Source organism: Danio aesculapii, chromosome 7 (genome assembly GCF_903798145.1).
Source record: "Danio aesculapii chromosome 7, fDanAes4.1, whole genome shotgun sequence".
Taxonomy (NCBI): domain Eukaryota; kingdom Metazoa; phylum Chordata; class Actinopteri; order Cypriniformes; family Danionidae; genus Danio; species Danio aesculapii.
In genome coordinates this window covers 15,618,134-15,736,881 of record NC_079441.1, presented here as the reverse complement: position 1 = coordinate 15,736,881, position 118,748 = coordinate 15,618,134, and the positions used below count along the sequence as shown (strand labels likewise).

Genomic DNA, 118,748 nt, shown 5'->3' with positions numbered 1-118,748 from the left:
GATTTCACAATGCCAGATTACGTTTTAAAATACCCATAATCAGATTACAGGTAACCCCTTTGACCTACTTAGTAAATATTTAAAGTTTATGTTATTGGTGCTAGGTCAAAAGTAATCCACATGTAATCCAAGTACGTAAAATGTAATCTAAAATTGTTATTGACTAAATTACAAAGTAATTTTGAAATCAGCAACAGACTAATGTTTAGTGGTGAAAAGAGTACTTAAAAATCATACTCAAGTGAAAGTATCATTACTTGGCCAAAAATGTCGTGCAAGTAGAGTAACAGTATCTGTTGTAAATATTGCTCAACTACGAGTAAAAAAGTAGCCCTTTTAAAAGTACTCAAGAGTAGTGGTAGTGAGTATTACGCTGTGAAAAGCTGATGCGTTTACATGCAGTTTGTGCAGGGATGTGTAAACGTAACATTCTGTAGTGCATTTAGTGATCTTCCTATATTTGTTCCTTACTTCATTTGTTCCTTCCTTCCTTCATTAGTTCAGTCCTTCCTTCATTTTGCCCTTCCCTCCATTCTTAATTTTTTCCATTTAGTGATTGTTTAAGGCTGTTTGACGATTTCAGTCATCATACAGTCGACATCCTTTATTTGCTCATCAGTGATGACATGCAGTCTATAAACAGTCTCTGGGTCATAGCGTATAAAGATTTTGGACACTTTTAATGCTTCCAGACGGTTTGTTGCATTTATAAAGCACCCATGTCTTGATGTTGTTCAGTATGATGTGATTTACTTTCTATGTGCGATTTGATTCACAGAGATTTTCTACTCAGCCAATCCCCATAGATAAGAAAAGATGAAGTAGTGACAGCAGGTTGAAGGAAAATAGTGGAGTAAAAGTACCAATACAGCACTAAAACTGTACTCAAGGGGAAGTAAAAGTACACAAATTTAACACTAATGTTAGTCAGTAAATTACAATTCATGAGAAAAACTACTCAATTACAATAATATGAGTATTTGTAATTTATTACTTTACACCACTGTTGGCGCTAGGTCAAAAGTAGGAGGTTAAAAAATCCAAAAGTAATCCAAGTAACGTAAATTACGTAAAAAGTAATCCAAAAACGTTATTGACTAAATTACAAAGTAGTTTTAAAATCAGCAAGCAGCAGACTAACGTTACACTTTGGAAGTAATCTTGTCAATACACACCCACCAATGAAATGTAGGGTACACACCCTAATTTCGGCTCCAAACACTGGCGGTGATGTAGCAAAAACTGGCACGCCAACCGTCATTAAACCGCAAAAATGACACCACTACATTTCCCAAAATGCTTTTAGAAACCGGAAGTGATTTGTGAACAATAGGATTGCCCTGTTCAACGTTTTGACGTACGAGCAGACTGTTTACGTCTCTGGCGTTTTAGAGAAGCTTCTGTCCTTTGACTGCGCGGCAAAAGCAAGGGGCAAAACAAAAGCATGTGGATGTAATTTCAACAAAGGTATGTTGTGTGGATGAGCCAACGCATCGCGTTATTGATTAGAAAGCAAGGAGATAACAAAATGTTGACTGTAAAACGCCCTCTAAGCTAGAAAAACACCAGAAGCTGATCATTTTGTGCAAGCTAGTTAACGTTAGCTGCAGCAGCATCATGCAGATGTCCACACAGGCGCACATGGGTTGCTGCTGCGCTGTTTTCATTGCTCAGAATTCATGCACTGGGTCATTTTTGATAGCATCTTGCATGACATTATTTTATTATGTATTAATACTGGTTGTTTTAATGTAGCTTTTGGTATCAGTGGAGTTTACTGTAACTTACCACGAGCTTATGCTTGAGGTAAAACGTTTAACCTGTATAATGTCAAGTGTAGCCGACCCAAAAGCTTTATTTTGGATTTGACAGCTAATTAACCTAATTTAATGTTAAGTTTCACATTTGGGACATCAGGTGTGGCCTTGCACGTGTCTTTGGGGATTCCCCAAGTGACCACTTGGCATCCTTTGAACCAGCAAGTACATAGTTTAAACATTTGTATATTGTATTTGCTGTGCATTAAATCAGGGTCAGAAATGAACAGTAAGGGGCAATAATTGCACCAGAACTGATTATCAATAATCATTTTAATCTTTGCTGAATCTTACATGTCATTTACAGTAACGTTATGTTTTATTGTGTATCCAGGTGAAATAATTGCACAGTATCATGATATATATGCAATTTTAAATGCTGTGTCAAATGCACATAAAAACAGGAAATAAATGTAATGCTTTTTAAATTAATGTTCTCATTGTATTGAAATCAGGAGCATTGCAATTAATTTAGTTTGTGCTGGGACATACATTGACCCAGAGCCTTTTTGTTAGCATTTTTTAAGCTTCCTTTAAATTCTGACCTTGCTATGCAAGCAACATTTCTAAATATACAACTGAAAATATTGGTTTTGAATAACGTGCTATAGTATAATGCTAGATCTGTTCTATGGTAATGTTAAATGTGTGTTTTTTTTCCCTAGTGTTTAAGTCTTGTATGCAAAGAGTAACTCCTGCCCATATTATAAGACACTGGTAAAATGAGATAAGACACATTGTTTGTATCTACAGAACACAATGAGGGAAGGAGGACATTGGTCTGCTGTATTTTGAATAAAGCTGTTATTTAGGTGTCACCTAGATTAAAAACAGTTGCGCAGAAGCATGTGTTCATACTTTGTTGTTCTGGTACGTTAAATATTATTTTTGTGCATATTCAGGGTATCCATAGGGTCTTAAATTTCAAACACAAAATTTTAGACCTTAAAAAGTATTAAGTTCCCTGAAATATTGGGCTGTAGTGTGTCTTGAATCATTTTATGCAGGTCTTAATTTTCCTCTGTCCAGGTAAAGCTACCCTATCGACCTGACACCCAATCACCAATAATCCATCTCAAAACTTTTATTAGACATGTTTACTGCAAATTCTGCAAATTATATTCCCTAATCAGGGAAAGAAAACTAAAGCAACACACCCCTTTACATGATCTTCCATTAATACAAAAACTATTTACAGAACTAGAACTAGAACCCATTAAAAACAATATGTAATTTTTAGCCCTGTATAAGTCTAAAGTTTCATTCATAATGGTCTTAAAGTCTTAAATTTGACTTGAATAAACCTGCAGAAATCCTGATATTTAGGTTGGTGTCTAGTCTGTCTAGATCAAATTAAATTTACACCAGTGATTTTTATTTTCATAGAAAAAATTGTATAGTCTATTTGTATGTTTCGGAAAATTTTAAATAAAATGCTAAATAATAATAAGAAATAATTCTCCATTGCCATTCAGTGTCGTAGATATTTTGAAGCTTTAAAATGGAAGGTTTTTGTACTGAACTATACTTATTTAAATAATAAGCATGTGATACTAAATTATGTTTTAAATAAATAAACATTTGCTAACAAAGGGTGTGAAGGGTAATGATAAAGTATATAAAAAAAAAAACAGTTAATTAGTATTATAGGGTGATCCTTAAATAGTCTTTTGATATGTTGTCAAAAGATTCTTTTACAAAATATGCATTTGTTTTTGCATTAAGCATTTTTTCGGATGAATTGTTGCACTCAATACCATTTTAACGGCTTACTTTTAAATAAATATATCATTCAATGTTAGTGTTTTTTTTTTCTCAGAGGAAATAAAATCTAACACAAAAAGCTGTATGACTGTCAATCAAAATTGACAATATTCATTTTGCTAGCACACATTGTTATTCATTAGATAAACAATTAATCCGTGCAAGACAATCCACTGAAATAAAATGTTTATTTTGGTAATCTTCAATCAGATGCTGAAGCTAATTGTCAGACTTTGGAGTCCTTCTCAGACGACATCAGTTTGGCTGCTTTAGCCGCGTAATTCTTAACCACGCACCCCTTACCGTAATAGTCAGTTTCCACTGAGTGGTATGGTACGGTATGGGTCAATACGGGTCACCTTTATTAGGCTTGCGTTTTCACTGCCAAAGGGAAATGTCACAGTAAAACCGTACGGGTCGTTCACTTATCATATGAGAAGCACTACTCACAAAACAGATGCTTTATACACATAAATACTTGCGTATAAATGTTCATGAATGTTTCTATGAACATGATTTGATTATAACTGCAGATCAACGACATGAATAAATGTCTGTGATTTATATAAAATAAATAAATGTAACGTATATAAACACATACAGACCCTTACAGTCTCTGATATGTTATCAATTACAGAAAAAAGCACAGCATACATTTAGTCCGTATTTAAGTTCAAAAACAACAAACCTCTCATCTGTGTCTTTAATCCTCAGCAGCACATGTAACCTCTTGTTAGAAAGTATCTCTGTCATTCTGAGTTCAAAATAGTCCAAAAGGTGATGGTAATAGTTAAATATGGCAGTTTGTTCATGTTTTAGGTTGCTGAAAGAATCATTTGCTCCGTTTGTTTTTTCACTCTTGCATTTGTCCCTTTCCGAAAGGATCAGTTATCAAAAGCGCTTTAATGATCACGCACCTGTTATTAACATCAGCTTAAGAAATTCATTCTTTCAAATATAGACGCGTGGCGAGCTCTCTGGAGAAAGTGAAATCGTTTGCACTTTTAGACGGGCTCGTAAAACAACAACAGGACACAGCAGATTTTGTTCTTCTTGGCTTTGTGGCTGTTCATCAAGACCACGACAATGTTTGTTTGAGCTCGGGTTGATCATGGCTCGTTATTATATGTATATATTATTATGATATAATGTCTCGGCTGAGTTTTAAAGGGCACATAGTCTACCCCTTTTTTATGATTTAATATTAATATTATGGTTCTTCTGAGTGTGCCAGTTTAGGTTAAGTTCAAAACACAATTTAGATTTGTTTATTATGATGTGTTATAAAGTGTCATTTTGGGGGCGTGTACACAGCTCGCTGTTCAGTGTGGGTTAATAATCACTACTGAGAGTCCAAACACTAAAGAGCAAATCTATCGATGTGCAGCTCTTCAGATCCCAAACCATGCAAGCTAGTGGTGACAGTGGCAAGGAAAAAACAAAAAAAACTTCACCAATTGGCGAAAGTGAAGAAATAAAAAACCCTTGAGAGAACCAGTCTCAGATGGGTACGACCATTTTTCCACTGGCCAACCATCTTGTGCAGAGCTGCAGTCTAAGCACCGGAGGCTGGAAGCTGGGCCTCAGCGAAGACTCGTCTGTCCCTGGAGCGTCACAAGAATCAGTCTCATGCTCTCCACTCCTCCATGACCACCACAGCAGCTGCTCAGGATTCGGCCTGGTCCAGGATATGGAAACCTTGGGATCATCTCGTCGCTAGTCTTTGAATGAATCAGTGGCGCTGCGTGGTCTAAGGGCCTCGGGATGAGTATCCCCAGGTGGAAATAGAGAATAAAGAAAATAATTAGCGTAGCTGCTGTTTATAGTGTATATAAATGAAATGAAGAAACCTGTGTGGAGCACATTCATGTATCATACCGCTAAGTGATGCACTGAGTGTATGCTTTACTAAACAGATAGGTCTTTAATCTAGTTTTGAACTGCAAATGTGTGTCTGAGCTTCGGACGTTATCAAGAAGGCTATTCCAGAGTTTAGGAGCCATAAATGAGAAGGCTCGACCTCCTTTAGTAGACTTTGCTATTCTAGGTACTACCAGAAGCCCTGAGTTTTGAGATCTTAAAGAGCGGGTTGGATTGTAGCGAGACAGAAGGTTGGTTAGATAAACAGGAGCTAGATTATTTAAAGCTTTGTAGGTAAGAAGCAATATTTTAAATTCAATATGAAACTTAACAGGCAGCCAGTGTAGGGCATATTTTCTAGACCTAGTAAGAACTTTTGTACTAACTGAAGTTTGTTAATAGAGGATGCTAGGCAGCCAGCAAACAGAGCATTACAGTAATCCAACCTTGAAGTCATAAAAGCATGGATTAGCTTTTCTGCATCTGATATGGATAGCATACTTCGTAACTTAGCAATATTTCTCAGATGAAAGAACGCAGTTCTTGTGACATGGGATATATGATGTTCGAAAGTTTTCTGGTCGAAAATTGCTGTCTAATATGACACCCAGATCTTTTATAGTAGAGCTAATAACTTTGTATCCCTCCAATTGTAGGTCGAGTTGTGAGATCTGCTCTGTACAGGATTTAGGCCCAATAAGTAATAATTCTGTTTTGTCTGAGTTTAAGAGAAGAAAATTGTTGGTCATCCAGTCTTTAACATCTTTAATACACTCAGTTAGCTTAGACAGTTCAGACGTCTCATCAGATTTAGTTTAGAAATATATAATAGAGTATCATCTGCATAACAGTGAAAGCTGATCCCATGTCTTCTAATAATGTCTCCATGTCTTCTATGTCTGATTGTATTCTTTTTATTTTAGGCTACATCAGATTGAGCTTGAAAACTCAACCACTAACCATGGGGATTCGTTCAGCTCAGAAGAAGCACTTCCCTCTTCGAGGCATCGATGGAGTGGTGCAGCTTTTCGAGTCTGAGCTCAACAGCCCAGAACCAGACCTGGCCCTGCTGTCTCTAGTGCTGGGCTTTGTCGAGCACTTCCTGGCCGTCAACAGAGTGGTTCCTGTCAACGTTCCGGGCGTTCGCTTTGAGCCTCTTCAACCGGACTCCCTAAACTCCTGCTTCCCTACAGTAGAGCTGAATCTCTTATCAGCCCTCTACGAACGCTTCATGGCCCAGATTCGTGGTGCGGTGGACATGTCACAATATCGCAAACCGTCTGGCGCTTCCAGCCGCGAGCTGGTGAAAAAGGTCTCTGATGTGATCTGGAACAGTCTCAGCCGATCATACTTCAAGGACAGAGCGCATATTCAGTCCCTCTTCAGTCTGATTACAGGTAAACCTTCACAGATGTTTTGCAATCACTGTTTTAAGGGGTAAAAACAATAATGATATTACTTTAAAATAATGGTCCATTAGTTAATGTATTCATAAACATGAATAAACAATGAACAATACATTTATCACATTATTTATTCGTTTTTGTTAACGTTAGTTAAAATAAAGTTGTTCATTGTTAGTTCATGTTAACACAGTGCATTAATGTTAACATGCACAACTTTGAGTTTCAATCAAGCGGCAACCTCCCGCTCTCTCTCGGGAAGCCAATACGGAAGTAACTGAAACTGCAATTCATCAAAATTCCGCTAGTCCTGGCTCCATAATAGAGCAAGTGGCAATTGAGCCCACTGTTAGAATGGCCAACTTTACAGCAGAAAAAAAGGTGTTTACAGCCTGGTACAAAGAACGATTTTGGTTCATATAGCTATTATTGCCCTCCATGACAACTGTGAGGGGGGTGAATTTTTTTATAACTCATCCATTTCCTTTATTTTAGGTTATATTAAGTTTGCATAATTAAGGGCGTGGCCACTTGAGTGACAGCTAGGTCTCGCTGGTCGCCGTCACTTCACCTCAGCTGAATCCGGCAGATTAGCCACTGATCTCGGCATATTCATCGTATTTTTGTGTTGTTTTATGAGGCTTTACACAGTCAGCTGCCTTTTGGACTTATTTCTTACAATGATCAGATGATATGGGATGCTGTGTGCACTTAATTGTGCTTACAAACCATTCGCGTGGCCTCGTTTCCCATGTGAGTAAAGTTATATACTTGTATACCATCTCTATAAATGTATTTGTTTTATTTAAGATCATTTATCATTAATATTTTTCTTTAGACCCGTAAAGCACTCCAGATTGTGACAGATTGATTAGCTGTAGGCTATAAAACAGTCATATGAAGCGTTGTCATACAGTGTTATGCTGGAGTTCATCAATAGTCTTGCATTTACTAACACACACTATATCTGAAGTGTTTGGAAGTAATTCGCGTTTTCCTCCTGTTGAAAAACGTCATAAGAACAATGCTTAGTGGCTCACTGTATTACTACAGTGTTTTTAAAAGTCTAAACACTTTATTGATATAATGTACAGCCAAGCACATGTGGTCAGAACACAAACGAGTCGCAGGTAATAGAGTATCAAGCGTTTCTCCCAAAGTAAAGTCTGTCTGCCAGGTCTAAGCAAAGTGCCAGCAGGTGTCTGTAGCTCCGCCCACTCTCCGCCTCTTTGGCCTTGTTTGGTATCCTGCCGTGGGTGCGATGACGCGCGAACAAAATGGCGACGGTTGGCCGCGCCTACTTGTAGCTTCTTTTGCAGTGTTCAGAAACCTATGGGTGACGTCACAGATGCTCCGTCCATATATTTTACAGTCTATGGTTTCAATAATGCATTAGTCAGGGTTTTTCTTGCCTTAAAACGAGGTGGGGGTTGTATCCCAAACATAAGATATTTGCTACTTAAAATAAGCTTATTTTGCATTATTCTTGTAATCTTATCAAATAAAACATTCTTATTTAAAAAGGCGAACATTAAATGTAATTAAAAACATGATTAGATGTGGTAGCCATGACTGCCTGCCTGATTTTTATCAAAAGGTGGAGGTTGTACAAAATTTGATGGCGGTGGCTGCCTTGTAATTCTCTATGAAGGAAAAACCCTGCATTAGTGAATCTTGAATTTTGATTATTAATTAAAGCTGTAGAGAAGTGCTATCCAATTGGTGGCCCGCAGGCCGAAACCAGCCCTCGAGGCAATTTGCTCCGGCCCTCCAAATAGTGTGACCAAGACATCAAAAATAAATTTAGTTCAGTTGGAAAACAGCTGTTATAGTTATGAAGTGACGAGCGTCTGTTCAATACAGCATGAGTTGTAGTTGAAGGCTGTGCAGAGCGTGAGTAAGGTGACATTAAGCGAGTGGCGCGAGTAGCCGAAAACATTTGGATATGTTTGTAGAAAAGGCCTTTTGTACAATGCACTGATATCGTTAATAGGGATGCAATGATTAGTCGATTTCATTATTAACCGCGCTTAAATTCATTACGGTTAATTAATTGTAAAGGCTTCTCAACGCCGCGTTTCTGTTGCACGGAACAAAACTGCTGCAAATAAACAAAGTTATGCCAACTGTATTCCAATTTTAAGTTCCAAGCTTATACGGAGGCTAATACGCACGCACACTGGATTAACTATAGCAGCAGGCCGTTCACATATTGCGTCTTTTCCGTATGCAAGTTCATTATTTCCAGTTGAGACGTGCGCATATTGGGAGCGGTGTGCGCACAGCTTGTAAAGCGGTCCCACGCACTCGCACCCTCCAGGCGCACACAGTAGAAATTATATGATTAAAATGATTATGCATGTATAAACGCAAATAATATAAACAGGTCCTCTGATTTTCTAAACTAGTAGTGTTTTGAATTTAATAAATGCATAAAAATGGTGATAACTGTGAAACCATTATTCTTCAGACTATATAATTGTACAACCTAAATCCATAATCGTTGCATCCCTAATTGTTATGCAGTTTAAAACATAATATATGAATGTGTCTGAATGTAGAAGAAGCCTGCTTGAGCAATACACTGATTTTGTTGTGTTGCGAAATACAACATTTGAATATGTTTGTAAAAAAAGCCACATTGTACAATGCAGCGATGTTACGTAGTTTTAACATTTTAATGTAGAAAAAGCCAACGTAAGGGGAAAAAATTACAGCACATGGGCTCTTATATTGCTGTTGTGTCATCACTCATATTGCAAGTCATATCCCTCCGGCTCCTCATTTGGGATGCTTTTCATGAACTGGCCTCCATGACAAACTAATTGAGTAGCCCTGCTGTAGAGCAATTCCAGCATAATGGATGTGACATTTGCAGTAAAAACTAAACAACTTTACAGAGACAGTATATGTTAACATTAAATTAAATCATCTGTTGAAATTTTTTAAAACAACTCACTACAGAGTTATTGGGTCAGAAAAGTATCAATCTGAAAATGTGAATTAGATTTTAAATGAGGGAAATAAACATGCGTAATGGATGTGACCAAAAGAGTCTGCGAGTTTACAGTACACAACGTACTTTGTAGAAATTCTGTGGATTAAACTTTACAATCCAAAAGAAACAATAGTAATCAGAAGGAGAAGAGTCGGCTCACTGTAGAACAAAAATGATTGATTTTATTTTATTTGACAGTTTTGCATTTATAAATAAAAAGCTTCATTATAAATGTGACACCTGTCCATTATGGATGTGATAAATATAAAATTGGCACTCGTGTGACTTTGGCAAATCAAATATAATTGTCTGAAAACACTGACGGACACATTTTTGAGTAGTTTTAGAATGCCGTAAAATACAAGCCTACACAAAAAAACATAGAAAAAGTTTCGCTATTTTAGTTTTTTTTTTTTTTTTTTTTCTTGACAAGGTAAAGAATTGCTTGAAATTGCTCTGTACAAAATTGTTCATCCTTGGTTCATGTTAGTAAATACATAACCTACATTACCTAACATTAAAAGACCATTAATTTAAAGTGTTAACAATATAATTCGTAATTATCACCATACTTCCTCAGGCGATTAATTGAATGAAAATTTATTTTTTGCATTACAAAAATTATAAATGTTATGTTTAACTTCAAAGAGTGGTCAAATATAACAATACATGGAATATTTTCTCAAAAGCAGGTCATCTAAATGTAAAATGAACAGCTAAACAGTATTTCAACATCAGATAAAAACCATACCTCTTCTCTCATCAGACATAGCTGGACAAAGAACGAGCTCTAAGTGCACTGAAATTTGTATCTCGCTCACCCTTGTCAGCCAACATTCATACAAGGACTCCTAACTTTGCAAAATCGCGTAACCATATTTTAGAATAAAAGACCATGACAAATAATAATTTAAAAATTAAATAATTAAAGAAATAATGATTCATAATCCAGTGTAGCAACATACAACACTTGGAGTAGCATTAATAAATACATAAATATACAGATGAGGCATTATTTAATGAATGTAATGCAATACGTTATGCAATGTAATGTAATTTGCATACGTTTCAAGTAGAGCTGTGCTGATAAAGTTTATCGCCATTCGATATAAATTTATGTCTATAACAATGATAAGCTCTAGACTTTTTTTTTTTACTCTACATTGATCTAAGAGCCAATCACACAGCAGAAATGTGCAACAATGGTAATCTAAAAGTGTGTTGATATTTGAAATGTGTTGATATTTGATTTTTGGCCATCGAAAATATGTTTTATATAATGGACCCTCTAATTTTTCTGGCTTCAGTCATTGATTAGATATTCTTAAATCTGGAAGCATTAACAACTTGTATCAAAATATTTATCGTTATTGTTAAATATGGAAGATAATTATTGAGATTGCATTTTTACCATATCGCCCAACCCTAGTTTTAAGCGCAAATGTCTTTATACACATTACAGTTAAAGGTTGTTACAGAGAGGATTTGGTTATTAATCAGTAATTCAAGTAATACAGCAAACAGATGGGAAAAAATTCACAATTTTTTGTTTAATAACTGTCGTAGATAATCAGGTAAATTATTCATTAGCATATCCCTCTATAGATGATTTATTGCACTATTTCTCCAGACACTATTAAAATATACAGACACAAACTTGTAAAATGTGATGATTAAGAGAAACACCTAAAGCCGCTTTTTCACTGCACATGACATTCGGACACGACTCAGAATACGCCCCCTTGTGGCAGTCGCACAGAATTTTCTGTTTTGTCATGCACCATAGGAGAGATTCTCATGGTGTCCGAAATAAAGAAGTGCAAAAGTAAGAACCGTTATTTTCCGTTCGTTCACCATGGTTGAATGAATGAATACTAGAAATTCACAGACCGGAGGAAATGTGGAGACAGCATTAAAAATATGTATTTTTTGCTAATTTATGAATAGGAATCTGTTTTTATATATATATATATAAACTGCATATATTTAATAAAAGCTTAAATATAAACTGCAAATCAATGTCACATACGGTCTAGTTGCAGAAGTTAAAATATTTTAATGGATCCGCAGCTCGAATTGGATCCAAATTTTCTGCTTGCGGAGATGATCGGAACTCTTGGACTGCTCTCCATGGGAAATGTATGACTTCCGGTCTGCCGTTTGTCGTGTGCAGAGGAAAGGCGGCTTTAAAAGTGTAATATGGAAGTTTTCTTTCCATTTACACTAAAAATTGCTTCATAAAAAGCTAAAAAAAACAAAAGCGAAACATAAATAATTGCATGGAAAACTATGTTTTCGCTCGCATTTTCTCATATTAAATTGTATGTTTGATTTAAATTATGCTAATTATTGTCTTTTTTTTGGTAAGGCACAAAGCTGGACAGCTCAGGAGTTGCATTTGCAGTGGTTGCTGCATGTCAGGTGTTGGGTCTGAAGGATGTTCATCTCGCTCTCTCCGAGGATCATGCCTGGGTGATTTTTGGCAAGGGTGGGGAAGAAACTGCAGAGGTCACATGGCATGGGAAGGGCAACGAAGACAGAAGAGGTCAAACTGTCAGTGCTGGAATCAATGAAAGGGTATGTGATGTTCTAATATTGATGTTTACCACAATATGATAAGCACCACTGTATATTCACAAAACCGCCCATGCAGTACTGTTCACAGGTAGTTTTTTTGGTTAAAGAAACGAATGCTTTAATTCATTGAGGATGTGTTCAGTTGTTCTAAAGTAAATGTAATTATATTAATAGTTGCATAATGTTAAGGATCTCAAATTAATGCCTTTCTAATATTGAAAGAATTCTGAATTAATTAAATTAAATAATAATTTAAATGGTTGATTTCAAATGAAAAAATTATCCAGTATTTCACTGTAATATTTTTGTTACAGTAAATTTGAGCAAATAAATGTAGCCTGGAGAGCATAAAATGTCAATAAAACAAGAATTCTAACTGACCTTTAAAGTTTGACTAGTAGTCAAAAATGAGATTTTTCTTTGTAATTTTCTAAATGCATTTTGTGAATCTGCGCTTCATTTATGTATTTTTCCCATTCATTAGAGCTGGCTATATCTTAAAGGCTCCTACATGAAGTGCAACAGGAATATGGAGGTTGCGTTCATGGTTTGCGCCATCAATCCATCTCTAGATCTGCACACAGACAGTACAGAGTTAATCCAGCTCCAGCAAGTATGTCTTCAAACTGTCCCTTGTATTTTAAGCATTCATAACATCAGAGTTTTTTATTTTCTTGCATGAGATTGGCTTTTAAAATCTCTTTTTGTGTTTTCAAATTATATTTGTTCATTTATGATGTGCAAAAATTAGTTTATCTTAAAGAGATAAGCATGAAAGTGTTACAAATGCAGAGATTGTTCTGAATAGTACAAACATGCATGAAATATTATGTACTGTACCTATGTTTGTGGATGTGTGTACATGTTTGTATTTATGCATCTATTGACGAGCAGATTGGTTTACTACATTTTATTTCTCTTTTGCAGAGGCTGTTGTGGCTTCTGTATGATCGAGGTGATTTGGAAAGGTGTGATTTTGTTATATATTAATACATTTGTGATATTTCAGAGCAGGGATGTTGATCATTTGAGCTGATTATTGTCTGTAATGCTTTCTTTTTTAAATTGTTTGTTTATTGGTTTTAATGAACATACAAACATAAACAAAAAGAACAAAGGCAAGAGCATCAGTAGACAAGTATAGCAGCAAAAGTCAGAGAAAAAAATCAATAATTAAATCAAATAAAAATAAATAAACATACAAACAGAATACAAAAATCGTAATACACAAATAAAGTTGTTATGATTGAATAAGGTCACACACATTATGAAAATGCATCAGAAGTGTTCAGAGAGTCAGAGGTTCATAAGAGCTATCCATATTTTTTGAAAGACATCCCCTTTGTTTCTTAAGTAGTATGTATATTGTTCCAAGAGCATTGTTTCATTCAAGAGTTGTGTGAACAGTTCAAATGTTGGAGGACTTTGTTGGTTCCAGATGAGCAAAATGCATTTTTTTTGCTAGATAGTAAATGATGCTGAGTCTCTTTATAGAAGTAGGATCAAGTGTTTTGTTCAGTTCTGTACCAAAGAGGTATAGTGTTGGTGTGTTGTCCAGTGGAATTTGCAAAGCTTTGGCTGTAAAGTCCTGTACTGCTTTCCAGAAAAATTTTAGCTTTTTGCATTCCCAAAAAACATGCATGATTGATCCTGAATAGGTTTTACATCTGTGACACCTGGATGATACATTAGGGTGTAATGCTTTCTTAAAGGCGTAGTTCAATCAAACATTTAAATTCTGTAATTTTTCTTGCCCTTCACTTGTCAAAAACATGTTTGTTTCTTTCTTCTGTTGAACACAAAGCAAGATATTTTGAAAAATGTTGGAGTCTGGTAACCATCGACTTCCATAGTTTTTGATCATGAAAGTCAATGGTTACCGGTTTTTAACATTCTTCAAAATATCTTCCTTTATATTTAACAGAAAAAGGAACCACTTGAGTAAATCAAGTCAAGTTTAGTTTTATTGTCGTTCCGCTACATGTGTGGACATAAAATGGAATGAAATTTCATGTCTCGCAGTGCTACATAATTAACATAATCATAAATATGAACACAACATTGGACATAAGAGCTATTTTAAACCTATACATAACTTAACATACTGGAGCAGAAATCTAACTACGTACTATACATGTACTATAAATACTTAACTATGCACATGACTATATAAGTACTTTTACATAAAAACAGTATTGTGCCAAATAAGTGCAATAAATGTCATTTTTTTGGGTGAACTAACCCTTTAATGTTTGTTCGTTGTACTTGGTGTCTTAAAGGTATCCTATGGCCATGGGCACTTTGGCTGACCTTGAAGATCAGGAACCCATGACTGGGAGGGAAAGCCCGCTGTCTATTCACCTTAAGGTATTTGATCAAACCTGCATCGCAGATATTTGCGAAGTTGTCATTATTATGATGCACTAATCTCATATTGTCCCTTTTTTTGTATTTCCAGGCTGTTGACTCGGCTAAAAAGTATTATAACAATGAGCATATCTACCCTTATATGTATCTAGCTGGGTACCATTACAGGCACCGAGATGTCCGGGAGGCTTTGGGTTCCTGGGCCGAGGCAGCATCAGTAATGCAAGAGTAAGTCAAGCACCACAGAATTTTTTTAAAAGAGCCCCTGTTTTGCATTATAAAAGGTCATGTTTTGGTTTTGGGGTCTCCAACAACAGGCTGATATGCATGCAAGGTCAAAAACATTTTCATTGTCTTATAATAAGCATTTATTTTTATCCAATTATCGCAACACCCCCACATGATTTGTTCAGCGATTCATTTGTTCCCAAACCTCTCCTGCCTAATCTGTGCTGGTTGGTCCAATGACCCAGTCTGTTGTGATTGGTTGGCTGGGTTCAGCACGAGACAGAGAGAAACGCCCACCATGGCTATAAAGCAGCACTATGAGTATGTGAGAGCCCATTGCAGGAATGCAATAAAGCAATGCAGTTAAACACCAGCATATTACTCTACTCTTAACCACAACCCTAATTAATAACAATGACACACATTCACTATTAATCCACACAGTGGCAAAAGTTGAACTATTTTGAAAATTTACCATGCCTCACATGTGAGGAACAGCTGATGATGGCCATAGCAAAGGCAAACGGCAGAGGATTGCGAGTTTAGAAACGCGTTTAAATCGGTAAAGGAAGAAGCACTGTCGCGTTTTTAACATGGTTTTGGATGCAATATGTGAATAGCCCACACAGATCTAACCTGAGAGATACAGTACAAGCACTGATCTATAATAGATAAGTGATTACAAGCCGCGCAGAGCGACAATTGAAGACACATATTTAGCAAACTACATAAAGTGGGGCTACAGTTTTAATTACACTTATATGTTATGATCCGGAGGAAGAAGAAACTGGTCCGTATGAACTGTAAAAGTTACTGACAAAGTCCCATACATAATAGTCTCAGCTGCTCCTTCCTTTAATAGCAAATAACTGACGGGTCCCACGTTGGAGCGTAGATTATTGTATGAAAAATTTGAAAAATGACAGGAGTAAATGCAGCACTAGCTTGGCTATACTGTGGTATTGTTGTGAAAATTAACTTTAACCCTTTATTCGAGAAGGGTCTGGCTGCAGTGTAATCTGAGCTGCATCCAATGCTTTTTAATGCGCTCACCTAACCCCACCCCTAACCCTACCTGTCACCGTGACGTCACTCACGCCATTGAGTGCATTGTGTCTGACATTACATCGCTGAGAGATGCAATCTCAGTTTGCATCATAAAGGCTGCATCCAGATACTATTGCCTTTTTCCCCACAGCCGAATCTCCATCTGTCAGTGATCGAAAACTTCATATCATGATCAACGCCGTGCTCCGCTAGTGTCTGAAGGGAAAGGCACGTTCACATTTTACCGGAACTGGAACTACATATTTGGTGATGTACCGTGTTGACGTCGACGTGTTTAAGCAAAAGATCTAAACCCAACTTAATTCATTTATTCAACTCCGAGTCGACTATTTCGTTAAAGAATAAATCATTTTAAATGTGGTGCGATTTTAGATTTAAACCTCAGCTGGATGTTTTCATTCACTTAATGCTGTTACATTTTCTGAGTGCTGAGGAATTGGGTATGCAAAGTTAGTATACTTACAAATAGGAGTGAGTGCAGTTTTTAATACTTTTTAATTTCCCCATTTAAGTAGATGGGGAAACCTGAAATATCTACCCAGAGACAGTTCTAATTTCTATTGTCAATACATTTCCTTAAAGGCATAGTTCACGCAAAAATGGAAAGTCTGGCATCATGTACTCTTCCTCTCTATGTACTTGTTCCAAACCTATTTGAAGTTCTGTTAAACACAAAGAAAATTTGTTAAATAATTTTGTTTTTATGTCCTTATTTATTTAATTATTTTATTTGTTTATTTATTTAATTACTTATTTATTATTATTATTATTTTATTATATTTTTAATGTGGGGGTCGAATTCAAATTACATGAATGATCTATATTATCTTATTATTCAATGCAAATTTCTGACATGTTTTTGCACTACAAACATTCAATAAAATATAATAAAATTAGAAAAAATCTAAGAATATTAGAAATATTACAAAAACACAGAGAAAATATATTTTGAAGCATGTTAGCAATTGGTAGCCATTGATGTTCATAGTATTTTGTTATTAATATGGCAGTCAGTGGTTACCGACATTCTTGAATATATCGTTTATGTTCAACAGAACAAAGAAATTCAAAAAGGTTTGGAACTTTTATGAGCCTTTGGAGAGTAAATAATAAGTACGTTTTCATTTGTTTTTGGGAATTCCTCATCTCTTTCATGTTATTTATCTGTTATAACAGCAGGGGGCAGTGTTTTGGAGCATCCATTTGAATTCTTTTGACAAATTTGATCTGTTTGAAGCTTCTTAATGCTTGTAATTTCTTGCTAAGTAAAGAGAATGACCAAATCAATCTTTATTTGACACAACATAATAACTTGTGAAGCCCCTTGATGCTCATGTTGAATGGAAAACACATGGTTTGCCAGCATTGTCTGTGTTGCCTCACGCTGCTTGTCTTTAGAAAGCTCATTCCTGTCTCAGCCTTGGCATCAGTCCCTGTCGAGAGAGAGACAATCTGTACTTTCCTCCCTCTAAACACACAGTGCAGTGGACAGAGGGCTAAAAATACTATATTTTAATGTCCAGAAGGATGTCTGCACAAAGCATGCCTAGAACTACAGCTCACTCCCATCCACTTCCTTTTCCTGCTCTTCCTGTTTCCTCTTCCTTCATGACAACATTAGCTATCTCTACCTTCTGTTTCTCTGACGTGCTTTTTTGTGTTTGGGCTGGTTTGAGCCATCGCTTTCTGGCAGGTTGACAGGTTTTCTGCATCATAAACAACACAGTTATGACTATATAGGTTTTATTGATGACATGATATGTGCCTATTTACACATTTGTTGATCACAGGAGGCTTGCTGCCAGCATTAAACTCTCATTTAACTTTTAACACCATAATAATTGTAATAACATTTTAAAGGTGCAGTATGTACATTTTCTTCTTTCTTTACAGTTACAACTATTGTAGGGAAGATGAGGAGATCTACAAGGAGTTTTTTGACATTGCTAATGATGTCATTCCAACACTTCTTAAAGAGACAGCTGCTTCTTGTGAAAATGAAGGCACAGATGAAGCCGAAAAAGAGGTCTTGTTTAATTAAGGATGAAAAAAAACATTTAGAAAATGATTATATTTAGAATAAAGTTGTGAACTGGTCTTTCTCTTGTCTTCTATTCATGGTATTTTCACAAAAGGACCAGCCCAGAGAAGCAGCTGCTTTGACTGCCCTTCAGGACCCAGAATGCTTTGCTCACTTACTCCGGTTTTATGATGGGATTTGTAAATGGGAAGAAGGAAGTCCCACACCAGTGCTTCATGTAGGCTGGGCCACCTACCTGGTTCAGTCTCTAAGTCGCTTTGATGCACAGGTAAAACATCTCAATTTTCACAAAATCGGGTGTTATTAAAGGAATACTCCACATTTTTTGGTAATAATTTTACAAATCTTCTAGAGGTAAACAGTTTAGTTAATTTTTTAAAATCAATTCATCCAATCTCCGGCTCTGGCAGGAGCACTTTTAGCTTAGCATAGAACATGGAATCGGATTAGACCATTAGCATATCACTCAAAAATGACCAAAGAGTTTCAGTAGTTTATCTATGCAAATCTAGAACCTTTTATAGTTACATCGTGTACTAAGACTTATAAAAAAATGGCTTTAGTTTTCTAGGCCGACATGGCTAGGAACTATCCTATTATTCTGGTGTAATAATCAAGGAGCTTTGCTGCCATACCAGGCCTGTAATATTACACAAGTTCCTTGGTTTTGGTTATTACTTCATGTTCCAAAAATATTTGAAGTAAAACTTTAAATAGGAAAATTATCAATCTCTTTGGTCATTTTTGAGTGAGATGCTAATGGTCTAATCCGATTCAATGATCTATGCTAAGCTAAGCTAAAAGTGCTCCCGACAGACCAAGAGATCAGCTGAATGGATTGTAAAGTTGTAAAATTCAGCTCTTCAACTCTGTAAAGGTGCATTGGTTTAATAAGTTCAATTGTTCTCTGATATCTACAAAGTAGGTTTAGGGCTTCAGTAAGTTCATAAAATCTCCAGAAACTGTTTTATAAGCTCATTTATTACTCCATAAAATATCCCTAGAATCAGGAGGTCACTAATTGACCATACACGGATTGTGTTGTGAATATTAATGAGCTCCACTCTAGGCTTGGGCGGTAATACGGCAATATGGTATAACGCGGGATTTAAAAATAGCAACGGTGTCAGTTTCAATACCGTTATACCGTCATTAAAAACAGTGCACTTAAATAGGAGACATGTATTATTTATCTAATGCCTAAAAATGATTATGCATGATTGTCATTAAAGGACAGTGTGGAGGAGAGAGAGGTGAGGTAAGATGGCGAGTCGCGCATCACCTTGTCTCGAAATAGAACACAACCTCTGCAGTTTGGCAGTATTTTAGGCTTCGACCGATGGAGAATTGAGACGTGGTAAATACGAACTAGAGATCTGCATTCCCGCTGCTGTACCGCGGGAGCTGCGGGACCCGGGAATAAATTTCCAAATAAAGCGCGGAAGCGGTCAGTAACTCTGGTGTAATTTGAAAAGGAGCGGGTGCGCGGTCTAACAATATCGCTCCCGAGCACGCATGCATCCACGTGGATGCTGTGTGTGTGTGTGTGCGTGTATGTGTGTGTGTGTGAATGAGAGCGAGAGCGTGATGCTGTCCGTCACGTGGTGCTGTGTGTTTAAATGAGAGAGAGTGTCCCGCGCAGATCTCTAATACGAACAAGACAAACAGGTGTTCGCGAACCTAAGGTCGCATATACGGTATTCAGTTTCTGAATGGTTTAGGCACAAGCCAACAGTTTGGTGACGCTGTCTGAGCCTTACATCATAATTTTATGTATGGTAATACCAGATACTGAGGTAAAATAGGGGGGAGGTTTGACGGTATCAAAGTTTGGATACCGCCCAAGCCTTCTCCACTCTGACATGCTGCTCTTACAGACACAGACTCTGCATGATATATGTTGAAAACGGACAAATATAAACCCAAGCAAAGTAACATTAACCTATTTTGCTCACGAGATGTTGATAAAGGCTAAATTTTAAATAAACTTGACAAAAGAGAGCAATAGAGATGTATTGCGTTGTATTTTTAAGTCATAATCTCGAAGAAAACAGCCTGGACCTAATATCATCTGCATGAACAGATGAGAGTTGAGCTGAGTGGTTTGACATGATTCAGCAGTCTACACGTGTTTGTTGAAACATATGCTTCAAATTTCACAATGAACACAATAAACTGACAAAAGATACAATGAAACATACCTTATGCCTCTTCGGAGTGGAGCTGAGTAAATGTATGATCTGTAAATCTTGCATTTTGTATCCTAAAGCACATGTCTTGTGCAGTCATTGCCCAGTCACTCACAACAAAACAATCTGCAGTTGCATTTTCAAAATAAAAGTCCCACATACTTAGTAAGTTAAATATAAGCTTTAAAATAAAGGAGGGAAACTATCTTTGTTTTCTTTCCAAAAAACGTTTAGCTTATCATACGCAGCATAAGGCGTGCATATTAATGATCTCAGAGCTACATGAATCTGGGTTCTCTTGATGACGTCAGGTCTGTGTGAACGACCTAAAGTAGTCATTTATGCAAATGAAGAGGACATGGCCCGTGAGTTTCATCAGTTTGTTTTGTCTTCTGACTGACCCGTTGTCCACTGGGGTTTTACACTCGTGGATTTACATGATAAGGAGTAAACAATTGTCTTTGAGGCACACGGTATATCCATTTCCATATACTGATCTCTTATTATTCTACTATACCTTGGTATACCCAGATTTTCATTATATATCCACTCTTTCTCAGATCAGGCAAAAGGTGTCAATCATCACCAAAGACACAGAGCCAGTGGATGATGATGACCAGTCCAGTGAGGACCTGCGGGAGGGGCGTAGGCGAGGCCCGAGACGGGAATCCAAGCTAGATGAACCAGCAGGATCAGCATCTCCAAATCCAGCACTGCCTGCTCAAAATCAAAATCCAGTTCCCAAAAAAGTGGGTGGAGAAGGAGGCCGGCGGCGCTCCTCGGCTAGTACTCGAGGTAAAGAGGCAGATGGCAAAAATGAACCATCATCCCCAAGTCCCACACCATCACCCTCCCAGCCTCCCGTAGTTCAGGGAGGCCCGGTGGTGGTTTTCCACAGTGAGAAGATGAAGGGTATGAAGGAGCTGCTTTCTGCAGCCAAGGTCAACTCTAGTGCCATCAAACTGCAGCTGACAGCTCAGTCTCAAGTGCAGATGAAGAGACAGAAACCCACAGCTTCTGGAGATTACACCTTGTCCTTCATGAAACGCCCTCGCAAAACCCTTTAAAGTGGCTCATTTATATACATAAATATGAATATATATATATTTTCTACCTTTTGCATTTTCACTTGAAGTTAAGTTTTTTTGATCACCTCCAAATGACTGATTTGCCAAGTTATAAGCTGATGCCGAGATAATTTAATTCAGTTCCTCAAAACCATTTCAAGTTGGAGAACTTGTCTATCATACACCAGCAATTTTGTTTCATTTTATGATAAAGGAATTTTATTGATTTGCCTTAATTTTGTATATTGACCATTTCAGTTGATAAATCCAAATGACAAAGAGCCAAAGTGATTGTCTTTTGTTGTCAAGATTTTATTTTAAGATGCAATTATGTTTTTCAGCTAGCTGGTTGTCTGCAATACAGTGAAACTTGTTTTTGCTTTCATGTCTAAATGTTGTATTCAGAAATGTTGGGGTTCTCAGTCTACATATGTAGGTCTTGCACTTGTTTTATTGCTCTCCACTCAAACTGCTGAAATTCATAGCTGACCTCAACGTTAAATATCACTAGTAGTTTAAAAAGTGCCGTGATTTTTATTTTTCAAAACTATTTTGTCGATGTTAAAGTGTATTTTCTGTAAAATAAACAATTGGAAGAAAACTAGCATATGTTTGTTGTCTTTTATTCTCTGTCACGTGTACATTCATTCATTTTCTTTTCGGCTTAGTCCCTTTGTTAATCAGGGGGCCACAGTGGAATGAACCACCAACTTATTCAGTATATGTTTTTTGCCGCAGATGCCCTTCCATCCACAACCCAACACTGGAAATTTGAAACACCCATACACCCTTGCATTCACACACATACACTACGGGCAATTTAGCTTAATTTAGCTTCAATTCACCTATACCGCATGTCTTTGGACTGTGGGGGAAACCGAAGCACCCAGAGGAAACCCACTCTAACATGGGGAGAACATGCAAACTCCACACAGAAAAGCCAACTGGCCCAGTCCGGGCTCGAACTAGCGAGCTTTTCGCAGTGAGGTGATCGTGCTACCCACTGTGCCACCGCGACGCCCTGTCACACATGTTGTCGAGGTTAAATAACAATGTGATCACCTATTGATGCTGTGCACATGCGCAAAATAGCGAAGAGTATCGCATAGTGATGAGCCCGCTCGTTCTGCGACTCGGTTCATTTGAACGGTTCATTTAAAATATACTGTACAAAAACCAGTGTTTCTTTTACACCTTTAATAAAATTCTTGACTTCTTTCCTAACTTTCGATTGGGTTTTATTTTCACCTTTGTTTACGTTTTGTAAAAAAATAAGTGTTGTAATTCCATGCATACATACAAGTGCTTTTTACGTAACCTATCTAAATACGTTCATGTATTTATTTGCACGTTTAAATAAGGTGCTCTTATTAAAACTAAATAAATCACTTAAATGCGTCTGTGACTCGAGAACATAGACTGTGAGAACCGCTAATCAGTTCTTTTAGTTCATGAATTATTCAGGCCAGTGCCAACCAATTCACTAAAAAGATCCGACTCCAAAGAATGAATCATTCTCGAATAGGACAATGCTATGTTTGAGTCCGCACACTGGCGCGCGAGTAAGGACAGGCTGCGAGATTATCAGACGCTTGTTACCCTGATAGACTGGATATAAAATACGTTTTAAAAAATACTGCTAAATCAACACCTTTTCGTCGTTTACTCTTTTATTCACACTTTTGAGGACAGCGCACCAGGATGAGCTACATCAGACTGTGTGACAGCTGTCATGAGTAAGTGAAACACAGAGATCTGCGGGCATGAATACTATTGGAGTTTCATTTTTGGATCCCTTGGATGACTATGAGATTATTCAACGTATCGGGAGCGGCACTTATGGAGATGTCTTCAAGGTGAGGATAAAATAAAGGGCTATATGGTTGCATTGTTGTCTTTGAATTACCGTATATGGTTATTATTATTCGGCATGTTGAATGCCAAAGAGCCGTGTGATACCATTACTGTACCATGGTACCACCTCAGCACTGTTGATCTTTCTTTCTTTCTTTCTTTCTTTCTTTCTTTCTTTCTTTCTTTCTTTCTTTAGTTGTTGTGAATTGCCTTGTTTATTGTTTAACGCCAAAAGGGTTATATGAATCAAAACATTAGAATAATCTCCATTTTGATTCGTTTTATGAGCAATGTCAGAATTATTAGCCCCCTGAATTATTAGCCCCCCTGTTTATTTTCCCCCCAATTTCTGTTTAACACATTTCTAAACATAATAGTTTTAATAACTCATCTCTAATAACTGATTTATTTTATCTTTGCCATGATGACAGTAAATAATATTGGATTAGATATTTTTCAAGACACTTATACAGCTTAAAATGACATTTGAAGGCTTAACTGAGTTAATTAGGTTAACTAGGCAGGTTAGGGTAATTAGGCAAGCTATTGTATAATGATGGTTTGTTCTGTAGATTATCAAAAAAAAAAGGAGCTTAAAGGGGCTAATAATTTTGACCTTAAAATTTAAAATAAATAAATAAATAAATAAATAAAAATGTTTTTATTTATCTAGCTGAAAAAAAAAAACTAATCAGACTTTCTCCAGAAGAAAAAATATGATCAGACATACTTTGAAAATTTCCTTGCTCTGTTAAACATCATTTTGGCAAATATAAAAAAAAAAAATCAGAAGGGGGCCAATAATTCTGACTTTAACTACATCTAGGCCTATTATATTTAAATTATATTTTAAAAAATACCTCAAAACAGATATGAATTTAACCTGATTAATTACTGATTCACATGTAAAAAATACTGAATAAATTCTGACTTCAACTGTACATTCAAATGAAAGTGAACAATATATTAAAGTAAGTCATAACAAACACAGTGCACATATTAACACAGTAAACTATGGTTAAATACTTGATTCACATTTTTAAAAATTCTTTACAATTGCCACTATACCCATTTTTACCCAGCAAAATGTATTTAATAACCTTAAAATATTAAATTAAAATATAATTAATAGTATTTAGAATGACCACTTATTCCTTTATGCATTTTAATAAGTACATATTAGAAAGCATGCTGTATGACGACAGAACATTAATCCACTTTTATTTCTGAAATATTAGACAATTATCTGAAATTATAGACAATTTACTTGCATTTAATATGCTTTTTTGTTTTTTTGGTAGGCTGAGTTAAAACACTTTTGGAAATTTGATGCTAACATCTCCCCTTTGACCCTATTCTAAGTATTAGAATAAATAGTTCATTCATTTTCTTTTCAGCTTAGTCCCTTTATTAATCTTGGGTCGCCACAGTGGAACCGCCAACCTATCCTGCATATGTTTTACGCAGCGGATGCCCTTCCGGCTGCAACCATTAGAATAAATCAGACACATGATATTTCTTGACAGACTGGATGGATTTGTTTTGTAAAGTGATAGTATTCACAGCATGTGCGCAAAACCACACACTCCATCCAACAAATTGAACACAAGCTGATGAGTGTTACCTTTCAACAAAATATCTAATACTCTCCCATCCCTTCCAAGAGCCCTGTAAATACAGAAAACCATGAAAAAAATAGATGTAATATCAAGTAGCTTGCAGATGTAAAGTAGAATAGCATTGAGTTGGCTCAGGAAAAAATTTGACTCAACCACAGCATTAATGGAATGTTACAAATGTAGACCTTAAAGCCACATAAGACACTGACAGGTGTGGTAGCGTCATTTCTCAAGAAGTTTTTAAAGTGCAAAAATGTTGTTGCTGTTCATGTGTATCTCTTTTATATATGTTTTCCTGAAGTAATGTGACGATTGTGTCGCTCTGTAGCACACAGTCCATTCTATCATAATGCATCGGGCGAGCCAACAACCCCACAATGCCCATCTCACAATGCACAAAGAATCCTTTCTAGTGTCCTCCAGCTCTCTCAACTTGGAGTAGAAAGTTCTCAAGATCTAAAAATATTTCACGGTGAGGATTCCCAGCTGCGTTCCAGCAAAACAGGCTGTTTTGTGTTTGATGGACTTTGTCAGCTCTGACCATGCCAGCATACAGAAAAACAAGCTTTGGTGGAGATTTCTAGTCAGAGTGTGGACAGATATTCACCCCGAGCCATTGTTTTTTGGGTTGTGGGAGCGTTATTTCAGGTTGCGCAGTCAAACCATTAATTCGAATGTTGCACTGTCGCTTTAGTCCTGACAGGAAGCCCTCTGGCATGCCAGGAAAAAAACAGGAAGGCAGCTCATGAAGTTCCAGGTTTTGTCCAGAAATGCTGCATTTGTTATGTTTATAAGTAACTCAAAGCCAAAATGGAGGCCCACTTTCTTGTAGTCTTTTATACTTGGGCTGTCGATAGGTGATTACATAAATATACTGTAAAAATCTTGTTAAATAACAGTTTCTGCATTTTGTGAGTGTTTACATTTATTTACGGTTGGCATCTTTCATCTCTTCTCTGTCGACTTTTGATGTTAATAATTCAACTCTACAGTTTAACAAAGTAGCTTTTATTGACATTTTGGTAGTTTGAAATAATATAATGCATAAGAAGTAGTAAATAGAGAAATAAGTCTGTAAAAATAACTGAAAATGTACTGGTAGATTATTACAAGGTTAATATACCACCCGCTTTGATTGATCATCACTCCATTGAATGGGCATTATTAGTGGCTGTCAGCTGGTAGATATGGGCCATCTTAATAAAATACAATTAATGGGAAATTAATAAATAGTGTCACCATCCTGCACTTTGTCTCCATTCCCCTAGAGGTCCCCGTGTTTCCCCTCTGCCTTAGTTCTTCCTCATGTGTCCTTGTTTACTTAATTTCGATCACCTGTGACTTGTTCTAGCATGTGTATTTAAGTTGTCACATTTTCTCTGTTCCTCACTTGGGCTTTTTCAATACCAAGAATGCAGAGAACGGTCTTGCGTTTCTTGTGAAGACTGGTCTTGCCAGGTCACCTCGGAAGAACGAACATGGGAAACCATGAGAACAGAGAACGTGTCCTCTGAGAAATTAGAGAGGTCATGTTTTGATCCTTGATGGGTCTCATGCAGTCAAGTGATGCGATTTCGCAGGTCAGAGTTCACCAAGCTTGAACTTTGCACCGCAGCGAACTGCGAAACTTAACACATAACCCTACGTTTCCGTTCTGATGCATTCGCGTGCGTATGAATAGAAGTCTATAGGAGGAAAAGCCCAGTGTGACCGCAGCTTAACTTCCGGCCGCAGCTGTATGTGATCTATAGCTGATTAACCATGTGGATGGATGATAACAGCCTATTACTGGCCGATATCTACCAGCTGATAACCTCTGATAACGCCCATTTAATCAAGTGATAACCTTCGAATCGGCTGAATATACAAAACTAACCCAGACGATATATTACTTTATTTAAAATGTTAATAAAAGTCACTTTTTTTAACTTTACATAATTAAAAGTTGTTGGAAGAAAGGTGAAGACCCCATAATCCAATTTAAAAGCATAAATAAATGGGGAAAATAAAAACATGAATCACAAGATAAGTGTAATAATGGACACACACATGCTTACTGTACGACTCCTGTACAGCATGTCACTGCATTTACCTTTATATCTTGATTGCAGTCCTCGTATATCAAACTTTGCAAACAAGAAGGTGGTTTGCTTTATTTAGTAAAATATATAAAAATGTGCTTTGCGTATCATTTGACCTTGCAGTGGTGAGATGTTTTAGTATTCATTTCAGAAAGTCTCACACTGGCGATGTGAGAGCTCAGAAACAATCACTGAATATGAAAAGCTAAACACATACTGGAATGAATAATTCGCTGTGAGTGTGAGTGTCTGTGATCTCTGTAGTAATTCGTTTTTCTTGATCTTCACCATTTTGGACTGATTGATTAAATGTATTCATATACTGAATCACTGGACTTAAAACTTAGCTTAAAATGATACGATTGCAAACAGAGAAGCAAAGATCAGGTTTAGGTGGTTAGAATATAAATTTATGCATACCAGCCAGGTTTACAGATGCTTGCACCATCCCAAGATCACCTTACTGAACGATGTAAATTACATCACAATTAAAAGTGACAATAAAACCAATATTGGCGTTTTTTATTTTTTGTATGGGATATTGCAGTATTTATTACAGATAATTTATCCCTATTGGAGCAATTCCAGCATTATGGATGTGACATTTGCAGTAAAAACCCAAAACATAAATTCACAGAGAAAATATATGTTAACTATGTTAACTATAACTATGTTATATTGAAATATCTGTTAATATTTTCCAAAACAACTAACCACAGAGTTATGGGAGCAGAAAAAATCAACCTGTAAACATGTTTTATATTTTAAATAAGGAAAATACACGCGCGGTATGGATGTGATCAAAAAAGTATGCAAGATTACAGTATACTACATACTTTGTAGAAATTCTGGGAATTAAACTGCACAACCCAAAAGAAATGACGCTAATCAAAAGAATAAGAGTCAGCTCACTATAGAACAAAAATGATTGATTTTCTTCATTATGAATGTGACACCTCTCTGTTATGGATTGACAGAGACATATTTGAGTGTTTTTACAGTAATGTAAAATACAAACCTACACAAAAAACCTAGACAGGGTTTCGTTATTTTGGTAAAAGCTTAATTTTTTGATGCCAAGGTTGACATTTGCATGTAATTGCTCATATATCTTTATACACGTTAAAAATGCGGTGTTATTTTAACCCAAGGTTGGGTCAAATAAAGACAAACCCAACATTTGGTTAATTGTTTCAATTATATTATATTATATTATATTATATTATATTATATTATATTATATTATATTATATTATATTATATTATATTATATTATATTATATTTAAATTACTCTAATATTCCTATATACACTACATTATCCATATTTGACCCAACAATGCGTCACAACAAGCAAGTTTTTTTAGAGTGTAGGGATGCACTGATATGGACGTATAACCAATACCACCAATTAGCCTCTACATTTAAAAACTGACAGGTAATATGCTCTAAAAATGCTTTGTTGTTAAAGTTACCCAATGTTGAATATAGTGCAATGTATTATAATTTCATTGATAAAACGAACCCCACATTGGGTTTGTCAATACACTTTTAGGTTAGGACAACCCAGCAGTTTAAAAAGACAAAATGACATGTAAATAAAAACGTTAATAAAAAATCTAAATGAGTTCAACAAGCATGAATAATCAATAATTTATTGTCTTCAATATATTTGAATGAGGCGGTGTGGTAGTGCAGTGGGTAGCACTGTCACCTCACAGCAAGAAGGTTGCTGGTTCGAGCCTTGGCTGGGTCAGTTGGCCTTTCTGTGTGGAGTTTGCATGTTCTCCCCATGTTGGCGTGGGTTTCCTCCGGGTGCTCCGCTTTCCCCCACAAGTCCAAAGACATGAGCTATTGGTGAATTGGATAAGCTAAATTGTCCGTAGTGAATGAGAGTGTATGGGTGTTTCCCAGTGATGGGTTGCAGCTGGAAGGGCATCCGCTGCAGAAAAAACATGCTGGATAAGTTGACGGTTCATTCCGATGTGGCGACCCCTGATTAATAAAGGGACTAAGCCAAAAATGAATGAATGAATGAATATCGGAATAAGTTTGTTATTGACCCAATAATGACACCTTTAAAAATAGGCATTTATTTAGCAATACCAATTGATCGTCAATATACAGTTATTGCATAATTTTTTTAAATTACATGCCTTCATAACCTTTAAACAAAATAGCTTTCCATTTCTCTTCAATGTCATCTGTTCTCTTTTATAATGAAATGTATATTGTGAGCAAGACATTGTGACAATCTGTCATTCGCATGAGACCGACCAATGACAAACAACAACAACTGAGTCAATTCTCAATAGACAAAAATTTAGTCCCTCCCTACGTTTCTATTTATTAATTTTTTGTTTTAGATACCGTTTCACTCAGATATTCATCACACAGATATAGCCACATATTTAATGTTGGCCTGTTTCATTCCACCACTTAATGTATTTGATGATGAATCATTGGCAAGTAACATTTTAAAGCATCCATTTTGATAGAATCCTTCCATACGACTGATGAACTCATAGTGCAGTTAATCTAGAAAGATGAATCTGAACATCAGCTTCTGGCAGCAGTTATAGGACAAGGTTACAGTGAAGGACGCAGCAGGCTGCTACTGACACTGGGATATTTGTCATTAAGGCGCCTGCCAGGAGAGCTGGATCTGTTCCTGGCTTTTCTACAGCATCCCGAGCATTTCACTAAAGTAAACATGGCCTTAAAGTCACATCTATGTTACATTTGCTCATTAAAGCACAATATAGTATGTTTATCTGAAACCAAACCAAATATGTACATCTGAATGTTGCAGTGTTTTAAAGATGCCTAGTAAAACCACTAGCGCATTGCTATACATACAGTTAAAGACAAAATTATTAGCGCTCATGTAAAATTTGTACTCTATTTCAGCTATTTCCCAAGTGATGTTTAACAGAGCGAATAAATTTTCACAGTATTTCCTATTATATTTTTTCTATAGTATTTTTCCCTCTTATAGTTTAAAAAGAGGGCTACTGTATAGCTAGATAGCCATCTGATTGAAGACAACAATGAGTACATTTACATGGACACCAATAATCCAATTTTAATATGATTAAGACAATACTCTGATTAATAGTCTACCATTTAAAAAGCCATTTTTGATTACTTTAATCCGACTAAACTTATAATCAAAATAAAGAGAAATCGGATTAAGACTTGTGGAGGATGGTGATTTTAGTCGTGTTATTGAAGTGCAGTACAAACATGTAAACCATAGACTGTAAAATATATGGACGTAGTATCCGTGACGTCACCCATAGGTTTCTGAACACTGCAAAAGAAGCTACAAGTGACGGCGACCAGCAAGACCTAGCTGTCACTCAAGTGGCCACGCCCTTAATTATGCAAACTAATATAATATAACCTAATATAAAGGAAATGGATGAGTTATAAAAAAATTCACCCCCCTCACAGTTGTCATGGAGGGTAATAATAGCTATATGAACCAAAATCGTTCTTTGTACCAGGCTGTAAACACCTTTTTTTCTGCTGTAAAGTTGGCTATTCTAACAGTGGGCTCAATTAAAATTTGCTCTATTATGGAGCCAGGACTAGCGGAATTTTGATGAATTGCAGTTTCAGCTACTTCCGTATTGGCTTCCCGAGGGAGAGCGGGAGGTTGCCGCTTGATGTAAACACTTTAATCAAACTATAACCGTCGTGTAGGATTTTCACCGCATTTTGCAACAGGATAGTCTATACACATGGCTGTTTGACACTATTCTCTGAACCTACAGAGTCAGTGAAGAACCACGTGACACCTGCATCGCGAAATGCATTTTTTTTCCCCCATACATTGTGCGGTATGAAATCCCATTAAAACAACACTCTTCCAGCAGTTCATACTCACATCCAATATCTCGTTTGTCACAGGGGGCATGCATGAAATGTTCCTGAATGAAAGTGAAAGTGCCAAACTGCAGTTAAAATTGACAAATTAAAAATGAAACACCTGAAATTACATGAAACTCCAGAGGAAATGTGGATAGGGTGGTGATGCAATGACGTTAATCGAATTATGTGTTATAACATGTAAAATGGAATCATGATAGGAACATTCAGTATGCAACTCATGTTAATCATATCATTGCCTTACTCAGATTAGAGCAAATAATGTGATTACTGATGTCCATGTTAACGTAGTCAATGTTCTATTTATTCCACATGAATAAACTGATTGTAAATTACAGTTAATGTAAGCAACATAAACATTTACCGTATTTATTAATATGCATCATGGAATCCTGAAAAAAAATGTGTTATGGTTTCCACAAATATGTTAAACAGGTTTTGGGAAACTTATCAGCCATAATAATAATAATGAAAAATATTTAATAAGCAAATCAGCATTGTAGAATGATAATTAAAATTGTAAATATTTATACCAAATGTTTCATTCATAACCGAAATATATTACATTTTGCGCCACGGTGGCTTAGTGGTTTGCACTGTTGCCTCACAGCAAGAAGGTCAATGGTTCGAGTCCCGGCTTGGTCAGTTTTTATTTCTGTGTGGAGTTTGCATGTTCTCCCCGTGTTCGTGAGGGTTTCCTCCGGGTCTTCTGGTTTCCCCCACAGCCCAACTCATGCACTATAGCTGAGTTGGATGAACTAAATTGGCCGTAGTGCATGAGTGTGTGTGTGTTTGAATGAGTGTGTATGGGTGTTTCACAGTACTGGGTTGCGGCTGGAAGGGCATCTGCTGCGTAAAACATATGCCGGAATAGCTGACGGTTCATTCCACTGTGGCGATCTCTGAAATAGAGACTAAGCTGAAGGAAAATGAATGAATGAATATATTGCATTTATAAATTAGAATAGAAAACTGTAATTTTTTGTATTACTGTTTGTAACTGGATTTTTAATCAGATGAAGCCTTGGTATAAGTATAAAAGGCTTTAAGGGGACCTATTATGCAAACATTACATTTATAAAGGGTTTAAACACAGTTATGTGGCAACACTGTGTGCATATAGCCAGCCTCTAATACTCTGTAGAAAAGCTTTGATTGACATTCTTTACCTGTGTACATGTCATCAGAGGGGGAAAGCCCTGCCCATTAGTTACAATCACTAGCAATCACTGTCCTCACTAGCATAGACCGCCCTGAGTGAGAAGCAGCTGTCTGCCATTAGAGTTTTGAATCTGTTGCTATGCCTACACATTTATAGCTCCACTCTCTTTTGAAAATAGAGCTGGGAACACAAACTTATTCAAATTTAAAGTGACAGTCACCAAAGTGGCACGATTTAGATCAAAGCCTAAAAGGGGCAGCTTCAAAGAGTTTTTGTGTGGAGATGAAACTTTACATGCACGCTCTAGGGCGTAGGTCTCAAACTCAATTCCTGGAGAGCCACTGCTCTGCACAGTTTTGCTCCAACCCTAATCAAACACAGCTGATCCAACTAATCAAGGTGTTCAAGACGACTAGACACTATTAAGCAAGTGTGAGTTGGAGGTTGTTGGAGCTAAACTATGCAGAGCTGCGGCTCTCCAGGAATTGAGTTTGAGACTACTGCCCTAGGGACTTTTGAGACTTATTTTACACCTTCTAAAAAAGGCCATATTAGGTCCCCTTGAATATATTTTCAAAAATCCTACCAACACAATTGAATAGTTGGGTATATAAATTTATATTAAAATGTGCACGAATATGGAGTGTTTATAGCAGTTAAAACATCAGGCTCTGAATCAAAAAGAGCTATATTGCCAGGTATGTTTATACATACAAGGAATTTGTTTTCAAGACAGTACAAAGACACAAATAATAAAGGAATAAAAAAAAAAGATACAATTTTGACAAAGGGTGGTACGGTGGCTCAGTGGTTAGCACTGTCGCATCGAAGCAAGAAGGTCGCTGGTTTGAGTCCTAGTTGGGTCAGTTGGCATTTCTGTGTGGAGTTTGCATGTTTTCCCCATGTTCACATGGGTTTCCTCTGAGTGTTCCGGTTTCCCCCAGAATCCAAAGACATGCGCTATAGGTGAATTGAATGAAAATCAGGGACTAAAACAAAGGAGAATAATGAATGAATAAATTTAGACAAAAATGGCACAAGAATTCTAATAAAAATTATAACTTATTTACAACATAATTATTTAATTGATGGCTCATAATCCCTGATCTCACGAGGAAAGTAACAATTTTATTTATTATCAGCAAATTGGCTTATTCATATAAATTCATACAATTTTATTCATACAAAAACATCTGATTTAAAAAAGGAGTCCTGCCCCCAAACCCCACCCCTAAACCCAACCGTCATTGTGGGATGAACAAATCATACTAAAATGATAATTTTCCTAACTAATTTTACAGCAATATAGCTGTAAAAGACAAAAAAGCAGTCTGACTCTCCTGTTTATCATGTAATGTCTTTTCTTTCAGGCTAGAAACATTAAAAGCTCAGAAATGGCTGCCATCAAAATTGTTAAGCTGGATCCAGGTGTGTGAGTAGTTTTAATGTGTTGACCAGTGCAATTTTACATGAGTTTGGGATGTTTTCATGTATCAATGTTGTAGTGAACATACAGCAAACACTTAGAGTCGTGTCCTGTCTCTAAACATCTCTCAAATAAGGATTCATTAGATCAATTTCTTGTAGTAAAGTTTATAATATAATTAATATAAAATATAATTAATTAAGCATAATCCATTATAAAGCATAGTAAAACTACTTAACCTCTGCTGGATAATGACATAATTTAGTAGTGTTGATCATATTTATTGGTTATATATGTGACCCTGGACCACAAAACGAGTCATAAAACTATAAATTTTTGGAAACTGAGATGTATGTGTCATCTGACAGCTGAATAAATAAGATTTACATTGATGTATGGTCTGTTACACACACAAAAAAAAATTGATTTAGGCCTAAAAATAAGATTTATGCATTCTGATTGTATGTAAAATTTCCATCCGTTTAGATTTTATACTTTTAACATAATTGAACAAATAAACTTTATATGATTGATATTTGTTAGTTAAACATAAACTAAACTAAAATAAGAACAACATTTATGTAATAATATCAATAAATCCATATTATTCTAATCATATGCTTCTAATTAATTTTGTCACAGTCACCAGCAATCCAGCCTGTGCAGATCGCTGGTATACACACAGATTGCTAACGGACTACAAATCCGCCAATTCAAGAACTACAAGTTCCAGTCATGCACCACACACACATCGGTTTCTGATCCCATTTGATTACACTCACACAGCTGAAACGGCTCAAAGACTGATTAGTTGAAATGACGGATTTGTAGTCTGTTAGTGATCTGTGTGTATACCAGCCATCTGCACAGGCTGGATCGCTGGTGACCGTGACAAATTCATCTATTGTGTGGAGTATGGAGTTGGGTCAGTTTTGCCCCCTGAATATAAAGTAAACCAATCTCATAGAATTTCACTAATTGGATCTGGCTTTTTCTACAGCTAGATTTATTTATACCAAATTCATATCTTTGTTTTCCTGATTAAATATAATAGTATTAATAAACTGACTAATTAAATAAAATCAAAAGGTTACAAACAGTTACTGATAAGCTTCAACATTTGGCAGAGATACAACAACTGGAATTTAGCAATAATAATAATAATCAAAAATTAAGTTTTGATATAATTATTTTATATAATTATATAAGGAAATGTACTAAATATCTTCACAGCACATGGTCTTTAACTATTCTCCTAATGATTTTTATCATGAAAGAAAAAATAATAATATTGACCCATACAGTACAGTTTTGTCTTGTACCAAAAAATATACCCATGCAACATAAACTTTTTCAGGTTTTTTAGGGTCACATATTTAATTATAGCCTTTATTACTGAATTCAGAACTAAAACCTTTAAAATATATATTTTTTGGCAATTACTTGTTCAGTAAATACTAGGGGTGTAACAGATCATGGTTGATCCGTGATTCGTTCGAATCACAACCCACGGTTCGGAACACAGGTGGCCCGCGTATTAATGCATTTTTTTAATGGTAGATTAATCCTAAATTTGTAAAGAACAAAGAGAGATCACCTCTCGCGTCATTCAAATCACATTTATGAAAGCATTTTGGCTTTCCTGTAAAATATAATGGTGACAGAGGAAGTTGTGGTAGGTTTTTCGGGATATGGTGGGTTTCATTAAAGGTGTTTTCTATCACTAGTTGTTTAGCCTGCATCAATGCATTCAGTGTAAGCTGGACGATGAATCATTAAAAGATCCAGATCTCAACACCCACGCAACATAAATTATAAATGATGGTGATTTGCATATGTTTATTAATCCTTTGAATTGCTGCATTCAAATCTGAAAACGCTAAAATTATTAAAGAGTTTGAGTCTGGTCTTTTGTGTTAGTTACAAACAGTCATATAACACAGAAGTACTGGGTTAACAGTTTATATTTTAAATAAAACCACTGAGGTTTATGATAAAATCATCATCATGTGCATTTAATGATGCTCAAATGAAAATGAAAGTTGTAGGCAGCAATTACATTGTTTAACCAAAAGGTGGCGACAACCAGACATCAAAAATATGCCACTGAATAATTCTTAAAAAATGATCATCTACAATGAAACATGGAGTTTTAGGAGTCAATAACTAAATCATTCATTGAAAATGAGACTAAAAATAAATATGGGTTGTACAAATTATAATGTTAGACGTATATGTTTAGTGTTGACAGTAGTAGTGTAACACTGTGGCAGTTTTAGTGTTACAGTAGTAGTAACAGTACATTTTTCACAGTACTGAATATTTTGCGATTTATTTTCATTCAGCTGATTATTTCTTAATTTATTTTTTATTAAAATTACAGGTTCTAAGTTCTGTTTGTTAAAACCAAAAGTTTCTTGCAGTACTGTTTTTATAATAAATGGAAAGCAAATTACATTTGTCTCCTCTTTTTGGCTGATCTGAAAAATGGTACGATCCATGAAAAACCATAATTTGATCTGAAGCATGAGATTTGTGATCCATTACACCACTAGTAAATACGTTCAAAAATTATTGTGCTGCTTCTTCAAGCTACTTATGTAACACAAGCTTAAACAACACAGATCTTGAGATTTTTTTGGGACGACTTAATTGTTTTATGTTCAATCCACTTAAACTTGTTAACTTAAATGATTTGTGATGTGTAATTCTTTTGTCTAACATTTTAAGAAATTCTTATTACATGTTTCATCCCTTTGTCATATGTAACTTTACTGTTTTTGCATGTGTGATGATGTGTTTTTTGATTTTTAGTTGCCTTTTAAAATCTGGCAGGGGGCGACAGATGAAAATTAGCCCTTGTGGGCTTATTTACAGTTTTACTTTTTATTAATGAGCATTGTCCCTGTTAAATAAAATATATTCAAATTCAAATGGGACAACCTGAATGAATTATGTTGAACCCTGCATTTTTTACAGTGTGCCCTTCTATCATCCTCATTCAGGAGATGACATCACCTCCATCCAGCAAGAGATAACGATGATGAAGGAGTGTAAGCATAAGAACATTGTGGCCTATTATGGGACTTACCACAGGTACAGTAATGTTTGTGCTTCCTCCAGAATGCTATTTCTCCAGAAGTTGTCAGGGCATAGAAAGGTGCATTCCACAGCCTATTTTACAGCCCTACAGGCAGAGTTACACAAACAGATACGAACTACAGATCACCTGGACATGTTTAATAGGTTTTGTAAATGCTTGCCGACATGTGTCAGCACACGCTCTGACTTTGTGCATTCCCGAATGATATTTCAGCGGCATGTATTCCCACTCACATGCTTTCGAACTGTTTATGAGATTCTTGCCATGTTTGTGAGTTAGGGGGGTGTGAAGACAAAATTGTTAGCTGTCCTGTGTAATTTTAATTCTTTTTTTAAATTCATGGATTTCCCCATAATTTTCAAACACATTTTAAAACATAATAGTTTTAATTACAATTTTCTAATAACTGATTCTTTTATCTTTGCCATGATGACAGTACATAATTGTGATGTGAAATGGACGCTGACAAGGAAGTGCGACTCCAAATGCAGGTTTATTACACAGAGATAGGGATGGCTGATGTGAAACTGACGTTTCGACACAGTGTCGAGATCCCGAAGCGCAAGTGTTTCGAAACACTGCACCGAAGCATGATCCGAAACACACAGGTCACGTGACTAAAGTGTTTCGAAACACCTGTTCACTTGACTAAAGCGATTCAAAGCATTGATCATTTCAGAAGCGTTTCAAGACCTGGTGAATCTGCATTTGACTGACAGGGTTAGTTGAACATTTCTGTCTCCTATGGCCTAGTGGACCGTCCATGTGCGTGTTGTTACAGGCTTCAAATGACTTTTGGGTTCGATTCCCGATTTGTACAAGTACTCCAAAATCATGATTTTATGCATTTTAATCATGTTACTGTTATAGTGTACTCTAGATAGGATACAGCTGCAGATACGCAATCAATTTAGAGCATCATTTTTTAACTATAAAACAATAATTAATATTTTTACAGTACTGTGATGGTTGGGTTTAGGGTTGGGGTAGACGTTCATAAAATACAATAAATGGGAAATTTTATGAATAATATAAATAATTCTTGTTAACTTCTGTCCACAACTGTATCTGATCTATCAACAGCCCTGTTTTATGACCGAAACAAGCTATATTTATTCACAAAGTGATTATTCGGATGTCAGACCAATGTTGAAACAGAACGATGCACGAACAAAGAATCTCAAACTGATAATAAAGCATTTCAAAACAGCTATAGCAGCCTGGAATCGAACCAACAATCCCCGCATGGTAGTCAAGAACCCTAACCAATCCACTATATCACTTGATGGTTCATTCTTACAAAGTGGGGTTTAATACCTCAATCTGCTCAATTGTTCTCTGCTGAAGCTGTTCCAGTGCAATACACAAAAAATGACCACTAGGTGTCACCGTAGAGTGGGGTTTCGAAACGTTTCGAAGCTTCGACACATTTGCTTCAACTGTTTCAGTGTTTTATGAAGCCTCGCTTTGCCCACCACTACACAGAGATGGTCAGGCAAGCAACAGTCAACACAGAGGCAAACAAATGTATACAGGGAATCAAGAGTCGTGGTCAGGTAACAGGTGAATGGTCAGTCCCGGCGGCAAACAACGTAAACTATAAACAACCAAAGCAAAGAGAGGTACACGGCAAGAAAAACGCACTGTAATGTTCACAAAACAGTAAAACAAGACTCAGCAAAGCGGTGTGTGTGTGCGCGCTGTATTTAAAGTCCCTGTAATCAGTCTGTAACGATCCTCTGGCTGTGTGTGTTCATGTAATCAAACTGAAACAGGAACAGCTGTGTGTGAGGGGGAATGGCGGAACTTGTGTGAATTTGTGAATACCAGTGAATTTGTAGCTCTTTAGCGAACTGCGTGTTTACCAATGATCTGCAGCTGCTAGAGCGCTGGTGATCATAACAATATTATTTTACCAGATATTTTTCAAGGCACTAGTATTCAGCTTAAAATGCAATATAAAGGCGTAACTAGGTTAACTAAGCTAGTTAGGGTAATTAGGCAAGTCGTTGTATAACAGTGGTTTGTTCTGAAGTAAATTTAAAAATCTCCTGTTTTTGCTGGGAGTCTCCTGTATTTTACCATTCCATCCCGCTATCATCCCGTTTAAGTATTTTCTCGTATTTCTCCTGTTTTTTAAAATCTTTCGATGAAAAGTGAAAATAGCATCAAAAAGCAGATCTCAAATGTGATATAAGTGCAAGAGCTGTTCAAGAGAATTATGCTTTTGCTTTATTTCGGCTTGAAAGCATGTTGAAATTATTATTAAAAAGGCTGCATTCCCTTAACTTCCAATAAAGCTATTCGTTGATTGTCACCCTTCCTACCTCTGAATCAATCCATTCATGTAATGATGCTGACTGATGGATGCGCTTCGGATTGGGTGTGTTTTTAAACAAACAAATACAATTAATGATATGTAAACATGTCCGTCCTGGTGTGTTCTATTATTTGAAGCTAATTTCCTCCCCAAATTTGTAATGGTTTCAACTAGGCTTACATACAGTTAAGCTGCTCTGAATGAACAGATTAAGGAGTTTGAGTTCATTTTGGGTGTTCTTCTGGGTAGGTTTGAGGTTTTTGTTGTTGTTGTTTTGGTGGGGGAGTGGGAGGGTCTGTCCTGTATTTTTACATCACAATTGACCTTAAAATGTTTTTTGAAAAATCAAAAACTGCTTTAATTCTAGCCAACAAACAAATAAGACTTTCTTGAGAAGAAAAAAAAATCCTAGGAAATACTGTGAAAATTTTGTTAATCCGTTAAATATCACTTTGATATTTGAAAAAGACTAAATATTGCACAGGAGGGCTAATAATTTTGCCCTCAACTGTAAATATCTTTTTATTCCAGCCAAACTAAAACAAATCAGATTTTCTCTTTGAATAAGACCTTCTCTTTGTATCTATTAAAAATGTTTTGCGTGCACTGAACTGTTTTGGCTTTTCAGGAACACTAAATTGTGGATCTGCATGGAATACTGTGGAGGTGGATCATTGCAGGATATCTACCAAGGTATAACATTACAATATAAACAGCCCATGTAATGCTGTTTGTTAATTTTATTTAGTGTATTAAGCATACAATTTTTCTCTGTTAGATACACTGTAAAACCCAATAAGTTAAGGTAACTCAAACCATTTGAGGAAACTGATTGCAACAAACCATTTAAATTCCAAAACTAATCCTAATGAGTACTGTGAACTTAATCTATTTGAGTAAGTGAAGCAATTTGAGCACCGTAAAACCCATTAAATGAAGAGAACTCAAACCAACTGAGTACTGTAAAACACAATAAGTTATAGTAACTCAAACCGCTTGAGGAAACTGATTGCTACAAACCATTTGAGTTAAAAAACTAATCTGTATGAGTACTGTAAACTTACTCCATTTACGTTAATGTAATGAGGTATTTAATTAACTCATTACCTTCAACACTGAGTTCAGAACTCTTTTCAAATGAGTAGAATTAACTTTCAGTCAATTTTGAGTTAACTCCACTCATTTCACTTGATAAAGTTGACTGTTGGGTTTTACAGAGGGGGGGGTCCCTAAATGTAACTCAGCGGGTCCCAAAATGGCGTAGGCCCTTAGAATCGTCAGAAATCCCAGACCCCGTGTTTTTTCAATATTCCACTTGTTATAATGTTTACTCTAAATATACTCTAAATGTTTATTTCTCCTCCGACTGATTGGTACACCTCAAAACATAATAGCGGGTCATTTTCTGCAGCAATAATTAGCAAAATATGAAAGTTTTGTTCAGTTTAGTGACATTGCTTATATTCTGTGCCTCCAATATGGCAAACTGTTGAAAACACATCTTGAAAACACTCAATACATGCACAAACAGATACATTACACACTAAAAGAAAATGAAATTATTTTAGTACAAAGGATCGAATGGCCTTATAAAGTAAAAAAATATTAAGTATTTTAAAACAATAGTTTAATCAAAATGAAAAAACAAAAGCATCACACACTCTCACTTTAAAAAAACTAATATTAAAAAAGTAAAAATAAGAAATATTACAATATTAAAATAAGATAATAAAATAAGATATTCTATTAACAATACAGATTTTAATCTCTTCCACCTTTGTTTTTGAGGCAAACTGTTCCCGCAAGCTGAGTGTAATGGCTAATGTTTAATATAATATGCTCTTTGCAGTAACTGGACCTTTAAAGGAAAAACAGATTGCTTACATCTGCAGGGAAACTCTCCAGGTGAGGCTGATTAATTATTTAAAAAGATCTTTAGATGCATAAATCTTCCTCAGTGACATGGACTTTCATTTAACCGGACTGTTTTGGTTTTCTTGTTTTGTCCAGGGTTTGAATCATCTCCATGAGACAGGCAAAATACACAGAGATATTAAGGTAAATGAGGTTGTTCAAAAGTTTGGGGATTTTTAAAGAAGTCACGTATGCACACCAAGGCTGCATTCATTTCATTAAAATTAGTCCTGGGCAAAAATGAATCACATCCAAAATATATAAATACACACATGCATGCATATTTTTGAGATATTTATATTTAGATATAAAATGTATATTGGTATATGATACAAGTTATATATAAATTTAAATACAGATGTAACAAAATTGTTTTGTGTAGTTTTGTGTCTATCACATAATAATTGAGCAATATTACACAAGTAACATGCCTTAGTGTCGCACCAGTGACGATATACAGCCACATCGCACTGCTACGAGTGTGATATTGCACTTATACAACAGTTCGACAGCATAAACGTGTATATAAAAAAGAAAATCAAACACGGAGAGTCTCAAAACTCTTTTGTATTATGAACTACTTTCTTCCGCCATTCCTTCACATCTCCAGCTGACATCAGAACAGCAGAAACCATTGCAAATTCACCACTTTAGAGCTAGTATTTCAATGATTCTCATTATATGTCTAAAGTGAAGACAAAACAGGTGATTTTGCTCACATTTTAAGATTATAAGGCTGAACGGCATGAAATGCCATCAGTCTACAGAGATTTCCCAGTATTTCTCTATTGCAATTGGGAGATCACAATATTTCTGTGGTATAAATACAGCACTACAAAAGAGAGAGATAGAAAGTCATTTACCTGTTTAATAATGATTTGATCAGCTGTAGTTTGAAATTACGCTGGTTTTCTCTTATTAGGGCTTATTATGAGGTCTCTGCCGCCATCTTGTGGATGAACATCGTCAACCGTCTTTGCTCAAAGACGTCAGCTCTGACGTGTTGTCTCTTAGAAATTATAAATATTTAAAAATAGGCACTATTCTAACAAACTGTATAGCTGCAATCTAAACAACTACATTCTTAACTAAAAAAGCCTCAAAAGTACATTATGTTGTCCAAAAGCCGCAACATTTGTCAAACTGTAGTGTCCTCTACTTGTCGCTGTGTGTGGGCAGAAGAATACATAAGGGTGAAGGGTTAAGAGGCTGGACGAGTGCTGTTATTTGCAGAATATTGCACAGCTATCAGCCAATCAGATTCAAGAACCAGACAGAACTGTTGTCTAAATAAATATATAACACACAAATATATTATGGTTGCGATTAATCATAATTCATCTTTGCCCAGTACCAATAAAATACAACAAAGCAGTAATATTGTAAACTATTATAAAAGTTTAAAGAGTTTATATGGTTTTCTATGTGAATATATGTTAAAATGTCATTTTTCTAAAGATTGTAATACATTAATATGATGCAAAACATATTCATTTTCAGCACATGCTACTTCAGAAATAATTATATGCAGAAAAAGGAAAAGAAATCTTATTATTATCAATGTTGAAAACAGTTCCATTGCTTAATATTTCAATGAGAATTTTTTTCTTTGGTTCTTTGATTATTAAAACTTTAAACTGAAAATTAAACACCTTAAATGCTTCCTTTAACTAATTTAATGCATCATTGCTGAGTAAAAGTAATAAACAAATACATTTACAAACAAACAAACAAAAACACACAAAAGCAAGTCTTACTGACCTCCGACTTTTGAACAATGGTTTATGTTGCTAACAGTGTAATGGATATGGTGATTTAAAAACATATATATTAATACAAATATATGGATATATTTTCCTGATATAGGGAGCTAATATTCTTCTTACTGATCGAGGAGATGTCAAACTGGGTAAGTGATCTTGTATTATTGAATGCTAAACAGACACAGACGTCTAAGGCTGCACATTTTAGATTAATCTCTCTTTGTCTCTCTCTCTTTGTCTCTCTCCTCTCTGTAGCTGATTTCGGGGTTGCAGCAGAGATCAGTGCTTCTGTTGCCAAAAGAAAGTCCTTCATAGGAACTCCCTACTGGTAAGCGTCTGTGCAGAGATTTGCCCTTGAGCCCTGCAGAATTGCACTGTCTGGACTGGGTTTTTTCTAAAGCAATTAGCGCGCTGTCACCTATGAATGCAACTGAAGTATAAAAAATGTATCACTGCTGCATTTTCGTATCGCCTGTATAAGGAGATCCTAAAAACCAACTGCACCAATGGTCTCTTTATATGCAGTTAGAAAAATACCCAAAGATAAGAGATTTTTTTTTCATTTTTATTGCATATTTAAATTGATATTTTTACTGTAATTTTTTTTCAGATACTTCCCAAGTGCTTTTTAATAGATATATAATTTTTTTCAACACATTTTTTAAACATTCATTTATTCATTTTCCTTCGGCTTAGTCCCTTATATATCTAAACACAGAGCACCCTGAGCAAACCCACATGAACACAGGTAGAACATGCAAATTCCACCCAGAAATGCCAACTGGTCCAGCCAGGACTCAAACCAGTGACCTTCTTGCTGTGAGATGACCACAGAGCCACCGTGCTGCACATTTTTTAAACATAATAGTTTTAAATAACTAATTTCTAATCACTAAAGAAATTTTATTCCAGCCAAACTAAATGATATAAGACTTTCTCCAGAAGAAAGCATATAATAATAAGATATACAGTGAAAACAGTGGTACTGCCACAGCCATATCACCTTGCAGCCAATGACTGTTTACTCACTGAAGCTAAGCAGGGCTGAGCCTTGTCAGTACCTGGATGGGAGACCATGTAGTAAAACTAGGTTGCTGTTGGAAGTGGTGTTAGTGAGGCCAGAAGACAGCCTGCCATCTGTGTGAGTCCTGATGCCCCAGTATAGTGAAGGGGACACTATACTGTCAGTGAACACCGTCTTTCGGATGAGACATTAAACCAAGGTCCCCACTCTCTGTGGTCGTTAAAAATCCCATGGCACTTCTCATTAAGAGTAGGGGCGTAATCCTGGTGTCCTGGCCAAATACCCTTCATCGGCCCTTACCCATCATGGCCTCCCAAACATCCCTATCCACTGAATTGGCTCTATCACTATCTCCCCACTCCAACAATTGCTGGTGTGGGGTGAGTGCACTGGTGCCGTTGTCCTGTGGCTGCTGTCACACCATCCAAGTAGATGCTGCACACTGGTGGTAGTGTGGAGAGACGCCCTCTTCATAGTTGTAAAGTGCTTTGGGTGTATGGCCATACGTGATAAATGCGTAAAAATACACACATTACATTACATGTCAATCATAAATGTATGAATTGTTTCTTGAGTAACATATGAGGATATTATAATGATTTATGCTGGATCTTGTGACACAGAGGACTGGAATAATGATGATAAAAATTCAGCATGTATATCACATCAATAAATTATGCTTTAAATATACCTGTAAATAGAAAACAGCTATTTTAATTAGAACAAAATATATAATTCACAATATTACTGTTTACAGTATTTTTTACAAGATAAATCCAAAGTCTTATCAAACAGAACAGACTTAAAAAAACATTTCAAAATACAGTACTGGATAATGCAAAAAAAATATGAGTAATGAATAAAAAATATGAATAAAATGCTGGGTTCCACAATTGCTTCATGTGATGATGATGATGATTATGATGAGCCTTTATTTGTTACATGCAGTGAAATTGGACCCCTCCGACCATACACAAACATCATACATTTCAGGAGAAGATAGGTCAGTCGAGAGGTAGCACAGATAAAATAGGAAATCAGATTGGGAAACAAAGAGATAAAAAAAGCCCCTCCCAGACTGTCCTTAAAGCAGGGCAGTGTGAGATCAGGGGAAAAAAAAGCCCCGGAAAATTGTCCCAACACAAATCATTTACTTTAACTTAATCGTTTTAACAGATTTAAGAGGGTTGAACATAAAATAATTAGTTGTCTCGAAAAAAAACCTTAAGAATTATGTTGATTCATTCACTTCATTTTAAATAAGTAGTTCGATTAAGCAGCAAAAGTAATTTTTTAAATGTAGATTCAGCCCTTTACTCTACATTACCTGACAGCAGGTGTGAGGTATCTAATGGAAGTGTGTGTTTGTTTTGACAGGATGGCCCCTGAGGTGGCCGCGGTGGAGAAGAAGGGTGGATATAACCACCTGTGTGATATCTGGGCTGTGGGCATCACCGCCATCGAGCTGGCAGAGCTTCAGCCTCCAATGTTTGACCTTCATCCCATGCGGTCAGAAAAAATGACTCATTCATTTAAGAGAAGTGAAAATACACTATAAAAACAGTACTGAGCTGAGCTTTCTTTTCTGCTCTAGAGCTCTGATGCTGATGTCTAAAAGCAGCTTCCAGTCTCCCAAACTAAAAGACAAGAGCAAATGGTGAGAAGCTGAAAAAGAGTGTGCTTTTTCAGTATGACATTATATCGGCCACTTCAGTTTCATTTTTTAAATCTCGATTGAAGAGTTATTTATATTCTATGTCATTTGATTAATTTGTATATTGGTTATTTTAATGTGTACAGCAGGGGTCTCAAGCTGCCAGCCCGCGGGCCATTACGCCCTCTTCCTCCCTCCTGCAACTGACTTCAAAAATATATCGAGATTCGGCCCACCAAAATATTTTATATTTGAATCACTATCATTGTTGTGCAGTCGCATATTGCCACTTGTGGTTTTGACCTGCCACCTAGATGAAATTTAAAGTACTGCATTCATTTTACTTTCATTTTCTCTGCGTTTTAATTCTGTGGCTAAACGTTTAAATATACAGTTGAAGTCAGAATTATTAGCCCCCCTGTATTATTATCCCCCTGTTTATTTTTTTCCACAATTTCTGTTTAATGGAAAGATTTTTTTCAACACATTTCTAGTAACTCATTTCTAATAACTGATTTATTTTATCTTTGCCATGATGACAGTACATAATATTTGACTAGATATTTTTCAAGACACTTCCATACAGCTTAAAGTGACATTTAAAGGCTTAACTATGTTAATTAGGTTAACTAGGCAGGATCAGGTAATTAGGCAAGTTATTGTATAACGATGGTTTGTTCTGTAGACTATCGAAAAAAATATAGGGGGCTATTAATGGGGCTAAAATATTAAGGGGGCTAATAATATTGACCTTAAAATGGTTTATAAAAAATTCAAAACTGTTTTTATTCTAGCCAAATAAAACAAATAAGACTTTCTCCAGAAGAATAAATATTATCAGACATACTGTGAAAATGTCCGTGCTTTTTAAAACATCATTTGGGAAATATTTAAAAAAGAAAGGAAAATTCATGGGGGGGGGATAATTCTGACTTCAACTGTAAGTCCGTAAGTGCTGTATTTTTTTTACTAAAGCTCTTTTTTTTTTGTAAATATTCAAGGGTCGTTTGATTATTATCAGCTTTATTCCACTTGTATTTTGTTGTACAAACACTTCTTCATGGCTTACACGTTAAGCTGGGGGTGTAACAAATATGATAATTTTGCTAATATTCGATTCATATGGTTTCATTTAATAGATTTTCCTCATATGCTTATTAAGGTTTGCATATAAACTACATACATTAGTAAAATTGTACTACTAGTTGAATTGAACATGTTAAAGTAAATGTGAATATGTACATACTTTTCCCCTCCTTGTTGTAGTTTTACAAAAAAAAGAATTTGATAAGAAAAAGATATTGAGAAGAACCATTGCCAGTAAAGTCTCTTAAGTTAACCAACCTGCTTTCTGTTCTTACGCTATTGGGACAGAATAATAATTATTATGCTTATTATTTGTAGTATTTTCATAGCAATTTAAACTACCCCTTGAAAACGTACAACAAGAAACAAAAAGCTAGAGTTTTGACTGCATATACTCTGTGGAAGAATGACTGAGTGTGTGTCTAACGCTCAGCCATAACATCCACAGATATATTTCAACAGCTGATGTGTGACACGATAAACGTGCTGATTTGCATGATCACTGGTGACAGGTCAATCTTGAAATATATGAGTATATATATGTCTGTTGTCCTAAGATGCATCAATTATGTCAGGTTTCCACTTTTTTTCTTGTACCGAAATGTTAAAACGGCCCTCCAATGAATTGTCAGTCACTGAAATGGCCCACCACCAATTTGAGATTGAGACCCCTGGTGTACAGTCTCGTCTAGTGATTATGTGTTGTTATGTTGTTAAGTTTCTTCTATTTAATCTTATTATTGCACTAGTGTTTTTGACTTGACTTGAAAACCTCACTGAAAAAAATAGAAAAATATTTTTCATTGTAAATGAGAAATGATTCATTGTCTTTGCAGGTCTGCTGGTTTTCATAGCTTTGTGAAGATGTGTTTAATCAAAAGTCCTCGTAAAAGACCGACAGCAGAAACTCTTCTTCAGGTGACCATAATCAAATTTCAAATAATCGATTTAACTCTAGAGTCAAAGTTAACATTAGCTTTTTGATATTGCTGCTCAATATGACTTAAAGGGGGCCCATTATGCCCCTTTTTACAAGATGTAAAATAACTCTCTGATGTCCCTAAAGTGTGTATAGGAAGTTTCAGCTCAAAATAACCCACAAATATTTTTTAAATCTCTTTGAAACAGCCCCTTTTGGTCTTTGATCTAAATTGTACTGTTTTGGTTACTGTCGCTTTAAATTCAAATGAATTTTCAAAGGGGTGGAGCTATAAACTTATAAATGTGTCACCATAGAGGCATATTCAAAACTGTAATAGGGACGGCTGCTTCTCACTCAGGGCTGTTTATATTAATGGTCGAGAAATCGTCACTAATGGGTGGGACTTTCCCCCTCCACAGGTACAAAGGGAGAATGTCAATCTAAGTGTTTCTACAGACTGTTTTTATAAATTGTGATTAAAAAAAGTAGAAGTAATTATTTTTTATCATTAGAGGCTGGATATATTCACACACAGCTGTGTTAAAACTCTTTATAAAAGTGATTTTTGCATGATAGGTTCCCTTTAACTATAATAACCTTCCTAGTGATTTGGAGGAATGCATTGAAGTTTGAAGGGACCTTCATTAATTTTTATTATTTATAAAAAATGCATATCATGTCGTATAATTACTGCATATACTCTAATATATACTGTATATACAGTATGTATATGTAGGCCAGTATTTATCCCAGGGATATACATTATCGATAAAAGAATGGGTTAGTAAAATTAATTTAACCAAAGGTGCATTTATTTGATCCAAATATCCTGAAGTATTATGTAGATTAAAACACAATTACAGTTTAAACAGTTTAATAGTTTTAACTATATAAACTATTTTAACTATTTATCTATATATTTCACCATTTATTCACGTTCAAGTGGTTCTAAACTTAAATGAATTTCTTTCTTCTTTAAGTTGAACACAAAAGAAGATATTTTGAAGTATGGTGGAAAAAAAAAAACTTTGACATCCATAGGGACAAAAAATACTGTGGAAGTCAATGGCTGTTTTTGTTTTCCAGAAATCTTCAGTATATCTTCAGTTGTGTTCTAAAGAAGATAGAAACTTAAACAGGTTTCGGACAAGTGAAGGAAGAGTAAATTATATTAGAATTTACGTTTTTGCATGAACTAGCTCTTTAATATATTTAATGTGTCAGCATTACTTTATTTAATATAAGTTAACAATTAACAATTAAACCAGTTAACAATATGAATAAGCAGATAGTTTAAAATATAACAGATCTAAATATATGTGATTTCATTGTAGATTTATATTTCATTTTTTGAAAACAACCAGATATGAGCATCCTCACAATTAAATGAGATCCTCACACAATGTCACAATACAACAGTTTGGATTCCTGGTAAAGTTATAATTCTAACTGATAATTAATGTCACTGTTTCTCTCCTCAGCATCCATTTGTAACACAGTTACTGACCAGAAAACTGATGATTGAGCTGTTGGACATGGCAAATAACCCAGATCTCCACCGACCAACCAGTCCTGAGGAGAATGAAGAGGTGACAGAAAGACTTTTGCATAGAAATTTACTGTTTCTTGTACTGTTTTACTCCTCCATGTCTTCTTCTCTCATATATTAAATTCAGTATATAGCCTTCTTATACATATTTATGGTAATTTTTGTTTGCTAAAAAGATAGTTCACCCAAAAATTAACCTTTCCTGTTCGTTTACTCCTATTCGAGTGGTTCTAATTGAAAAAAAAAAAATTTATTTTTTCTGTTGAACACAAAACAAGATATTATGTAGATTGCTGGAAAAAAGCTGCCATTGACATCCATAGTAGGAACAAAAAATACTATGGAAGTCAATGCCTGCTTTTTTCCCAGTCATTCTTCATTATTTGTGTTCAACAGACGAAATAAAGTGTCTCTTTAATCACTGAGCAAGGCAAAATTTCCTAAAAGCATTCTTTTGAAAACTTACATTCAAATCTGCATACCACAGTATTTTTCTACATAAAATACAGTATAGAACACAGTGAAATGGGGCAGATGAAGCAGGACATTTTAGTGAAACTTTGCCCTGTTTGATCAAGCTATTCAAGTTATTTAAAGCTCTTTGCAAATATGCGCGTCAGAGTTCAGTGTATCAAAGTGTACAAATATTTGTGTGTCTGTGTGTGTGTGTTAAAGGCAAACGACACAGCCCCAGATAAAATCCAGTCTAAAGGGAAACATATGGCAGTGGAGAGGAGCTTGTCTGAAGAACAATGTAAGTTCTGGTTAACATTGTTTACACACAAGCGTGTACACAAATCAGTACAGTATCATGTGACAGGATCAACTAAAAGACTTGCAGGAAACATTACCAAATAAAAGGCATGGGCACAGGGATTGAGCTGTTGATCTTGTTTCATATCTGTTAGAGCTTCCATATCAGATGCAAGATTTATGGGAGGGAAATATTAAATAGCAACTATTAAATCTGTGCTCAAAATAATATACTCTCATTGAAAATGTGTATATTTTACAATCACCATATTTGTCACATGGATAAATATAAATGGATCATGCTAATTACCCCCCCCCCCCCACCCCACAAAGCATGTGTTTGCATAAAAAAACAATAATATTATGGATAATATTTATTCATTCATTTTCCTTCGGCTTAGTCCTTTTATTCATCAGGGGTCGGCACAGCGAAATGAACTGCCAACTGTTCCGGCATATGTTTTACGCAGCAGATGCCCTTCCAGCTCAGTACTGGGAAACACCCATACACACTCATTTACACACACACACACACACACACACATTCATACACTACGACCAATTTAGTTTCTCCAAGTGATGTAAACAAATTTTGGGAGGAGCACAATCTGGAGCCGGTCTAGACACTGCGCTCGGACCATATCTCTCTCTATTCTGATAAGGGGAATAAAACAAGTTAGGGTGTCCTTCCAAACTCAGAGCCCTCCCCCCGGACAGCGCACTAAATATGCATATTATATTCAGTCAAATATCTGTGAGTGAACTCGTGAATTCACGGTTGTTGCTAGATCAGATATGGTTGAAGCCGGAAGTTAACAAGAATTATTTATATTATTTTTTAAATTTCCCATTTATTGTATTTTATGAACGTCTACCCCCACCCCAACCCTAAGCCCAACCATCACAGTAATGTAAAAAAGTTGTTCCACCGAGTATTATTTATGCTATTTATTAAATTACCCAATAAATTGTATTTTTTACCGTCTACACCAACCCTAAACCCAACCGTCACAGTAATGTAAAAATATTAATTATTGTTTTACAGTGTTCTAAAAAAAATCTGCTCTATTGATGTGCATATTGCACTTCCGGCCGTCCGTGTATCCGATCTAGACTTTACCTGAATTCACCTCCAATGCATGTCTTTGTACTTTGGACTTTGCACCCGAAGAAAACCTACGTGAACATGGGTAGAACATGCAAACTCCAAACAGAAATGCCAACCGACCCAATCGGGACTCAAACCAGTGACCTTCTTGCTGTGAGGTGACAGTGCTAACCACTAAGCCACCGTGCCGCATTGCATCTTATTTAATGTGTTATTCATTGATATTGATTTTTTTATTGTAATAAACTAGTGCTGGGTGAAATTCCCTTCAAAATAAAAGTTTGTTTTGACATAATATTATTTGTGTATGTACTCTGTATATATATATATATATATGTATATAAATACACACTCTAGTGGTTAGATCGCTGGTGATCATGACAATATGAAAGAAAAGTTTATTTATTTTTAGATTAAAAAAATATATATGTAAATGATACAAATTATATATACATTTAAATATCTATGCTATAAGTCTATAAGTTTGGATACTTCTATTTTTATTATGTGTATTTAATTAAATGAAATTCATGTTTATTTATATAGTGCTTTTTACAATGTAGATTGTCAAAGCAGCTCTAGTAAAATCCAGATTTTAAGTTGAGGTTCAGATTAGTTAAGTTCAGAGTTCAGTCTGGTTTAAATTTCACTGCTGAAAGTTCAAACACTGAAGAGCAAATCCACCGAAGCACATCTCCACAATTCCCGATCCAAGCAAGTCAGTGGCGACAGTGACAAGGAAAAAAACTTCACCAATTGACGAAGTGAAGGGAAAAAAAAACCTTAAGAGGAACTAGGCTCTGTTGGGCACAACCATTATTCCTCTGGCCAAACTTCCTGTGTGGAGCTGCAGTGTAGGCACCGGAGGCTGGAGAAGCTGGACGTCAATCGTGGAGAAGCTGCAGGGCTGAAAAGGGCACCGGCGGGAGGTCAGGCTGGCCCACATGATCAATGCGGGGACTCATTTTTCACGGTGGTCCTTCAGGAGTCAGCCTCATGCACTCCAATCCTCCATGACGACCACAGCATCAGCTCGGGATACGACCTGGTCCAGGATTATCGAGACCTTGGGATCATCTCTTCATAGGTCTTGGATCGAATCAGTGGCGCTGCATAGTCTCTAGGGGCCTCTGGATGAGTATCCCCAGGTGGAAATAGAGAATAAAGAAAATAATTAGCTTAGCTACTGTTCATAGTGTATTTAACTGAGGTGCAAACATAAAGTGTTATAAATGAAAATAGCAGTTATATAAACAAACATAGAAACAAGCATGTAAAGCATATGAGAGTTTCTAACACAATGTCTGGTACATTAAGGAGGAGTGTGTCCTACAGGTGGTTGTCAAGCCAGCTCACCTGCATGGAGCACACTCATGCGTCATACCATTATGCGATGCGTTGTGTGTAAGCTTTACTAAAAAGATAGGTCTTTAATCTAGTTTTGAACTGAGAGAGTGTGTCTGAGCCTCGGACATTATCAGGAAGGCTATTCCAGAGTTTAGGAGCCATAAATGAGAGGGCTCGACCTCCTTTAGTAGAGTTTGCTATTCTAGGTACTACCAGAAGCCCTGAGTTTTGAGATCTTAAAGAGTGGGTTGGATTGTAGCGAGACAGAAGGTTGGTTAGATAAACAGGAGCTAGATTATTTACTTTATAGGTAAGAAGCAATATTTTATAATCGATATCGATTTATGTAAGTGTATTGCAAATACATAATAAATATATGTAATACACACAAATATCTTATGTCAAAACAAACTTTTATTTTGGATGCAGTTAATTGAGATTAACCTTTTCATGGGAAAATCAAATAAAATGTATAAAAAACAATATATAAACTAAAAAAAAAAAAATATATATATATATATATATATATATATATATAAACCTATTTACTTTTTAAAGTGTTTTTTATAAATTGTATTTGTTTTCCCTATGAAATAGCTATTGCAATAAACTCAAAATCTTACTCTCTCTCTCAAATATTTAGCATGTTTGTATATGATCATATCACATTTACAACGTTCAGTTTGTTTTCTGCTTTAAGTCCAGTGTCACTGCAAAGTCATATCCATGTGTGTGTTTTGATTTTCAGCGTGTGCATGGCTAGAGTGCAATGTATGTATGTTCAGTATTCAGGCAACAAGGCGGCTATTGAGTGTAACGCTAGTGATGTCAAACCCATAGAGCTGGTACTGTTTAGCACACGTCTATGGCATGTCCATCTCCCTCCCCCTCACACACATTCACTGATCCACTGCTTACATTCAAGGCCAAGCAGAGAGCGCTGTGCGTGTGTGTGATCGTGTGGCAAGTTGATGCCACTTTTACTGAGAATCCTTTGTCACACGTCTTGACTGTAAGATTACAGCATTCACAGGCAGAAAAGCAGACTGACTGACAATGAAGCTTCTTCAGGGGGTCTAAGGAAGTGATGCTCATGCTAAGTTTTTAAAGGTCTCACACACACACACACATGCATGCATTTTAGTCAGCAAGCTCAGTTATACATTAAAAACGTTAATCAAAGGGATAGTTCACACAAAAATGAGCATTTCATCATCATTTACTTTATTTCTTTCTTCTGTTGAACACAAAAGAAGATGTTTTAAAGACTTCAATTGACTTTCATAGTAGGAAAAAAAAATACTATGGAAGTCAATGGGTGCCAGCTACCAGCATTCTTCAAAATATCTTCTTTTGTCTTCAACAGGAGAAACTCAAACTGGTTTTGAGCAAGTGAAGGGCAAGTAAATGATGACAGAAATTTCACTATTCCTTTAACTTTAATATTACAGTATATTCAGCAAGAATTCAAATTATGTTTGTATAGATATTTATAATGTCACATAAATATTCTATATCATAAGAACAGTATTCTTCTGAATTTTAATTCATCAAAGAATCCTGAAAAATGGTTTTCACAAAGATATTTAGCAGCTTTTAGGTATTTAATAATGTTTTCACCATTGAAAATATTAAGAAATAATATGTATTGAATACTTATTGAGCAGCAAATTAGTATGTGAGAACATTTTTGAAGGATCCCCTGACACATATCAAATCAATATTACTTCACATTTGTTGTTAAACAAAAAAATGTGTTAACATAAATACAGAAAAAAGTAAAAAACAAATTAATTTTCTTATTGACAGAACACTTCTATAATTTTTTTTTAATCTCATCGCAATATTTGTCATTTTGGGGGTTTTGTGTTCTTTAGTTTGTGCTAAAAAAAGTTTTAGAAGGAGTTTTAGCAGTGCAGAGTTTAAAAACTGGTTTAGTCCTCTCTGTGACCCAAAATCAAAGTAATATCACATTGAAAGTCACATTGAATACCCTCTGATGGTTGCCTATATATAATCCACCAAAGGCAGAAAATTGCTTTTAAACATCGTTGTGTCTCTAATTAATATTTTGCAATCCTATAAATGCAGCCTTGGTCAAAATTTTAGACTTACAAAAGACACCAGCTTTTGAATGGTAGAAAATAAATATATAAAAACAGCACTTATATAATATGCATGTTTGTTATTTGTTTCAGTTGACCAGGTCAAGTTTACCCCTCCCAGGAGGAAAGAGACTGAACCCTATCCTGACTTGGTCAGTTTTATTTCTCTCATTTAATAATGGTCTCTGGGATCAAACGTAACCAACAAAACTGCATCTTTTCTGTGCATTCATCTGTCATAATTCACAAATATTGCTTAGAAAAATCAAATGAATGAAATAGAGTTGAAGGCAAAATGATTAGTCCTCCTCTAAAATGTTTTATTATTTTATATTATTTGTTAAGTCCTGTTTAACAGGGCAAGTGTTTTCTATTTTATTTTATTTTCAGAAGAAAAATACTTGTATATTTTATTTTTGTTTTGTGTGGAATAAAAGCAGTTTTTAATTAATTTTAATCTTATTAGCTACCCTAAGAACAATTGTCTGCGATTGTCTACAGAATGAACCACTGTTGTCCAATGACTTGCCTAGTTAACCTAATTAACCTAGTTAAGCCTTTAAATCACACTTTAAGCTAAATACTATCTTACACAATAACTAGTGAAATATTATGCACTGTCATTATGCCTAAAGTAAAAAGATAGTTATTAGAAATAATTATTAAAGCTATTATGCTTGGGACATCACTTGGGAATTTCGGAGGAGAGCTAATAACTTTCAGCCAGCCTTCAACTGTATATTTCCATCATTAGGGATCATGTGATGATTGGAGCGTATCTGGAGATGAACCTGAGTCACCGTAAGTGCTGATTTATTGAAATGAACATGCTATTGTATTATAATTAAAACTTTTTTGTTTAAACATTGAGTAATTTATTTCAAGTTTTGAACCTAACTGTATTCATCTGCAGGGGTCTTCTGGAGTGTGTGGAGGAGGAGTTACAGCAGAGGTACATTTTTTACTTAATTTCATGTGCCATCTTGTGGAGTTGCATGTACCACACATGAAAAATACAGTATTTGTGTATACGCATAACCTTTCCTTACAATGCAGTTTAACTTTAGTTATTATTATTTTTATTTATTTTTTTTACTTCATTGCACAGACATTCAGAAATCATTTTGACATTGTGCTTTGAACTTTTTCTCTTCCAGGAGTCTGACAGTCAAAAGATTCTCATTTTTTGAGGTGTGCACTTAAAATTTTACCAATGAATAGTTTTTTTGGTATATACAGTTGAAGTCGACATTATTAGTCCTCCTATGATTTTTTTTTCTTTTTCAAATGTTTGCCAAATGATGTTTAACAGAGCAAGGAATTTCCTATAATATTTCTAAAGTCTTATTTGTTTTATTTCGACTAGAATAAAAGCAGATTTAAATACAAAAAAAAAACATTTTAAGGTCAATATTATTAGCCCCCTTAAGCAATATTTGGTCACACTATATTTTGATGGTCCATTTGTTGAATTTAAGTTACATTGCATCTAAATGCCAAGTAGACTGTTAGATTGGGGTTAGGGTTGGAGTTGGAGTTAGTGTAAGTTGACATGTGCTTGCAAAGTTTCTTATAGTCAGTTAAATGTCTGTTGAAGGAGCAGGATCAATAGATATTAAGCTGACAGTCTACAAATACTCAAATGGACCATCAAAAAAACAATTTACCCAATATTTGTTTTTCGATTGTCTACAGAACAAACCATTGTTATACAATGACTTGCCTAGTTAACCTAATTAACCCAGTTAAGCCTTTAAATTGCACTTGCAATAGCTGAATACTAATATCCTGAAAAATATCCAGTAAAATATTTCTGTAACTTATGGTTCAGGACAATGGAGGTGAGGATCCAATGGCAGTGTATTTATTAAACATGGAATGATCAGGCAGGCAAGGGTCAAACACAGGAGTAAACAGTAACATGCGGAGCAATCCAAAAGACTAGTTGAGCCACAGGCGAAAAGGTCGGCTAACATCAGAAATCAATAAACAAAGCAAAGAAACAAACATGGCAATGCAAGGAAAAATACTTTGTGATGCTACAGGTAAAACAAGACTCAGCAATGTATGTGTGTGTGTGCTGTTTAAATAGTCCAAAATATTAGTCACTGAGTCACCAGCCGTGAATGTAATGAATGTCAAACAGGAACCGGTGTGTGTGAGGTGCATGCTGGAAGTTGTAGTTCGTATATGTGAAAGTGAAGGTTCTCCAGCGATCAGCAGTAGATAGATCGCTGGTGACTGTAACAGTTATGCAACAATTACTGTCATAATTGCAAAAATAAAAGAAATCAGTTATTAAAAATTAGTTATTAAAACTATTACGTTTAAAAATGTATTGAAAATTATCTTCTTTCCATTAGACAGAAATATACAGGGGGGCTAATAATTTTGACTTTAACTGTATATGCAAGGAAATGCAAGACAAAAAAAACTCAATAAATGATTTCTGATGTTGTGTAGTGGAGTAAGAGGAAAAGTGGACTGTTCAGCCCTCCACCTGCCTCTGCGACAACATCACTTCCTCCCATGAGCTCTTTAGAATGTGATCTGGAGGACAAGGACCTGACGCTTCGACCCAGTGCTACTCTGTGCCCAGAAACTGTATCAAATCCAAAATCAGGTATTAATAACTACCAGAACATACAAGATGCATTGTAATTGAATTTCTCTATATGAGCATCTCTCTCTTTGTGTTTTGTCAGTGCTGTTGAGGTGTTCAGGTAGTCAGGATGTGCGGCAGTGGTGCAGTGATCCTTGTGTTCCTGATGGGAAAAACACAGAGGAACAGCAGAGGACTTTAACAAGGACTTTCAGCAGAGATGCAGCTCTTTCTCCAGAGTGGAGCACCATGAGGAAGAAAACTGAGGACTCTGTGAGTTACAAAACGCTGGATGTTACAAATAACAGACTTGTATTTTGGTATTGCTTCTATCTAAAACACTTATTTATATATTTGTTTCATTAATGGCGTTATTGATGGAGCATTTTTACATTTAGTATGTAGATATCACACCTCTCTGAGAATCTGCAAAAAATCTCATAAAATAATACAATTAATGACTTTTCAAGCTGCATGATACTGGACAAATATGCAATATTGTTGTTGAGTATTGTGATAATGGTAATTCTTACAATATTTCCCTAGAAAAATGCTATTTTTATTAGCTATGTTTTAAACTTATTTGATTATGTAACGATATTAGAATAAATTGGTAAAAGGTATTTTTCAGATCTAATTAATTCTAATTCAGACAAAACACTGTTATGGTGTCAAACATTTAGTCTTTAAATCATTATGAATGAGTGGTGAGCACTGTCGCCTCACAGCAAGAAGGTCACTGGTTCGAGTCCTTGTTTCCCAGTACTGGGTTGCAGCTGGAAGGGCATCCGCTGTGTAAAACATATGCTGGATAAGTTGGCGGCTCATTCTGCTGTGGCGACCCCTGATGAATAAAGGGACTAAGCCTAAAAAGGACTAAGGAAAATGAATGAATGAATGTGAGTATCTGCAGCTGTATCCCATCTAGACTTTACCCATTGGCTGCTCCAGCCAAAAGCAGAACTACCTGCAAGGTGGGGAGAAAAGTTGTAAGACTCCATCTAATTTGTCAAATTTAGAGAAACAACCAATGCATGCAACACACAAATGCTTTGCATAAAAACTAAATGTAATCTACCACATGTCTGCGATACATATATTTCTAGTCTCATTTTTCACTTGGTATTATAAAGCAGTGTTTCCCAACCCTGTTCCCGAAGGCACACCAACAGTACACATTTTCAACCTCTCCCTAATCAAACACACCTGAATCAGAACATTAGATAAGACTCAAAATCCTGAAATGAATGGTTCAGATAAGGGAGACATCCAAAATATGTACTGTTTGTGCTGTTTGTTAGACTCTAAACCAGTGTTTCCCTACTCTGTTCCTGGAGGCACACCAACACATATACTCTAAACTTTAATGTATATGTGGAGAATATACAAACATCTGCTATGCGAAATTTAGGACAATGCTATATAAAAAGCATATTGGCTTTTTTATCCTACTTATTCTTTAAGGTGTGTGTAGGTGTGTACATGTATGTGAATATATACAAACTGTATAACACAGTAAAGCAAATATACTAAAGAAAAGTGTTGGGCAAATTTTATTTTTATTGAGGAATACAACATTGCATGAAGTACAATACCGTGTAAACATTTTTTTTAGTATGTTAGTCCATCAATTTCTAGCACCGTAATGGTTGTAAATACACGAAGAGAACAAAAGACATCCTTAGGACATATAAAAGAAAAAAAACAACAACATTATAATAATATTTAAACTTAAAATTTGGGTTTTTGATTTGCTGAAATATTAATAGATTGAATAATTGTATGGAATTGAATTACCTGGTAATTGCGTCACATAAATGTCAATTTTGTGTTATTGTTATGCTATATATTTCTGCACCATGGACAGAGCTCAGGAACACATTGCATATGTTTCTTTGTTTCTTTGTTTGTTTGTTTTCTTGGAATCCCTAAAATCATTACTGGCAGACTGACTAAAAAGAAACCTCCAAAACTCATGCTTGTATTTTTAACCTTTAATTCATAGAGGGCTGATTCTCATGGACTTCCTCCCACTCCCCAAGTCTATGTAAGTTTAACAAGCTAATATGTTTAACCAGCTAAATATATCTTTTAATTGTGTTAAAGGCACAGTATGTCATTTTCGCCACTAGGGGGCAGGTATTCACAAAAAACAAAGGTGTAGTTTGATGATGCCATGACTTTAGTGTGGAAACATGGGAGTTGTGGTCTTCATTACATCCTATAGTACTCCTGCAGAAATCATGTTGATGGATGAGATAAAGTATTCTAGACTTATTATCATGGTAGTATGAAGCAGAGTAAAACTGAAAGCTGATGCAGTTTTTTCAGGCTAAATACTTTTTAATGTTCTGTTATTTTTTCTGTTACTTTTAATGCTGCTCTGTGCAATCTAGTAAAACCCACAACATATTAAAGCATTTTTGGAGTTTTCCTGTTTTCTATAAAACCAAACTGGAAACTGAGGTTGTTTGTCATTGTTAGTGTAACACAGTGGTCTCAAAGTCAATTCCTGGGGGGCCGCAGCTCTTTATAGTTTATCTCCAACCTCTTCTAACTCACACCTGCTTAATAGTTTTTGGTAGTCTTGAACACCTTAATTAGTTGGATCAGCTGTGTTTGATTAGGGTTGGAGAAAAAATGTGCAGAGCTATGTGCAAATGTGCAGAGCTAGGTATAAGATATGGCTCGAGGACAGTGGAGATGAGGATCCGTGTAATGTTTAAGACAAGGGTGTCCAAACTCAGTCTTGGAGAGCCGGTGTCTTGGAGAGTTTAGCTCCAACCCTAATCAAACACACCTAAACCAGCTAATTAAGCTCTTACTAAATATACTAAAAACTTCCTGGCAGGTGTTTTGAAGCAAATTGAAGCTAAACTTTCCAGTACACCAGGCCTCCAGGACCGAGTTTGGACACCTCTGATTTAAGAGAATAGTCAGGCAGGCAATGGTCAAAACAGGTACAAACTAGAGCATATAGACGATTCAAAGAGTGTGGTCATAAGCAGGCGAATGGTCAGGACAGGCGGCAAAACAACATGAATGATAAACAAAATACGGGTCAAAAGAGCGTGGTGAAAAGCAGGCGAATGGTCAGGACATGCAGCAAAACAACATAAATGACAAACAAAACACGTGTTAAAAGAGTGTGGCCAAAAACAGGCAAATGGTCTGGACAGGCGGCAAAACAGCATGAAAGATAAACAAAACACAGGTCAAAAGAGTGTGGTCAAAAGCAGGCAAATGGTCAGGACAGGCAGCTAAACAACATGAACGATAAACAAAACACGGGTCAAAAGAGTGTGGCCAAAAGCAGGCGAGTGGTCAGGACAGGCGGCAAAACAGCATGAAAGATAAACAAAACACGTGTCAAAAGAGTGTGGTCAAAAACAGGCAAATGGTCAGGACAGGCAGCTAAACAACATGAACGATAAACAAAACATGTGTCAAAAGAGTGTGGCCAAAAACAGGCGAATGGTCAGGACAGGCGGCAAAACAGCATGAAAGATAAACAAAACACGTGTCAAAAGAGTGTGGTCAAAAGCAGGCAAATGGTCAGGACAGGCAGCTAAACAACATGAACGATAAACAAAACACGGGTCAAAAGAGTGTGGCCAAAAGCAGGCGAATGGTCAGGACATGCAGCAAAACAACATGAACGATAAACAAAACACGGGTCAAAAGAGTGTGGCCAAAAGCAGGCGAATGGTCAGGACCGGTGGCAAAACAACCTGAAAGATAAACAAAACACGGCTCAAAAGAGCGTAATCAAAAGCAGGTGAATGGTCAGGACAGGCAACAAAACAACATGAAAGATAAACAAAACACGGGTCAAAAGAGCGTGGTCAAAAGCAGACGAATGGTCAGGACAGGCAGCAAAACAACATGAACGATAAACAAAACACGGATTAAAAGAGTGTTGTCAAAAGCAGGCGAATTATCAGGACCGGCGGCAAAACATCATGAATGATAAACAAACACGGGTCAAAAACACAGAAAGGCTAGACAAGAAATAACGCCTTGAAAGACTCAGTAAAGTGTTTGTCAAAGTAACGTGTATAAATAGTCCTGGTCAGTAGTCCTTACGAACATCAGCTGTGTGTGTAATCAGGGAGAGAACTAGGACTGGTGTGTGTGTGAGGTGTATGTTGGGACCTGTAGTTCATACCGGTGGGAGATGTGTAGTAGAGTAAATGAATGATAGTGTTTTCCAGCAATCTGCACAGGCTTGATTGCTGGTGATTGTAACAGATAGCATGATGACACAGGACACGGTCTGTCTCGCTAGTTTAACTAGCTTATTTCTCTGGATTGGAACATTTTTCAAAACATTTGACATAATGCAGGTCCATAAGTCAGCAACATATACAACACTTTTCTAGCTGTTTCTGGACATTTTAATGAAAAATTATACATATTGTGCCTTTAAACCTTGCTAAATTAGAGTCTGACAAACATATAATCATGTATAATTAATTACTCGGTTGGGATTAACGTGATTAAGAATGTGATCTGAAAACTTGAACCTGAATAACTTGAATAAGTTTAAGTTGTTGCTTATTTTACATCTATTTTTATAGCTGTATTAATACAAAACTGTAATACTTCATGTTGCGTAGATGGGGGCCTGTTTTACCAAAGTCTTTAATGGATGTCCACTGAAAATCCACTGTGCAGACACTTGGGTTTTGCCCAAAACAAGAGGTACAGATTTACTTTAATGCTACAGACAGAGAAGTTGAATGAAAATGGAAAATATTATTTAAATAGACCATAAAATGCTATTTTATCTTATATTCATTTATTAATTAATTTATATTAAAGTATCTGACAATTGATTATCCACAGATCAGTATTTAATTTTGGGGGCAGAGGAGGGCGTTTATATCCTAAACTTAAATGAGCTGCATGAAGACACCTTAGAAAAGGTAGTGTATCAATGTGTTTGTATTTTTCTGTCATAAAATGCAGTGCGCATGAGAGCAAAAGGTCTTTTTTAATTGTTAAAATGTGGTCTTCATTGCAGTTGCTTCCACAGAGATGCACGTGGCTTTATGTCATGAACAATGTCTTAATGTCCATCTCTGGTACGGATCTTTTTTCTTTTTTACTGTTTTATGGTTTAGATGTTGTGATTTGAGATTGATGTGATGTTAGTTTAGTTAACTTTTAGAAATTAGAAGCTTAGGAATTACAAACTGTTTTGTATTGGAGTGCTAATATAACATAAACTAAATCATAACAGTGTATCTCATTTGCTTAGACACTATAATCCATGTTTACCGAATAATATTAAACTAAATTAAAATTTAAACTCTAAATAAATAATAATTTGCTCACACTTAACAATAAAGCTGCATTAGTTAATGTACTTATTAACTTAAAATAAGAATGAACAATAATTGAACAGCATTTATTATTCATAGCTCCATTTAAACTAATGCATTATTGAAATCTAAAGTTTTGCTTGTTGCGAGTTGTGTGAGTTAAAAAATAAGTAAGAAATTGCAATGCATAATTGTATTTTCATTGACTAATGTTACCAAAGATTTATTTAATGAAGAATGTTATTTATTTTAGGAATATTTAGAGTTGTAGATCTGTCAGAAATAGTATTTTGCATCATGTGAATTTATTTTTTTAATCCTTAACATAAAAAATCAACCGCTTCAAATGTTATCACTGGATTGAATGGGCGTTATAGGTGGTTATCAGCTGATAGATATGGGCCAGTATGCTCAGTAGTACTAGTAGGCTCAGAAGGCTGTTATCATCCATCCACATGGTTAATCAGCTATACTAATAGAGAAGACTGCAGATCCAGATCTGTTTTTACATTACTGTGACGGTTGGGTTTGAGGTTGGGGTAGGGGTAGATGTTAATAAAATACAATTAATGGGAAGTTTCATAAATGATATATAGCTGATAACAGCCTTCTGAGCCTATCAGTAGGCACAGAAGGTCCCTACTGGCCCATATCTATCAGCTGATAACCACTGATAGCGCCCATTCAATCAAGTAATAACATTCGAATCAGCTGCAAAGATTACAAAACGCACAAACAAACCTTTGATTTCAATAAAGGGAATGAAGATAAAGACATACAATACTATTTTTGTTAAATTAATTAATTATTAAATAAAGGGCGGTGCAGTGGCGCAGTAGGTAGCGCTGTCGCTTAACAGCAAGAGGGTCGCTGGTTCGAGCCTCGGCTGGGTGAGCGGGTGCTCAGGTTTCCCCCACAAGTCCAAGGACATGTGCTGTAGGTGCTGCAGGTGAATTGGGTAAGCTAAATTGTCCATAGTGTATATGTGTGTGAATGGGAGTGTATGGGTGTTTCCCAGTGATGGGTTGCAGCTGGAAGGGCTCCCGCTGCATAAAACATATGCTGGATAAGTTGGCGGTTCATTCTGCTGTGGCAACCCCTGATTAATAAAGGGACTAAGCCGAAAAGAAAATGAATGAATGAATTATAAAATAATAAAAAACAAATGTGGCATATTCTGTCAAATCTGAGTTCCCATATGTAAAATTTTATTATGGTTTTACAAATCCAAAACAAGCAATAAAAAAAACCACACAAAAAATTATGAAATATCACCAAGAAAGCCAGCAGTTTATGAATGAAAAATAGTTTAAATGATTTATTTAATCACGTGGTTTATTTAAAAGTGTGGTTATGTCACAGTGTTCTATTAGGGTTAAGTAAATAATAAAATTCCAATGATCAGATGTGCTCCAACATTACAGACATCTGTTTAGCTGTGCCTTTACTGAATGGCCACTATGCTACGTCTGACAGATCGCACTATTAAAGCTTTGATTTTTATTAGTTTAAATCCTGCTTTAATACCTTTTAATATGTTTTTAATAATGTTATTCTTTTTGTTTCTTTTATTCTTGTTTATGTAAAGCACTTTGAATTACAATTGTGTAGGAAATGTGCTATATAAATAAACTTGCCTTGCATATCAACTATTCTGTTCTATTCTATTCTATTCTATTCTATTCTATTCTATTCTATTGTTTAATAGGCAAGTCATCTCAGCTGTGTTCTCACAGACTGACAGCTCTGTTTGAGCAGCGAGGGCACTTACAGAGGAAACAGGGACACTTGTCTCTCGGCTCCAACCGCTTCACTGAGCGGATTATCCACAGGTCACACAAACACAAGACTGACATCCCTAATCCAACTGTTCAGCTCATTTCTACTCCTTTTAAAACCTTTATTGATTTTCTCACAGGAAGTTCGCTGTGTCAGTGAAGATCCCCGACACGAAGGGCTGTCGAAAGTGCAGTGTGGGTGAGGAACATTTCATTTCTTACCTCATTTAGATTTTAACTTTGTTAATCTGTAATTGTCTAAGATGGGGAAAAGGGAAAGCTGAGTTTAGCTGACTGAAATGAATGAATGTTTTTTCTGTGATTCTTCATCATTAGCTCGTAATCCGTACACTGACAGCACGTTCCTGTGTGCCGCTGTTCCCTCTGGACTGGTTCTGCTGTTGTGGTATGAACCACTGCAGAAGTTCATGCACCTCAAGGTAATATCTTAAAGGAAACCTATTATGCAGAAATCACTTCTATAAGGGCTTTAATCTCTCCCTCATTAGCATAGGGCATTAGTCTTGTTTTTGAATCTGCCGCAATGGTGCTACATAGGCATTTGAAGCTCTGGCCTCTTTTAAAAGAGTACTGGGACCAGGTTTTCATTTGAATTTAGGTAACAGTCCCGAAAATATAGAGCCAGATCAGTCTCAAAAATATTGCATTTACAAAATAAAATTCCTACACTATTCACATTTACAAAATTCCATTTGTAAATTCTAAACAATTCATAAAAAAACAAACACAATTCGTAAATTCAAAACTTTATTCATAAATATGCAAAAGACAATTTGTAAATTCAAAACAATTCGTAAATACACAAAACACAATTCGTAAATACACAAAACACAATTCGTAAATTCAAAACACAGTTCGTAAATACACAAAACACAATTCGTAAATACACAAAACACAATTCGTAGATACACAAAACACAGTTCGTAAATACACAACACAATTCGTAAATTCAAAACAAAATTCATAAATACACAAAACACAATTCGTAAATTCAACACACAGTTCGTAAATACATAAAACACAATTCGTAAATACGCAACACAATTCGTAAATTCAAAACAAAACTCGTAAATACTCAAAACACAATTCGTAAATTCAAAACACAATTCGTAAATACACAAAACACAATACGTAAATTCAAAACACAGTTTGTAAATACACAAAACACAATACGTAAATTCAAAACAGTTCGTAAATACACAAAACACAATTCGTAAATTCAAAACACAATTCATAAATACTCAAAACACAATTCGTAAATTCAAAACACAATTCGTAAATACACAAAACACAATTCGTAAATTCAAAACAGTTCGTAAATTCATAAAACACAATTCGTAAATTCAAAACACAATTCGTAAATGCGCAAAACGCAATTCGTTAATTCAAAATACAATTTGTAAATAAACACATCCAATTTGTAAATTCAAAACATAATTCGTAAATATGCAAATCCAATTCGTAAATTTAAAACACAATTCATAAAAGCACATATCTAATTCATTTAGGGAATTTTTAGGATTTTTACTGGTGAATTCCCAAATTGTGTTTTCCGTTTATGAATTGGATTTGTGTATTTATGAATTGTGTTTTAAATTGATAAATTTACGAATTAGGTTTTGTAACTTTGAATGGTGATGTGCATGTATGAGTTTTATTTTTTCAGATGTATTATTTTTGAGACTGATCTGGCTCCATATTAAAATGGCACCATTTGGATCAAAGCTTAAAAAGGGAAGTTTCAAAGAGTTATAAAACATTTTTTGTGGGCTATTTTAAGCTGAAATTTCACATACACACTCTAGGGACATCATAGACTTATTTTACATGTTCTAAAAAGGAGCATAATAGGTCCATTCTAAAGGAACACTCCACTTAAAAAAAAAAGGCTCATTACTCCCCTAAACAGTTGAGTTTTAGCAATTTTTAATTTATTCAGCCGATTTCTGGGCCTAACGGAAGCACTTTTAGCTTAGCTTAGCATAAACCATTGAATCGAATTAGACCATTAGCATCTCGCTCAAAAAAAAAAAGAGTTTTCATAATTTTAATAATAAGCTTGATTCTTCTGTAGTTACATAATTTACTATGAAATGTTGCTATTTTCCAGTTCGATATGGCTTGGAACTATACTATCATTTACTAGCATAATAAATAAGGAACTTTGTTGCCGAACTATGGCTGCAGCAGGTGCAATTCTAATATTTCTGATAGTCATTCTCTGAGGCTCTTTCTCCTCTTGTTCTGTCCGTGCAGCACATTGCTGTGCCGCTGCCGGAGCCACTGATCATCTTTGAGCTGCTGGTGTTGATGAGCGATGAGCTTCCTCAGCTCTGTGTGGGCGTTCAGGAAAGTCCAGAACAGCAAAATGAGCCACAGCTGAAGTTTGACATCATCAATCTGAACGGCTTGCCAAACCCTACGCCAGGTAAATTGCTGACTGACTGGCTGCTTATTCATGAGAATTCTGCAAACGCTTCTCATCTCACACTCAGCAAACAAATCTAAAACATGCTGATCTGCACTAGGAGTGCTCCAACTGATTGATTAGGCTCTTTCCTCATAAGAAAATGGATTAAAACTTATTTTACGGATAATAATTGTGTTTTTATAAAGGCCTATCATATTAAAATATATAAAATATAGATATTTAAAATGTAAAAGTTTCTAATATTTGTGAAAGAATTCACTTATGCTCATCAAGGTTGCATTTATTTGATGAAAACACATTCAAATCCATATGTATATTTGTAACAATTGCCAGCAATTTGCTTTTATGTCAAAAGTAGGTGAAATATTAAGTAAAGATGATGTTCTATGAAGACATTTTATCAATTTCCTACCATATCTTTTTTTGAGTATGTATTTAATATGAATTTCTTACAACTTAATTTGCACAACTTTAAAGGCATTTCTTTTACCCTCCGATTGCAGATTTTCAATAGTTGTATCTCAGCCAAATATCATCCTCTATCTTAAAAAAAATTTATTTATTCAGCTTTCAGAGAAGGTATCCAAACATGTAAAAAAAATGACACTTATGACTGGTTTTGTGGTTCATGGTCGCATTCGTTCCTGATTATTTATTCCAGTAATAGCAAGTGTTTATTTTTAACATCAAGGATCTGAAATATGGATGTTTTGTATATAATTATATAGTCAGTCTGATCTTATGCATATTCTGATACTTCTGATACTTTGCATATTGTCAGAAAAGTCATACAAATACGTATAAAAAATTTAAAAGGATGCCCCCAAACCTCACCCCAAAACTAAACCCTATTGGTGGGATGAGCAAATTGTACTGAAATGTATGAATGAGATTGTACAACCACTAATTCAAAAAGTTCTAATTTCCATGAGATTGCATTGATATGTTTTATAATTAGCAATCTGTATTAACACTTTTAATTAATTTAATGCTTCCTTCCTGAATCAAAGTATTATTGTCTGAAAGTATTATCCCTCAAAATAATACTAATCAAATTAAGGCTTTAAATTGACCCTATGATCGATGATCTTAAGCAGTATTGGCCGATAGCTCTTCCAAGAATAAAATAATAATAATAATAATAATAATAATAATAATAATAATAATAATAATAATAATAATAATAATAATAATAATAATAATAATAATGAATAAGAAACTAATCCCCCAAACCTCCTGATTATAGAACAATTACTGGTTTGTATAATTTAATTTAATTTAATTTAATTTAATTTAATTTAATTTAATTTAATTTAATTTAATTTAATTTAATTTAATTTAATTTAATTTAATTTAATTTAATTCAAACTTTTTTTTAAATTATTTTACAAACAACTTCCATTGTTCGATGTGCTTTTCAGCAAATAAACAGTACAGTATAGTCCTAAGTGTTTTATCTATTGACATCAAGTGCATGAAATGTGATTTTTTTTGTGTCTTTCCACAGACAGCGAGTCAATAAGAGCTGTACAGGTGACGCAGCTGGACAGAGACACGGTTTTAATCGCACTGGAAAGTGTGTATTCATTTGTATGATTTATTAATGACCAATAAAAGCATGCAGTGATTCTCGTACTGTAAATAAACTTTATTATGTTGTGCTTTCTAGAAACAGTGAAGATTGTGAATATGCAGGGCATTCCCAGCAAAGAGTTAGCATCACAACTGGAGTTTGACTTCCCTATTGAGACTTTAGGTATGAACCTGATATAATATGAATATAGTATTTGTTCACAACCCACTCAGCAAAATTTATCTGGCCCAGCTCTGGCCCACACAATCAGGTTTTGCTTGGCCCACATGCTGCAGTGAATTGCTGGACATGACTGGACCAAGTCTGGGTTTCAGACAAGGGCAAAACATGGACCATATCTGGGTCAAGTCTCAGGCAAGTTAATAACTCATACCTGAGCTTGAACTGGGCCAGATGGGTTTTTGTGTCACAGTTGCAATGAAATTGAGAAACCCATGAAGGATTGCGCTTCAGGCGCACGATGGGTGTGCTTTTTCTCAAAGCGACCTGATTGGTAGATTTTTCTTCTTTACTCAAAATTAATTTGAATATATTTTAAATGTGGGTCAAGACAGGCTTACATTGCCCACATATCAATATTTAACATCTGGGCCAAATAGTACATTTTACATCTGGCCCAAATCTTGTGTGCCACCTTAAAGACGGTGCCACCTCTGCCAAACCCGGACCATGTTCGGCCCAAATGTGCCAGCTTTATGCCAAATCTGGGCCAGAATACTTTGCTACATGGGAATAAGCTAAAATTGTGGCATATGTTTTCATTTGACTGTTTTTTTTTTTTCAGTTTGTTTAGAAGAAAGTGTTTTAGCTTTCTGGAAACACGGGCTGAAAGGATGTAGTCTGCACAACTGTGAGGTAAAGAGTTATCGGGCTTTGTTATTTATGAATCATCAATGGTGAAATTTAATAGTTGATATATTAATCATGTTTTTCTCTTCTGTCCTCATAGACGACACAGGAAATCACAGACAAAAGCCGAGTGTTTAAAGTTTTAGGAACGCACAGGTAATCCTACTTTGTTTTTAATCATTGTATTTTACTTTAATTCAGCGGCACAGTGGCTCAGTGGTTAGCACTGTCACCTCTCAGCAAGAAGATCGCTGGTTCGAGTCCCTGCTGGGCCAGTTGGCATTTCTGTATGGAGTTAGCATGTTCTCCCTATGTTCGCGTGGGTTTCCTCCAGGTGCTCCGGTTTTCCCCACAAGTCCAAAGCCATGCGCTGTAGGTGAATTGGATGAACTAAATTGGCCGTAGTGTGTGTGTGTGTGTGTGTGTGTGTGTGTGTTAATGTGAGAGTGTATGGGTGTCTCCAAGTAATGGGTTGCGGCTGGAAGGGTATCCGCTGCGTAAAACATATGCCGGGATAGTTGGCGGTTCATTCCACTGTGGCGACCCCTGATAAATAAAGGACTAAGCCAAAGTAGAATAAAAGAATGAATTTTATTTAATTTTTTTCAATTCTTTTTCTTTGCATTAGTGCTGTAAAAAATAAGGCATTCATTTCTGCATTATAGCACTAATATATATATTCTCATCACATAACTGATCAGAAAGGCATTTCTGTTCAATAAAATGAACAAAATATTCTAAATTAGCAGTGTAAATAAACATATAATGGGTATTTTATTAGAATGTGGTTATTGTTAGGTTTAGGGGTGGACTGTATGGAGGGTTTTATTGTCCCCAATAAAGTGGCATTCATGTGATAAATATTCAATTTTATACCACATATGGTAATATTGTATACTATTTCATAATGTAGCCTTGATACTGAGGTGTAAATATGTGCCACTATTTCCATAATTAGCATCGAAATACACTTAAGTACTGTATATTTCATAATGTAAACAACATTTAATCGCTATTGTTTCACTTAGTTTATTTCTGTAAATAGAATACTACTGTTAATTATAGCTGAAAATATAAAATGTGTTTATTTGATTTGTTTGATGTCGCATTAAATTTTGTATTGTTTGTTAATGTATTTATTTGTTCTATCATTAATTATCAACTTTAAATGTGTTTTTTAAAAGTTTTTATTAAATGTCTTTTAAATAAAAAAATTAGTTGTGAGCCGTTTTCGGTGTTAACGTGCTGCGTTAAAGCAATACTCCTAATGGCCGATAAAAAAATATCGCCGTTAATCTATTCTCAAAGTTGGGTTGGGAGCTGGGTCTATTCTACGCAAGCTATGATGACTTTCACCTTGATATATAGCGTGGATGTATACCTGGCGGAATTGCACTGTAGGTGGCGAAAACGAGTCTTCGAACCTGTGTGTATTCCTACTGTGAAATTACCTTTTCAAACGTGCCGTGCTAACATGGATGCAGTTCACTAGAGTGAATCTGATTAATGTTAGCTCCACATCTAACTATCAGGCACATGTAGAGTTTATGCGCTCGAGTAAAACATATACAAATAAAATGGACCGGGAGCTTTTTAAAACGAATGACGGTGAATGAAAGTCAAACTGGTGAGCCGTCTGACAAAAAAAGTGCCCTTCTGAATCAAATCAGCAGGATGCCCTTCTGAATCTTTCACTTACTTCGAAGACACTACTGACTATGTTTACATGGACATCTGTAATCTAGTTATTTGCCTTAATAGACATGAATATAATTAAGGGGCTTACGTGAAGTGCTTTCATGTAAGAGTTTCCTGTAATTTTGGGTGACTTTAACTGCAGTTAGGCAGTTTATACCTTCACTCATGAACATTTCATTCATGCCCCCGTGACAAACTGGGCTATTAGACGCAAATAAGGAGTAAGGACTGGTGAGAATGTTATGGAATTTAATAACGCATGCCAAATGGAAAGAAAAAAACTTCCGCATTCCTTTACTGACAGCAGCATGTTTGGATCTTGTCGGAAAATATGGCGAAAAGTAATACATGACGGCAATAGTTTGATTGCGGTGTTTACTTCAGTAATGGCACTAATATATGCAGACTCCACGTCTTAATTCCATTTCTGTTTAGTTCAGTTGACTTTAGTCGGATTAAGGTGATCAAAAATCGCTGTTTGGAGCTTCTGTAGGCCTACAGTTCAACATTCATGTTTACCTGAATAAACAGTAGGTAAACACAAGTACATCTTATTGAACATTATTTATTTTCATCACCAATTATCATAGTAGAACAGTTTCTCAAGCAGTTTGTGATGCATTTTGCAAACAGGAGATAAGCCCCTGGTCTAATGCGCCACCTGGCCTGAGAAACCCGTTCTCAAAAACTTACTTTTAGTCATTATTTGGGTAGCACACATATTCTGAATGCCTTGGGTAGAATTAGAATGAGCCATTTTAATCTAGATTAATTCCAGGATTACAGTGAGATTATTGTAGATTTAAAAACGAAATCTATGCCCACCTATAGTAAAAATACTCATTTTTGTTTATACAGTAATGTTTATTATTATTTATATAATCACAAATTTTCTCTACTGAAATTGAAAAAAAAAAAATCTAAAAAGTGTGCATTTGTAAGAATGGGTTTTAACCACAGCGGTTCGAACGGTAGTTTTGCCGAATGACTAAAAAGTTATCAGCATGATGGTAAAAAACTGTACATTCTAGTCAAACTATTCTTCTGCAGTCTTATACCAAAAATGGAAATAAGGGCAGTATTAATAGCTAAAATTGTGAGAGAGCGTTGATATTATGTGATTGTATTGTATTGGAATATGGAACAATTAAGTGTTGATGTTGAACCAAAAGTAATTTACAAATACTTGAAAATGAGATGATTTAATGACAAAAATTCTATATGGCTATAACTGAATTAATTACAAAATAACTGTATAAAATGATAAAACATGAAAGGATAAAAACATATATAAATTGTACCCAGCTTAAATGTAAAAATAAAGTTACCTAAGAAAGAGAGAGACGGGGAGGGAGAGAGAAAAAGGAGTAAGTAGGCCTCAAAGAGGCAGAGAAGATAGCCTCCAGAGCAGGAGAGGAGCAGAGCAGAAAAGCGCAGAGATGGAAAAGAGGCAGAGCACAGTTTACCAGCTATTTTGTGTCTTTCTTGACCATGTGATCGAAGCCCAAATGCTCAGACATTCAAACTGACCAATCAACATGTGACCACATCGTAAAACCCCCAGTCCACACACCAGGCCCTGATCTAATCAGTATCTGCCTTTGGAATTTGTGTGAGCCTTCTTTGGTGACATGTTTTGCCATAAAAACAAATGCATATGATAATTTAGACTCTTACACATATATGTAATGAGTCGGTTAGCAACAGAGGTGAGGATCCAAACGCACCTTTATTTGAGAATCGTCAGACAGGCAAAGGTCAAAACAGGAGTGAATTTAAGCATACAGTTAATCCAGGGAGTAGTTGATATAAACAGGTGAATGGCCAGGACAGGCAGCAAAACAACATGAACAAAAAAAACTCAGGCAGGTCAAAGAAATGCTCATTACAATTTAACAAGACTCAGCAAAGTGTGAGTGAGGTGTGTTCATAGTCCTGGTAGTAAGTCCTCATGAGCTTCAGCTGTGTGTTTTCAATCAGTGGTGATTTGGAACTGGTGTGTGTTAGGTGCACAATGGGATATGTAGTCCAGTTCAGCGGCAGATGTGTAGTAGCGTGAATGAGTGAGTGTTCTCCAGCGATCTCCGAGGGCTAGATTGATGGTTATTAAGACAATATAATTATTTCTTTTTTGTTTTTGTTTTACAGAGACATTATTTTGCAAAGCACCCCGACTGAAAACCCATCAGCCACTAGCAATTTATACATTTTGACCGGCCATGAGAGCAGCTACTGAAGTAAGCCAGCAGACCTGTAAATAACACACATCACAACATGGACGTTTCAGAGACAGAATGCATGAAAATGGATAAAAAGAAGACGTTGAGAACAGTAAATCTGCCTTATGTGTGTTCAGACACGGACCATCAGTTCACTGGTACACATTATGAGGGTACAGGAAGAAAACACCCTGGCTCTTTATTTGTCTCTCTGAAAGTGTGCATTTGTCATTGTTGTCTATTACATCTAATTAACCTAAATTAAACGACTGTATTTAAATAAAAATATATAATTTTGTGATGGAAGGATTGTGATAACTACTAATAAACTACAGTGAAACCAAACTATATGAGAATATGAGTTTCAATTCCTTTGATTTTAATCTGTTTGCGTTTCATTTTGGTATTACAACTCAAGTTTTTCAATCATTGAATACTTTTAACATCTTAACTGGACAAATCTGCTCCATGAGCACAGTAGAGATTGTTTGTGTGGAAAATAGTTTTTGTCTTAAAGGTCTAGGAATTGGGTGTCACGGTGGTGGAGTGGGTAGAACAATCACCTCACAGCAAGAAGGTTGCTGGTTCGAGCCTCGGCTGGGTCAGTTGGCATTTTTCTGTGTGGAGTCTGCATGTTCTCCCCGTGTTTGTGTGGGTTTCCTCTGGGTGCTCCGGTTTCCCCCCACAGTCCAAAGACATGTGGTACAGGTGAATTGGGTAGGCTGGAAGGGCATCCGGTGCGTAAAACATATGCTGGATAAGTTGGCGCTGTGGCGACCCCAAATTAATAAAGGGACTAAGCCAAAAAGAAAATGAATGAAGCGAGTCCCCACAGTTTAAAGACATGGTATAGGTGAATTGGGTAAGCTAGAATTGTCCGCAGTGTATGTGTGTGAATGAGAGTGTATGGATGTTTCCCAGTGATGGGTTGCAGCTGGAAGGGCATCTGCTGCGTAAAACATATGCTGGATAAGTAGGCGGTTCATTCCGCTGTGGCAACCCCTGAATAATAAAGGCACTAAGCCGAAAAGAGAATGAATGAATAAATGGTGTTGAACTGAAACCTTGTGGTTGAACTAAATGTTGCAGTCTGACTTGATGCAGGTTGCTAGATTGACGACACCAATAGAAGCGAGCGTTCAAGCTGCTCAGCTAATGTTTACATTTGTAGTACTCATAATATTTGCTAATTAAAAAACACCTCATGTGGATTTTGATAACTCTGAATCTGCAGCTTATTTTAGAGGCTGCTATTGTCCTCTGAAATCTAATTTTTGGAGTTGCAAGCTGAGCTGCATGCAATGCTTTCAATGAGCACACCTAACCCGCCCCTATCCCTCACAGGGACATCACTAGCTCCATTGAGTGCATTGTGTCTGACATTGCAAGTTTGAAATGTGCAGTCTCAGCTTGCAAATCCAAGTCTGCATCCATACTATTAGAGAGTCGACTAGGTCTGCATACATTGAGAGGGTTCAATATCTGCAAATATTTGGTATTTTTATGGTATTTTATGTTTTAGAAGAGTCAAATTTTTTTAAACATGTTGTTATTGTTATGATCATAAAGAAATAGTTCACCCAATAATCACAAGGTTCTTTTTTACTCACCCTCAGGCCATCTAAAAGGTAGGTGACTTTTTTCTACAGTAGAACAGTAGAGTTTTAGCTGAAACCATTGCCCTCTGGTGTCTATACACTACCTGACAAAAGTCTTTATGCCGATCTCAGTTGTAAGAGCAACAAATAATAACTTTACTTCTGGTTGATCCTTTGGTAAAGTGAAAGACGGTAGATTTTTTAGATGAATCATCTGAGAAACTGCATCCCAATCATCACAAAAACTGCAGAAGACCTGTTGGGACCCGCATGGACCCAAGATTCTCACAAAAATCTGTCAAGTTTGGTGAAGGAAAAATCATGGTTTGGGGTTACATTCAGCATGGGGGCGTGCAAGAGATCTGCAGAGTGGATGGCAACATCAGTAGCCTGAGGTATCAAGTCATTTGTGCTGCCCATTACATTACAAACCACAGGAGAGGGCAAATTCTTCAGCAGGATAGCACTCCTCATACTTCAGACTTCACATCAAAGTTCCTGAAAGCAAAGAAGGTTGTACTGTACTGTACCCCTTAGTTGAAACGGGCCATAAGTTAATACCATCTAAAAATGTGCTTTATACTTAAAACTCATTTTGTGCTGTAAATATGGGCTACTTCAAAATGTATTTACCTTTCACATAAAGTGGCTCCGTGTTAAACTCACTGAAAGAAAAACTGGCTGAAGTGACATTAAATGATGCAAAAATTGTGTGAGACTGATAACAGCAGACAGAAAGAACAATGCCAAATTTGCTGTCCCGAACATAGACACTGCATTAAAAACACTGCAGCATTACCTATTTCTTTTGTAATTTGAAGCAAAGATGATATAATATAAAGGATAGCTTTTTAAATACACCTACATTTTTTAAAATCAAAAAATCTACATATGATTTAAGAAGCTGATGACCTCTCGTAGAGTTTTCATGGTGTCATGTTCTCATCTGTTTTAAGGTTATAATTTTGTTCCATGTCAAATCTGTGATTGTCACAAACACCCACTCAAGCTAGCAATGCATACGAGGTCTACTCAATAGTCATCTGCATTCTTGCTGTTTCTAATGAGATAGCGCTGTGGTCGTGAAACACTTTTGAGGCAGAATTGTATCTGTGACTTTGACTTTCACTCACGTGTACACAGGATATAAGTTCTTGCTGTCTTTTCGACAAGGCGCTAAAGAGGTTAGTGGTCGTTTCTGATAGCCATCTTTAAAAAACAAGAAACCACAAACTGTGTTTGTATGGTGCAGACCTTAGTCAAAACTACAGCAACAACCCCAAAAGGAAACTCTATTTGTGTCCAGTGCACAAATAATTTACATAGACTAACAATAATTTATTTTTAAAAATAAACCTTAAAAATAACATGCACTGCATTCCACACTCACACACACTGTTCACACACACTGTACACACACGCATATATATATATATATATATATATATATATATATATATATATATATATATATATATATATATATATATATATATATATATATATATATATATATACACACACACATACACACCAAAATACATTAAGTATTTATGGCAACATTGGTCATAAAATTTTTTTGCTTTGATTTGCGAGTGAGTTGAGAGATATCAGGTCGATTTCAACCAATCACAGTTTGATTCCAGTCTGTCTTGGTTTGAAAGTGACCAATCACATCATAAGCAAGACTTCTAAAGAGGATTTTCACACATCCATTGCTTCAGATATGATCTTTTGGGTCATTTTGATGTGTTGGGCACGTAAGTAGCTTTTTTTTATTGCTCTTTTGACTGTTTAAATGTACACTTATTTATTTATTGGGTTTTCATACATCATTTTAATTGCTGAAATCTCACTGATTTGTTGTAGCTGGAGTCCAGTCTAATCACAGTGCTGAAATTGTCTCATTGCAAACATTTCAGCTGGGAGATGATGTTATCATCAAATGCTTATCTACAAAAATTAGTTTGAGCAGCACATTGGTTTGGTATAAACAGAGCACTGGACATGTCCCAAGGGCAATCACAATATCATACAATCAACTGGATAATGTCAAGTTTAAAGATGAGTTTAAAGATGGAAGATTCAGTATTTTACCAAGTAAAGACTCTTTTCACCTCAAGATCACAGCTACCACCAAGCAGGACACTGGAATATACTACTGCGGGACGGTGTTCTTAAATTTACTACGATTTATCTCTGGAGCACATCTGATGCTACAAGGTAAAATATAAAGTAACCTTATATATCTATATCTTTTATTTCACAGATTTTGTGTTGGAGTATAATTTTAACAAAGTCGTTTAGAATCTAAAGAAATGTTCTTTGTTATGATTAAGGAACTGAGTCCAAAGATGGTAATATGGATTATGGAAAAATACCAGTTATGAATGGAACCACCATTAAAATTGCTGGTAATTCCTCATTTAATTGCTATGATCTGATCAACTATTTCATATTCCTATTTTCATATTTCCTATTCCTATAAAGAAATAATAGGCGACACATTGGCTCATTGGTTAGCACTGTCGCGTCACAGCAAGAAGACTCGCTGGTTCGAGTCCCGGCTGGGACAGCTGGCATTTCTGTGTGGAGTTTGCATGTTCTCCCCGTGTTCACGTGGGTTTCCTCCGGGTTTCCCCCACATTCCAAAGACATGCGCTACAGGTGAATTGAACAAACTAAACTGGCCGTAGTGCATGTGTGTGAATGAGTGTGTGTTTCCCAGTACTGGGTTGCAGCTGGAAGGGCATCTGCTGTGTAAAACATATGCTGGAAAATTTGGCGGTTCATTCCACTGTGGCGACCCCTGATGAATAAAGGGACTAAGGAAAATGAATGAAAGAAAATAAATAATAATAATTCTTTCGTTAAAATTACAAACTGTACTTGGTGGAGAATATAATTGTCTTTATTCTTGTTTTTATGTACTAAATAACTAAGCTTTTATTGTGTTGTTATTGTGTCTTTTTAAAGTGTTGTGTTGTTTAAGGGTTTTCTGAGAATAACCCTAATATCGTTTGAAGAAATGTAAAAGTATGATCCAACACTGAATAGTTATATGCAGTTCTAGTATATATATATATATATATATATATATATATATATATATATATATATATATATATATATATATATATATATATATATATATATATATATATATATATATATATATATATATAACAGTATTTAATCAAAGAACTCCACTTTAAGATGTACACTGTCGTTTAAAATCTTTTTCTTCATTTTAGACAGCAATAGCCAAAACGTATGGAATCCTATGTTACTTTGTTTGATATCCTCGACTTTTATTGTGCTGATAATTATCACACTCACTGCTGATCACTGCAAACTCTGGAGAAAAAGGCAAAAAGGTAAAATTCACACAAACTTTCTGTTCTAGTTTCCCACACCTTCTGCACTGTAAAATATCATATGATCAATAAGTCTTGACAACATTCATGTATTTTTAATTTAAGTAAGGTTGTAAAGTCAACTTTAAATTCTTTAACTTTTTAATTTTTAACCATGCTTTAAAGGATATTAAGTGAGACATTAATCCTAAAATAATGTTATAAACCAAAATCATGTGCAAAACTGATTAAATATCACATCATAAATGCATTATATTAAACGCAATGTCTTTAATTTTATGCATATTTTAAAGGACCAATTGAAGTTGCATCTTTGTTAAACAAGGTAATTGAATTTCTTTATCATGGAAGGCTGAAATTAGGATGACATTGCATTAAATTTCTAAAAAATATTACTGGTCCTGTTAACACTGGTCTGTCTGTCTGTCTGTCTGTCTGTCTGTTATTTTTCACAGATTGGAAATTCACATGAGAATTACACAGCTGTGAGTTTTGCCTCCATCTCTTCAGCAAGGCGATCAAACAACAAACATCTGTCAAGAGATCAGAATATGGTTTAGAATATTCTCTTCATGAATGTTTCTGACTTACTGTTAAAAAGTGCATATATCGTGACATTTCAAAAGCATAATTTAGAGCAAATGTAAGAACAAAAGAGTTCATCTTACTTTTGTGTGTTCTGTAAAAATAATTTCAAGTGAAAAGAAAAACCCTTAGACAATAAAACGTAGAATCTGATCAAACAACTACATTTGTGGGGTTTATTCATAAACTAATTTGGCGAGGATAACATGCTTATGATTGAACACAGCTAGTCATGCATTAGCCAATTCATGATCCTCCAATCAGACGATTCCTTAGTCAATATAAATACCCTAAGTTTCTTATCACAGTCATGTTTGTTTAGAAGAATCCCCTCCCCCTCTCCTTTCCTAGATGGGTGGCACGGTGGCCCAGTGGTTAGCACTGTCGCCTCACAGCAAGAATGTCACTGGTTTACATGTTCTGCTCATGCTCACGTGGGTTTCCTTCAATGCCCCCCGGTTTCCTCCCACTGTCCAAAAACACACAACTTCAAAGTCAATTGACTAAATCCAAATGACAATATGTATATTATTGTATGTAAATGCTCCTGTTTGTTGACTTGTTGGCTGATTGTGATGGTTGACTGCAGGTGCTGTGTAGAGCTGTTTCACTATTTCTCAAGTACTTCCATTTGTAATGCTTCACCTAAGACCATGTTGGTCATTAAAGTTGTCCATTAACGTTGTGACATTAAAGACTTTTTGAGCGCTAAAGCGGCAGTGTGGCGATTTTCTTTGGATCTTTTTCTACAAATGTTTGTTTTTGATCGAGCACCTGTCTTTGAGATTTTCTGATGTGCGCACACTTCTGTTTTTTTGTCAGAACCTACCTAAGCATATGCTGTTTTTCAACAGGGTGGGACGCAGCATAATTCACCTGTTTGGTTATCGTGCAATAATGTATAGGCTACTCACAATTATGAATCCCTGTATAGTGATGTAAAACAGAAAACAAATATTGTGTGAACACATTTTATTTTGTTTAATATTTCAGACCACGACAACCATACAACTGTAAAAACATTAAGTTTTTATTCCTCTGTCGAACTCATTCAATTCAGTACTCGGTTCACGCATGCGCTCATGACCAGCTGACCGGTTTTTCGGTCGAGTGGTTTCCTCTGGTCAGCATTAGTTCTGAATTAGTTCTCAAAAAGTGTCTTCAAATGATATTATACGCAGGTTTATTTGTTTTTAAGCCAGAGTGACTGTCGGTCAGATCTGTTTAATTTTGTGAACCGGTTCATTCAATGAAAGGAATCTGTTCATTAGGCTGAATCATTTGGAAAACGGAAATCGCTCTGGGCTGTTTCCTGATGCTTTGGATAAGGTAAATAGTAAATAACATTTTAAATAATAATACTTTTCTTGCACATACTGATCATTTTGCTTCATAAGACATATGTATATCCTTAGGCGGTAATACTTTTGCTTTTATTGTGTATTTTATTTATGTTTGTTTTTTTTTACTCTCAAAGGGATGATAATCATTCCGCTAAAATTCTTCAGCTATAATATCTGCTTCTTAGATTGTAAATTAACAGCAAATTTGAAACCTGGGTGAACAGATTTTAGTATAGAGAGCAGGTATATAGGAGTGTCAAAAAGCTGAATTTTAGTCAATCCTTTGTTCTTGTCACAATTAAATCTTTGGCTGAAGCCATCCTCAAGAGGGAGCTAAAGCTACATAAAACAAATGTACATACATTTTGATTTTTACACACACAATAATAGATACTAGTTATTTTATAGCATGTTTCTAGACTCTCAAAGCACATTGCAAATTTCAACTGAGAAATAACACCAGCAGTGGGCAGCATCCACCTGTATGTTAGCTGGCATAGTGTACCAGATGGCCATTAAGCATTGGTGGAATAGAGAGAGACAGAACAGACCTACTCAGTAGATATGGGTGTTTAGACAGCCGTGATGATGGACAGAGCAAATTTGGCCATGGTCACATTCCTATTCTTTTCAAAGTGCATCCTCAGATTTATGATAACAGAAAGTCAGGATCTCAATTTAACACTTTATCAAAAGTATAATCCTTTTTGACAGTTTTAGAATCCCAGTTACTATACTGGCTTACTAGGGCTCACACAAACAGGACACACAACTGAACGAGCATCACTTTTCTGGCATCACTACAGACTATTTTCAGATTTCTCAGCAGCAGAGGTTGTTATAGTTGGGCAAACTTAGGGCACAGTGAATGGAAAAGTACCACAATTTTTATTAATAATATTATTATTATTATTAATATTATTGCATTTAAATTTGCACAAATAACAAAAGAAACTCCTCAATAGTATTTTCATGACTTTCAGAAAAAAATGTGTGAGACTGAAATCAGCAATCAGAAGAGAGAACAATGTCAAATTTACAGTCCTGGACAGCATTAGAAACGTCTCGCATAAGCATTAACTTTTTTTTTGTAATTTGATGCATGGTTGATATACTACAAAGTATAGCTTTATTAAATGTATGTTTTTTATCTAAATATTAAAAATCTTTGAGGATTTAAAAAGCCGATGATCTTTAAATGCATCATCACCACCTTGTGCAAAGTGTCCATTCTCTGTCAAACTTAATCAAATGGTTATGCGTGGAAAATCCCATTGCTACAATATCCTTCTGACACTAACACAACCACACCATATTTAAACCCACTTAAATCACCTTCCTTCGCCATTCTGATGCTCAGTTTAAATTTCATCAGATTTCTTGACCATCTGCCTAAATGCATTGAGTTGCTGCTGTGTGATTGGCCGATTAGATGCTTTATGTTAAATAAGTATGTGCATAATATTCATAGCTGCAGATTCATCTTTTTTATAGTCTCGTGTTCTCCTCTACTTTAAGCAGGAGATAGTTTTGTTCCATGTTGAATCTGTGGTTGTCACAAACACCCACTCAAGCGAGCAATGCAGAAGACGTCTAAAAAAATACAGTGGTCGTCTGCATTCTCACTTTTTCCAATGAGCTAACACTGTGGTCGTGAAACACTTTAGAGACAGTGTTGTGTGTATCTGTGACTTGCACTTTCACTCACATGTGCACAGGATATATGTTTTTGTTGTCGTGACCTGTTTTTGTCGACAATTGCTATACATGGTGCTCATGAGGTCAGTGGTAGTCTCTGATAGCCATGTAAAAAACAAGAACAAGTAAACCACAAACTGTTTTCGTACAGTACAGACCTTTATCAAAACAACAAAAAAGGAACTCAAATTTGCGGCACATACTGTAGTTCTTGATTTATATCTCAAATGTTTTGTATATATAAACTTGAAATACAACTTGGGTAGTATTTTAATTGTCGATATTCATTTCAGAGTGTTGAAACTACTCTAATAATTTCAATAATAATAATTTATAATTTAAAAAAATATATATTGCTCACACACTGAGAAAGGCATTGTGCCGAAATGCATGTGTTTTGTATTACCTGAGGAATGTAAAATAAAAACTACACAAAGCAATTATTTAATGAGTGCGAATCATGACCTTTTGAAAAAAATAATATATAAAAAAAATCCTGAACTTGATTTCTTGTTCAAATTTTTTTATTCCAATAATAAATGTTGTCTACACATTGCAAGCTAAAATAATGTTAGATATGTTGGCCAATTTTATTCAAGAAGCAAAAAGGCTCCTTGAACTATTTATAGTTAACTTTAGTTATATTTAGTTATATATATATATATTTAGGATTGTGGAGCTACTGTAAATGGCTTCTCTTTTTTTCTTTAGTCAAGTGTAAAAACAATATGATCATTGTAATAATGTTACTTTCTAAATTTACATACATAAACATGTACAATATATTTACAGTTAATTTTATAGACAATAAAGCAAATAAGACATTGATCATAACATTTTTGCCTCAATTTGGGAGTGAGCTGAGAGATATCAGGTCGATTTCAACCAATCACAGTTTGATTCCAGTCTGTCTTGTTTTAAAAGTGACCAATCACATCACATGCAAGACTTCTAAAGAGGATTTTCACACATCCATTGCTTCAGACATGATCTTTTGGGTCATTTTGATGTGTTGGGCACGTAAGTAGCTTTTTTTTATTGCTCTTTTGACAGTTTAAATGTATTTATTTACACTTATTTATTTAAACTTATTTATTTATTGGATTTTCATACATCATTTTAATTGCTGAAATCTCACTGCTTTGTTGTAGCTGGAGTCCAGTCTAATCACAGTGCTGAAATTGTCTCATTACAAACATTTCAGCTGGGAGATGATGTTATCATCAAATGCTTCTCGTCTAAAAATAGCGTTGGCAACACATTGGTTTGGTATAAACAAAGCACTGGACAGATCCCAAGGGTAATCACAATATCATACAATCAACTGGATAAAGTCAAGTTTGTAGATGAATTTAAAGATGGGAGATTCAGTATTTTATCCACTGAAGACTATTTTCACCTCAAGATCACAGCAACCACCAAGCAGGACACTGGAATATACTACTGCGGGACGGTGTTCTTAAATTTACTACGATTTATCTCTGGAGCACATCTGATGCTACAAGGTAAAATATATTCATTCTACTATTTTGTGAGGTAATAGACTATTTTAACCAAATAACATCATATGATTTGTTATTTCCAAGGAACTGAGTATCAAGACGTCAACATGGCATGTGGGAATATACCAGATGGAACCACTGTTAAAGATGCTGGTAATTCTTTTTTTAATTGCTATAATTCACTAAACTATTAGTCTTTCACCGTTCTGTTTAGTAACTGTCACCTTTAGACCTGTGGTTCAAGATAGTGATTATATCCTTAAGCCACACTAAACATGTTATAAATATCCTTGCATTATTAGATTTAAAATATCAAGCACGACTTCAGCAAACAAAACTGCACTTTTTTTCTGGTGATTTTTTATTTTTATTTTATTTTTTTCCACCAGTGGCATTTTAGATGATGATGATGATGAATGAATTCTCAGCAGTTTTGTATCAGTCATACATTATTTTTTTTATTTAAAAAATGTGTATCTGCAGATTGTACAATGTATTTTTTTGTTTTGTAAAATGTGACCATGGTCCACAAAACCATAAGGGTAAGGTCATAAGGGTCATAATGGTAAAGTTTTGAAAATTGAGATATGCATCTGAAAGCTTACATTGGCTAAAATACAAAAGCTTTCCAATGATGTATGATTTGTGCGAGCATAATATTTGTTCAAAATACAACTATTTAAATATCTAGGTTATGAGGGTTATGCATATTGCTTATCAAAAATTAAGTTTTGATATACTTACAGAAGAAAGTTTACAAAAATTTCATGTAAGATGAGATTTACTTAAAATTCTAATGATTTTGGCATAAAATAAAAGTCATTTTCTCCCATAATATGTATTTTTTTGGCTATTGCCTTAATTATACCAATGCAGCATGAATCTGGTTTTGTGTTCCAGGGTCACTAACTTATTGCTTATTTTAAAAAATGAATTAAAAGAATTGAATTTTATTGAAAAATTAATCACCTGGTTTGATATTTTGTCAGTTCTGTGATTTTTAAGCTCTAGTCATACCATATTCAGCCATAGAATATAATCTGCACTATACACACAGTAGTAATAAAAAGTACTGTATTGTAATTGATTCTGTGTAATCTATTCTGACAATTATTTAGAAGAACTTTATATTTTGACTGCTTTATATTTTAATTCTTGTATATTTTTTTCTTTTTTCAGACATCAAATTTCAAAAGGAATGGTTACTTTGCTTGATATTCTCCAATGTTGTTTTTGTGCTGGTAACTATCATAATTCTTGCTAATCGCTGCATACACTGGAGAAAAAGGCTCAGCGGTAAATACTATACAGACACTATAATATGCAAAACTTTTAAATATTCAATCACAAATGTTTATGTCACAAATGTTCTGCACATTTTAAAGGATCTGAAAATGTAGCATCTCCATCATGTGAGGTAATTTATTATTATTCTTATAAAAATGGAATCTGGTAACATTTTGCGATAAGCTTCCTTTAACACTGTTTGATGCATTACCAACAATAAGCAATATTCAGAAATGAAAATCGTTCATTTCCGTTATAAATAATATTACCAAATGCAAATATGATTTTATATTTGAATATTTGGAAATCACTGACATGGAGTCTTATTGGAAAATGTTATTAATGTCTACAAAATCCTACTTCTAACCCAATGAATATTACAACTACATTAATAAAAATGTGATTTGTTTCTTAAGCAGAAAAAAAAATTATATATGTATATTATTATATATATAAATTATCATGTATTTCTCATTTAATTTTTTCAGATTAGAGATTCAGATGTGAATTATGCAGCTGTGAGTTTTGCCTCTGCTCCTTTGACAAGAAGATCAAACGACAGACAAATGGCTGAATACAGTGAAGTGAATTTAAAGTCAAGAGATTACATGATTTAACAAAGCTATAAACTTTTTACAAAAAAGGAAAACATATCAGACTTGACTTTTTTAATGTAGAGATTATAGAGTTCATCTTGCCTCACAAAGGTAGAATGTGATCTTCACTTTTGTGTGTTCCACTGTATAAATATATTTAGTGCTTAAAGATAAGTTACGTGTTTGTAAAAGGTAGAATCTGCTGAAACAAGCACACTTTATTGAGGATATAATGTTGACTGTGAACTGTTACTGCTTCATGACAAAAATGTTTCAGGTTACATTATCCATAATGATTTATCAGTATTATAAATTTGGTTGCCAAATTCAAAAATGAGTGAAATGTGAATTATTTGTCTTGTAACTTAAAATAGCCATCAATGCATTTCTGTTTGTATATTGGATTCTAATGTTGTCTGCTGCTTTCCTACCCTGTAAAAAAAAAAAAAAATTACAGTTTATTTCCAGCAGCTGGGGTGCCGAAAAAAAACTTAAAATAACAGCTGTTAAATTACAGAATTGTACTGTAAAACAACAGCTGTTAAATTACAGAATTGTACTGTAAAATAACAGCTGTTAAATTACAGAATTGTACTGTAAAACAACAGCTGTTAAATTACAGAATTGTACTGTAAAACAACAGCTGTTAAATTACAGAATTGTACCGTAAAATAATGGCTGTTAAATTACAGAAATTTACCATAAAATAACTGACATTAAATTACAGAAATTTCCTTACATTTAAATTTCTGGTAAATTTATGTAATTCAACCTCTGTTATTTTACAGTACATTTCTGTAATTTAACGGCCGTTAATTAACGGGACAGTTTTTTTTCCCGTTACAGATTTATTTTTTTTACAGTGTATGATTCAGCTTCTTTTATTTCTACAAGAAGATTTTTCTATAAAGAGAAAATAGGGAATGAAATTTTTTTATATTTTCACACATATCAGAACAAAAGTGTAGTTTATTGACTGATCTTGACATATAAAAAAAATCTATTGATGAACCTGTTAAATATACATAATAAAAAAAAAGGCCTAAATGTTTCATAACTGGATATTAATATCAACTGATAATGTTACAGAATATGGCTATGGCTATTTGAATAAAATACCAACTTGACTAAAATAAAACAAAAAAATTAATCCACACGTTTTATTTCTTCATTCTGTTTTGCAAAACATCACATTATCTTCCACACTTTTTATTTTAACCTTCACATTTGTTGCATCGGCATCTACAGTATCACATAGACAGAGAGAGGCCTTCCTAAAAAAAGATCCACCTTCACTTTTTTCATAAATGATAGCTTTTCACCAGCCTGGTGTCCACATGAATGATTTTGCAGTCATCATTTATTTGTGTCAAGGGGAAGAGCTTCAAAATCTACCTGCAGACATCATCATACGTCATCGTGAGCTCTTCATATTCAGATTGCGACTGCTGTAGTTATTCCAGTTGCTTTATTTTTTGGTATTCTCTCTTTAGGAAGTCACTGAAGGGAACAATATAATGTTATCGTAATGATATAATGTGGCAATAAGATCATAACTGTACTGTGTATTTACACCGTGGCCATATTCACCTATGTAAACACAAGAAAACAACATTAACGTTATAAGCCACACTGTAAAAAGTGATTAGTTACTTAAAGCAAGTAAACCAGTTGCCTTAAAAGCAGCAAGTTGACTTCACAAAGACAATATAAGTAAACCCATTGTAACTTGGAACTGTTGCATTACATACAACTTAATTTTTATAATTATGCTAATTGTAATCATTTTTTAAAGTCAACTAATCCCTTTTTACAGTTTGACACTATTTTAGCATGTCTGTTTTCAAAGAACTATTGTAATTATTACAATATTACATATTTGGTGCTTCATTAAGTTTATAAAATCTACAATTATAGCCTGTATTGAATTTAGAAGACACGCTGGAGTTTGGAAGAGCAGATTCATTTTTGTTACTGTATGTCTTTTGCTACAGAAAAGCAGAAAAAATTAAATTTATAATAATAAAGGTGTAGTGGAATCGAGTGATTAGTTTATATTTTAAAAAAAGTGAGCAATTTGCATAATTAGATCAACAGTTCCAAGTTACAATGGGTTTACTTACATTATTTTTTTTAAAGTCAACTTGTTGTTTTTAAGGCAATTGGTTTACTTGCTTTAAGTAACTAATCACTTTTTACAGTGCAGACACTGTAAAAAGGTCATTCCCAGCCACTAGACTTTTCTGACAGGGTATTTGAGTGTCATTGAGTGACAGATGTAAAAATATGTTTTGGGACTACTATACAAGAGTTAGTATTATGGATTCTAGATAGAGACATTTAGCTCTTTTTTAAAAAAAAAAAAAACAATTTCTTATAAAAAGCATGACCGTAAAACACGAGTGCCATTATGGATTTATTAAACACATGCTTGTTTGTTGTAAAAATGTGTAATAATGCCAAAAATTACTAATTACTTCTTACTTGTGTGTGCCATGTTGCCTTGTAGCTAGCGTATTCTGGGAAATATTTGTAGTCTTTGGTTTTTAGTGTGTTTCTGGAAAATCTTAGTTTCAAGTGCTATCTAGTCCTTCCCCTTAGCCCTTTGCCTTCAAGCTAAAGAGAATTGGGACACCCCAACTCCTTCATGTGAATGCGCAAAACAAGGGGTGGTAAGGGGAAGGGCTATGGGGTAGAATTAGGATTGGGCCTAAAGCTGCAGTCACACTGGGCTTTGTGTGTGCGAAATTCTGTCGTACTGCAATGCGAAAAGGGGCGGGATTAAACAAGATGTTTAGACATTAAAAAAACAAGCGATTGCTCCATGTTTTAAATTTCTGTCCAGAGAGGTTATGTTTTGATCCTCGATTGGTCTCACGCAGTCAAGTGATGCGATTTCGCAGGTCAGAGTTCACCAAGCTTTAACGTTGCACCGCAGCGTTTCCGATCTGATGCATTCGCGTGCGTATGAATGGATGTCTATGGGAAGAAAAGTCAAGTGTGACTGCAGCTTTAGTCTATTTAATTAAGTCCTGGGACTACCAATAAAAACTAACCTGTAGCTAGTGGGGCAGGGCCGAGAACCATAGGAGTGATTTCAGGCCAGTGATGAAAATGTTAAATATTAAAGGAAGGATAAAAGCAGGAGTGACGTCAGTGAAATTATGAGAGGGGACCAGGCCCGGCAAGTAGGTGTTGATGCAGCCTGGAGAGGGATTTATGTTGTAAGTAGTCTGGGTTTAGGGCTGGTTTAGGTGTAGTAGACATTAATAAAACACAACAGGTTAATGTGAGGTTGCAAAATATCTGTTAATTAATACTTTCCGTATTTTGTGATTCACAACTGTTTTTTGGTTTATTTAGAGTGTGAATTGCATTACGGGATGTTGATCTCTGTCGGTTTTTGAAAATTCAACTCTACCCTTTAACAAAGTGACTTTCATTGACATTTTAGTCGTTTGGAAAAATTGTATTGTGTAAGACATAATATTGTCACACCCTTGGCTTGTTCCTGCTCCACCAATCACCACTCTCCCTTACAAACCACCACTCACCAATCCCGCCAAACATCACCAGCCTTCTAATCATCTGCACCTGTTCCCCCTTCATCAAGGACACTATAAAAACCTACCGCATTCTTCCACTCACTCGAAGTCGGATGGTTGTCCTTATCTTCGCTCCTTCGTCTTCTCTTCTTCCATGGATGTTCCTTATGTGCCTTCGGGTCCTTAATCTACTGATCAAGGGAAGTGATTACTCTCATATGGTGTTAACTTGAAGATCTACCTGTACCTGATGACAAGAACGAACTGTGTGTAAGATCGCTAACATCAGATGTTTACCTTTTATGAGCCGTTGAAGATCGCTAACAGTCATAACACCACTCTCCTGCTTCCTCACTTTGATTCAGTGACTTGTTTTGAATAAAACTCATAAAACCCTTGTCTACTAGCATGACAAATATGTAAAGAGAAATAAGTCTGCAAAATAACAGAAGACGTACTGGCAGTTTATTATAAGGTTTTTGTACAGTGTTTCACAACATTAACGCAGACAATATCACTTTAAACTGTTAAAAATGTTTATGAAATTCACTTTTCAGTAATATTTAAGGTTAAAAGTTGTTGGAAAACTGCTAATTTGTGGATTTTTTTTTTTTTACAGTGTGGGTTTAGGGTTTGTGTAGATGTAGCCATTAATAAAACAATCAGTTGGACTCCTGTGCGTCATGTACAAAACATTAAATAAGTTAAAACTCCTGGAGGTTTGTTCATCTCTCTTAAAGCTAAATTTGAAGCTGGCTCTGACCTCCGTTTAGACCCTTCTCAGGCCTGGAGTTTGTGTTTTGTTGATTATTTAAATTCATAAATGTTAGGTTGGTTGCTAAATCGTACAAATTAGATCGTATGAATTCATTCGAATTAGCCACTAAATCAAAAAGTTACGAATTGCCGTGAGATTGTGTTGGGTTTTCCACCTTCACCTTTCATTGAAACACAAGCTCAAACATGTTTTACATCGCTTTGTGTTTAACAAAATGTTCCTACCAGGCTTAGAAGAGGTTTCCAGGAATGTTAATGCAACAACATTTGTTCATTTGCCTTCAAACAACATAATTTTCCTTGCCTCCTCAAAATTACTTCATTTCTTGTCACCTAGAAAACCTTTCAGAAAGGGCTATTGGTGCATGTCTTGTTTTTCCTCTGCTTATGTCTGTTCTGCAATCCAATCAGTTTCCGATGGAAGAAATCATGCACCGCCACTATGTTTTTTTCCCCCTCAAGTGGATGTATGTCATGATAGAGGAAAAAAAAGGACAATCTTTTGTTTCAATGTGACCTTAAGAAAAGGGGATTTTTAAAAACTACTTCAGTGAGTAACAATAAGTACACAATGGCTGACCCGAGGTGTGCACGTGCTTATTCCTTCTTATTAACTTGTGAAATACATACAAGAAAATTAACAGAAAATTCGAAACATAATATTTTACTAAATATGAAAAACATATACAAAAGGTCAATGCAAGGTAATATTTTAAAGCAATTTTACAAATTCTGTCTCCTGTAATGTACAATAAAAAGTAGGTCGGAACTCAGGTTAGAAAATGACATTTAACAAGTCCAGAAAATGTGCATGTGGTTTCTAAAACAAAAAACGTGACCTTTTGGGCTCTTTTATTTGACTTCCTTTTATCTAGCAGCCATTTTGCCTGCAGTTTCAAGTGGTTTGTCTCCTCTTTGTGTTTAGTTCCTCTTAGTGGTGTAAATTATGTTTGTTATACACTGTAAGTAGCTTTTCAGAATCCTAGATTCCACAGAAAATGTATTAACAAAAAGGACAATACACTTCAACTGTAGTAAATTTACTTGCGCGCTCACGTACACACACACACACACACACAGAGACATGTTGTTTAATAGATTTGATATCAGATAACAAACCCACATTATTTCCTCCTGCTAAAACTGATCAAAGCATGTTGTTTTTTTGCGGTCAGTTGCAAAGAGTTTCTTAGCTTTGCTCAAAACAGACTTATTCAAGTCTGTCTTGGTTTGAAAGTGACCAATCACGTCAAATGCAAATGCATTTTCACACATCCATTGCTTCAGACATGATCTTTTGGGTCATTTTGATGTGTTGGGCACGTAAGTAGCTTTTTTACGTCTCTTTTGACTGTTTAAACATGCTTATTTATTGTTCATACATCATTTTGATTGTTAACATCTCACTGATTTGTTGTAGCTGGAGTCCAGTCTAATCACTGTGCTGAAATTGTCTCATTACAAACATTTCAGCTGGGAGATGATGTTATCATCAAATGCTTCCCTACAAATATTAGTTTGAGCAACACATTAATTTGGTTTAAACAAAGCACTGGACAGATCCCAAGGGTAATCACAATATCATACAATCAACTGAATAAACGCATGTTTGAAGATGAATTTAAAGATGGGAGATTCAGTATTTTACCAAGTGAAGACTCTTTTCACCTCAAGATCACAGCTACCACCAAGCAGGACACTGGAATATACTACTGCGGGACGGTGTTCTTGAATTTACTACGATTTATCTCTGGAGCACATCTGATGCTACAAGGTAAAATATATTCAAATACTGTTCTGTGAGGGAATAGACTATTTTATCCATATAACATCATATAATTTGCTATTTCCAAGGAACTGAGTATCAAGACGTCAACATGGCATGTGGAAAGAGACCAGCTGTGAATGGAACCACTGTTAAAAATGCTGGTAATTCTTTTAATTGCTATAATTCAGTAAACAATGTCGCCTTAATAGCTGTAGTTCAAGATAATGATTTATACGCTTAAGCCACACTGAACAATAAAATATATTTACAGTACTATGACCTTTTATGTGAAGCTGCTTTGACACAATCTACATTGTAAAAGCGCTATACAAATAAAGGTGAATTAAATTGAATTGAATATCCTTGCATTATATAAAAATATCAAACAAGATGTATGCAAAAAAAGAGTGCAATTTTATGAACTAGTTTTTCTTCAGATTTATTTATTTTTTGTTGGTTAATGAACTACTTTACAACTCATTTAAAAAGTCCTTTGCATTTGAATCACTATTAATATTTTATTATGCTTTGATATTTTATGTAATGCACTGATTTACTTAGACATTAGCTTATGTGGTCAAGTCAGTTTTGAATTTTGGAAAAGAATCTGCACAACACATAACAATAAAAAGTCATTCTAATTCTGCCAACACGTTGTTTTTAAAGAACTTCTCTTTTTCAAAGCACTCTTTGCTTTATTTTTATTTTTAACATTCTTTTATTCCTTTTCCTCCATTTCAGATGACATATTCCAAAAAGAATGGCATCCTGTGTTACTTTGCTTGCTATTTTCCAATGTTGTTTTGGTGGTGGTAACTATCATAATTATTGCTGATCACTGCAAACACTGGAAAAAAAGGCACAGAGGTAAATACTATATACACACACAATGTAATATCAGAATATGCAGTACTATTGAATATTCAATCACAAATGTCTGTCAAAATTTAACAAAAATATTCTGCACATTTTATTAAAGGACTTGAAATGGTTGCATCTCCATCATGTGAGGTAAAGTGTTTTTCTCTGTTTTCATTTTCATTGACAAAAATAGATACATAAAGTAAAATCTTTGCAACAAAGGGATGGATCATATATCAAAGTTCACCCACCCTTCTGACACAAATTAAATGCTTGTAGAAGGTCTCATATAACCTGCATCACCCAAGCAGACAAAGTAATTATAAAATGAATAATGAAATGAAATAAACAAAATCAACATACAAAATTGCTGTAAAATTTACAGTATTACTGGCAGTTTTGTTTGCCAGTAATACTGTAAAATGTACAAGTGCACTGTAAATTACCAATCACAGTTGTGTTGTAATTTTATAGCACAATTATAATTAATAATTTACAGGGCACTTGTAAATTTTACAGTATTACTGGCAACCATAATTGCCATTAATACTGTACATTCTACAGCATTATTTTAAAGTGTAGTCTTGTGAAAATCTATAGCAATTTACTCTATCTGCAAACATATTGTGACTGGTTTTCAAATATTGTTAAAATGCGCAATTTGTTGCTTAGTGTGAAGCTTAGCTATTCTACATGTGAGGTCATTTATTATTATTATTGTTGTTGTTGTTGTTGTTGTTATTATCTAAATATTAAATCGGGTAAAACTTTGGAACATGTTTTAATTATTTAAGGCTGGTAAATGCAGTATTAACAATCAGTAATAATCAGAAATGATCAACAAATAATTTGCAGCACCTTTGTTGATATTAATTAACTAAAGAACTAGTTCATGTTTGTTAAGGTCCAATAAAATAATATTATCTAATGCAAATTCGATTTTACATTTACATTTAGTCATTTAGCAGACACTTTTATCCAAAGCGACTTACAAATGAGGACAAGGAAGCAATTTACACAACTATAAGAGCAGCAGTGAATAAGTGCTATAGACAAGTTTCAGCTGTATTTTAATAATGAATAATTAGAAAAGATATGGAATCTTATATTAACGTGTTATTTTATACTGTCATGGTTATAAGCCAGTGAATATTCCAACATGTATAAAAATGAGATTTGTCTCAAATAGATTCTATTATATATTCGAATGTTTTATTTTATGTTTTTTTTTTTTTCAGATTAGAGATTCAGATGTGAATTATGCAGCTGTGAATTTTGCCTCTGTTCCTCCGGCAAGACGATCAAACAACAGACAAATGGCTGAATACAGTGAAGTGAATTTAAAGTCAAGAGATTAAATGATTTAACAACACAATTATTTTTAATATTTTTTTTAAAGTTCAGCTTGCCTCACGAATTTAGAATTAGATTTTTAATTGTGTGTGTTCTGCTGTATATAGAAGTATATAGTTTAAGTTTAAGAAGTTTAAGGCTTTTTTAAATGTAGACTCTGTTTAAACAATCACAATTTGAGGCTGTAATGATATATATTCTCCAGTATAAAGTTACTGTCACAGTGACTACTGCATGGCATAAATTCTAAACTTAAACTACAGTTTTATCAGCATCTCATCAGCATCATGGGAATGTCAATATCAACTGATAACATGTTATAGAATTATAATTCATGGCTATTTGAGTAAAATAACAACTTGACCAAAGTGAAACTATAAATTGACCCTGACTTTTAATTTGTTCTACAGTTTGGTCTAGAAAATGTGTATGTGGTTTCTAAAACATGAAAAAAACATGACCTGTTTGTCTCTGAATTGTTGTTCTTTCATCTAGCAGCCAAATCAACTTAAGTTTTACTTGGTCTGACCGTCTAACTTATGTTTGTTGAGTAAAATCCAAAGTTCCACTGATGGTGTGTGTGTGTGTGTGTGTGTGTATATACATATACACACACACCATACCTAGTAAGGTGCACCTTACTAGTACTAGGTTGGACCCCTTTTTCACCTTCAGAACTGCCTTAATCCTTTGTGGCATCGATTCAACAAGGTACTGGAAATATTCCTCAGAGATTTTGCTCCATATTGACATGATAGCATCACACAGTTGCTGCAGATTTGCCGACTGTACATCCATGATGCGAATCTCCCATTCCATCACATCCCAAAGGTGCTCTATTGGATTGAGAACTGGTGACCATATCCATTCCTTTAAGTCACTTAAATCACCTTTCTTCCCCATTCTGATGCTCGGTTTGAACTGCAGAAGATCGTCTTGACCATGTCTACATGCTGAAATGCATTGAGTTGCTGCCCTGTGATTGGCTGATTAGAAATTTGCATTAGTGAGCAATTGCACAGGTGTACCTAATAAAGTGACCGGTGAGTGTGTGTGTGTGTGTGTGTATGTATATGTATATGTATGTATATGTATGTATATGTGTATATGTATATGTGTATATATATGTATGTATATGTGTATATATATGTATGTATATATATATGTATGTATATATATATAAACCTCAGTGAAGTACTTGTGCTATTAATGTAATTAAAAAAGGAAGTTTTTTTTATTTGATTTGAAGTTTGATTTATTTTTATCTTAATGAAAAATGGAAAACAGTGTGGTGATTTATTTTTGTCTTGAAACAAGTTGCATGTGCTCACACACGCACATGTGTTGTTTATGCAAGGCATAAGTCGTGTGATGACAAGCCCATATTATTTCCTCCTGATAAAACTGATCAAAGTGTGTTTTTTTGTGGTCAGTTGCACAGAATGTCTTAGCTTGCGCTTCAGTCTAGTTTTGTGGTATTTGTTCAAAGCATTTGCAGACCCCCAGTTGTTTCCCTTTCAGCATGTGTCAAGCTGACCTGATTTATGTTGTATGTGTTTGTGCTACCAATGACCTTTTGCGAAAAACAAAACCACAGGCCTACACAGAAGCAGGAGAAAACTGAGAGATGCAAAAGTAGTCAAAACCAGAATGCTCGCAAACAAACAAACAAACAACAATAACTGATAGCAGTATCACTTTCAGTATGCAATACTCATTCCTCGCTATTTCGTTATAGTTTTAAAATATTTTTATTTGGCAGGCTCTATAATGGCAGGAAGTGCAATTTTGTAATGTTTAATGGTATTTTAATGTGAAACTTTTGTCATTGTTCATTTAAGTGACATCAGATATGGATACTTAAAGGGATAATTCACCCAAAACTCAATATTCTGTCATCGTTTACTCAGCCTTTATTTCTTCCAAACCTGTTTGGTTTTTATTCTTCTGTTAAACACAAAATAAATGATTTTGACGAAGGCTGGAAACCTGTAGCCATTGACTTCTATAGTATTTGTTTTTCCTACTATGGATGTCAATGGTTACAGGTTTCCAGCTTTCTTCAAAATATGATCTTTTATGCTCTACAGATTAAAGAAATTAATAATGGTTGGAAAATTCACACTTAAACAAAGATCTGTCATTATGTTCTCACCCTCATGTCATCGTAAAACTACGTTGGTGATCAAACAGTTTTAGTTTCCGCTGACTTCCTTTTTGTCCAACTGTTCATCGTAAACATTTTTCCAAATCTCTTGTTTGGCAATTAACCAAAATGCAACCAAATACAGAAAAAAAACTTATTAGAAATGTGAAAAAATCTAAATCAGTGCTGTAATTATTCATCATGCAAAAATTAAAATGCAAATCTTTATGCTTTTGCTCCCATTTTTATGAGCTGAATTCAAAGATCTAAAGTCTTTCTATGTACACACAAAGGTCTATTCATCTCAAGTATTGTTCATATATTTTGCTATATCTGTATTAGTGAGCCCTTCTTGTGCTTTGCAGAGATAATTATCCACCTCACAGATGTAACATATCAAGATGCTGATTAGACAGCATGATTATTACACAGATGTGCCTTAAGTGTGGCTCACATATTTTTTTCTTGTTTAATAATCCTAAACAAGTGTAACTAGTCAGGCCATGTTCACACGTACTGTATATGGGTATTTATATAAACTGGGTTTTCCCTGCTTTCATTTTTTTCTTCAGGTAATCTTTGTCCAGATGGCAATGCAACAACACACTGTGATGCATGCTATGGACATGTCAAACCAACAGGTAGCGATAATGACACTTTTATGTTGGATTCACGCCAGATGAGGAATTCAAAATTTTGCATGAGTAAATTACAAACAAATCAATGCAGACGTGAGAACAGAGGCGGATTATAATCCCAAGGGTGAATGACATGAAAAAGGCTAGGCAAGGCAAGTTTATTTGTATACACAATGGTAATTTAAATACACAATGGTAATTTAAAGTGTTTTACATAAACAGGAATAAAAGAAACAAGAAAATAAAAGCGAAGAAGAGATTTAAAAACCATTAAAACAGATAAAAACGGATTAAAATGTGTTAAACGGGTTATATAATATTGAAAGTATTCATTCAGTAAAGGCACAGCTAAACAGGGGTGCGTTTCCCAAACAACGACGTAGCTCGCGGCTGAACTATCATAGTACGATGCATCGTTTGGGAAAAGAACGATGTAGTGATGTGTGTTTCCCACAACGCATAGTTTCTCTGTCGCAGATCCATCGCTTGAACCATGTTAGTTATAACATAAAACGCTCATAATGACGTTCTAAACTGGGTGGAGTAACTACTTCCTTAGAGAAGAACCCCATCATTTCTTTGTGCAAATTATTTTGTTTTACACACATACGCGTTTAAAATAAAATCCAATATTAGATTTGGCAAAAACATGCACTTGCTTTCCATAATAACTGAAATATATGTAAATGGCACATATAGAGCCTATGTTACCTTTCCAAATATTATTGAGAATATGACATATCCTATTCTAAAATATAAAATCACTTACAAAAGCTAACATATATAAATCATATGAATAAATAAACAACGAGGCTATTTATTATAAAATGAAATGTAATATTTATTATGTATTAGAAATGAAAAAATCATACTTTAATAATAATATTAAGATTATTATTATTATTAAATATTGTTTATTTATTTTTTATGTTTTAGAAAAGTCTACTTTTACAGTTTGATGCTTGTAAACCACAGCCGAAAGTTCTTACCAGTAGGTCCATGTCATATACAGTACAGATACTTATAACCTACTATAAATTAAAATAATTAACGTATGCTTTTTGTTTTCATAAGCTTTGGAGACGTAACATAAATTCCGCTTTTAAATAATAGGTCACCTATAGCTTTCGCCATGAGGCTGTGTTCAAAATGACATCAATGTTTTCAAAGTGCACTGCGAAGGGAGCGCAATTGTAAACATGAAGATCGCTAAAACTGAACTGTAAAAATACGTTGAAAGCAAATTACACCTTGAGATGACCTTAATTTACATTTACATTTAGTCATTTAGCAGACACTTTTATCCAAAGCGACTTACAAATGAGGACAAGGAAGCAATTTACACAACTATAAGAGCAGCAGTGAATAAGTGCTATAGACAAGTTTCAGGTGTGTAAAGTCTAAGAAGCAAAGCATTAGTAATGTTTTTTTTTTTTTTTTTTTTGAAAGCAAATTACACCTAAGAGAGATGATCTTAATGCTTTTTTTAAAATCATTCCAACTTTGAATGTAAGAATGTTCTAAATGAATAGGGCATAGGGGGGATAAGCGGGAATAGAACACAGCCAGGAACTATGTTTCTAACTACAGCTCCAGAGGTGTAGTTGCGAGTGCTCACGTTTGCTTCAGTGTTTGGATGTGAACACAGCCATCTTGACCAATCATAAAGCAGAAAACAGTGCACACGCTGATGTCATGAGGCGAAAACTCCAGTTGTAGTGTCCACGCGAACGCCACACAGTAGTTTTGAAAAATCTTAACGTCTTAAAGTATCGGTCTCAGTAACCTGACGTTGCATTTTCTTGTGGACAAACAGTGTAGAAATAAGTGTAGTTTAGAAAATACCCATGTTCGTGTGGACAGGGCCTCAGACTGCACGAATATGATCCCCATTTCACAGTCATATGCAAATCTTGAGTTCTTCTGGGTCACTGTGGATTGATGAGTTGTAGACCAGGGGGTGGGGGTTTATGAGTGATTGTAGACTGAACGACAATGAAGATGTGGCAAAAATCTGTCGTGGAAATCTTATGTCGGTATGTCTGAAGTTTTTGCGCTAATTGCGTCATTATCGCAGCAGAAGTCACACTGCAGTGTCTGAAATCTTCTTAGACTGCCAGAACTTCGTCAAAGAGAAAGTTTGATTGCAACGGCTTAAGCAGCCGTCAGTGAACATGTCAAACCAACACTCATAGACCACAGATTTGAGCCTAGGATTTAATCACACAGCAGGATGCCACAGATGCAAGTTTTAAGGCAGCATGAAGTTAGTATTCTGACTGCACGAGTGTCTACCAGAGTTGCTGCCCCTGATTTAAATGTTTCTTCCTTAACCATGAGCCATATCAAAAGCATTTCAGATTATTTGGCAGTCATTCAACTGGAGTTACAACTGCAGATCATGTGTAACCACACCAGCTCATTACCTCCACATTTGAGGTTTTGGCAACAGTGTAAAGAAATAACCACTATTGTGCTGTCTTTTTACATTACGATTGTAATTATTAATTTACAGTGCACTGTGAAAATGTACAGTCTTACTGGCAAACAAAATTGGCAGTGAGTTACTGTAAACTACAGGATTTATGTTTACAGTGTAGTTATGTAAACCCTAATCAAATTTTTTTTGTAAATGTAATGGAGATGCTGTTACGACCCTGGTCTAGGGTCAAGGCCGCAACATAAAAGAACACCCGACAAATAAAATTCACTTTTAATAACCCCTTTGTGTAGGGTCTCTTTATTTGTCTTTTTTTGTCTTTTTTCTTTTTTATCACCATGAAAAACGTGAAGCCAAATACCTCGGGGTGAACCCACAGAAAAATAATAAACAAAAATACACTAACTAAACACCCAAATGAAACTTACTACACCTAATAAAACAACAGAAATAAAAATACAAAATTCACACTTAATCTCCCTAACTAACAAAAAAACAGGTGAAAATATTTACAAAAAAGAAAAGTGGCGTCCAACCCCTACTGCCTCTTACCGTGTATCTATTTACAATATTGACAATCAACAAACACACAAACAAAAATAATAAGAAGGGGAAACACGGATGGGTATACAACACAAAGTCAACACTAGTACAACAGCATGAGAAACACAATCAACGAAAACAACTTAACAACAGGAATAACTTTATCACAATCTCAAACAACACGCCAACAAAACTCACTCTCCCGCCCTACGCCCGTTGTTCTCTTTTTAAAGGACGCCCTGGGTTACTTCATCCAATCCCGGGGCACGTCGCCTGCGTAGTTAGAGCGGGGCCTGCAGGTGAAAAGAGGGAGAGAGAGAGAGACAAACACACACACAAACAAACACACCTGCCAACGCAACAATGCATTTTCTGATGTGTCTTAAAAAGATCTTTTAAAATGTTTTAAAAAACCTTAAAAAACAGGTTTTTATATATATTTTCAATCAGTAACCTTGCAGAAACCCTGTGTAAAAATGTACAAATAATGCCACACTAGCCTTCATGTCAGTGTTCTCATAAGTCATCATGCAAGTCAATGTCTGACTTTGACATTAAAATAAAAAATAAAAATCAAACAAAAACAAAACAACTTGTCACTAAATTCAGCACCACGGAGAGGGACAGTATTTTGCAAATGCAGCAAAATCTTCAAGTTCATATGATTGGAATTATCAATAAAATGGAGTCATTGTTTATTCTTCTTTTATTTATCAAAAATCAGTTTGAGTTTCTATTTTTGCTGAACGCAAGAAGTTCTTTTGAATAATGTTGGAAAACCTATAACTATTGACATCCATAGTTTTTGTTTTGTTTTTATAGAAGTTAATGATTACCGGTTTCTTCAAAATCTCATCTTTTGCGAGAAAAAAGAAACTCTTAAAGGTTTGGATTGACTTGAAGGTGAGTATATAGAATGTAAATGTTAATTTTGGGTGAACTATCCCTTTAAATCTTCAGCATATCTTTTTACTCCTCTGCTAGACTGCTCTGAGGTTCATTATCACTTGTATTCATCTCACAACATACCAGCCATTTAATTTTGTGCCTCATATGTAATTTTCACAAGTGACTTTTATAGTGGCTTAGATTAATTATATTGGTTTCTATATTGGTGTAAAGATTAATTCATTGTTTCAAGTCCCATACAAGCACTCTCCTACCTGTGTATACCTGTATATGTTTATACAACAGTTCTGTCTGGTTCTTGAATCTGATTGGCTGATAGCCGTGTGATATTCCGCCAGTAACAGTGCTCATACAGCCTCTTAACTCTTCACCCTTGTGTATGACTCCGCCCCCATACAGCAACAAGCAAAGGACACTCTACAGTGTGACAAATATTTCTGCTGTTGGTCAACATGTACTTTTGAGGCTTTTATAGTCAAGAATGTAGTTATTTAGATTGCAACTGTGCAGTTTATTTATACGGATAGTGCTTATTTTAAGATATGTATAATTTTCGAGAGACAGTACGTTGGCTGCCTTTAGCCTTTAATTGAGCAGTACAAAGACGGTTGATGTTGTTCATCCACAAGATGGCGACAGATACCGCATAAGCCCTCAGAGGATAAAAAATTGTGTAATTTTAAACTACAGCTGATGAAATCATTATAAAAGTGGTAAATTACTTGCTAAGTCAATCTCTCTCTTTTGTATGTTGTAGTGCTGTATTTATACCATAGTAATTGTAGTGTATTGAGTGAGATGGGACTTTTTGAGTTACTTTTTGGTTGGCCATCTGTTTGTTTGTAATGAGTCTCCTGTTTTTGTTACTACAGACTAGTTCGGTAATAGGCAGAAAGAAGAAATGCCCGCATGTGTTTAGCATTTTTCCTTATCACAAACACAACAGTAATCTGGTAGTGATTGCGTTGCTTTGGCTTTTTCAGGGGTTAATTATTGTGATCTCCTGATGGCAACGGTGAAATATTGGGAAATCTCTGTAGACTGATGGAATTTCATGCCGTTCAGCCTTATAATCTTAAAACATGAGCAAAATCACCTGTTTTGCCATCACTTTAGTCATTACGCTAGAGAATCATTCAAATCTAGCTCTTTCTTCATGTTGTCCCAGCACAAATGAATTAAGTTAACTTAATTGTTTTTACAAATTTAAGTGAATTGAACATAAAACAATTAAGTTGTGTCAAACAAAACAAATCATTGTTGGTTCAACTCGTATTAAATAAGTAGTTTGAACAAGCAGTATAAATCATTTTTGTGTGTGTAACATATTTGAGGGCAGGGATTTGTGCAGGCAGATAACCAATTGAGTTACCTGATGAGTCACACACTGTACGTCAGAGAGTAGATTAATGCATTCAGCACAACATGCAGCCAGAAGAATCAAAGACCCAGAAAGAGCATTAAATGGATCACATCATCTACATGATGATCTTTTTCTTTCTTCATCAAGTCTGTAAGTACAAAATACCCAATTCAATCATTCACTTACTATTGTTATTGTTAAAAAAAACAACTTTACAGTATTTGTTTTTCCAGCAGGCAAAAATAATTGCACTGTTAATCAAGTGGATGGAGTTTTAACAACTCAAGAAGGGCACAGTGTGTTGTTACCTTGTCTTCTGTTAGAGGATCACCTACATCGTGTGATATGGTATAAGCAAGCTCTTGGAGAGAAACCTATCGTAATAGTGTCATCATATCACCACTCACAACCCAATGAGTTTTCCTCTGAGTTTAAAGAAACTCAGCGTTTTCATGCGGTGAGAAAAGCAGACAGTTTCAACTTAACCATTCGTAGGACACTGAAATCGGATTCAGGCACGTATTTCTGTGGCAGTGCCTTTGCCAACGTTGTTTTCTTTGGGACTGGAACAATTCTGTTGGTTAAAGGTGAGGTTTTACTTTTATTTTTATTTATTGTAACCCTAAAATCTGATTTAGGCACATATTTCTGTGCCAGTGACTTTGCAAATGTTCTTTCTTTTGGAACTGGAATGATTCTGTTAGTTAAACAGAAAGTTTTTAAACTTTTATTTGTATTTATTTTAACAAATTTTAACATAAAAAAGAAGTAAAAAATTGTGCTCAGAGCAAACAGGTAACCAGAGACATTAGATAAGCTCTTGCTGAATTCTTATACAGTTATTAAAGGTGAAGTTGAACTCTTTTTAAGATGGATGATTCCATTTATTGTCACTTGCATTTTCATACAGGTGAAGAACTCAGACCTGCTGTTACACAACACCCAGTACATGCTGTTATTAAGCCAGGAAGCAATGTGACTCTGGAGTGCTCTGTTAAAGGGAAAACGTGTGATAAAGGTGTGCAATCTGTTCACTGGTTCAGACAGAGTTCAAACACAACTCATCCGGGAATGGTTTATGCTCATGGAGAAACCAAAAATGAGTGTGCAGACTCCTCTGATACACAGAGCTGTCTCCAGAACCTTGCTAAGATGAATGTTGGTGTGTCTGATCCTGGAATATACTACTGTTCTGTGGTGACTTGTGATGAGGTTTTATTTGGAAACGGCACAACGTTGGTCATTAAAGGCAAGTATGCATTTTATGTGGCTTTCGAGGTGGATAAACAGTTATGTAATATATATAATATAATAATATAATAATATGTATATATGTATGTATGTATGTATGTGTATATATATATATATATATATATGTATGTGTGTGTGTGTGTGTGTGTGTGTGTATGTATATATAATGGCAATGCAGTGGAAAATCAAAATACAGTTAAAACTCCTGAAAAACAATTTGGAAATACAGAAAATTCCTTTGTGTTTAGTTAGTTCTTTGTACCTGGTTTGTATAGATTGACAGCAAATGTTTAAAGTGTTTATTAATATTTGCTATGAATTTGCAGTGATGACAAGTTTCTATGCTTCGATTAACTTAGATTTAGATGAAATTTAAGTTGGATCTCTACAAATATTTTAATATATTTTTCCCTATATACTGTATACCTAGTACTGGGTTGCGCTTGAAAGGGCATCATATGCTGGAATAGTTGGCAGTTCATTACACTGTGGCGACTTCTGATAAGGGACTAAGCCAAAGGAAAATTTATGAATATAATGGGCCCTATCATACACCTGGCGCAATAAGGCGCTATTTTCAGACCAGCGCAACCCCAATTTTCCATTTTGCGGCACGTTGTTTAAATAGCAAATCCATTTGCGCCACTTTGTGGACTCGTGGGTGTTCTGGTCTAGAAAGGAGATGTTTTAAGGCGCATTGTTGAGGCGTTGCTATTTTGAGGAACTAAAATAGACCACACCATTGACCAACTGAAAGTTGGTCTAAAGTCCAGCGCAGAGCACGTTAGTTGTGTGTTTTAAACACCTACACTTTGCTTAAAACATGCAGGATGTACAGCAAAACACAAATATCTTTACAAATGAAAAAAAAAAGAATTACAATGTTACAAAAATTATTTTCTACATAAGTATAAAAACCACTGCCTTCATGCCTTCTTCATCTCAGTGGGCTTTTTTCAGTTTATTTACGACAACTTGAATTTGTATAATGTTATTATTTTTATTAATATTATTTGTTATATGCATATTTATATTTTAATAAAAAAAAGGTTTAGATTAGTCCACCTGTTGGGTTTTGCAGACATAAGCATCAGTATATGGGGCATAACAATAAGACTTGTGTTTATATAACTCACCACACTTTGTTACTATTATTCATTTATTCATTTGCTAGAAATTAGAACTGAATTTATAAATAGTGTTGAAACAAATCTTTGTGCTTAACAAACGAAAAAAAAATATGTAGGCTAATGGATGTCTTTAGTGTAGTACGTACAACAGCGTTTCCTTACTCCACGAAAGTAAAGAAGTAAATAAAGAGCAAAAGTAAAGTGAAGAGAAAGTGGCCAAATGGAGGAGGCTCTATTTTTATCCTCGTGCTGCAGATGCTCTGTTTAATTGTTTTCTCGCTAGTGAAGCCATTAGTTTATCCACTTACAAAATCCGCAATGTAAATAGCAAATGCATCATGGCTCGATGCAACTGACACTTAAAGAGAATGAGAGATGAGACTGGGAGATGGGAGATTTGGTTTAATGCACATTATGCTCAAAACACACCCATAACTCATTAAGAGAATAAGCAAAACCCTGTTAGTCCATGCGCCAGGGTGCAGAGCGTATTTTACCATTTTTAAAATAGCAAAAGTAGATTCGAACACACCCTTAATGCTTTTGTGCCATTCACTTTAGACTTTGTGCCTATCGTTAAAATAGAGCCCAATAATGTAATAATGTCTTTGTTTATTTTGTGAAACCGGTGGAATCTAATAAGTTTGGCTTGTGGTAGTGTATTATTTTATTCTGGGAATTACATTTAATTCTGACGAATGCTATTGAACCCACTAAATGAATAAAGTTGCACTAATTAATTAAAGTTATTTTTTTCTTCTTCTCCTAGATGGATTTAATAGTGAAAGTATGCAGAAATGTATTTTAATTGGCCTCGCAGTGCTGTGTGCAGTCAGTCTTACCATCAATCTTTTGCTCTCTTTACCATTGAGAAGAAATGGTAATTATTTTATAGCAGTCTTCCAGCATAAGCTTTATAATTCTTCTGTTCTTTTTCCTCTACTTCTTCATCTTCTTATTATTACTATTATAGACTAAAAAGAAATAATGTTGATTATGTAATAACTCACGTGTAACCCATTTTATACTGACTTCAAACAGGTGGAAAGCCTCAGCAAATCCAGACTAATGATGATATTACAAGAGTGCAGGTTTGGAGAATCATATTAGCAAATAGCAGTTAATATAACATGTAATTTAATGTGAAAAAAACAAACACATTTCCTAATTCTTTCTTCTAGTTTCAGAACACAGATGATATTAATTATGCTGCCCTGAACCTTTCCTCAAAAAGAGGTCAGAGAAAGATGACCCTAGAGAAGACCCCAACGCAGACCGATGCTGCAAGATGAGATTTGAAACTTTTTAATGCTGATTGTCAGAATATATCACATTTATCACAGACAACAGTGATACTTTATTAATATTCTATATTTGTGTGATAAAATGTGGTAAAGCAAGTGGGGCATCTGCACTTTTTTCTCTGTGTTTTACATCTAACACTTGTGGGAAACTCATGAGTGGAAAGAAAATATTGTGCAAAATTATATAAAAGCATAACCACATCCTGTATGTGTGTATATAACAATGGCTGAAAAGTAGGGTGCTTATCCACTTCTGTAAGCTTTACTAATAGGATTTAGGTCAGCATTTTAAATGGGTTATTTATCGTATATGTGTCTCTAGACCACAAACCTAAGTTGCACAGGTATGGTTTTAAAATACATTGTGTGGGTCGATTATCAATGTTTCATGCCAAAAATGCAGAATATTAAGTAAAAATCATGTTATATTTAGTAAATTTCTATTTAATTTTTGATTTCTAATATGGATTGCTGAGAGATTCATTTGGACTACTTTGAAGGTGATTTTAAATATGAATATTTTTGAATATTGTGACTTTTTTTAACCCTCAAACTTTAATTGGGTCTTGTATATCAGCTTTCAGATGGTGTAAAAATCTCAATTGTACACGTATTATTGATACTTATAAGTGGTCTTGTGCTCACATGTGTTAGTTCTGCTATAAGAATAGGCTGAATCGTTATTCATATCATATTTAACATCTCAGTTTTACTAATTATTCCACCAAACTTCCAATAATTAATACTTTTGTTCCTATTTTGAGTAAAAATTATATTGAATGAAGAAAACTGTTAAGTGAGAGTTTCAGAGATTTGAAATGGCCTTTCTTTCAGATATTTTTTTTATTTATTTACAAGGTGAAAACTGGATATCATTTGCTGGAGCATGTAATAATGACAACCCAAAAATAAAGTACTAGTCTCTCTCTCGCTTTCGAAAAAGGTAAAAGGTATGTGGTAGGGGATACAGATATGTGCTTTTAAGTAAAATGTATAGACATATGCTTTAAAGGTACTTATATTTACTGTTTACCCACTCTTTACAGAAATAAACATTTTAACTATATTTTGTGTACCTTTTTTTCCTGAGTTTTTGACATGCAATAGAGGAAAATACGAAATGTACAATATAGTGTTCATTTAAAGTCACTTACAATATTTATGAATTGTGCAAATGCTTTTTTTGTATAGAGATTTAGAGTAACCTTTTATAAGCTAAACTTTTTGTTGCATTTATGTACAACAGGCAACTGAAAGTAATACATTTGATTTATGGCTCTATAATACAACATTTACAGGTAAATTGTAACTGTGGGAGTTGGGGTACAACGGAGGTGTGGGTGTTAGTCAGGCAGGCAATGGCCAAAACAGGAGCAAACGGTATCATGAGGGTAATCCATGGTCACAGGCAAAAATGTCAGTGCAGGCAGCAAACAGCATAAACAATAAACAAGGCATGGCAAGGCTAGACAGGAATAATGCTTGGTAATGTTGGTGAGCAAGACTCAGCAAAGTGTGTGTGTGTGTGTGTGTGTGAGGTAAATATAAAGTCCAGGTAATCAGTCAATTATAAGTTACCAGCTGTGTGTGTAATCTGGGAATCAGGAACTGGTGTGTGTGGGGTCATGATGGTATTTGTAGTCCAGTTAAGTAACAGATGTGTAGTACATGGTCGTGATCATGACATTTAATGTACAAAAGTGTACCTTTAAGGAAAAAAAAAATACTCTGGTAAAAGCTCTTTGCTTTACATTTACATTGTCATTTAGCCTACGCTTCTGTCCAATGTGACTTACAATAGAGGAGGTATTCAGCGATTCTACAAGAAGAGACAATACAAACAAGTGCTAATCATACAAAGAAACTGCTCAGTTTTGAGAGAGAGAGAGTACTTCGATAGGTGTTTTTTTTTATCATTTACTGGGGTTCAGGTGTTCTCGGAAGAGATGGGTTTTAGTTGTCATTTGAAGGATACCAGTGTATCTGCAGTCCAAGTGGGAATGGGAAGATCATTCCACCAGTGTGGAACATTGAAAAAATAGATTTTGGAAAGCCTCTACCTATAGCCTCTCTCCACTGGAGGCTACTGTAGACCTTCAAGAGCAGATGAAGGTAAGAGGCTGCAATGCTTTCATTTGAACACAGCAGTTTTTTTTTTATCATACTCATTATTCGTTTAAATGGTGAAATCTCTTTCATTACGCTAGCAGAAGGTATGGAAGTATACCTCAAAGAAATTCCTTGTGGATTTGTTTTGTGGTTCGTTCAACCAGATTTGCTATTATACCTTGTAGACATATTGTGTATTGAAGTGATGCTGTATATTCATCACATTTTAAGGTTGATTAAGGCTGACTTTCTGTTGTGTGAATAGAATACATGGGTTAGTTGTTGGTCCATCTACTATGAAGAAAAGTTCTCTTTCAATGAATATAGCTGTCCAGCCTGATCTCATGAGAAAACGTAAGTATTTTACGTTTTGTCAGTTTAGTGGCTAATTCGTACGAATTCATACGAGTTCAGTCGTATGAAATTGTACGATTTTAAAAAGGAGGCGTGGCACCTAACCCCACCCCTAAACCCAACCGTCATTGGCGGATGAGCAAATCGTACTAAATTGTACAAATTAGATCGTACGAATTAGCCACTAAATCAAAAAGTTACGAATTGCCGTGAGATTGTGTTGAGCTGTCACACTGGTAGACAAGGATGGTTATCTTTTATCAATTTTATTCAAAACAATGCACTTAATCAAAGTGATGAAGCGGGAGAGTGGTGTCAGAGCTGTTAGCGATCTTCTTCAACAGCTCGTAATGTAAACATCTGATGGAAGCGATCTCACATAGTTCGTTCTTGGGAACATCAGCAGGTGAGAATGCAGACAGCAAACACCATATATGAGTAATCACTTTCCTTGATCAGTGTGTAGGATCCAAAGGCACATAAGGAACATCCATGGAAGAAGAGGAGAAGACAAAGGAGCAAAGGTGAGGACAACCATCCGACTTCAATACCGGCCGAGGAATGAGAGGATAAGGTGAGCTTTTATAGTGTCCTTGATGATGAGAACAGGTGCAGGTGATTAGAAGGCTGGTGAGGGTGCATGTGGGATCGCGGGATTGGATGGATGTGGTTTGTGAGGGAGAGTGGTGATTGGATGAGCAGGAACGAGCCAGGGGTGTGACAATAGAGCCACACCAGTAGATCAGTTCATCAATAAAACGCCATGAGTGCAGAAGGCAGGCTCCATTTCCTCTCCATTTCTCAGAGGATCTACAGGTGTGAAATGCGTCTCTGTAAAAATTGCCATTTGATATTAATTTAACATTACAATTTTCTAGTTTAATGGTTGACCTGTCAAAAATAGAATGAAAAGAAAAATAATAAAATTAAATGATACAATCTACAGTCGAAGACAGCATTATTCGCCCTCCTGAATTATTAGCCCCCTTTATATTTCCCCCCAATTTCTGTTAAACTGAAAGAAGATTTTTTCAACTCATTTGTAAACATAATAGTTTTAATAATCTATCTTTGCCATGATGACAGTACATACTATTTTACTAGATGTTTTTCAAGGTACTATTCACTAGGTTAATTAGGCAAGTTAGGGTAATTAGGTAAGTCATAGAAGCAACAACAGCTACATTACGGTAACTGTTACTGAAACCAATAACAGCTTTTTTATTATAGAGCAGAAATGTAAAACATGGAGCAATCGCTTGCTTTTTTTAATGTCTAATAAGCTTGTTTAATCCCGCCCCTTTTCGCAGTGCCGCATGACAGAATTTTGCACACACAAAGCCCAGTGTGATCGTAGCTTTACAGCTAATCAAACTGTTAGGTGTTCTGCTATGATTGGTCGGGACCGACAACACCCTTTTTCCATTTTTCAACACGGCCCATGCTTTTATCAAATCATAAATCATATAAAAGAAAAGTGTTTGTATACTGCTGTATACTAAATGTATACTGTTGTACTGCTGTTTGATTGGGTGGGCTAGACAAATGTTTAAGTGGGTTCATCCCACCCCTGCCCATGCTTTGAGCCAGCCCTGCTCACAATACATTGCATGTGGGACATTAATTCAATTAGAACTACAAATGTTAGTGAAACATATTAACAAACATGGTGCACGGGACCAACTGTCAACAGTGTTGTGCGTGTGAATAGTTATTAATTGTTATTTGGTCATTATGCCGTGCATCTCTCTCACTTTATTTTGAAGAATGCTAAAAACCTGTAGACATTGACTTCCATAAAAAAACAGTTATTATCATGTTAATAGTTGCAGGTTTCCAGCATTCTTCAAAATATCTTCTTTTGTATATCTTCTTTTGTCAAAATATCTCCTTTTTTTTCAACAAAAACAACAAAAAAAAAACTTTTAGAGGTTGTTGCAACATAGGCTCATTCTAAAAAATGTAGCCCTATATACAGTTGAAGTCAGAATTATTAGCCCCCCTGTTTATTTTTTTCCCCAAATTCTGTTTCATTTTGTTTCTAAACATAACAGTTTTAATAACACATTTCTAATAGCGGATTTATTTTATCTTTGCCATGATGACAGTACATAATATTTGACTAAATATTTTTCAAGAAACTTCGATATAACTTAAAGTGACATTTAAAGGCATAACTAGGTTATTTATGTTAACTAGGCAGGATAGGGTAATTAGTCAAGTTATTGTATAACGATGCTTTGTTCTGTAGACTCGAAAAAAATATAGCTAATAATTTTGACTTTAAAATGGTTCATAAAAAATTGAAAACTGCTTTTATTCTAGCCAAAATAAAATAAATATTTCTCCAGAAGAAAAAATATTATCAGACATACTGTGAAAATTTAGCTTTCTCTATTAAACATAATTTGGGAAATATTTAAAAAAGAAAAAAAAATTAAAAGGGGGGCTAATAATTCTGACCTCAACTGTACATTTCTGGATATCGTGAATTATGTAGCCAGAAGTATGGCTGCATTTTGTCTTTAAAACAAATGCTATGAGGAGGTTTGATGCCGTTCCTTTTTGTGCTTTCCAGCTGGCCGATTACCTCCATGTGGACGTCTTTTCCGCTGTTACCAGTTTGTCCAATAGCTCGCTGGCGGCCTTGAGATGCAGTTGACCACGACAACGGGGTTTGAGTCCAGCGAAGAACGGTTCCAGAAAGCAGGCAAGACAAAAACTGAAGCCAAAAATAAACAAGTAAATAACAGGGTGAGAATGTGGTAAAATCTAAAAACGTGGTAAAAATTAGGCAAGGGATTTTCTTTTTCTGGATTGCTTTTTAAAACTGTCGGTTGGATTTAGGGAAGTGGGTGCGCGGGTCAATCAGTGCTTTTGAAAACACTACTGGGTGAGTCAGTCAATCGATCAGTCAGTCAGTCAGTCGACAGCGGCCTCTGGTGGATTTACGCCAGAACAGCAGGTGTGAATGGCAGTCGCGAGAGAAATTTGAGATCTCAAAAGCGTACACAGCGGCCTCTAGTGGATTCGCAAAAACAAAAACTGCAAAATAACGTAGCTCCTGGGACGTATTTGGCGCTCTCTAGAAATGTATATAGCGGTACAATTTCAGAATGAGTCTGGGGTTTAGAGCCACTTAAGGATGAGCGAGGACAATTTCATTTTTGGGTGAACTGTCCATTCAAGTTTATCTTGAAAGTGACCTGTGAAATCTGATGAACATCTTAAAAAGTTTCACCACAAACCTCAAGACTTATGCTAAGCCAGTTTAGTGCTGTTGTAAGATCTAATCAGTTGACCAAAACTACAAGGAACATATGAGAATGTCTGCAGTAACCTTGGCCTACTTAACACCTACTCAAACCTTTTACCTTCCTGTGTGGCTTAAGCTCTACAAATATCCTGTTTCTCAAGATTGAGGTACTAACAAAACATGACCTCCATCAGGACTATCTCTTCATCTGAACAAAGTCCAACAGAAAAATAAGAGTAGATGGAATATAATGCAAAGCGAACCAGCTGTGTCAGACTAAAGCATAGGGGCTGAACATTTGAATGACATAACATCCTGTTGAGTGAGTGACAGGAAGAAGCTGCGCAGTGTAGAGCAGAAAGTGCTGAAGTGAACATCAGCGTAATTCAAATACATAGTTTGATTTCTGCTAAATCATTTTGTCTTAAACAGAATAAATGAATTTGGCATTGATTATTTAAAGCAGAGTGTTGTGATTGGTTGTTTACATTTTTTTCTCTCTTACATACAGTGGTGTGAAAAAGCGTTTGTCCCCTTACTGATTTCTTATTTTTTTGGAAGTTTGTCACACTTTAATGTTTCAGATCATCAAACATTTTTAATATTTGTCTAAGTAAACACATCATGCAGCAAAACTAAATCCAAAACTACATAGCCTAACATATTGTTTATGTTGTTGCTGCTGGTGGGTGTGTTTCAATTTTATTTTATGAATTCAAATGTTGGAAAATAAGTCTCACAAATAAAATGCTTAAATAAGTAAAGGTGCAAAAGTGGATCAGTACCCTAGATCTCATTTTAAATGAATGTGCATCATGGTTGGAGTTGTTTCCACCCGCAAGACCTATTTATATTTCTTTCACAACGCTCACTGCATTTAAACCACAACAAAATACACACGTCAGCCTTTATCTTCACATCCCTTTCCTTTACCAAAAACAAAAATAGCCCACCCTCTTTAGAAGAAACCATTATTACCAGAAGTCTTTGAGGTCTTAAGAATGTATTTGATTCCTTTATGTGTCCGCAAATTTGTTTATATACGTTACTAAAACTACACAGTGCATACATACTGTTTACACTTTTACACCTTACTAGTACCAGGTTGGACCACCTTTTGCCTTCAGAACTGCCTTAATCCTTCATTGCACAGATTCAACAAGGTACTCGAAATGTTCCTCAGAGATTTTGGTCCAAATTGACATGATAGGATCACGCAGTTGCTGCAGATTTGTCGGCTGCTCATCCATCCCACACAAAGTTGCTCTATTGGATTGAGATCTGGTGACTGTAAAGGCCATTTTAGTACAGTGAACTCATTGTCATGATCAAGAAGCCAGTCTGAGATGATTCATGCTTTATGACATGGCGCATTATTCTGCTGGAAGTAGCCATCAGAAGATGGATACACTGTGGTCGAGAAGGGATGGACATGATCAGCAACAATACTCGGGTAGGCTGTGGCGTTGACGCTCAATTGGTACTAATGTGCCCAAAGTGTGCCAAGAAAATATCCCCCATACATTACACCACCACCAGCCTGAACCATTGATTCAAGGCAGGATGGATCCATGCTTAAATGTTGTTGATGCCAGATTCTGACCATCCGAATGTCACAGCAGAAATCGAGACTCATGAGACCAGGCAACGTTTTTCCAATCTTCTATTGTCCAATTTTGGTGAGCCTGTGCAATTGTAGCCTCAGTATCCTGTTCTTAGCTGACAGGAGTGGCACCCAGTGTGGTCTTCTGCGGCTGTAGCTCATCTGCCTCAAGGTTTGATGTGTTGTGCATTCGAAGATGCTCTTCTGCATATCTCAGTTGTAACGAGTGGTTATTTGAGGTACTGTTGCCTTTCTATCAGCTGGAACCAGTCTGGCCATTCTCCTCTGACCTCTGGCATCAACAAGGCATTTGTGCCCAGAGAATTGCCGCTCACTGGATATTTTCTCTTTTTCGGACCATTCTCTGTAAACCCTAGAGATGGTTGTGCGTGTAAATCTCAGTAGATCAGCAGTTTCTGAAACACTCAGGCCAGGCCGTCTGGCACCAACAACCATGCCACATTCAAAGTCACTTAAATCCCCTTTCTTCCCTATTCTGATGCTCTTGACACATGGCAGATTGTTAAAGATCCCGAACCATGCAAGCCAGTGGCGACAACAGAGAGAGAAAAAAAAATTGGCGGAAGTGAAGAAAAAAAAAAAACCTTGAGAGAAACCAGACTCAGTTGGGCACGACCATTTTAATTTCTCCGCTGGCCAAACGTCTTGTGCAGAGCTGCAGTCTCAGTGGCGGTGGCTGGAAGCTGGCCTCAGCGAAGACTCTTCTGTCCCTGGAGCGTCACAGGAATCAGTCTCATGTTCTCCACTCCTCCATGACCACCACAGTAGCTGCTCAGGATACGGTCTGGTCCAGGATATGGAAACCTTGGGATCTTCTCGTCCTTGGTCTTGGATCGAATCAGTGGCGCTGCATGGTCTGAGGGCCTCGGGATGAGTATACCCAGGTGGAAATGGAGAATAAAGAGAATAATTAGCGTAGCTGCTGTTCATAGTGTATATAAACAAGATGCAGAACCTGTGTGGAAACCCTCTAAGTGGTGCACTGAGTGTATGCTTTACTAAACAGATAGGTCTTTAATCTAGTTTTGAACTGCGAGAGTGTGTCTGAGCCTCGGACGTTATCGGGAAGGCTATTCCAGAGTTTAGGAGCCATAAATGAGAAGGCTCGACCTCCTTTACTCGACTTTGCTATTCTAGGTACTACCAGAAGCCCTGAGTTTTGAGATCTTAAAGAGCAAGTTGGATTGTAGCGAGACAGAAGGTTGGTTATATTAACAGGAGCTAGATTATTTAAAGCTTTATATCTAAGAAGCAATATTTTAAATTCAATACAAACCTTAACAGGCAGCCAGTGTAAGGGGGATAAAATTGGGGTGATGTGATCAAATTTTCTAGACCTGGTAAGAACTCTGGCAGCTGCATTTTGTACTAATTGAAGTTTGTTACTACATATAGTATACATATAGTATATTTAATAATATTTTTTCTTTTTTTAATATAATATACGAGTGTTTTACTGTTTTTAAAGTGTTAATAAATATTACAATAAACTACAATATTATAAATAATACATATTACAATAATAAATATTACAGAAGATATAATACTTTCTATGTATATTTAACAAATTAAATTTTGTTAAATTTATCAATAATGTTGTTTCATGGGATGTTATTCAGCACTAAAGTGTAAAATCAGATCAGATCAGCATCTTCTTTTTAGCTTCGAGGTCAGAGTGCAGGCCGGTGTGTTTGTGGTCTGAAAGTAAGAACAGAATGGAAAGATCAAGACGCACTTTAGACACACTTTAGCGGAGCTCAATCTTAGTGGTGTAAAGTTTCCACAGAGCATCTGATGTTGCTAAAAAAAGGTGTCAGAAACTTATGCACTTACAAGTGCTTAGTTTATTCACTGCCACCACACACTCTGTGAAACTCAACTAAACTACAAAGACTTTTAAATTCAGGTGTTACATTTGTTCTCATAACTGCACTGCATGTTAAATAAGGCTTCACCATTTCCAGAAATGCAAACTTAGCTCTTATGAACATGTTAAATGGATTCTTTTCTTATGTGCATGTTTATAAGATAATTTCTAAATGATAGATTTATTATGTAAAGGCAAACATTGTGATTTTGCCCTAATGTTAGATTATGGTTTATAGGCCAAAATACACACATGCATAAAAATGCATTTAGCACCACAAAGCCACAGGGCTTTTAAACGTATAATCTGTTATTTAAAGTTATTTAAGGTTTAGTAGGTTACATAAATTACACGAAAGTTCTGAAAAATGGACACAAAAATGACACACTTTACTTTTATTTAATTATTAATAGTTTTTTAGGGGCTTTTAACCTTTAATGGATAGAATAGTGCAGAGAATTGAGAGGAAATAGTTGGGAGCAGAGAGAGGGGAACGGTTGGCAAAGGACCTCAAGCCAGGAATCGAACTCGGGTCGCCAGGAGCACCATGGTGCTATATGTCGGCGCACTTAACCACTAGGCTATTGGCGTTGATGCACACTTCACTTTTAAGTATAAGTATTCATCAGATACGTAATCTAAAAGATTAAAATCTAGGTACTCATTAAACATAAACGTAAAAATATTGTATATTTAAAAATACACAAATTATTTATAATTTACATTCCTTGCAGAGTGAATAGATTTTCATTCATTCATTCATTTTCCTTCGGCTTAGTCCCTCATTTATCAGGGATCGCCACAGCGGAATGAACCACCAGCAATAGATTTTTAAGCAAAAAAACAAATAGCAACACTGGCTCTTTATTTAGCATGTAAATGAAGGAAAATCACTTAATTTATTTGCAGAAGAATGCAAATTATGATGCATAAAAACATTATTTTATATTTATATCCAAGAATATCCAAGGGTTGTGTCATTTCAGGACCATGGACAAGGATATTTGTCAAAGGTTCTGCAATTTAGTTTACATTTCAACCAAATCAACCTGTTAGCATAGCATGATTTGTGTGTGTGTGTGCGTGTGTGTGTGTGTGAGACCAGTGACCACAAAACTGATCACCTGAAAGCTGAATAAATAAGGTTTCCACATGGTTATGGGCCAATATGTAACACAGGCTCATTCTGAAAACATCCCCCTACATACATTTCTGGAGGTTGCGAATTATGTAGCCAGAAGTACGTATTGCTGCATTTTGTCTATGTAATGAACGATACTGAGCGGTATGACGCTGTTCCTTTTTTTCTTGATAACCAGCTGACCTCCATATGGACCACTTTCTTGCTGTTACTAGTTTGTCCAGTTAGCTGGCCATGCACATTGGTGGACTTGAGACGTAGAGAGGAGTTGACCCAACGATGAGATTAGAGTCTGGTAAAGAATGGTTCCAAAAAGCGGGAAAGACAAAAACAGAAGCCAAAAATATTATAAACAAGAAAATAACAGGGTGAGAATGTGGTAAAATCTGAAAACGTGGTAAAAATCAGGTGAGGGCTTCTCTTTTTCTGGACTGCTTTTTAAAACTGTCGGTTATGTTTAGGGAAGTGGGTGTGCGCCTTTGCAGGTCAATCTGTGCTTTTAAAAACACTATTGGTTGGGTTCAGAGAAGGAGGCACGGCCTTTAGTGGATTTACATGAGAACAGCAGGTGCAAATGGCACTCGTGAGAGAAATTTGAGATCTGCAGCATCTGGCGAATTCACGAAAATAAAAACTGTGAAAAAAACGCACCTTCTGGAATGTATTTCGCGATCTCCAGAAATGTATATATCGATACGTTTTCAGAATGAGCCTGGATTGCCAATATTTGGCTGAGATACAAGTATTTAAATCTGATTGTTCAAAAAATCTCAATTTTGAGAAAATCGTTTGGAAAAGTTCTTAGCTATGCATATTACTAATCAAAAATTGAGAATATATATATTGTATGGATTGCGTTTATAGATTTAAACTCAATTTTTGATTAGTAATATGCATTGACCCACTTTTATGTATATATATATATTTATCTCCAACTCCAGGCTCATACATACTATACTAAATGTACTAAATTGAATTCAAAATCAAATGTAGAATCTTGCTCTGTCCAATTAAAACAAGTCATATGTTATATTTAATGTATGAACATAGTTTAATGAATTTGAATTTAATTTAAAAAGAATTTAAAGGTTCACTGTCCAAACTGCATGCATCGTCTGCTAATATTTTCTTATTTGTCCACAGAATTCTTTTAAGCTGTGGTTGAAACTGTGTAAACTCCAGGAAATGAACAATGATTTGCTCACTAAAAAATCATGTGACTTCATAAACTAAGCGCATGTAACGGTCAATTCTGTGTGAGCCACTTTTCTCAGCCTGAACACAGAATGATCTGAATGAAGAAAGGATGAACAAACAACTCTGTGCGATCATCTTCCTCTTGTATGAAGTCTGTAAGTGCCATTTCAATAATGTTTACATGAATTAATATAATAAAGTTAATGCTTTTTCTGAAGATTGTCATAATGTAAGCTTTGTTTGTCATTTTTTTTAACAGCTGAGACAGTGTATGGAAACATCAGACAGCCTGATACAGTTTTATCATTTCAGGAAGGAGATACAGCATTTTTGCACTGCTTTATCACAGATTCACAAATGAGCATGACACTGTGGTACAAACAAGTCACTGGAGAAGAGCCACGTCTCATTGCTTCCTCTATTTACCGTTCATCAGAAATCACATTTCACAATGAATTTGACAGCAGTCATTTTGAAGTGTTGAGAGACACTGGTGGTTTTAATCTGAAGATTGCAAATGCTGTACAGTCAGATTCAGGAACATATTATTGTGCTACATCTTTCTCTAATGTCATTAAATTTGGAAACGGCACTCGTCTGGTTATAAACGGTGAGTCAGTGCATTTCATCTTCAATTTTAAGGTACAGTTGACTTGATAGTTGAATCTTGACTTGTAACAAACCAGTTTGAGTTTTTTTTTTGTTCTGTTGAACACAAAAGAAGACATTTTGAAGAATGTTGGAAACATGTAATCACTGACCTCCTAGGAAAAACAAACATTATGGAAGTCATGTGTTACAGATTTTCAGCATTCCTCAAAATATCTTGAGATATCTTTTCAAAATATAAATAATAACTGAAACTGGTTTGGAACAAGTCAAGGATGAGTAAATGATGGGAGATTTTTCATTTTTTAGGTGAACTATCTCTTTAAAGAGTTTCTAATGATAAAAATGATTCATAATATCATCTATTCCAGGAACAAAAATCAGCAAACCCACTAATCTACAGTTGCGTGAGCTTGAACAAGCTGAGTCGGAGGTAAAAAAGCCTCTTCACTGTTCAGTCCAAAATCAGCTAGTGAGAAATAACCATCGTTTCCTCTGGTTCAGTGATGGGTCAGAAGAATCTCCTCCGGGATTTATTCATATTCATGGAAACTCAAGTAAATCATGTGACGGGAGTTCTGAATCTGACTGTCATTCACCGACCTGCATCTACAATCTCCCAATGAAAAGATCAAGGTCATCCGACATGGGAATGTATTATTGTGCAGTGGCCAGATGTGGACAGGCTTTATTTGGAAATGTTTCTAAACTCAGTGCAGGTAAGTGTGAGTATTTGGAAAATGTTTTTATTTTCAAAATCTTTTGAAGATTGAAGACCTTGAGAAGTTATGGAAGAGTTGCATTGCAGTTTATGACAAAATTATTAGTCTCCAGACAGTGTAATGTTTTATTCTTTTTCATATATTTCCCAAGAGATGTTTAACAGAGCAAGAAAACATTTCACAGTATTTCATATTATATCATTCCTCTGGAGAAAGTATTTATTTTAGTTTGGCTGGAATGATTTTTATTTTTTAAAAACTTACCTAAGGTCAATTTTATTAGCCCATCTACAATATATATATATATATATATATATATATATATATATATATATATATATATATATATATATATATATATATATATATTTTTTTTTTTTTGGCTACAGAACAGACCCCTGTTGTCCAATGACTTGCATAAGTAACCCACTGTAACACAAAATCTAACCTAGTTAAGCCTTTAAATTGCACGTTTAGATGAATACAAGTATCATGCAAATACTTAGAAATATATTATGGGCTGTCACCATGGGAAAGTTTAACTAAAATGGTCATTAAAAATAAGTTATTAAAACTATTATGTTTAAAAATATGCTGAAAACATCTCGCTGTTAAACAGCACTTGGGACATATTTTAAAAACAATTTAAATTTCATAAAAATGCTATTAGTTTAGTCTTATATAAATGTAATGTCATATAACACCATTAACTCAGAAAAATGATTAAATGTTTTAATAATACTATACTGATCACACTGTACAGCAATAGGCAAAGTTGATTTCTGCATTTTTGGAGAGGGTTAAAACTTTTATATCTTCTACAAGTTTTAAATGGGTACATCTGTAAGAAAGCAAGAAAACATAATAATTGTGGAATCAAATACAAGGGGGAGATCCAATGAAACACTGAAACTGATTATATTGTAGTCAGTTTATACTTTATTTATGGGAGTTTTTTTGTCCATTTTTATTTTGGCTTTTTGATAATATTCACTAGTTTGCCCAGTTTTTTTTTTTTGCAAGATAACTTTGTCAAAAAAATACCATGATGACTATTTAGTGTGTTCCTCTTCACAACACATCATGCTTTTTTCATATTTTGAAGGTTGAATCAACATTGTATCGTCAATAAAGCAAATAAAGAGTTTAAATGCAAAAAAAAAAGATATATATATATATTTTAAAAGTTTGAAATGTTCCTCTAAAATGAGCATTTTTCTCAGTTTGCTATGTTTTGTTCAGTTACTTCACATTAAGTGCAATGAAAATAATTTA

The 118,748-nt window shown here is 35.2% G+C and overlaps 7 protein-coding genes across 11 annotated transcripts in view; all 7 read left to right on the top strand.

Moving 5' to 3' along the window:
- The first annotated feature begins 1,347 nt into the window (after positions 1–1,347).
- men1 (multiple endocrine neoplasia I) lies at positions 1,348–21,980 on the top strand. The gene is made up of 10 exons (XM_056461109.1): positions 1,348–1,467; positions 6,365–6,838; positions 12,211–12,419; positions 12,904–13,032; positions 13,347–13,387; positions 14,699–14,786; positions 14,878–15,014; positions 17,976–18,108; positions 18,218–18,391; positions 20,873–21,980. Exons 2-10 carry the CDS (start codon positions 6,403–6,405, stop codon positions 21,377–21,379), a joined length of 1,854 nt encoding a protein of 617 aa, XP_056317084.1. The 5' UTR covers positions 1,348–1,467; positions 6,365–6,402; the 3' UTR covers positions 21,380–21,980.
- Positions 21,981–22,909: 929 nt separating this feature from the next.
- On the top strand, positions 22,910–72,928 carry map4k2 (mitogen-activated protein kinase kinase kinase kinase 2). Of its 3 annotated transcripts, XM_056461106.1 has the most exons (32): positions 22,910–23,235; positions 33,358–33,415; positions 36,419–36,509; positions 39,465–39,529; positions 40,686–40,741; positions 40,847–40,894; positions 42,617–42,659; positions 42,769–42,841; positions 44,915–45,046; positions 45,132–45,194; positions 47,114–47,195; positions 48,681–48,788; positions 49,424–49,502; positions 54,155–54,213; positions 54,816–54,862; positions 54,975–55,013; positions 55,219–55,252; positions 56,525–56,684; positions 56,767–56,936; positions 58,669–58,710; positions 61,283–61,367; positions 61,512–61,591; positions 61,690–61,750; positions 63,699–63,822; positions 63,909–63,967; positions 64,105–64,208; positions 66,046–66,217; positions 67,728–67,796; positions 67,890–67,976; positions 68,599–68,669; positions 68,764–68,819; positions 72,510–72,928. In XM_056461106.1, exons 1-32 carry the CDS (start codon positions 23,143–23,145, stop codon positions 72,595–72,597), a joined length of 2,598 nt encoding a protein of 865 aa, XP_056317081.1. In that variant the 5' UTR covers positions 22,910–23,142; the 3' UTR covers positions 72,598–72,928. The 3 variants fall into 3 exon arrangements, with proteins under 3 accessions (XP_056317081.1, XP_056317082.1, XP_056317083.1); XM_056461107.1 differs by lacking the exon at positions 58,669–58,710; XM_056461108.1 differs by lacking the exon at positions 33,358–33,415 and having other exon boundaries at positions 23,148–23,235.
- Positions 72,929–75,810: 2,882 nt separating this feature from the next.
- On the top strand, positions 75,811–78,786 carry LOC130232761 (uncharacterized). 2 transcript variants are annotated; one of them, XM_056462739.1, is made up of 6 exons: positions 75,811–75,938; positions 76,048–76,401; positions 76,518–76,592; positions 77,433–77,555; positions 77,849–77,880; positions 78,011–78,786. In XM_056462739.1, exons 1-6 carry the CDS (start codon positions 75,905–75,907, stop codon positions 78,113–78,115), a joined length of 723 nt encoding a protein of 240 aa, XP_056318714.1. In that variant the 5' UTR covers positions 75,811–75,904; the 3' UTR covers positions 78,116–78,786. The 2 variants fall into 2 exon arrangements, with proteins under 2 accessions (XP_056318714.1, XP_056318716.1); XM_056462741.1 differs by lacking the exon at positions 76,518–76,592.
- Positions 78,787–82,012: 3,226 nt separating this feature from the next.
- Positions 82,013–85,352, top strand: LOC130232760 (uncharacterized). Of its 2 annotated transcripts, XM_056462738.1 has the most exons (7): positions 82,013–82,201; positions 82,333–82,481; positions 82,587–82,686; positions 82,768–82,836; positions 83,863–83,979; positions 84,069–84,100; positions 84,459–85,352. In XM_056462738.1, exons 1-7 carry the CDS (start codon positions 82,168–82,170, stop codon positions 84,585–84,587), a joined length of 630 nt encoding a protein of 209 aa, XP_056318713.1. In that variant the 5' UTR covers positions 82,013–82,167; the 3' UTR covers positions 84,588–85,352. The 2 variants fall into 2 exon arrangements, with proteins under 2 accessions (XP_056318713.1, XP_056318712.1); XM_056462737.1 differs by having other exon boundaries at positions 82,333–82,686.
- A 4,785-nt stretch (positions 85,353–90,137) lies between these two features.
- Positions 90,138–93,166, top strand: nitr6a (novel immune-type receptor 6a). Its single transcript, XM_056462736.1, has 6 exons — positions 90,138–90,211; positions 90,309–90,662; positions 90,743–90,817; positions 91,398–91,523; positions 91,636–91,667; positions 92,756–93,166. The coding sequence occupies exons 1-6, from the start codon at positions 90,142–90,144 to the stop codon at positions 92,873–92,875; spliced, it is 777 nt and encodes a 258-aa protein (XP_056318711.1). The 5' UTR covers positions 90,138–90,141; the 3' UTR covers positions 92,876–93,166.
- Positions 93,167–100,989: 7,823 nt separating this feature from the next.
- Positions 100,990–104,714, top strand: nitr4a (novel immune-type receptor 4a). Its single transcript, XM_056462734.1, has 6 exons — positions 100,990–101,059; positions 101,143–101,496; positions 101,820–102,158; positions 104,060–104,170; positions 104,332–104,381; positions 104,472–104,714. The coding sequence occupies exons 1-6, from the start codon at positions 101,011–101,013 to the stop codon at positions 104,580–104,582; spliced, it is 1,014 nt and encodes a 337-aa protein (XP_056318709.1). The 5' UTR covers positions 100,990–101,010; the 3' UTR covers positions 104,583–104,714.
- An 11,340-nt stretch (positions 104,715–116,054) lies between these two features.
- nitr5 (novel immune-type receptor 5) overlaps positions 116,055–118,748 on the top strand; it is a 4,234-nt gene continuing 1,540 nt past the window's right edge. The window contains exons 1-3 of the mRNA XM_056462733.1: positions 116,055–116,297; positions 116,402–116,752; positions 117,123–117,470. Coding sequence (XP_056318708.1) covers positions 116,252–116,297; positions 116,402–116,752; positions 117,123–117,470 — 745 coding nt within the window. The 5' untranslated portion in view covers positions 116,055–116,251. The remainder of the gene's footprint in view (positions 116,298–116,401; positions 116,753–117,122; positions 117,471–118,748) is intronic.

Coding starts and splice junctions, on each gene's coding strand:
- men1 (XM_056461109.1), top strand. CDS start 6,403: ATGGGGATTCGTTCAGCTCAGAAGAAGCACTTCCCTCTTCGAGGCATC. Junction 12,420..12,903: donor GTGCTGGAATCAATGAAAGG/GTATGTGATGTT, acceptor CCCATTCATTAG/AGCTGGCTATATCTTAAAGG. Junction 18,392..20,872: donor TAAGTCGCTTTGATGCACAG/GTAAAACATCTC, acceptor ACTCTTTCTCAG/ATCAGGCAAAAGGTGTCAAT.
- map4k2 (XM_056461106.1), top strand. CDS start 23,143: ATGAATACTATTGGAGTTTCATTTTTGGATCCCTTGGATGACTATGAG. Junction 33,416..36,418: donor AATTGTTAAGCTGGATCCAG/GTGTGTGAGTAG, acceptor ATCCTCATTCAG/GAGATGACATCACCTCCATC. Junction 55,253..56,524: donor AAAGATTCTCATTTTTTGAG/GTGTGCACTTAA, acceptor GATGTTGTGTAG/TGGAGTAAGAGGAAAAGTGG.
- LOC130232761 (XM_056462739.1), top strand. CDS start 75,905: ATGATCTTTTGGGTCATTTTGATGTGTTGGGCAC. Junction 76,402..76,517: donor AGCACATCTGATGCTACAAG/GTAAAATATAAA, acceptor GTTATGATTAAG/GAACTGAGTCCAAAGATGGT. Junction 77,881..78,010: donor TTGCATCTTTGTTAAACAAG/GTAATTGAATTT, acceptor TATTTTTCACAG/ATTGGAAATTCACATGAGAA.
- LOC130232760 (XM_056462737.1), top strand. CDS start 82,168: ATGATCTTTTGGGTCATTTTGATGTGTTGGGCAC. Junction 82,687..82,767: donor AGCACATCTGATGCTACAAG/GTAAAATATATT, acceptor GTTATTTCCAAG/GAACTGAGTATCAAGACGTC. Junction 82,837..83,862: donor AACCACTGTTAAAGATGCTG/GTAATTCTTTTT, acceptor TTCTTTTTTCAG/ACATCAAATTTCAAAAGGAA.
- nitr6a (XM_056462736.1), top strand. CDS start 90,142: ATGCAAATGCATTTTCACACATCCATTGCTTCAGACATGATCTTTTGG. Junction 90,663..90,742: donor AGCACATCTGATGCTACAAG/GTAAAATATATT, acceptor GCTATTTCCAAG/GAACTGAGTATCAAGACGTC. Junction 91,668..92,755: donor TTGCATCTCCATCATGTGAG/GTAAAGTGTTTT, acceptor TTTTTTTTTCAG/ATTAGAGATTCAGATGTGAA.
- nitr4a (XM_056462734.1), top strand. CDS start 101,011: ATGGATCACATCATCTACATGATGATCTTTTTCTTTCTTCATCAAGTC. Junction 101,060..101,142: donor TTTCTTTCTTCATCAAGTCT/GTAAGTACAAAA, acceptor TTGTTTTTCCAG/CAGGCAAAAATAATTGCACT. Junction 101,497..101,819: donor AACAATTCTGTTGGTTAAAG/GTGAGGTTTTAC, acceptor ATTTTCATACAG/GTGAAGAACTCAGACCTGCT.